The sequence below is a fragment of the Canis lupus genome, chromosome 1, assembly GCF_011100685.1.
Source record: "Canis lupus familiaris isolate Mischka breed German Shepherd chromosome 1, alternate assembly UU_Cfam_GSD_1.0, whole genome shotgun sequence".
Classification (NCBI taxonomy): Eukaryota; Metazoa; Chordata; class Mammalia; order Carnivora; family Canidae; genus Canis; species Canis lupus.
This window is the reverse complement of record NC_049222.1, coordinates 313602-434218: the sequence shown is the minus strand read 5'-3', so window position 1 is coordinate 434218 and position 120617 is coordinate 313602. Positions and strand designations below refer to the sequence as shown.

At 39.6% G+C, this 120617-nt stretch overlaps 2 pseudogenes; one reads left to right on the top strand and one right to left on the bottom strand.

The window, feature by feature from the left end:
* The first annotated feature begins 26237 nt into the window (after positions 1-26237).
* Positions 26238-75713, top strand: LOC100685782 (annotated as a pseudogene).
* A 29289-nt stretch (positions 75714-105002) lies between these two features.
* LOC100685702 lies at positions 105003-108743 on the bottom strand (annotated as a pseudogene).
* Between the last annotated feature and the right edge of the window lie 11874 nt (positions 108744-120617).

Here is a 120617-nt window from a genome sequence, read left to right as displayed (position 1 = left end):
AGTAGGCCATGGGCACATGGGTGGCTCAGTGGTTTAGCACTGCCTTTGGTCCAGGGAGTGATCCTGGAGACCCGGGATCGAGTCCCACATCAGGCTCCCTGCATGGAGCCTGCTTCTCTCTCTGCCTGTGTCTCTGCAACTCTCTCTCTGTCTTTCATGAATAAATAAAAAGATAAATAAATAAATACTTAAAAAAAAAAGAAATAAGTAGGCCTTGAACACAGCATTCAACTAGCATTGCTCCTGTAGGACAGAGCTCCATTCTCGATTAGAAGTTTCAATAGAAAGTGCTGTATTAAAGTTGCAGACAGAAGTCTTCCTGGTTTGCAGCTTGCCACTTACCTCTCACACAGTTTCTATCAGACTGATAGAAACTTTTTTTTTAGACTCACCAAGATTTCATATTTCCTTTTTTATTACCAATCAAAAATAAATTCCATATATTATTTAGCAAATATTATCATTGTCTTGTGACAAAAGACACAAGAGTCATAACAACAAAACTCCCCAAGAGTCAAACTCATAACAATGCCAAAATAAATCACAAAAATATACAAATTAAAATCTTATGCAAAATAAATATGAGTTATTTGCAATGGTGGCTGTGACTTGCCTACCCATTTGGAGGCCATTTGTGGTGGTCTCCCTTACATGGGAAGACCCTTACATGGGAGTGGGCCAGTTCCAGGGTATGGCTCAGCCCAGGAACCAGAGGTTGGAATAGGAAGTGAAAAATTGCACTGGGAGGAGGAAGTCGTCAGACCAGTAATATTTGGAAATAATTATGACCCTCTGCAAGAAGTGATTAGAAGTGGGAAAAAGGGACGGGTTGAGGGACCATCTCTTGGTAGTAACTGTGTGTGCAAAGAGGTAGCTGTGGAAGTGTGTGCACCTGCTCCTTTTACTTCACACACTCACTTGGTTCAGGCCAATGCGGTTTGCTCCACTTGGCACTCAGGCATCTCAGGAACATAGCTTTGCAAGCTCCCATGGACCCGCAGGGAGGCTTTTTTTTTTTTTTTTCAAAGTACATATTTTATTTATATAGAATAGTGCAAGTTAAATGAAAATAATGGTTGGTAATCTAATTTATATAGCATCAGGTGCTGGCTGGTTGTCCTGACTGTGGTGGGAGGTGTGGCTGGCCTTGGGAAGAAAAACGATGAACATTTCCATGATTTGGACGCAATGTGAATTAGCCCAGGGAGTAATTTTTCTCAACAGCGTGATCCCAGCGTGATCTGAAGGTTCTGTGAGACACTTAATTGGGCTGTTTTAATGTTCAGAGACTTCAAAGGTGGAAATATGAGTAAAAACCATAGCAATTCTTTTTTATAAGAAATCAACTCCGCTGTTTGCCTTCTTCCTCTCTCAATCTGTGGTAATTCTGAACCTCGTGTAAATCCCTATCCCATCTTCCTGTGTCTTTGCAAATACTCTTCTCCTTAGGATGCCCCTTTTTCTGAAAATGCCTTCAAGTCTCAGCTCAAATAATATACCTTTCTCTCCACATAGCTGCCCCTGATTTCCCCAAACATGCCTTCCACTACTTCTTATAAATATCCTCTATTATAGCTTGTCCATATTCTAGTGGAAGTGTATATTTCCCTACTCTCAGTTCTTGAGGATAAAGGACCATGTCTCACTGTCTCTAGCAAGCACATTTTGGAGATAGGGCATAGAAAGCACACCTGTTCCTTTTGTGTGTTTTAGTCACAAAACACACCCAGAGTAGTGCTGGGAGCACAGAAAGATGATGTGGTCTTTGTCAATTCCCCTCAATGTGCTAATAATAAGACATCTGGGATATTGGAGAGAATGGATATTTGGGAAAATTTAAAAATAAAGGGTAGTTTTCAACTAAATTTAAAAGAGTAATCATGGCTTGATTGGTGGAATATGCAACTCTTGATCTTGGGATCCTAAATTCAAGCCCCACAGGTGGTATGGAGTTTACTTAAAATTAAATAAATGACTGATTATGCTTGAAAAAAAATGTATGGGTGTTAAAAATTAAGTACAATGAGAGTGTGGAGCCACGTGGGACAGGGCATTTGCTCAAATCTCCGATGTAAGTATGCCTTGAAGCCTGCTTTCCACTAGCCACGTTTCTATGGGTGTTAGAATCTAGCTCCATTCTAGTGGAGTATTCCATGGAAAATGCTGTATTGAACATAATTCAAGGCTTGCTACTTGCCACTTGCCTCTCACACAGCTTCTCACAAGCATCTAAATATAAGGGAGTTAGAAGCTACTTTCACAGGCAGTGTGGCTCCGTGAGGGACTGTAAGTAAGCTCACCTCTCAGAAATAATTATGTCTTGAACCCAGCTTTCAACTAGCCTTGCTCCTATTGGAGTTAGAAACTAGTTCCTTTGTAATGTCACGGTTCCATGGAAAGCGCTCTATTGAATTCAGACACGCAAGCCTTCTGGATCTACAGACTGCCACTTGCCTCTCACACAACTTCTAAGAGACATCTAACATAAGGGAGATAGAAGCTAAGTTCACAGGCAGTGTGGAGGCATGGCAGAAAGCACCTTTGCTCAACTCTCAGAAATAAGTATGCCTTGATGAGAGCTTTCAATTAGCGTCTCTCCTATGGGAGCTAGGATCTAGCTCCATTCAAGGAGATGAGGTACCATGGAAAGTGATGTCTTGAGCTTGGAGACAGAATTCTTCTTGGTTGGCAGATTGCCACTTGCCACTCATGTGGCTTCTCTCAGGCACCTAACATAAGGGAGTTAGAAACTAATAGCCAGGGAGTTTGGAGCGGTGAAGGACACCCCCTGTGCTCAACTCTTACAAATAGGTATGCCTTGAACAGAGCTTTCAAGTAGCCTCGTGCCTAGGGGAGTTAGAACCTAACTGCACTCTACAAGTGAGGGTTCCATGGAAAGTGATGTATTGAACTGGGAGACAAAATCCTTCCTGGTTTGCAGCTTGCCACTTGCCACTCACACGGCTTCTCTCAGGCATCTAACATAAGCGAGTTAGAAACTAAGTCCATAGGCAGTGTGGAGCTACAAAGGACAGGCCATTTGCTCAACTCTCGGAAATAAGTATGTCTTGCAGCCAGCTTTCAACCAGCCTTGATCCTGTGGGAGTTAGAAGCTAGCTCCATTCTAGATGAGTAAGATCCATGGAAAACTCTGTTTTGAACTCAGAGACATAAGCCTTCCTAGTCTTCCTGGTCATAAGCAGCTTGCTACTTGCCTCTAACACAATTCTGACATGTAATTAACCTAAGGGACTTAGAAGCACAGGTAGTGTTGAGCCGTTGGGGACAGCAAGTGTGCTCAACTCTCAGAAATAATAATGCCTTGAACTCAGCTTTCAACCAGCCCTGTCTCCTATGGGAGTTAAAATGTAGCTCCATTCTAAGTGCGGTGGTTCCATGAAAAGGTCTGTATTGAGCATGGAGACACAAGCCTTCTGGATCTCCAGTTCACCACTTTTCTCTCAGGCAGCTTCTGACAAGCATCTAACATAAGGGTGTTAGAAGCTAAGACCACAGTCAGCGTGGAGGCATGAGGGACAGTCACTTTGCTCAACTCTCAGAGGTAAGTATGCCTTGAAGCCAGTTTTCAACTAGCCTTGTTTCTATGGGATTTAGAATCTAAGTCCATTCTAGGTGTGGAGGTGCCATGGAAAGCGCTGTATTAAATTCACACACACAGCCCTTTTGGGCGCACAACTTGCCACTTGTGTCTCCCACAGCTTCTGACAAGCATCTAACATAAGGGAGTTAGAAGCTAAGTTCCCAATCAGTGTGGAGGCCTGAGGGACAGCACCTTTGCATAATTCTCAGAAATAAGTCTGTCCAGATGCAAGCTTTCAACTGGCATCTCTCCTATGGGAGTTAGAACGTAGCTCCATTCTAGTTGAGAGGGTTCCATGAAGAGCGACGTATTGAATTCGAAGTCAGAATACTTCCTGTTCTGCAGCTTGTCACTTGCCTCTCACACAGCTTCTTTCAGACATCTAATATTTGGGAGTTAGAAGCTATGAGCACTGCAGTTTGGAGATATTAGGGACAGTGCCTGTGCTCAACACTTAGAAATATGTTATCCCTTGCAGTTGCACACTGCCTGTCGATTTAGTTTCTAACTACCTCATTTTAGATGCCTTTCAGAAGCTGTGTGAGAGGAAAGTGGCAAGCTGCAGAACATAAGGCTTGTGTCTCGGTACTGTACAGGGCATTTCATGGACCCCCTCAACTAGAATGGTACTAGTTTCTAACTTTCATTGGAGTCAAGCTAGTAGAAAGGTAGCTTGAAAGCATTACTTACTTCTGAGAGTTGAGCACAGGCACTTTCCCTCATGGCTCCACACTGCCAGTGGATTTAGATTCTAACACCCTTATATTAGATGCCTCTCAGAAGTTGTGTGAGAGGTAAGTGGCAAAATGCAGGACCAGAAGTCTTGTGTCTCTGAGTTCAATACGGCGCTTTCCATGGAACCACCTCACTTAGAATGATACTAGGTTCTGAGTCCCATAGTAGAGACGCTAGTTGAAAGCTGACTTCAAAGCAGAATTACTTCTGAGAATTGAGCAATGGTGCTATCCCTTGGGCACCAATGGCCTGTGGACTTAGCTTCTAGCTCCCTTATGTTGGATGTTTTTCAGAAGCTGTGTGAAAGGAAAGTGGCAAACTGCAGAACAGGAAGTCTTGTGTCTCTGAGTTCAATACATCACCTTCCATGGAACTTCCTCAACTAGACTGGAGCTAGGTTCTAACTCCCGTTGGAGAGAGGCCAGTTGCAAGCTGGCTTCATAGCATACTTCTGAGAGATGAGCACAGGTGTTTTCCCTCATGGCTACACACTGCTTCTGGACGTAGCTTCTAACTCCTTTAAGTTAGATGCCTGACAGAAGTTGATGAGAAGCAAGTTGCAAGATGCAGAGGGGAAGGCCTGTGTCTCCAGGTTTAATACAGTGCTTTCCATGGAAACTCCTCACCTAGAGTTGAGCTAGGATCTAACACTCATAGGAGATATGTTAGTTGAAAGCTGGCTTTAAGCATACTTACTTCTGAGAGTTGAGCACAGGTGCTTTCCCTCGCAGATCCACACTGCCTGTGGATGTAGTTTCTAACTACTTCATTTTAGATGCTGGTCAGAAGCTGCATAAGAAGCAAGTGGCAAGCTGCAGCCCTGGAAGGCTTGTGTCTCTGAGTACTGTACAGTGCTTTTCATGTAACCTTCTCACCCAAAATGGTGCTAGTTTCTAACTTCCATCAGAGCAAGCTAGTGGAAGGCTGATTTCAAGACATACTTACTTCTGAGAGCTGAGGAAAGGGTCTGTACCTTGCGATTCCACACTTCCTATAGAGTTAGCTTCTAACTCCATTATATTAGATGCTGGACAGAATTTGTGTGAGGCAAGTGGAAAGATACAGAAAAGGAAGGCATGTTTCTCCTAGTTCAATACAGTGCTTTCCATGGAAACTCCACCTAGAGATTAGCTACTTTGTCATTCTTATAGGAGGGAAGCTAGTTGAAAGCTGGCTTCAAAGCACTCTTGCTTCTAAGAGTTGAGCACAGGCGCTGTCTGTCATGGCTCCACACTGCCTGTGGACTTAGCTTCTAAATTTCTTCTGTTAGATGCTTATCACAAGCTGTGTGAGAGGCAAGTGGCAAGGTGCAGAATGGAAGGCTTGGGTCTCTGAGTTCAATATTGCGGTTTCCATGGAAACTCCTCCCCTAGAATGGAGCTTGATTCTAACTCCCGTAGGAGAGAGGTTACTTGAAAGCCGGCTTCAAAGCGTACTTCCTTCTGAGAATTGAGCAAATTTGTTGTCTCTCGCAGATCCACACGGCCTGTAGACATAGCTTCTAACTCCTTTAAGTTAGATGCCTCAGAGAAGTTGAGTAAGAAGCAAGTAGCCACCTGCAGAACAGGAAGGATTGTGTCTCCGAGTACAGTACAGAGCTTTGCATGGAACCTCTTTACCTAGAATCACGCTAGGTACTAACTCCAATAAGAAGGAAGCTAGCTGAAAGCTGGATTCAAGATGTACTTATTTCTGAGTGTTGAGCAAAGTGCCTATCCCTCGCGGTTCCACACTGCATGTGTACACACCTTCAAACTCTCTTATGTTACATGCCTGTCAGAAGCTGTCTGAGAGGTATGTGGCAAGTTGTAGAACACAGTCTTGTTTCTCCTACTTTAACACAGCACTATCCATGGAAAAACCTCACCTAGTGTAGAGCATTTTATAATTCTTATAGGAGAGAGGCTACTTGACAGCTGGATTCAAGGCATACTTACGTCTGAGAGTTAAGTGCAGGTTTGGTCCCTGCAGTCTGCACTGCCTGTGGATTTCCTTTCTATCATCCTCATTTTTAGATGCTTGTCAGATGCTGCATGAGAGGCAAGTGGCAAGATGCAGGCCTGGAAGACTTGTGTCTCCGAGTTCAATACACCTTTTGCAATGGAAATTCCTACCGTAGAATGGTGTTAGTCTGTAATCCCATAGAAGCAAGTATAAAAGGAAGTTGGCTTTAAACATACTTACTTCTGAGAGTTGAGCACAGGGCCAGTCCCTCCCAGTTCCACACTACCTGGGGATTTAGTTTCTAACATCCTCATTTTATTTTATTTTTTTTAAATCCTTTTTTTTTCTTTTTTTTTAATTTATTTATGATAGCCACAGAGAGAGAGAGAGAGGCAGAGACACAGGCAGAGGGAGAAGCAGGCTCCATGCACTGGGAGCCCAATGTGGGATTTGATCCCGGGTCTCCAGGATCGTGCCCTGGGCCAAAGGCAGGCGCCAAACCGCTGCACCACCCAGGGATCCCTAACATCCTCATTTTAAATGCTTGTCAGAAGATGCATTAGAGGCATGTGGCAAGCTGCAGGCTTGGATGGTTTGTGTCTCAGGGTTCAATACAGCAATTACCTTGGAACATCCTCAATTAGAATGGATCTAGGATCTAACTCCTAAAAATTGGAGGCTGGTTGAAAGCTGGCTTCAAGGCATACTTTCTTTTGACCGTTGAGCTGATGGCCTGTTTCTCCTGCATTCTGATTCCCTGTAGAATTAGCTTCTAACATCCTTATGTTAGATGCCTGACAGAAGTTGTGTGAGAGGAATGTGAAAGTTGCAGGCCCAGAAGTTTTGTGTCTTCATGTTCAATACAGCAATTTCCTTGGAACATCCTCACTTAGAATGGATCTTGATACTAATTCCCATAAATGAGAGGCTTTCAACTAGAAAGCTGGCTTCAAGGCATACTTTCTTTGAGCATTGAGCCAAGGTTCTGATCCTCGCTTTCCACACTGCCTGTGGATTTAGTTTTGAACATCTTCATTTTATTTAATTTTAATTTTTTTAATTTTTATTTTTTGTATATTTTTATTGGAGTTCTATTTGCTAACATATAGCATAACACCCAGTGCTCATCCCATTAAGTGCCCCCCTCAGTGTCCGTCACCCAATCACCCCAACCCCCCACCCACTTCCCTTTCTACCACCCCTTGTTCATTTCCCAGAGTAGGTGTTGCTCATGTTTTGTCACCCTCACTGATATTTCCCCACTCATTTTCTCTCCTTTCCCCTTTATTCCATTTCACTATTTTTTATATTCCCCAAATGAATGAGACCATATAATCTTTGTCCTCCGATTGACTTACTTCACTCAGCATATTATCCTCCAGTTCCATCCACGTTGAAGCAAATGATGGGTATTTGTCGTTTCTAATGGCTGAGTAATATTCCAACGTATACATAGAACACATCTTCTTTATCCATTCATCGTTTGATGGACACCGAGGCTCCTTCCACAGTTTGGTTATTGTGTTCATTGCTGCTATAAACATCGGGGTGCAGGTGTTCGGCATTTCACTGCATCTGTATCTCTGGGGTAAATCCCCAGCAGTGCAATTGCTGGGTTGTAGGGCAGGTCTATTTTTAACTCTTTGAGGAACCTCCACACAGTTTTCCAGAGTGGCTGCACCAGTTCACATTCCCACCAACAGTGCAAGAGGGTTCCCCTTTCTCCACATCCTCTCCAACATTTGTTGTTTCCTGTTTTGTTAATTTTCACCATTCTCTTCGCATCACTGTCATCAGGGAACTACAAATCAAAACCACAATGATATATCACATCCTCATTTTTAGATGCTTGTCAGAAGCTGTGTGAGAGGCAAGTGGCAAGCTACAGGCCTGGAAGGCTTGTGTCTCCGAATTCAGTACAGCTTTTGCAATTGAAATTCATACCATAGAGTGGTGTTACCATAGGAGCAAGGATAGTTGTAAGCTGGCTTCAAGGCATACTTACTTCTAAGAGTTGAGTACAGGGGCTGTCCCTGGATGTTCCACACTGCCTGTAGATTTAATTACTAATATCTTCTTTTAGCTGATTTTCAGAAGCTGCGTGAAAGGCAAATGGCAAGGCCTGGAGGGCTTGTGTGTCCGATTACAATACAGTGCATTGCTGGAGCCTCCTCGCCTTGAATGGTGTTAGATTCTAAGGCCAATAGAATAAAACTATTTGAAAGCTGGCTTCAAGTCCTACTTATTTCTGAGTATTGAGCAAAGTGCCTATCCCTCACAGTTACACACTGCGTGTGTACTTAGCTTCAAACTCCCTTACGTTACCTGCTTGTCAGAAGTTGTGTGAGAGGCAAGTTTGCCACTGTTCAAATGGAAGGCCTGTTTTTCCTACTTCAGTATAGCACTTTCCATTGAAAGTTCTCACCTAGAGTGGAGATACTTTTTTTTTAATTTTTTTAAATTTTTACTTATTTATGATAGTCATACAGAGAGAGAGAGAGAGAGAGAGAGAGGCAGAGACATAGGCAGAGGGAGAAGCAGGCTCCATGCACCGGGAGCCCGATGTGGGATTCGATCCCAGGTCTCCAGGATCGCGCCCTGGGCCAAAGGCAGGCGCTAAACCGCTGTGCCACCCAGGGTTCCCTACTTTTTAATTCTTATAGGAGAGAGGCTACTTGAAAGCTGGCTTCAAGACAATCTTACTTCTGAGAGTTGAGCTCATGGCAGGAACTTCGCGCCTCCTGACTGTAGACATAGATTCTAACATCCTTATGTTAGATGCTGGCAGAAATTGTGTGAGAGGCAAGTGGAAGTTGCAGGCCCAGAAGTTTTACGTCTCTGAGATCAATACAGCGATTTCCTAGTAACATCCTCAATTAGAATGGAGTTAGGTCTAACTCCCATAAATGAGCAGCTAGTTGAAATCTGGCTTCAAGGCATAATTACTTCTGGGAGTTGAGCACAGGTGTTGTCCCTCACAATTCCTCACTGAGTTCAATTTAGCTTTTGCCATGGAAACTTCTACAGTAGAATGGAGTTAGCCTCTAACTTAGGGTCGAGTCTAGTTGTAAGCTGGCTTCAAGCCTTATTTACTTCTGAGAGTTGAGCTCATGGCCTATCCCTCCCGCATCCTGTTTGCCTGTAGACTTAGCTTCTAACATCCTTATGTTAGATGCCTGACAGAAGTTGTGTGAGAGGCAAGTGAAAGTTTCAGGCCCAGAAGTCTTGTGTCTCCATGTTCAATACAAGGATTTCTTAGGAACATCCTCATGTAGAATGGAGCTAGATTCTCACTCCCATAAATGAGAGGCTAGTCGAAACCTGGCTTCAAGGCATACTATATTCTGAAAGTAAAGCTCATGGCCTGTCTCTCTCGTATCCTGACACCGTGTAGTCTTAGCTTCTAACATCCTTATGTTAGATGCCTGACAGAAGTTGTGTGAGAGGCTAGTGAATGTTTCAGGCCCATAAGTCTTTTGTCTCTGGTCAACACAGCGATTTCCTAGAAATAACCTTACTTAGAAAGGACTAGATACTAACTCCCATAAATGAGAGGCTAATTGAAAGCTGGCTTCAAAAAAAAAAAAAAAAAAAAAAGGCTGGCTTCAAGGCATACTTACTTCTGAGAGTTGAGCACTGGTGCTGTCCCTCGTAGTTCCCCATTGCCTATGGATTTAGTTTCTAACATCCTCATTTTAGATGCTTGTCAGAAACTGTGTGAGAGGCAAGTGGCAAGCTACAGCATGGAAGGCTTGAGTTTCTGAGTTTAGCACAGTTTTTGCAATGGAAATTCCTACCTTAGAATGGTGTTAGCCTGTAACTTCCATAGGAGCAAGTATACTTGTAAAGTGGCTTCAGGGCATACTTACTTCTGAGAGTTGAGCAGTTCGACACTGTCTGTGGATTTAGTTTCTAACATCCTCTTTTAGATGATTGTCAGAAGCGGTATTAGATGCAAGTGTCAAGCTGCAGGCCTGGAAGGCTTGTGTCTCCAACTGCAATACAGCTTTTCCAATGGAAATTCCTACTGTAGAATCATGTTAGCCTGTAAATCCCAGAGGAGCTGGTATAGTTATAAGGTGGCTTAAAGGCATACTTCTGAGAGTTGAGCACAGTTGCTGTCCTTGGCAGTTCCAAAATGCCTATTGATTTAGTTACTAACGTCTTCTATTAGATGATTGTCAGAAGCTGCCTGAGAGGCAAGTGCAAGCTGCTGGCCTGGAAGGTTTGTGTCTTCGAGTACAGTACATTACTTTGCATGAAACTTCCACACCTAGAATGGTCCTAGGTTCTAGTTACAAAAGAAAAGAAGCTCATTGAATGCTGGCTACAAGACATACTGATTTCTGAGTGTTGAGCAAAATGCCCATCCCAAGCAGTTCAACACTGCATGTGTACTTATCTTCAAACTCCCTTATGTTACATGCCTGTCAGAAATTGTGTGAGAGGCAAGTGGCAAGTTGTAGAAATGGAAGACTTGTTTTTCCTAGTTCAATACAGCACTTTTTTTTTTTTAATTTATCTGTGATAGTCACAGAGAGAGTGAGAGAGAGACAGAGACAGAGACACAGGCAGAGGGAGAAGCAGGCTCCATGCACCAGGAGCCCGACATGGGATTTGATCCCGGGTCTCCAGGATCGCGCCCTGGGCCAAAGGCAGGCGCTAAACCACTGCGCCACCCAGGGATCCCCAATACAGCACTTTCTATTGTAAGTTCTCACCTAGAGTAGAGCTACTTTGTAATTCTTATAGGAGAGAGGCTACTTGAAAGCTGGCTTCAAGTTATACTTACCTCTTAGATGAGCTCATGGCTGGTCCTTCCTGTATCCTGACTCCCTATAGATTTAGTTTCTAACATCCTTATGTTAAATGCTGGCAGAAGTTTTGTGAGAGGCAAGTGGAAGTTGCAGGCCCAGCAGTCTTGTGTCTCTGAGTTCAATACAGTGGTTTCTGAGGATCATCCTCAGAATGAAGCTAGAGTCTAACTCCCATTAATGACAGGCTAGTGGAAAGCTGGCTTCAAGGCATACTTACTTCTGATAGTTAAGCTCATGGCCTGTCCCTCCCATATCCTGATTCACTGTAGACTCAGCTTCTAACATCCTTATGTTAGATGCCTGACAGAAGTTGTGTGAGAGGCAAGTGAAATTTGCAGGCCCAGCTGTCTTGTGTCTCCGAGGTCAATAAAGCAATTTCCTAGAATTAGCTTCACTTCAAGACATACATATTTCTGAGTGCTGAGCAAAGTGCCTATCCCTCTTGTTTCCACACTGCAATGTGTACTTAGCTTCAAACTCCCTTAGTTACATGCCAGTCAGAAGATGTGTGAGAGGCAAGTGAAAGTTGCAGACTCAGAAGTCTTGTGTCTCCAAGGTCAATACAGTGATTTCCTAGAATTAGCTTCACTTATAATGGAGCTAGATACTAACTACCATAAATGAGCGGCTAGTTGAGAGCTGGCTTCAAGTCGTACTTACTTCTTAGAGTTGAGCACAGGTGCTGTCCCTCGCATCTCCACATGGCCTCCGCATTTCGTTTCTAACAGTATCATTTTATATTTTTTAAACATTTTATTTATTTATTTGGAGAGAGAGAGAGAGAGAGGCAAAGACCTAGGCAGAGGGAGAAGCAGGCTCCATGCAGGGAGCCCAACGTGGGACTCAATCCTCGGTCTCCAGGATCCGGCCCTGGGCCGAAGGTGGTGCTAAACCGCTGAGCCACCCGGGGCTGCCCTAACAGTATCATTTTAGATACTTGTTATAAGCTACATGAGAAGCAAGTGGCAAGCTTCAAGCTTGGAAGGCTTGAGTCTCCGAGTTCCATACAGCCCTGCAATTGAAATTCCTACTGTAGAATGCTTTTAGCCTGTAACTCCAATTGGAGCAAGTATACTTGTAAGGTGGCTTCAACAGATACTTACTTCTGAGTGTTGAGCACAGGTGCTGTCCCTCACAGTTCCACACTGCCTGGGGATTTAGTTTCCAACATCCTCATTTTAGATGCTTGACAGAAGATTTGTGAGAGGCAAGTGGCAAGCTGCAGGCCTGGAACATTGTGTCTCCGAGTTCAATACAGCTTTTCCATGGAAACTCCTAGTGCAGAATAGAAATAGCCTCTAACTCCCATAGGAGGGAGTCTAGTTGTAAGCTGGCTTCAAGTCATACTTATTTTGAGTGTTGAGCAAGATGCCTATCCCTAGTGGTTCCACACTGCATGTGTACTAAGCTTCAAACTCCCTTATGTTACATGCCTGTCAGAAGGTGTGTGAGAGGCAAGTGGCAAGTTGTAGAAAAAGAAGGCTTGTTTTTCCTACTTCAATATAGCACTTTCCATTGAAATTTGTCACCTAGAGTAGTGCTGCTTTGTAATTGGTATAGGAGAGAGACTACTTGAAAGTTGGCTTGGCTTCAAGGCATAGTTACTTCTGAAAGTTGAGCTCTTTGTAGGACCCTCCCGTATCCTGTTTGCCTGTAGACTTAATTCTAATATCCTTATGTTATGATGGCAGAAGTTGTGTGAGTGCAACTGGAAGTTGTAGGCCCAGAAGTCTTTTGTCTCCGAGTTCAATACAGCAATTTCCTAACAACATCCTCAATTAGAATGAAGTTAGGTTCTAACTCCCATAAATGAGAGGCTAGTTGAAACCTGGCTTTAAGGCATAATTACTTCTGAGAGTTGAGCTCATGGCCTGTCCTTCCCATATCCTTACTGCCTGTACACTTTGCTTTTAACTACCTTATGTTGGATGAATGATAGAAGCTGTGTTAGAGACAAGTACAAGATGCTGGCCTGAAGGTTTGTGTCTCCGAGTACAGTAGAGTGCCTTGCATGGAACTTCTTCACCTAGAATGGTGCCAGGTTCTAGCTACAAAAGGAACGAAGCTAGCTGAAAGCTGGCTTCGAGACCTACTTATTTCTGAGTGTTGAGCAAAAGCCTATCCCTCATAGCTCCACACTGCATGTGTACTAAGCTTCAAACTCCCTTATGTTACATGTCTGTCAGAAGGTGTGAGAGAGGCAAGTGGCAAGTTGTAGAAATGGAAAACTTGTTTTTCCAAAGTCAATACAATGCTTTCCATTGAAAGTTCTCACCTAGAGTAGGTGAATTACTTTGTAATCTTATAGGACAAAGGCTATTTGAAAGCTGGCTACAAGGCATACTTAATTCTGAGAATTGAGTTCTTGGCAGGACCCTTCCCCATTCTGTTTGCCTGTAGACTTAGCTTTCAACATCCTTATGTTAGATGCTGGTAGAAGTGGTGTGGGAGACAAGTGAATTTGCAGGCCCAGAAGTCTGATGTCTCCGAGTTCAAAAAAGCTATTTCCTAATAACATCATCAATTAGAATGGAGTTATGTTCTAACTCCCATAAATGAGAGGCTAGTTGAAAGCTGTCTTCAAGGCACACTTACTTCTGCGAGTTGAGCTCATGGTTTGTCCCTCCTTCATCCTCATTGCCTTTATACTTTGCTTCTAACAACTTTATGTTCGATGACTGATAGAAGTTATGTGAGAGGCAGGTGAAACTTTCAGGCCAAGAGGCCTTGTGTCTCCATGTTGACTACAGGGACTTTCTAGGAACATCCTCACTTAGAATAGAGTTGGAATTGAACTCCCATAAATGAAAGGCTAGTTGAATGCTGGCTTCAAGGCATACTTAGTTCTGAGTGTTAAGCTCATGGCCATTCCTTCCCATATCCTGACTTTCTGTAGACTTAGCTTTTAACATCCTTATCTTAGGAGCCTGAGAGAAGTGGTCGAGAGGCAAGTGAAAGTTGCAGGCACAGCAGTGTCTCCGAGGTCAAAACAGTGATTTCCTAGAAATAGTCTCACTTAGAATGGATCTAGATATTAACTCCCATAAATGAGAGGTTAGTTGAAAGCTGGCTTCAAGATGTACCCATTTCTGACTGTTGAGCAAAGTGCCTATCCCATGAGGTTGCTCACTGCATGTGTACTTAGCTCCAAACTCCCGTATGGTATATGCCTGTCAGAAGTTGTGTGAGAGGCAAGTGGCAAGTTGTAGAAAAGGAAGGCTTGTTTTTTCCTACTTCAATACAGACCTTTCCATTGAAAGTGCTCACCTAGATTAGAGCTACCTTGTAATTCTTATAAGAGAGAGGCTAATTGAAGGCTCGCTTCAAGTCATACTTACTTGTGAGCATTAAGCTTATGGCCTGTCCCTCCTGTATCCTGTCTCACTGTAGACTTCACTTCTAACATCCTTGTCAGATGCCTGGCAGAAGTTGTGTGAGAGGCAAATGAAAGTTGCAGGCCCAGAAGTGATTCATAGGTCAATAAAGCGATTTCCTAGAAATAGCTTTACTTAGAATGGAGCTAGATACTAACTCCCATAAATGAGATGCTAGTTGAAAGCTGGCTTCAAGGCATAATTACTTCTGATTGTTGAGCACAGGTGCTGTCCCTCACACTTACACACTGCCTGGGGGTTTAGTTTCCAACATTCTCATTTTTATGCTTGTCAGAATTTTCGTGAGAGTCAAGTGGCAAGCTACAGGCCTGGAAGGCTTGGGTCTCTGAGATCAATACAGCTATTGCCTGGAAACTCCTAGCATAGAATGGAGTTATACTAATTCCCAAAAGAACGAGTCTAGTTGTAATCTGGCTTCAAGACATACTTATTTCTGACAGTTGAGCTCATGGCTTGTACCTACTGCATCCTAATTGCCTGTACACTTAGATTCTATCATCTTTATGTTTGATACCTGACAGAAGTTGTGTCAGGCAAGTAAAAATTTCAGGCAGTGAAGTCTTGTGTCTCTGTGTTCAATAGAGCGGTTCCCTAGGATCATCCTCACTTAGAATGGAGCTAGATTCTAACTCCCCTAAATGAGAGGCTAGTTGAATGCTGGCTTCAAGGCATACTTAGTTCTGAGATTTATGCTCATGGCCAGTACTTCCCATATCCAGGCTCCCTGTAGACTCAGCTTTTAACTTCTTTATGTTAGATGCCTGAGAGAAGTTGTGTGAGAGGCAAGTGAAATTTGCATGCCAAGCAGTCTTGTGTCTCCGAAATCAATTCATCAATTTCTTAGATATAGCCACACTTGGAATGGAGTTAGATACTAACTCCCACAAATGAGAGGCTAGTTGAAAGCTGGCTTCAAGATATACTTATTTCTGAGTGTTGACAAAGGTGCCTATCTATCGCGGTTCTACACTGCATGTGTACTTAGCTTCAAATTCTATTACATGCCGTAGGAAGTAGTGTGAGGCAAGGAGCAAGTTGTAGAAATGGAAGGCTTGTTTTTCCTACTTCAATACAGCCCTTTCCATTGAAAGATCTCACCTAGAGTAGAGCTCTTTGCAATTCTTATAGGAGAGAGGCTACTTGAAAGCTGACTTCAAGGCATACTTCCTTCTGAGAGTTAAGCTCGTGGCCTGTTCCTCCTGTATCCTGACTCACTGTAGACTTAGCTTCTAACATCCTTATGTTTGATGCCTGAGAGAAGTTGTGTGAGAGGCAAGTGAAATTTGCAGGCCCAGAAGTCTTGTGTCTCCAAAGTCAATATGGCGATTTCCTAGAAATATCCTCCCTTAGAAGGGAGCTAGATACTCCCATGAATGAGACGATAGTTGAGAGCTGGCTTCAAGACGTACTTACTTCTAAGAGTTGAGCAGAGTTGCTGTCCCTCGCACTTCCACGTGGCCTCTGGATTTTGTTTCTAACACCCTCATTACAGATATTTGTCAGAAGGTGTGTGAGAGGCAAGTGGCAAGCTGCAGGCCTGGAAGACTTGTGTCTCTGAGTTCAATACAGATTTTGCAATGGAAATTCCTACTGTAGAATGCTATTACCCTGTAAAACCAATAGGAGAAAGTATACTTGTAACTGTGTCAGAGGCAAGTAAAAGTTTCAGGCAGTGAAGTCTTGTGTCTCTGTGTTCAATAGAGCGGTTCCCTAGGATCATCCTCACTTAGAATGGAGCTAGATTCTAACTCTCATAAATGAGAGGCTAGTTGAAAGCTGGCTTCAAGGCATACTTGCTTCTGATAGTTAATCTCATGGCCCATCCCTCCCGCATCCTGACTCATGGTAAACTTAGCTTCTAACATTCTTATATTAGATGCATGATAGAAATTGTGTGAGAGGCAAGGGAAAGTTGTAGGCCCAGCAGTCTTGTGTCTGCGAGGTCAATACAGTGATTCCCTAGAAGTGCCTCACTTAAAATGGAAATAAATACTAAAAAATAAAACCATAGCTGGGGGCATCACAATGCCATATTTCAGGTTGTACTACAAAGCTGTGGTCATCAAGACAGTGTGGTACTGGCACAAAAACAGACGCATAGATCAATGGAACAGAATAGAGAACCCAGAAGTGGACCCTCAACTTTATGGTCAACTAATATTCTATAAAGGAGGAAAGACTATCCACTGGAAGAAAGACAGTCTCTTCAGTAAATGGTGCTGGGAAAATTGGACACCCACATGCAGAAGAATGGAACTAGACCACCCTCTTTCACCATACACAAAGATAAACTCAAAATGGATGAAAGATCTAAATGAGGCAAGATTCCATCAAAATTCTAGATAACTTTCAAATCATCCTGAAAACCTACGAATTCAGTCTGAGATTTAAAGAGAGAACAGATGGAATGCTACAGTGAGAAGAGTTTGTGCTTCTATCAAGGTAGGAAGACGGAAAAATATAAGTAAAAAAGCATCCAAGGGGAAGGAGCCCCCATGAGGAGCCGGGCTAAGGCTACACGGCAAGAAGCAGGAGGTTTACCAATTTTCCCAGACCGAAAAGGCACTTGCAGGGAGCTCCGGCAGGATCCCAGGAGGGGCAGGGATGCCCTCAGGTTCCAAGGGGCACTAACAGAGGAACTGTGCCCCGGGGGAGAGCCCACCACACACCATGGGCAGAGCTCCCTAAAGGCCTGGAGCGTGTGCTTGGTGGGGCCTGGAGAGCAGCTCAGGAAGCTCAGGGAGCAGCTGGGGGGGGGGGGGGTGGAGGCGCTGCGCGGTCCTGTGAGCCCCTCGGGTGGCGGCTCTGGCGGCGGCTCCACGAGGTGGGGGGTGTGCGGCCCCGGAGCCCAGGGTGCTGGGGGACAAAGCCTAACATCCGGCGCTCCCCCCAGGACAGACAGAGGCTGGGAGGACACAGGACAGCAAGGAGGCTCCTGCCGCCTGGCAGCCCCAAGCTGTGCAGATGGGCGGCCCCATCCCCCCGAGCATCCAGGCCCCTGTGGACTGGGAGCTGCGGTAGTTACTGTGGAAGCTGACTCCAGAGTTGGAAAGCTGGCCACCATAATTGTTGTTCCTCCTGGTGTCACCTTGTACCTGGGACTCAGCAGGGGCCTCGCAGGATAAACAGCTCCCACTGAGCCATGCACCTGGCAGGGGGATGAGCAGCTCCCCCAGGTGCACACACCTGAGAATCAGCACAGCAGGCACCTCCCCCAGAAGACCAGCTAGAAGGACAAGGGAAAAAGAAGTTATTGACCAAGGAGCACTGGAAAATTACAGGGGAAGTCGAGGGATTTCCAGTACATAGAATCAGAAGATACTCCCCCCCACCCTTTTTTGTGTTTTCTGTTCCCCCCCCCTTTTCCCCTTTTTTCTCTCTTTTCTCCTTTTTCCATTACAACATCTTTTTGGCCACTCTGCACTGAGGAAAATGACTAGAAGGAAAAACTCATCACAAAAGAAAGAATCAGAAACAATCCTCTCTCCCACAGAGTTACAAAATTTGGATTACAATTCAATATCAGAAAGCCAATTCAGAAGCACAATTCAGAAGCACAATTATAAAGCTACTTGTGGCTCTAGAAAACAGCATAAAGGATTCAAGAGACTTCATGACTGCAGAATTTAGATCTAATCAGGCAGAAATTAAAAATCAATTAAATGACATGCAATCCAAACTGGAGGTCTTAATGATGAGGGTTAATGAGGTAGAAGAACGAGTGAGTGACATAGAAGACAAGTTGATGGCAAGGAAGGAATCTGAGGAAAAAAGAGGAAAACAATGAAAAGATCATGAGGATAGGTTAAGGGAAATAAATGACAGCTTCAGAATGAAAAATCTACATTTAATTGGAATTCCCAGGGGTGCCGAAAGGGACAGAGAAAGTGTAGTTGAACAAATCATAGCTGACAACTTCCCTAACTTGGGAAGGGAAACAGGCATTCAGATCCAGGAGATAGAGAGATCCCCCACATAAAATCAACAAAAATCACTCAAAACCTCTATATTTAATAGTGAAACTTGCAAATTCCAAATATAAAGAGAACATCCTTAAAGCAACAAGAGACAAGAGATACCTAACCTTTATGGGGACAAGTATTAGGTTAACAGCAGACCTCTCCACAGAGACCTGGCAGGCCAGAAAGGGCGGGCAAGATATATTCAGGGTCCTAAATGAGAAGAACCTGCAGCCAAGAATACTTTATCCAGCAAGGCTCTCATTCCGAATATAAGGAAAGATAAAGAGCTTCCAAGATAGGCAGAAACGGAAAGAATATGCACCACCAAACCAGCTCTGCAAGAAATAGTAAGGGGGACTCAGTAAAAGAAAGAGGAAATCCAAGGAAATAATCCACAAAAACAGGGACTGATAGGTAACATAATGACACTAAATTCACAACTTTCAATAGTAACTCTAAACGTGAATGGGCTTAATGATCCCATCAAAAGATGCAAGGTTTTAGACTGGATAAAAAAGCAAGACCCATCTATTTGCTGTTTGCAAGAGACTCATTTTAGACCTAAGCACACCTCCAGCCTGAAAATAAAAGGTTGGAGAACCATTTACCATTCAAATGGTCCTCAAAAGAAAGGGGTAGCCATCCTCATATCAGATAAATTGAAGTTTCTCCCAAAGACTGAAAGAAGAGATGAAGAGGGACACTATATCATACTTAAAGGATCTATCCAAAAAGAGGACCTAAGAATCATGAATATTTGTGCCCCGAATGTGGGAGCTGCCAAGTATATCAATCAATTAATAACCAAAGTTAAGACATGCTTAAATAATACACTTATACTGGGAGACATGAACATGGCACTTTCTGCAATCGACAGATCTTCTAAGCACAACATCTCCAAAGAAACAAGAGCTTTAAATGATACACTGGACCAGATGGATTTCACAGATATTTTCAGAACTTTACATCCAAGTGCAACTGTATATACATTCTTCTCAAGTGCACATGGAACTTTCTCCAGAATAGACCACATATTGGGTCACAAATCAGGTCTTAAGTGACACCAAAAGATTGGGATTGTCCCCTGCATATTTTCAGACAATAATGCTTTGAAACTAGAACGAAATGACAAGAAGTTTGGAAGGATGTTAAACAATCCTGCTAAAGGATGAAAAGGTAAACCAGGAAATTAGAGAAGAATTAAAAAGATTCATGGAAACTAATGAGAATGAAGATACAACCATTCAAAAACTTTGGGATAGGGATCCCTGGGTGGCGCAGCGGTTTAGCGCCTGCCTTTGGCCCAGGGCGCGATCCTGGAGACCCGGGATCGAATCCCACGTTGGGCTCCCGGTGCATGGAGCCTGCTTCTCCCTCTGCCTGTGTCTCTGCCTCTCTCTCTCTCTCTCTGTGTGACTATCATAAATAAATAAATAATTTAAAAAAAACTTTGGGATACCCCAAAAGCAGTCCTGAGGGGGAAATACATCGCAATACAAACGTCCATCCAAAAACTGGAAAGAACACAAATACAAAAGCTAACCTTGAACCTAAAGGAGCTGGAGAAAAAAAAAAAAACAGCAAATAGAAACTACACCCAGCAGAAGAGAATTAATAAAGACTCGAGCAGAACTCAATGAAATAGAGACCAGAAGAACTGTGGAACAGATCGACAAAACCAAGAGTTGGTTCTTTGAAAGAATTAATAACATAGATAAACCATTAGCAGCCTTATTAAAAAGAAGAGAGAAAAGACTCAAATTAATAAAATCATGAATGAGAAAGGAGAGATCTCCACCAATACCAAGGAAATACAAACGATTTTGAAAACATATTATGAGCTGTTCTACGCCAATAAATTAGGTAATCTAGAAGAAATGGACGCACTTCTGGAAAATCACAAACTACCAAATCTGGAACAGGAAGAAATAGACAACCTGAACAGGCCGATAACCAGGGAGGAAATTGAAGCAGTCATCAAAAACCTCCCAAGACACAAAAGTCCAGGGCCAGATGGCTTCCCAGGGGAATTCTATCAAACGTTTAAAGAAGAAACCATACCTATTCTACTAAAGCTGTTTGGAAAGATAGAACGAGATGGAGTACTTCCAAACTCCTTCGATGAGGCCAGCATCGCCTTAATTCCAAAACCAGACAAAGACCCCACCAAAAAGGAGAATTGTAGACCAATATCCCTGATGAACACAGATGCAAAAATTCTCAAGAAGATACTAGCCAATAGGATCCAACAATACATTAAAAAGATTATTCACCATGACAAAGTGGGATTTATCCCCAGGATCTGGCCCTGGACTTTTGTGTCTACAATTTGGATTACATCTCATTTAATTGATTTTTTAATTTCAGCCTGATTAGATGTAAATTCTGCAGTCATGAAGTCTCTAGAATCCTTTGTGCTTTTTTTCCAGAGCCACCAATAGCTTTATAATTGTGCTTCTGAATTGGCCATCTGACATTGAATTGTAATCCAAATTCTGTAAGTCTGTGGGAAAGAGGACTGTTTCTGATTATTTCTTTTGTGGTGACTTCTTCCTTCTAGTCATTTTCCTCAGTGAAGAGTGGCTAAAAACAAGTTGTACTTGATGGAAGCACGAACTCTTCTCATTGTAGCATCCCAGCTGTTCTCTCTTTAAATCTGAGGACGAATTCATAGGTTTTTCAGGATGATTTGAAAGTGATCTAGGTAAGTTAGTGGGGATAGGTGACTGGGGACCCCACTCTTCCACCATCTTGCCCCAACTCCCAAGGCATATTTACTACTGATAGATGAGCACAGGTGCTTTCCCTCACTATTTCACAATGCCTGGGGATTTAGTTTCCCACATCCTCTTTTTAGATGCTTGTCAGAAGATTTGTGAGAGGCATTGGCAAGATGCAGGCCTGGAAGGCTTGTGTCTACTAGTTCAATACAGCTTTTGCGATGGAAATTCTAAGCATATAATGGAGTTAGCCTGTAACTCCCAAAAGAGCAAGCCTAGTTTTAATCTGACTTCAAGGCATACTTCCTTCTGACAGTTGAGCTTATGGCCTGTCGCTCCCACCTCCTGATTGCCTGTACACTTAGCTTCTATCATCCTTATGATCGATGACAGACAGAAGTTGTGTGAGAGGCAGGTGAACGTTGCAGCCCAGACGACTGTGTCTCCATGATCAAGAGAGCACTATCCTAGAAATAGCCTGACTTAGAATGCATTTATATACTAATTCCCACTAATGAGAGGTCACTTGAAACCTGGCCTCAGTACTCCCTGACTTCTGAAACATGAGAACACATGCTGCCCCTCGCAGTCTTACATGGCCAGTGGATTGAGTTTCTAACACCCTCATTTTATATTATAGAATCTGCCTGAGAGGCTAGCAGCAAGCTGCACGTGTGGAAGGGTCGTGTCTCCGAGTAGATTTGAGCACTGCCATGGATCCTTCTGAAATGGAATGGGGCTAGGTTTTCACTTCAAGGGAAAAGAAGCTCTCTGGGAGGTGGCACCAAGAAATACTTCTTTCTGAGTGTTGAGCAAGGTGCTTATACCAGGCGGTTCCACACTGCATGTGTACTTAGCTTCAAACGCACTTATGTTACATGCGTCTCAGAAACTGTGTGAGAGTGAAGTGGCAAGGTTTAGAAAGGTATACGTTGGGATCCCTGGGTGGCGCAGCGGTTTGGCGCCTGCCTTTGGCCCAGGGTGCGATCCTGGAGACCCGGGATTGAATCCCACATCGGGCTCCCGGTGCATGGAGCCTGCTTCTCCTTGTGCCTGTGTCTCTGCCTCTCTCTCTTTCTCTCTCTGTGACTATCATAAAAAAATAAAAATTAAAAAAAAATTAAAAAAAGAAAGGTATACGTTGAATCCTGATGTCCATGCAAAGCTTTCCAGTGAAAATTCCAACCGAGAGTACCCCTACACTGTACATCTTAAAGGAGAGAAGATACTTGAAAGTTCTCCATGAGCCCTACTACTTCTGAGTTGGGATGACGGCATGACCCTTGCACATCCAAAATGCCTGTAAACATAGCTTCGGACATAAAATACTGGACTCTGACTGAAGTCGTTTCAGAGGCAAGGGGCAAGGTGTTGAAAAAGAAAGCTTGTTGTCCTATCTCAAACGCACTCAAGTTACGTGCCTGTCATAGAGGGTGTGAGAGTTAAGTGGCATGATGAACGAAAGGAAAGCTTGTTTTCCTACTTCGAATCAGTGCTCTACATGAAAATTCTCAGGGAGAGTTGAGCTGCACTGTAAATCTTAAAGGAGAGAGGCTACTTGACAGCTGGCGATTACATCTGTGAGTAGGGCTGACAGCGTGACCATCCCGTGCCCAAACTGCCTGAAAACATAGCTTCTGACATCCTAATGTGCTATGCCTGGCAGAAGTCGTTTCCCAGGCAAGGGGCAAGGAACAGAAAGCTTGTGGTCCTAACTTGCAAGAGCGCTTTCCATTGAAATGGCTCCCTTCGAGTAGAGCTACATCGTAACTGTGAAAGCAGAGAGGCTACTTGAAAGCTGGCTACAAGGTCTCTTTAGTTTTGAGAGTTGAGTTGACGGCATGACGCTCCCGCTTCCAACTTCCTGGACCTAGCTTCTGGTATCCTCATGTTCTCTCCAAGACAGAAGTTGAGTGAGAGGCAAGGGAATGTTGCAGACCCAGACGACAAGTGTCTCCATCATCAAGAGAGTGGTTTCCAGGAAATGGCCTCGCTCCGAATGCAGCTATATAGTCATCCCCACAAAAAACAGGCTTGTTGAAACATGGCTTTAGGACTCACTGACGTCTGTAACAGGAAAAAACATGGAGTCCCTGGCGTATCCACATTGCTTGGGAATGAGTTTTTGACACACTCGTTTTACATGATTGTCAGAATCTGCGGAAGAGGCAAGCAGCAAGCTGCCGGCTTGGAAGGTTTGTGTCTCCAGGTCCACCAGAGTCCAATGCATGGAACCTCCTCACCGAGGATCTTGCTACGCCCCATCTCCACGTAGAACTAACCGCGTAGAGGGCTGGTACAAGCACATACTTCTGCGTGAGTGTTGAGCAAAAGGACTAACCCTCTCGGTTCCACACTGCATGTGACTGAGCTTCAAATGCACTCATGTTACATGCCTGTCATAACCTGTGTGAGAGTTAAGTGTCACGGTGTGGGAAAGGGAAGTTTCTTTTCCTACTTCAATTCAGCCCTTTACATTGACCTTCTAAGGGAGAGTACAGCTGCACTGCAAACCTTAAAGGAGAGAGGCTACTTGAAAGCAGACCACGAAGCCTACTTACTTCTGAGAGAGGGGCTGACGCCGTGACCGTCCCGCACCCAAACTGCCTGTCAACATAGCTTCTGACATCCTAACGTGCGCTGCTTGGAGAGAGTCGTTTCCCAGGCAAGGGGCAAGGTGCCCAAACAGAAAGCTTGTTGTCCTAACTCGCTAGAGCGCTTTCCATCGAAATGGCTCCCTTTGAGTAGAGCTACATTGTAACTGTGAAAGGAGAGAGGCTACTTGAAAGCTGGCTACAAGGTGTATTTAGTTTTGAGAGTTGAGTTGACGGAATGATGCTCCCGCATCCACAAAGCCTGGAGCCCTAGCTTCTGGTATCCTAATGTTCTCTGCATGACAGAAATTTAGTGAGTGGCAAGTGAATGTTGCAAACCCAGACGACCAGTGTCTCCATCATCAAGAGAGTGGTTTCCAGGAAATGGCCTCGCTTAGAATTCAGCTAAATAGTCATTCCCAACAATGACAGGCTAGATGAGACCTGGTTTCAGGACACACTGACGTCTGAAACAGGAACGCACATGGTGTCCCTGGCAGATCCACATTGCCTTGGAATGAGTTTCTGACACCCTCGTTTTACATGATTGTCAGAATCTGCGGGAGAGCCAGGCGGCAAGCTGCCGGCTTGGAAGCTTTGTGACTCCAGGTCCAGCAGAGGGCATTGCATGGAACATCCACACCGAATATCTTGCTACGCCCCATCTCCACATACAACTATCTGTGTTGAGTGCTGGCACCAGCGTATACTTCTGCATGAGTGTTGAGCAAAGGGACTAACCCTCATGGTTCCAAACTGCATGTGTACTGAGCATCAAAGGCACTCATGTTACATGCCTGTCATAACCTGTGTGTGTTAAGTGGTATGTTTTAGGAAAGGGAAGCTTGTTTTCCTATTTAATTCAGTGCTTTACATCGAACCTTCTAACGGAGGATTTTTTTTTCATTTCAGAAATGTTTTTTTATTTTTATCTGAAAACAACTTAAATTTTTAGACGAATGATTTTAGTATATAAATTTGATTTGTTTTTATTTTTTATTTTTTTAATAAATTAATTTTTTATTGGTGTTCAATTTACAACATACAGAATAACACCCAGCGCTCATCCCATCAAGTGTCCCCCTCAGTGTCCGTCACCCACTCACCCCCACCCCCCGCCCTCCTCCCCTTCCACCGCCCCTAGTTCGTTTCCCAGATTTAGAAGTCTTTATGTTCTGTCTCCCTTTCTGATATTTCCCGCACATTTCTTCTCCCTTCCCTTATATTCCCTTTCACTATTATTTATATTCCCCAAATGAATGAGAACATACACTGTTTTTATACAGAATATAAAGATTCCCCTCATTGATCTTCCACGTGAAGGGTATTACAAGCCTGAAGGTAGATACTTTCTGCACACAAGTGTGTATCTTATACATAGGGTACTGGAAACCAATGGTGTAGTGCTTCTACACATAAATTAGGTCAAGTGACATCACATATTAAAAAGGAGCAAGAGAAATATTCTAGTTAATCAGATTCAAGAAACAAACAGGACACAAAAACTGCAGATAAGACCAAGTCAGTAACTTTAGTTAGGACACTGCAGATTATACTGGAGTAACAAGTCTGCGAGGCTATAGTGTGTACCACATTAAAACAGCAAGGGAAAGGGTGGATGAGGGATTTTCACTAAAGCAAATTAACTTCTTGTCAACTGCCAAAACAAAACAAAACGAAACTGAGCATATGAATGTTAGTATACTGAAGGCGTGTTATACCAGTTTCTGCGCAGCATGCTAAAAGTTAGTTAGAACTTCTTCATTGGTGCATATGAATCATTAATAGTCATGGAAAGTTTTTTTTTTTTTGGCGCCCTTCTCACCAAATTTCAGGCATGTCTTATTTTAGATGGTGTATAGCTTTTATCTATAATTTCGTCCTGTAAAAACATGTGAAGACAACGTTCATTCTGTGCCAGAGGATGACCAGCGACATTATTTATAAACAGCTCCAGCCCTTGCTTCCTTTCTTTAATAAAATTGTCATCAAATATTCCATCATCTCCTCTAAAAGGAAGCTGACGCAAAAATGCTTTTCCAGGGAGACTTGCACAGTAAACATTAAAGGAGAGAGGCTATTTGAAAGCTGGCCACGAAGCCTACTTACTTCTGAGAGTGGGTCTGACGCCATGACCGTCCCGCACCCAAACTGCCTGTCAACATAGCTTCTGACATCCTAATGTGCGCTGCCTGGTGGAAGTCGTTTCCCAGGCATGGGGCAGGTGCCCAAAAAGAAAGCTTGTTGTCCTAACTCGCTAGAGCACTTTCCATCGAAATGGCTCCCTTTGAGAAGTGCGACATTGTAACTGTGAAAGGAGAGAGGCTACTTGAAAGCTGGCTACAAAGTCTCTTTAGTTTTGAGAGTTGAGTTGACGGAATGACGCTCCGGCATCCACAAAGCCTGGAACCCTAGCTTCTGGTGTCCTAATGTTCTCTGCATGACAGAAGTTTAGTGAATGGCAAGTGAATGTTGCAGACCCAGACGACCAGTGTCTCCATCATCAAGAGAGTAGTTTCCAGGAAATGGCCTCGCTTCGAATGGAGCTACATAGTCATTCCCACAAACGAGAGTCTAGTTGAAACCTGGCTTCAGGACACACTGGCCTATGAAACAGGAACACACCTGGTGTCCCTGGCAGTTCCACATTGCCTCTCCATTGAGTTTCTGACACCCTCGTTTTACATGATTGTCCGAATCTGCGGGAGAGGCAAGCGGCACGCTGCCAGCTTGGAAGCTTTGTGTCTCCAGGTCCAGCAGAGGGCATTGCATGGAACCTCCTCGCCAATGATCTTGATACGCTCCAACTCCAGGTAGAACTAACCGCGTTGAGTGCTGGCACCAGCGCATACTTCTGCGTGAGTGTTGATCAAAGGGACTAACCTTCGAGGTTCCACACTGCATGTGTACTGAGCATCAAACGCACTCATGTTACATGCCTGTCATAACCTGTGTGAGAGTTAAGTGGCACGGTGTGGGAAAGGGAAGCTTGTTTTCCTACTTCAATTCAGTGCTTTACATCGAACCTTCTAACGGAGAGTACAGCTGCACTATAAACATTAAGGGAGAGAGGCTATTTGAAAGCTGGCCACGAAGCCTACTTACCTCTGAGAGGGAGGCTGACGGTGTGACCGTCCCGCACCCAAACTGCCTGTCAACATAGCTTCTGACATCCTAATGTGCGCTGCTGGCGGAAGTCGTTTCCCAGGCAAGGGGCAAGGTGCCCAAACAGAAAGCTTGTTGTCCTCTAACTCGCTAGAGCACTTTCCATCGAAATGGCTCCCTTGGAGTAGAGCTACATTGTAACTGTGAAAGGAGAGAGGCTACTTGAAAGCTGGCTACAAGGTGTATTTAGTTTTGAGAGTTGAGTTGATTTCATGACCCTCCTGTATCCACACAGCTTGTAAACTTAGGTTCTAATATCCTAAATTTGGCTGTCTGTCAGAACTTGAGTGAGAGGCAAGTGAATGTTGCAGGCCAATACACTAGTGTCTCCATGATCAATAGTGTGGTTTCCTAGAAATTGCATTGCTTAAAATGGAGCTACAAGGTCATTCCCACAAATGAGAGGCTAGGTGAACCCTGGCTTCAGGACACACTGATGTCTCAAAGATGAGCATACATGCTGTCCCTTGCAGTTCTACTTTGCTTGTGGATTGAGTTTCTAACACCCTCATTTTAGATGTTTTCAGAATCTGCATGAGCAGCAAGCAGCAAGTTGCCAGATTAGAAAGCTTGTGTCTCCGAGTAAGTGGGGTGGTTTCCATGGAACCTCTTCACCTAGAACAGGGCTAGGTTCTTACTCCAATAAGAATGAAGCTCCTTGATTGCTGGCATCATGATATACTTATTTCTGAGATTTTAGCAAAATTCCTTTTTCACGGTTCCACAGTCCATGCATACTTCGCTTCATACTCCCTTACGTTACATCCCTGTCAGAAGATGTGTGAGAGGCAGGTGGCATGGTGTGGAAAAGGAAAGCTTATTTTCCTACTTCAATACAGCGCTTTACATTGAAATTTCACTGAGGGTAGATCCTTATTGGTAATCTAAGGGAGAGAGGTTACTTGAAAGCTGGCTACAAGTCCTCCTTTTTTCTGAGTGTTCAGTTGATGGCATGACCGTCCCACATCCAGACTGCCTTAGAGTTTGCTTCTAACATCCTAATGTTCCATGCTTGACAGAATTTGTGTGAGAGGCAAGTGAAAGTTGCAGGTCCTGATGACTTGTATCTCCATGTTCAATAGAGCAGTTTCCTAGAAATAGCCTCACTTAGAATGGAGCTGTATACTAATTCCCACAAATCAGAGGCTAGGTGAAAACTGGCTTCAGGACATACTGACTTCTGAGACTTCAGCACACGTGCTGTCCCCCGCAGATCCACACTGTGTATGAATTTAGTTTCTAATACTCTTTATTTTATTTATTTTTTTTCTAATACTCTTTTAGGTACTTGTTAGATGTTGCCTGTGAGGCAAGTGTCAAGCTTCACACCTGGAAAGCCTGTGTCTCCAAGTTCGATACAGCTTTTGCAATGGAAATTCCTACTGTGAATGGTGTTAGGTTGTAACTCCCGTAGGAGCAAGTATTGTTGTAAGCTGTCTTCAAGGCATACTTAACCTCTGGGAGTTGAGCACAGGCACTGTCCCTGGCGCTTTCACACTGCCTGTGGTTTAGTTTCTAACCTCCAATTTTATTTTTTTTATTATTTTTTATATTTTTGTACACTGTAATTCCTTAACATTTATTTATTTAACTATTATGTACACCCAGTTTGGAGCTTCATCTCATGACCATGAGATCAAGAGTCATGCACCTGCCAACAGAGGGCCCCACGAGCCTCAGATTGTATACTTTATTTATTTATTTATTTATTTATTTATTTATTTATTTATTTTACCAGGTATAAGAAATTTATTTTTCTTCCTACTTCATTTTTTTAATTGGAGTTCAATTTGCCACCATATAGCATACCACCCAGTGCTCATCCCATCAAGTGCCCCCCTCAGTGCCCATCACCCAGTCACCCCCACCCCCTGCCCACCTCCCTTTCCACCATCCCTTGTTCATTTCCCAGAGTTAGGAATCTCTCATGTTCTGTCTCCCTCTCTGATATTTTCACTCATTTTCTCTCCTTTCCCCTTTATTCCCTTTCACTATTTTTTATATTCTCCAAATGAATGAGACTATATAATGTTTGTCCTTCTCTGATTGACTTATTTCACTAAGTCCAGTTCCATCCACGTCGAAGCAAATGGTGGGTATTTGTCATTTCTAATGACTAATACTCCATTATATACATACACCACATCTTCTTTATCCATTCATCTTCCGATGGACACCGAGGCTCCTTCCACAGTTTGGCTATTGTGGACATTGCTGCTATAAACATCTGGGTGTAGGTGTCCCGGCGTTTCATTGCATCTGTATCTTTGGGGTAAATCCCCAGCAGTGCAATTGCTGTGGAGTTTAATAAGTTCTTTATAGATCTTGGATATTACTCCTTTATCTGATATGTCAGATATATATGCAACTATCTTCTTCCGTTCTGTAGGGTTTTTTGTTTTGTTTTGTTTTGTTGACTGTTTCTTTTGCTGTGCAGAAGCTTTTTATCTTGATGAAGTCCCAATAGTTCATTTTTGCTCTTTTTCCCTTGCCTTCATAGATGTGTCTTGCAAGAAATTGCTATGGTCAATTTCAAAAAAGGTATTGCCTGTGTTCTCCTCTAGGATTTTGATGGATTCTTGTCTCACTTTTAGAACTTTCATCCATTTTTGTTTTTCTTTGTGTATGGTGTAAGAGAATGGTCTAGTTTCATACTTCTGTGTGTGGCTGTCCAATTTCCCCAGCACCATTTATTGAAGAGACTGTCTTTTTCCAGTGGATAGTCTTTCCTGCTTGGTCAAATATTAGTTGACCATAGAGTTGAGGGTCCACTTCTGGATTCTCCATTCTGTTCCATTGATCTATGTGTCTGTTTTTGTGCCAGTACCACACTGTCTTGATGATCACAGGTTTGTAGTGCAGCCTGAAATCCGGCATTGTGATGCCCCCAGCTCTGGTTTTCTTTTTCAATATTCCCCTGGCTATTCAGGATCTTTTTTGATTCAATACAAATCTTAAGATGATTTGTTCCAACTCTCTGAAGAAAGTCCATAGTATTTTGATAGGGATTGCATTAAATGTGTAAATTGCCCTGGGTAGCATTGCCATTTTCACAATATTCATTCTTCCAGTCCATGAGCATGGAGTATTTTTCCATCTCTTTGTGTCTTCCTCAATTTCTTTCAGAAGTGCTCTGTAGTTTTAGGGTATAGATCCTTTACCTCTTTGGTTAGGTTTATTCCTAGGTATCTTATGCCTTTAGGTGCAATTGTAAATGGGATTGACTCCTTAATTTCTCTTTCTTCAGTCTCATTGTTAGTGTATAGGAATGCCACTGATTTCTGGGCATTGGTTTTGTATCCTGCCACACTGCTGAATTGCTGTATGAGTTCTAGCAATCTTGGAGTGGAGTCTTTTTGGTTTTCTATGTACAGTATCATGACATCTGGAAAGAGGGAGAGTTTGACTTCTTCTTTGCCATTTTGAATACCTTTTATTTCTTTTTGTTGCCTGATTGTTGAGGCTAGGACTTCCAGTACTATGTTGAATAGCAGTGGTGAGAGTTGACATACCTGTCATGTTCCTGTTCTTAGGGGAAAGGCTCCCAGTGTTTCCTCATTGAGAATATTTGCTGTGGGCTTTTCATAGATGGCTTTTAAGATGTTGAGGAATGTTTCCTCTATTCCTACACTCTGAAGAGTTTTGATCAGGAATGGATGCTGTATTTTGTCAAATGCTTTCTCTGCATCAATTGAGAGGATAATATGGTTCTTGTTTTTTCTCTTGTTCATATGATCTATCACATTGATTGCTTTATGAATGTTGAACCAGCCTTGCATCCCAGGGATAAATCCAATTTTGTCATGGTGAATAATCTCCTTAATGTATTGTTGGATCCTATTGGCTAGTATCTTTTTGAGAATTTTTGCATCTGTGTTCATCAGGGATATTGGTCTATAATTCTCCTTTTTGGTGGAGTCTTTGTCTGGTTTTGGAATTAAGGTGATGCTGGCCTCATAGAACAAATTTGGAAGTATTCCATCTCTATCTTTCCAAACAGCTTTAGTAGAATAGGTATGGTTTATTCTTCTTTTTTTAAATAATAAATTTATTTTTTATTGGTGGTCAATTTGCCAACATACAGAATAACACCCAGAGCTCATCCCGACAAGTGCCCCCATCAGTGCCCATCACCCATTCACCCCCACCCCCTGCCTTCCTCCCCTTCCACCACCTCTAGTTCATTTCCCAGAGTTAGGAGTCTTTATGTTCTGTCTCCCTTTCTGATATTTCCTACCCATTTCTTCTCCCTTCCCTTCTAATCCCTTTCACTATTATTTCTATTCCCCAAATGAATGTGAACATATAACGTTTGTCCTTCTCCGATTGACTTATTTCACTCAGCATAATACCCTCCAGTTCCATCCATGTTGAAGCAAATGGTGGGTATTTGTCATTTCTAATGGCTGAGTAATTTTCCATTGTATACATAAACCACATCTTCTTTATCCATTCATCTTTCGATGGACACTGAGGCTCCTTCCACAGTTTGGCTATTGTGGACATTGCTGCTATAAACATTGGTGTTTCTTCTTTAAACGTTTGATAGAATTCCCCTGGGAAGCCATCTGGCCCTGGACTTGGTAGGTTTGTGATGACTGCTTCAATTTCCTCCCTGGTTATCAGCCTGTTCAGGTTTTCTATTTCTTCCTGTTCCAGTTTTGGTAGTTTGTGGTTTTCCAGAAATTGCATCCATTTCTTCTAGTTTGCCTAATTTATTGGTGTATAGCTGCTCATAATAAGTTTTAAAAATCGTTTGTATTTCCTTGATATTGGTGGTTGTCTCTCCTTTTTCAGTCGTGATTTTATTAATTTGAGACTTTTCTGTTTTGTTTTTAATAAGGCTGGCTAATGGTTTATCTATCTTATTAATTCTTTCAAAAAACCAACTCCTGGTTTTATTGATCTTTTCCAGATTCTTCTGGTCTCTTTCATTGAGTTCTGCTCAAATATTTATTAACTCTCTTCTGCTGGGTGTAGGTTTTATTTGCTGTTCTTTCTCCAGTTCCTTTAGGTGCAAGGTTAGCTTGTGTATATGAATTCTTTCCAGTTTTTTGAGGGATGCTTGTAATGCGATGTATTAGGGAAATACATCCCTCAGGACTGCTTCTGCTGCATCCTAAAGATATTGAACTGTTATATCTTCATTCTCATAGTTTCCGTGAATCTTTTTATTTGTATTTTTTCCATGAATCTTTTTAATTCTTCTCTAATTTCCTGGTTGACCCTTTCATCTTTTAGCAGGATGGTCCTTAACTTCCACGTGTTTGAGGTCCTTCCAAATTTCTTCTTGTGATTTAGTTCTAGTTTCAAAGCATTTTCATCTGATAATATGCAGGGGACAATCCCAATCCTTTGGTATCACTTGAGACCTGACTTGTGACCCAGTATGTGGTGTATTCTAGAGAAAATTACATGTGCACTTGAGAAGAATGTATATTCAGTTGCGTTTGGATGTAAAGTTCTGTATATATCTGTGAAATCCATCTGGTCCAGTGTATCATTTAAAGCTCTTGTTTCTTTGGACATGTTGTGCTTAGAAGTTCTGTCATTTACAGAAAGTGCCATATTAATGTCTCCCAGTATTAGTGTATTGTTATCTAAGTATGTCTTAACTTTGGCTATTAATTGATTGATATACTTGGCAGCTCCCATATTCAGGGGCATGAATATTCATGATTGTTAGGTCCTCTTGTTGGATAGATGCTTTAAGTATGATATAGTGTCCTTCTTCATCTCTTACTACAGTCTTTGGGATAAAGTTTAATTTATATGATATGAGGATGGCTACCACTGCTTTCTTCTGAGGACCATTTAAATGGTAAATGGTTCTCCAACCTTTTATTTTCAGGCTGTAGGTGTCCTTAAGTCTAAAATGAGTCTCTTGTAGACAGGAAATAGATGGGTCTTGCTTTTTTTATGCAGTCTGAAACTCTGCCTCTTGATAGGATCATTAAGCCCATTGACGTTCAGAGTTACTATTGAAAGATATATATTTAGTGTCATCATGATACCTCCCTGTTTTTGTGGATTGTTTCTTTGGGCTTCCTCTTTCTTTTCCAGAGTCCCCCTTAATATTTCTTGGAGAGTTGGTTTGGTGGTCACATATTTTTGCAGTTTCTGCCTATCTTGGAAGCTCTCTATCTCTCCTTCTATTCTGAATGAGAGGCTTGCTGGATAGAGTATTCTTGGCTGCATGTTCTTCTCATTTAGTACCCTTTCTGGCCTGCCAGGTCTCTGTGGAGAGGTCTGCTGTTAACCTAATACTTCTTCCAGAAAGGTTAGGGATTTCTTGTCTCTTGCTGCTTTAAGGATCTTCTCTTTATCTTCAGAATTTGCAAGTTTCACTGTTAAATGCTGAGTGTTGAACAGGTTTTATTGATTTTAGGGGGGAATCTCTATCTCCTGGATCTCAATGCCTATTTCCCTCCCCATGTTAGGGAAGTTCTCAGCTATGATATGTTCAAATACACTTTCTGGTTCTCTGTCCCTTTCGGCACCCTCTGGAACCCCAAATAAACATAAATTTTTCCTTCCAAGGCAGTCATTTATTTCCCTTAACCTTTCCTCATGATCTTTTAGTTGTTTTTCTCTTTTTTCCTCAGCTTCCTTCCTTGCCATCAACTTGTCTTCTACGCCACTCACTTGTTCTTCTACCTCATTAACACTCATTAACCTAGTTAGGACCTCCAGTTTGAATTGCATTTCATTTAATTGATTTTTAATTTCGGCCTGATTAGATCTAAATTCTGTAGTCATGAAGTCTCTTGAATCCTTTATGCTTTTTCCAGAGTCACCAGTAGCTTTATAATTTTGCTTCTGAATTGGTTTTCTGACATTGAATTGTAATACAAATTCTGTAACTCTGTTGGAGAGAGTTCTGTTTCTGATTCTTTCTTTTGTGGTGAGTTTTTCTTCTAGTCATATTCCTCAGTGCAGAGTGGCTAAAAACAAGTTGTACTGGAAAAAGGAATGAAAAAGAAAAAAAAAGGAGGAAAACAAAGAAGTAAAAACAAAAACAAACAAAAAAGAAAACAACAAAAATAATAAACAAACAAAAAAAAAAAAACAAGGAGGGGTATCCTCTGATTCTATATACTGTAAGTTCCTCGACTTCCCCTGGAAGTTTCCAGTGCTGCTCAGTCAAGAACTTGCTCTTCCCCTGTCCTTCCAGCTGGTCTTCTGGGGAAGGGGCCTGCTGTGCTGACTCTCAGGTGTGTGCACCTGGGGGAGTTGCCCTGCCCCTTCCTGGTGTATGGCTCCATGGGAACTGTTTTTCCTGTGAGGCCCCTGTTCCCTGTGGCCCCGACCCTCCCAGACACAGCGTGACACAAGGAGGAATAACAACAGTGGCGGCAGCCAGCTCTCCAGCCCTGGAGTCAGCTCCCGCAGTAACTACCACAGACACCAGTCTGCAGGGGCCTAGATGCTCCCGGGGATGGCAGTGCTGACTTGCACAGCTCGGGGGCTCCCGGTGGCAGGAGCGCCCTTCCTGTCCTGTGTCCTCCCGGCCTCTGCCTGTCCCGTAGGGAGCACCGGATCCTGAGCTATGTTCCCCAGTGCCCTGGGCTCCGGGGCCTATGCCGCTGGAATTGCGCTCTGGGGGCCACGCAGCCCCCTCCACCCGGAGGCCGTGCCTGAGCTGCCACCTGAGGTGCTCCTGAGGCCCCGCCAGGTGTGCGCTCCAGCCCTTTATGGAGCTCAGCCTGCGGTGTGTGGTGCCCTCTCCCCCAGGGTGCACTTCCTCTGTTAGTGACCCCGGGAACCTGGTGGCTCCACTACCCCTCCTGGGATCCTGCCCGAGCTCCCTGCGAGTGCCTTTCTGTCCGGGAAGATTGGTAAAGTTCCTGCTTCTCCGGGACTGGGCTTTCCTATTCTAGAGGCTCTCACCACCCATCCTTAGCCTGGCTCCTCGCAGGAGCCCCTCCCCAACTGGATTTTTTTTATTTATTTATTTTTCTGTCTTCCTACTTTGATAGAAATGCATACTCTTCTCACCGTAGCATTCCAGCTGTTCTCCCTTTAAATCTCAGGCCAAATTAGTAGGTTTTCAGGATGATTAGAAAATTATCTAGGTAAGTTGGTGGGGGCAGGTGACTTGGGGAATCCTACTCCTCCGCCATCTTGCCCTGCCCCCCTCCCAGGAAATATTTCATGTGGTAGCACAAGTAATGCTATACCATGGGCCTGTATTGAGCTTATATTGGACAAACATAACCAAACATGAACAGGCGACTCATTCTGGCTACATATTAGACAACAGCATCAACTATGTTTTTAGATAAAATGACTCCAAATTTTCCCAACTTTAGGGTCTTCAGCCTCAATTCTCAAATGCAGAGTATAACCCCATACTTCTACAGAGATTGGCAGCAGTTTCCTCTGGATTTACTCTGGCTACACACCAACTAGGAAAGTGTGCCTATCACATGATCTCTGGTCCTTAATGACACATTCTAGTCCCTTGTATCTTTGAGGAAGCCACATACCCAACAGCTGCCATCGTGTCCTTGTCTGGATATTACAAAAATACTGGCTTCAGAAGGAAATCATGATGAATTAAAAAGAAAAAGAAGAAGACTGGTAAAGATACCAAAATAAGCAAGAAAAATCCTGGCCAACATATCTGTGCAAGAAATCATTTCTTTTTCTCTTTTTATTCTATAACTCTCCTTGCTCTATTATCCATACTTCCTTTTAAGTTTTTTGTTCAATTTCATAGTGTCTTTTTTTCTTATACAAATTGAGCACAAAATAGTAGTGACAGCCTTAACATTTGAGATTATTGAGACTTAAAATAAGAATGAGGAAGTAGAAAAATTTTAATTTTCCCATATTCTTCCCTGTATCTTTTTCTCTCAAAAAGGTCATAAGGGGGAAAAAGTCACTTTGTACTTCTAGTTCTCATTTTCCGACTTTCTTTTTAGATGCCTGGGAGTTGCACTTTTACACAGTTTAAAAATACGTCATCAAGTTACGGCAGTAATTATTAAAGAAACATGTCACTCCAGTTTGTAAGAGATCCACGAATTTTTCACAAATAAGGAGCGTGTACTAGATCTCAAAAACTTTTGACTTGATTTGACAATTAAGCAAATGTAGGTTATTTCAAGGGTAAATTGAATCCATGGTAAAAGGATTTTGGTGCAATTAAACTAATGTTTTAAATTTTTCCTGATATTTACTAATTTGTTGTATACTTTCATATATAATTTAAATTCAAGAGTTGTAATTGCCACTCAAAATCTAGACATATAGGGGATTCCTGGGTGGCTCAGCAATTTGGTGCCTGCCTACAGTCCAAGGCATGATCCTGCAATCCCGGGATTGAGTCCCACATTGGGCTCCCTGCATGAGGCCTGCTTCTCCTTCTGCCTGTGTCTCTGCCGCTCTCTCTCTGTCTCTGTGTCTCATAAATAAATAAATAAAATCTTAAAAAAAAATCTAGACAGACCTACTGTCTGCCAAAAAAGGAGGGGGATTTATGGTGGCTAAAGATATATACAAATAAAAATTTAGAATGTTTATTTCTAATCATAATTTCATAATTTAAATCACATTTTTATTTTTTATTTTTATTTTTATTTTATTTTTTCTCCTGTTTTATTTATTTTTATTTTTTTAATAAGTTTTTTTTTTATTGGTGTTCAATTTACCAACATACAGAATAACACCCAGTGCTCATCCCGTCAAGTGCCCCCATCAGTGCCCATCACCCATTCACCCCCTTCTACCACCCCTAGTTTGTTTCCCAGAGTTAGGAGTCTTTATGTTCTGTCTCCCTTTCTGATATTTCCCACACATTTCTTCTCCCTTCCCTTATATCCCCTTTCACTATTATTTATATTCCCCAAATGAAAATAAAATATATTGTTGGTCCTTCTCCGACTGACTTACTTCACTCAGCATAATACCCTTCAGTTCCATCCACGTTGAAGCAAATGGTGGGTATTTGTCATTTCTAATGGCTGAGTAATATTCCATTGTATACATAAACCACATCTTCTTTATCCATTCATCTTTCGATGGACACCGAGGCTCCTTCCACAGTTTGGCTATTGTGGACATTGCTGCTAGAAACATCGGGGTGCAGGTGTCCCGGCGTTTCATTGCATCTGTATCTTTGGAGTAAATCCCCAACAGTGCAATTGCTGGGTCGTAGGGCAGGTATATTTTTAACTCTTTGAAGAACCTCCACACAGTTTTCCAGAGCGGCTGCACCAGTTGATATTCCGACCAACAGTGTAAGAGGGTTCCCTTTTCTCTGCATCCTCTCCAACATTTGTGGTTTCCTGCCTTGTTACTTTTTCCCATTCTCACTGGTGTGAGGTGGTATCTCATTGTGGTTTTGATTTGTATTTCCCTGATGGCAAGTGATGCAGAGCATTTTCTCATGCGCATGTTGGCCATGTCTATGTCTTCCTCTGTGAGATTTCTCTTCATGTCTTTTGCCCATTTCATGATTGGATTGTTTGTTTCTTTGCTGTTGAGTTGAATAAGTTCTTTATAGATCTTGGAAACTAGCCCTTTATCTGATACGTCATTTGCAAATATCTTCTCCCATTCTGTAGGTTGTCTGTTAGTTTTGTTGACTGTATCCTTTGCTGTGCAAAAGCTTCTTATCTTGATGAATTCCCAATAGTTCATTTTTCCTTTTGTTTCTTTGGCCTTCGTGAATGTATCTTGCAAGAAGTTACTGTGGCCGAGTTCAAAAAGGGTGTTGCCTGTGTTCTCCTCTAGGATTTTGATGGAATCTTGTCGCACATTTAGATCTTTCATCCATTTTGAGTTTATCTTTGTGTATGGTGAGAGAGTGGTCTAGTTTCATTCTTCTGCATGTGGCTGTCCAATTTTCCCAGCACCATTTATTGAAGAGACTGTCTTTCTTCCAATGGATAGTCTTTCCTCCTTTATTAATTGACCATAAAGTTCAGGGTCCACTTCTGGGTTCTCTATTCTGTTCCATTGATCTGTGTGTCTGTTTTTGTGCCAGTACCACACTGTCTTGATGACCACAGCTTTGTAGTACAACCTGAAATCTGGCATTGTGATGCCCCCAGATATGGTTTTCTTTTTAAAAATTCCCATGGCTATTCGGGGTCTTTTCTGATTCCACACAAATTTTAAAATAATTTGTTCTAACTCTCTGAAGAAAGTCCATGGTATTTTGATAGGGATTGCATTAAACGTGTAAATGGCCCTGGGTGACATTGACATTTTCACAATATTAATTCTGCCAATCCATGAGCATGGAATATTTTCCATCTCTTTGTCTTCCTCAATTTCTTTCAGAAGTGTTCTATAGTTTTGAGGGTATAGATCCTTTACCTCTTTGGTTAGGTTTATTCCTAGGTATCTTATGCTTTTGGGTGCAATTGTAAATGGGATTGACTCTTTAATTTCTCTTTCTTCAGTCTCATTGTTAGTGTATAGAAATGCCACTGATTTCTGGGCATTGATTTTGTATCCTGCCACACTACCAAATTGCTGTATGAGTTCTAGCAATCTTGGGGTGGAGACTTTTGGGTTTTCTATGTAGAGTATCATTTCATCAGTGAAGAGGGAGAGTTTGACTTCTTCTTTGCCAATTTGAATGCCTTTAATGTCTTTTTGTTGTCTGATTGCTGAGGCTAGGACTTCCAGTACTATGTTGAATAGCAGTGGTGAGAGTGGACATCCGTGTCTTGTTCCTGATCTTAGGGGAAAGGCTCCCAGTGCTTCCCCATTGAGGATTATATTTGCTGTGGGCTTTTCGTAGATGGCTTTTAAGATGTTGAGGAATATTCTGTCTATCCCTACACACTGAAGAGTTTTGATCAGGAATGGATGCTGTATTTTGTCAAATGCTTTCTCTGCATCTAATGAGAGGATCATATGGTTCTTGGTTTTTCTCTTGCTGATATGATGAATCACATTGATTGTTTTATGAGTGTTGAACCAGCCTTGTGTCCTGGGGATAAATCCTACTTGGTCATGGTGAATAATCTCCTTAATGTACTGTTGGATCCTATTGGCTGGTATCATGTTGAGAATTTCTGCATCCATGTTCATCAGGGATATTGGTCTGTAATTCTCCTTTTTGGCGGGGTCTTTGTCTGGTTTTGGAATTAAGGTGATGCTGGCCTCATAGAACGAATTTGGAAGTACTCCATCTCTTTCTATTTTTCCAAACAGCTTTAGGAGAATAGGTATGGTTTCTTCTTTAAATGTTTGATAGAATTCCCCTGGGAAGCCATCTGGCCCTGGACTTTTGTGTCTTGGGAGGTTTTTGATGACTGCTTCAATTTCCTCCCTGGTTATTGGCCTGTTCAGGTTTTCTATTTCTTCCTGTTCCAGTTTTGGTAGTTTATGGCTTTCCAGGAATGCGTCCATTTCTTCTAGATTGCCTAATTTATTGGTGTATAGCTGTTCATAATATGTTTTTAAAATAGTTTGTATTTCCTTGGTGTTGGTAGTGATCTCTCCTTTCTCATCCATGATTTTATTAATTTGAGTCTTCTCTCTCTTCTTTTTAATAAGACTGGCTAATGGTTTAGGTATCTTATTAAATCTTTCAAAGAACCAACTCCTGGTTCTGTTGATCTGTTCCACAGTTCTCTGGTCTCGATTTCGTTGAGTTCTGCTCAAATCTTTATTAACTCTCTTCTTCTGCTGGGTGTAGGATCTATTTTCTGTTTTTTCTCTAGCTCCTTTATGTGTAAGGTTAGCTTTTGTATTTGAGTTCTTTCCAATTTTTGAATGGATGCTTGTATTGCGATGTATTTCCCCCTTAGGACTGCTTTTTCTGCATCCCAAAGATTTTGAACGGTTGTATCTTCATTCTCATTAGTTTCCATGAATCTTTTTAATTCTTCCATAATTTCCTGGTTGACCCTTTCATCTTTTAGCAGGATGGTCCTTAACCTCCACGTGTTTGAGGTCCTTCCAAACTTCTTGTTGTGATTTAGTTCTAATTTCAAGGCATTATGGTCTGAGAATATGCAGGGGATGATCCCAATCTTTTGGTATTGGTTCAGACAGTATTTGTGACCCAGTATGTGGTCTATTCTGGAGAAAGTTCCATGTGCACTTGAGAAGAATGTGTATTCAGTTGAGTTTGGATGTAAAGTTCTGTAGATATCTGTGAAATCCGTCTGGTCCAGTGTATCATTTAAAGCTCTCGTTTCTTTGGAGATGTTGTGCTTAGAAGACCTATTGAGTATAGAAAGAGCTAGATTGAAGTCACCAAGTATAAGTGTATTATTATCTAAGTATTTCTTCACTTTGGTTAATAATTGATTTATATATTTGGCAGTTCCCGGATTCGGGGCATATATATTGAGGATTGTTTTTTGTTTTTTTGTTTTTTTTAATTTTTTTTTATTTATTTATGATAGAGAGAGAGAGAGAGAGAGGCAGAGACACAGGCAGAGGGAGAAGCAGGCTCCATGCACCGGGAGCCTGACGTGGGATTCGATCCTGGGTCTCCAGGATCACGCCCTGGGCCAAAGGCAGGCGCTAAACCGCTGCGCCACCCAGGGATCCCTATATTGAGGATTGTTAAGTCCTCTTGTTTGATAGATCCTTTAAGTATGATATAGTGTCCCTCTTCATCTCTTACTACAGTCTTCGGGGTAAATTTTAGTTTATCTGATATAAGGATGGTACCCCTGCTTTCTTTTGAGGACCATTTGAATGGTGAATGGTTCTCCAACCTTTTATTTTCAGGCTGTAGGTGTCCTTTTGTCTAAAATGACTCTCTTGTAGACAGAAAATAGATGGGTCCTGCTTTTTTATCAGTCTGAAACTCTGCGCCTTTTGATGGGGTCATTAAGCCTGTTCACGTTCACAGTTACTATTGAAAGGTATGAGTTTAGTGTCATCATGATATCTATTCAGTCCTTGTTTTTTTGGATTGTTCCACTGAACTTCTTAAAGGGGACTTTTAAGAGTCCCCCTTAAAATTTCTTGCAGAGCTGGTTTGGAGGTCATATATTCTTTCAGTTGCTGCCTGTCTTGGAGGCTCTTTATCTCTCCTTCCATTTTGAATGAGAGCCTTGCTGGATAAAGTATTCTTGGTTGCATGTTCTTCTCATTTAGGACCCTGGATATATCCTGCCAGCCCTTTCTGGCCTGCCAGGTCTCTGTGGAGAGGTCTGCTGTTACCCTAATACTCCTCCCCATCAAAGTCAGGGATTTCTTGTCTCTTGCTGCTTTAAGGATCTTTTCTTTATCTTTGGAATTTGCAAGCTTCACTATTAAATGTCGAGGTGTTGAACGGTTTTTATTGATTTTAGGGGGGGGATCTCTCTATTTCCTGGATCTGAATGCCTGTTTCCCTTCCCAGATTAGGAAAGTTTTCAGCTATGATTTGTTCAAATACATATTCTGGCCCTCTGGCCCTTTCGGCGCCCTCGGGAACCCCAATTAAACGTAGGTTCTTCTTCCTCAGGCTGTCGTTTATTTCCCTTAATCTGTCTTCATGGTCTTTTAATTGTGTCTTTTTACCTCAGTTTCCCTCTTTGCCATCAACTTGTCTTCTATGTCACTCACTCGTTCTTCCACCTCGTTAACCCTCGTCGTTAGGACTTCTAGTTTGGATTGCATCTCATTCAATTGATTTTTAATTTCTGCCTGATTAGCTCTAAATTCTGCAGTCATGAAGTCTCTTGAGTCCTTTATGCTTTTTTCTAGAGCCACCAGTAGCTGTATAATAGTGCTTCTGAATTGGCTTTCTGACATTGAATTGTAATCCAGATTTTGTAACTCTGTGGGAGAGAGGACTGTTTCTGATTCTTCCTTTTGAGGTGAGGTTTTCCTTCTAGTCATTTTGCTCAGTGCAGAGTGGCCAAAAACAAGTTGTATTGGGAAAAGGAGAAAAAGAGAGGAGAGAAAGAAGAAAAGAAAAGAGAAAAAGAAAAAAGGAAGAAAAAAAGGGAAAAAAAGAGAAGAAAAAGAGAAAGAAAAAGAAAGAAAGAAAAAAGGGGTGGGGGAAGCAAACAAATCAAAAAGCAAAAATAAAAAAACAAAAACAAAAAACCCAAAACCACGGGGGAGTATCTACTGTTTCTGTATACTTTAAGTCCCTTGGCTTCCCCTGGAAGTTGTCAGTCTAGCGGGTCTTCTGGGGGAGGGGCCTGTTGTGCTGATTTTCAGGTGTTAGCACTTGGGGGAGCTGCTCTGCCCCCTGCCTGGTGCAGGGCTCAGTGGGGGTTGTTTACCCCGTGAGGCCTCAGGAGGAACAACCAGTGGCGGCAGCCAGCTCTGGAGCCTTGGATTCAGCTCCCGCAGGAGCTCCGGTGCTCTCCGTCTGCAGGGCCTGGAGGCTCCGGGGCGGGGCCGCTGATCTGCTCAGCTCCGGGCAGGAGCGTCCTTGGGGTCCTGGGCCCTCCGGGCCTCTGCCTGCCCCGGGGGGAGGCCGGATCCTGGGCTGTGTCCCGGCATCCAGTGCTCCCGGGCCTGTCCTGTTGGATTCGCCCTCCTGGCCGTGCAGCCCCCTCCACGGAGCCCCCGCCCGAGCCCCCCCCCGAGCTGCTCCCGGCCCCGCCGTGCGGGCTGCAGCCCTTAGGGAGCTCGGCGCACTCTCCCGGGGCGCAGGTGTCTGTTAGTGTCCCCGGGATTCCGAGGGCATCCCCTCCCTCCTGGGTCCTGCTCCACCTCCCCGCGAGCCCCTTTCCGCCCGGGAAGGTCGGTGCAGCTCCTGCGTCTCCGGGACGGGGCTCTCCTGTCCTGGGGACACTCGCCCCGGCCTCAGCCCGGCTCCTCGCGGGCCCCTCCCCCTTGGAGGCCTTTGTTTCTTTATTTCTTTTTCCCCGTCTTCCTACCTTGATAGAAGCGCGAACTCTTCTCACTGCAGCATTCCAGCTGGTCTCTCTTTAAATCTCAGGCCGAATTCGTAGATTTTCAGGATAATTTGAAGGTTATTTAGGTAATTTGGTGGAGACAGGTGACTTGGGGACCCTACTCTTCCGCCATCTTGCTCCTCCTCTCCTAAATCACATTTTTAATTTCAATTTAAGTATTGTTACAACAATAAAAACAACATAATATCCTTTAATATTTTAATATTCTCATTTAATTTAATACTTAATATCCTTATTTTATTAGCCAAGCTTAAACCCTCTTACTTTTAAAAAGTACTTAATTGTCTTAGAAGATGAAATTGTTGAATTAGCTTGCATATTTTATAACATACACAAAGAAAGAATTTACTTATTTTTATTGCCAGAAACCTGATCAGCATTTCAAACCTTATTTGACTCCTGATTTGCCAAAACGACTACATTTTGCCAAAAATGTCAGAATTGATAAAGCTCATCTTTTGGTGGATCGGCAGTAGCTGGCTGTGAGATTTGTGCATATATTTACTTGTCTCTTGATAGTTTTAACAACTATTTTTCATTATAAATTACCTTAATTTTATCCTGCTATTATCCTGTAATTTTTCCTGATACTAATAATTCCTTGACTTTTTATATGCTACCTAGCACTTCTACATTAGAAACCCCTATTACTAGGGGGCCAATCTTAGATTCCTAAGCCTCACAATATAGAAGAATGGGAAGAAGAAGCTTGGCACTGTTTATAGACCACTCCAGAAGCTGTCAATAGCAGCATATTGCTAACCCCCATGGGGTCTTTTTCCAGGGGTAGACAGGATGTAAAGATAGTATCAGTTGTCTTCCAGGCTGGTAGTAAGTAATTGATTAGATGGCTCTTTGAGATCTTTGTCATCTTGATGGTTTTTATGAAAGAGCACCTTTATTGGTTCTAAGGCCAAGCTAACTAATTAGATATTAACATTTATTTCTTTTTTCTAGTTATAATTCATGTTGATTGTTGAGAATTTGCAAATGATAATTATGTGTAGAGAAAATAAAAACCATTCCAAATCGGCTCATTCCAAATAACCAATTAATTCACTGGTTTCACAAAATCATATTGGTGTTATGGTATGTGCTGGGCCTTGTTCTAGGCATTTGGGATACAGGCAGGATTCTTGTCAAATGAAGAAGACTGATGATAAGCCAGCAAACAAATACATACACATTTTCTAGTAGTTTAACTAATGTTTCCTATTTTTATATTTCGTTCCAGTGGGTTTTTTTTTTTCTTGTACATAAGTGGCTTTAAATGGAATCAGGATCCTACTGTTTTCTGGCCTTATTTGTATGCTATGTAAAGCTGGAAGATACAGAGGAAAATAGGAATTCAGAGTTTGAAAGATATGTTTCACAAAGAGGAAGCAAAAACAAATGAGGTAGTTGGGCTCTAATATAAGTGTGTGCAGGATGAGGAACTGTGATTTTGGTAGAGCCTATTGTATGAGACAACCCTGAAACCCAAGCAGTCAGTACCCGGCTGATCCGGAGAGTGTGCATGTTCACCCCTGGCCTCTAGATGGCACTGGCCTCTCTTCTTGGGTTTAGAGTTTCATAGCTCTTCTCTGGAAGGTCAGTGGCTTTACTGTGTGACTCAACATAGCATTCTCTAGAAGAATTAAAAAGACTAAGCTTTACTAATATTAAGTATGTAAGGTTTTTAGTAATTTAAGTGCATAATATGTGAACAAATATGTCCAAATGTAGGTGAATTACCCAAATATTTACTGTTGAGAGTATGAAATTAAAGAAGTTAGGAGGCCATTAATGCAAAATGAGAAAGTGCCCATCCATCTTATAACATGGCCTATGGGTTATAGAAGGAGAGTCCAGCCACCACAGTACATCTGGGTATCATAATTAATATCTAGTCTCAAATTATAAGCCTTGTATATTTAATAGCTAGTGGTGAGATGTAAAAAAAACAGCAGGCTGAGAGTTCAAGACCCACCTCCACACCCTAACTTATGAGAACTTAAATTCATGTCTCAGGTTTCATTTTCATCATCTGTAACACAAAATGAGCCTGGTTTTATTACTCCCTTGATATTAAAGTAAACTAATTTACATCAAGGGAAATGTTGATTACAGCTCTAACCAGAGCAATCAAGGGGTCTCATCTGATTAAGTCCTGGGTTCACTCTACTTCCAACTCTTTTAACACACAAGTGTCAGGCTACCTAGTTTCTACATTAAAGTATGCTGTCTTTAGTTATAATGTCCAACGTTTGATGACTAGATTTGATTTCCTTTCCAGAATCAGCAAATTCCATCACTTAGTGTAACCTATCACCACCATTATCATCCTTATTTTGCCTAAAATGTTTAGATTTTACTAATTCGGGGAAACCCAATTATTTGAACTACAGCTGAAATATTGTTAAAGTGCCTCCCTTAAAGAACATGAATAATAACTTTTTATTTTATGATTGGAAAGTTACAAATACTTCCCAGGTACTTTTCTAAGAAATGGGAATAGGCACAGTCCCCACCCTAATGATCTTTGTGCAGGCAGGGAGGAAGACAACAATTATAATCAGGTGTAACAAATGCTGAGCTAGGATCAAGTACAAGGTACAAGGAAACAAAAAGAGTGATTACACAGCCCAGGTGTGGATGTCAAAGAAGGTCAGATGATACTTCCTGGTAGGTGTGGTTCTTGCTCTGGGTTTTTTTTAAAAAAAATTTTTTTTTAAATATTTTATTTATTTATTCATTCATGAAAGAGAGAGAGAGACAGAGAGACAGAGAGACAGAGACACAGGCAGAGGAAGAAGCAGGCTCCATGCAGGAAGCCTGACTCGGAACTTGACCCAGGTCTCCAGGATCAGGCCCTGGGCTGAAGGCGGTGCTAAACCACTGAGCCACCTGGGCTGCCCTTGGTATGGGCTTTGAAGAGTCAGGATGGGTTAGGCTAAATGCTGTCACATACAGCAGGTCTGCCCCAAGCTTTGTGCAGTCTGTGCATTGTCCAGAGGCACTCAGCCAAGATGAGAGGCAATAGAAGCATAACCCTTGCTTAGCTCACTGAGCTCTGACTGGAGGCTCTATCTGCAGAAGGAAATGGGCCATTTTTCTTGACTGGAAAACATCCATCTGCTGACCAAGCCTTGAGCACTGTCAGGCTGTATAATCTCAGAAGTGCTTCTGTCTTGAAATACTCTACCCAGAGTAGTGGGACATCTTTTTTAAAGCCAGCAGTTGCTCTGGGACAAGGAAGTGTAGAAATAGATTACAGGACTAGGTTCCGATGAAGGAAGCTGCTTTCCTTCTGAAGGATCCAACTGTCATGACTAAATAGTGTGACTTTGACTGTAAAGAAAATTCACATTGGTGGATACAATGTGGCTGGAGGTGAATATGTGGATGTGTGGAGTTGCATTTCAGAGAGCTAACAATGTTCAATAATAGTAGGTGTGTGTATGTGTATGTGCGCGTGCGCACACGTGCTCTTTGTGGGAAGATTCTGAAGTTTGGAGTTAGGATAACCAATTAGGAACTTTGTTCGGGTCAGCTTAGAATGGTGGCAGAAGAGGAGAGCAGGGGAAAATGTGAAAGGTTCTACATAGGTGGCTAGGACTCTCCTGGGGTCAGGAAGTAAGTCTTACTCATCTCCCATCTGTGTCATCACTCACCTGTGGCAGAGGAACTGGCCTTGATTTCGACTTTATTAATTAGACATTGAGAAGATAAAAGAGAATTTGTTCCAGAAGATTTCATATGGTACTTGGAAGTTGAGCTAAATCATGACAGATAGAATCAACTCATTTTTTCCAAATGCTAGCTTCTATTTTTCCATATGTAATTTCCAGAGTCAAATTAATGATTGGAAAGCATAAACATGAGCAGTTAGAAGAGTAAATTTCTAAAATTTTCACTTGAGAAGAATAGAAAATAGTGTTTTTCAAACACTATTTCTCATCTTTAATCTCTGAATAAGTATTGACTTTAGTATTAACTAAAGCTTTCTAATTGAGTTGGGTTAGAAGTCGAAAACATTTTTTAAAAGTCTTTTTCTGAAAATATAGAAAGGATCCATTTTAGAAAATTTTACCAATGACTTAGTTCTAAAGACCCTTTTTTCTTTCATTAATGAATACTCTAGCCTCCCACACAGAATTTAAAACTTAATTATACCCAAATAGTTCCAATAATCTTGCAAATATCTATGTAATAAAGAAAAAAATACTTTTTATCTTTTAAAATATTTTAGGGATGCCTGGGTGCCTCAGTGGTTGAGTGTCTGCCTTTGGCTCAGGGCCTTGATCCTGGGGTCTGGGATTGAGTCCCACATCAGGCTCCCTCCATGGAGCCTGCTTCTCTCTCTCTGCCTGTGTCTCTGCCTCTCTCTCTCTCTCTCTGTGTCTCTCATGAATAAATAAAATCTTTAAAAATATGTATATATTTTAAACAAATCTTATGCCAAAAATTTTATTAGAATTAACCAAGGTAATGAACTGGCACCTTTGAGTAACTGAATTTAAAACCCTTATAAACAAGAATCCTCTCGCTTTCCCCATTCTAGATAGTCCTTAGCCTTTCCTTTCTTCCCTCTTTTAGGTAGCATTGAGTGTAGCCTGCTCAGTGTTGTGATTTATTTTCCATTTTGTGATTTATTTTTATTTAAGATGAGTGAGAGTCACTTATGAATGTTTTGAAAGTTGATTTTTTTTTAAGACACTAAATTAAAGTCCTGCCTACAATGCAAAAACAAAAACATTGTGTGCTTGTGTATTTACCTGAGGTGGGTAGTAGGAAAGTAAATGAGACAAATCTCTCTTTCTCTCTCTCTCTCTTTTTTTTTTTTTTATTACTAATCGTGTATTGAAAGCAGAAAGAGGTTACACGACACCAAATAAACCAGTTCTGAGGACTTCCCCAAGATAAAGTTGTACAGCTCCAGCTTCCTCAGTGTTTATCAAAACACAAAAGAAAACAGTAGAGGTCGTCGTTTCTATGGCAAATCTGACCCTTGCAGGCTGAGGGAGTGAAAGCACCTACTGTTGCCCGGGATCCGAGGGCTGAGGCGCTGGGATGACTGGCCCGCCCGCCGGCACTCCTGCTGGTGAGACCCCAGGCGGCCCGGAGCAAGACAGAGTGCCCACACCGCCTCCAGGGAGGCCGGGGTCCCTCCAAGGGGTGCGTGAGAGGTGATGCAGCCCCCAGCCCGTCTCTGTAAACAGCCCGGACAACTGTTAAAAAAGAGGAATCTTTTACCCATTAGAAACCTAATTGGAACCAGTATGACATTTTTACTTTAAAAAATAAATCTGGTCCCGGAGACGCAGGAGCTGCACCGACCTTGCCGGGGGAAAGGGGCTCGCGGGGAGTTGGAGCAGGACCCAGGAGGGCGGGGATGCCCTCGGGCTCCCGGGGACAGTAACAGCAACTGCGCGCCCAGGAGAGTGCGCCGAGCTCCCTAAGGGCTGCAGCGCGCACGGCGGGACCCGGCGGGACCCGGAGCAGCTGAAGGGGCTCGGGCGGCGGCTCCGCGGAGGGGGCTGCGCGGCCCCGGGAGCAGCTCGGAGGGGCTCGGGCAGAGGAAGAGGCTCCGTGCGGAGGGGGCTGCGCGGTTCCAGGAGCAGCTCGGAGGGGCTCGGGCGGCGGCTCCGCGGAGGGGGCTGCGCGGCCCGGGAGCGCGAATCCACCAGCGCAGGCTCCGGAGCACAGGGCGCCGGGACACAGCCCAGGATCCCGCCTCCCCCGGGACAGGCAGAGGCCGGGAGGGCCCAGGACAGCGAGGACGCTCCTGCCCCAGCTGAGCACATCAGCGGCCCCGCCCCGGAGCCTCCAGGCCCTGCAGACGGAGTTCCTGCCGGAGCTGAATCCAGGTTTCCAGAGCTGCCCCGCCACTGGGGCTGTTCCTCCTGCGGCCTCACGGGGTAAACAACCCCCACCGAGCCCTGCACCAGGCAGGGGCACAGCAGCTCCCCCAAGTGCTAACACCTGAAAATCAGCACAACAGGCCCCTCCCCCAGAACACCAGCTAGACGGACAACTTCCAGGAGAAGCCAAGGGACTTAAAGTACACAGAATCAGAAGATACTCCCCGGTGGTTCTTTTTTTGTTTGTTTGTTTTTGTTTTTGTTTTGTTTTGCTTTTTGATTTGTTTCCTTCCCCCACCCCCTTTTTTTTCTCCTTTCTTTTTCTTTCTCTTTTTCTTCTTTTTTTTTTTTTTTTTTTTCGTTTTTTTTTTCTTTTTCTTCCCTTTTTTTTTCTCTTTCTCTTTTCTTTCCTTCTTTCTCTCCTCTCTTTTTCTCTTTTTCCCAATACAACTTGCTTTTGGCCACTCTGCACTGAGCAAAATGACTAGAAGGAAAACCTCACCTCAAAAGAAAGAATCAGAAACAGTCCTCTCTCCCACAGAGTTACAAAATCTGGATTACAATTCAATGTCAGAAAGCCAATTCAGAAGCACTATTATACAGCTACTGGTGGCTCTAGAAAAAAGTATAAAGGACTCAAGAGACTTCATGACTGCAGAATTTAGAGCTAATCAGGCAGAAATTAAAAATCAATTGAATGAGATGCAATCCAAACTAGAAGTCCTAACGACGAGGGTTAACGAGGTGGAAGAACGAGTGAGTGAACTAGAAGACAAGTTGATAGCAAAGAGGGAAACTGAGGAAAAAAGAGACAAACAATTAAAAGACCATGAAGATAGATTAAGGGAAATAAACGACAGCCTGAGGAAGAAAAACCTACGTTTAATTGGGGTTCCCGAGGGCGCCGAAAGGGACAGAGGGCCAGAATATGTATTTGAACAAATTCTAGCTGAAAACTTTCCTAATCTGGGAAGGGAAACAGGCATTCAGATCCAGGAAATAGAGAGATCCCCCCCTAAAATCAATAAAAACCGTTCAACACCTCGACATTTAATTGTGAAGCTTGCAAATTCCAAAGATAAAGAGAAGATCCTTAAAGCAGCAAGAGACAAGAAATCCCTGACTTTTATGGGGAGGAGTATTAGGGTAACAGCAGACCTCTCCACAGAGACCTGGCAGGCCAGAAAGGGCTGGCAGGATATATTCAGGGTCCTAAATGAGAAGAACATGCAACCAAGAATCCTTTATCCAGCAAGGCTCTCATTCAAAATGGAAGGAGAGATAAAGAGCTTCCAAGACAGGCAGCAACTAAAAGAATATGTGACCTCCAAACCAGCTCTGCAAGAAATTTTAAGGGGGCCTCTTAAAATTCCCCTTTAAGAAGAAGTTCAGTGGAACAGTCCACAAAAACAAAGACTGAATAGATATCATGATGACACTAAACTCATATCTCTCAATAGTAACTCTGAATGTGAACGGGCTTAATGACCCCATCAAAAGGCACAGGGTTTCAGACTGGATAAAAAAGCAGGACCCATCTATTTGCTGTCTACAAGAGACTCATTTTAGACAGAAGGACACCTACAGCCTGAAAATAAAAGGTTGGAGAACCATTTACCATTCGAATGGTCCTCAAAAGAAAGCAGGGGTAGCCATCCTTATATCAGATAAACTAAAATTTACCCCAAAGACTGTAGTGAGAGATGAAGAGGGACACTATATCATACTTAAAGGATCTATTCAACAAGAAGACTTAACAATCCTCAATATATATGCTCCGAATGTGGGAGCTGCCAAATATATAAATCAATTATTAACCAAAGTGAAGAAATACTTAGATAATAATACACTTATACTTGGTGACTTCAATCTAGCTCTTTCTATACTCGATAGGTCTTCTAAGCACAACATCTCCAAAGAAACGAGAGCTTTAAATGATACACTGGACCAGATGGATTTCACAGATATCTACAGAACTTTACATCCAAACTCAACTGAATACACATTCTTCTCAAGCGCACATGGAACTTTCTCCAGAATAGACCACATACTGGGTCACAAATCGGGTCTGAACCGATACCAAAAGATTGGGATTGTCCCCTGCATATTCTCGGACCATAATGCCTTGAAATTAGAACTAAATCACAACAAGAAGTTTGGAAGGACCTCAAACACATGGAGGTTAAGGACCATCCTGCTAAAAGATAAAAGGGTCAACCAGGAAATTAAGGAAGAATTAAAAAGATTCATGGAAACTAATGAGAATGAAGATACAACCGTTCAAAATCTTTGGGATGCAGCAAAAGCAGTCCTAAGGGGGAAATACATTGCAATACAAGCATCCATTCAAAAACTGGAAAGAACTCAAATACAAAAGCTAACCTTACACATAAAGGAGCTAGAGAAAAAACAGCAAATAGATCCTACACCCAAGAGAAGAAGGGAGTTAATAAAGATTCGAGCAGAACTCAACGAAATCGAGACCAGAAGAACTGTGGAACAGATCAACAGAACCAGGAGTTGGTTCTTTGAAAGAATTAATAAGATAGATAAACCATTAGCCAGCCTTATTAAAAAGAAGAGAGAGAAGACTCAAATTAATAAAATCATGAATGAGAAAGGAGAGATCACTACCAACACCAAGGAAATACAAACGATTTTAAAAACATATTATGAACAGCTATACGCCAATAAATTAGGCAATCTAGAAGAAATGGACGCATTCCTGGAAAGCCACAAACTACCAAAACTGGAACAGGAAGAAATAGAAAACCTGAACAGGCCAATAACCAGGGAGGAAATTGAAGCAGTCATCAAAAACCTCCCAAGACACAAGAGTCCAGGGCCAGATGGCTTCCCAGGAGAATTTTATCAAACGTTTAAAGAAGAAATCATACCTATTCTCCTAAAGCTGTTTGGAAAGATAGAAAGAGATGGAGTACTTCCAAATTCGTTCTATGAAGCCAGCATCACCTTAATTCCAAAGCCAGACAAAGACCCCACCAAAAAGGAGAATTACAGACCAATATCCCTGATGAACATGGATGCAAAAATTCTCAACAAGATACTGGCCAATAGGATCCAACAGTACATTAAGAAAATTATTCACCATGACCAAGTAGGATTTATCCCTGGGACACAAGGCTGGTTCAACACCCGTAAAACAATCAATGTGATTCATCATATCAGCAAGAGAAAAACCAAGAACCATATGATCCTCTCATTGGATGCAGAGAAAGCATTTGACAAAATACAGCATCCATTCCTGATCAAAACTCTTCAGAGTGTAGGGATAGAGGGAACATTCCTCGACATCTTAAAAGCCATCTATGAAAAGCCTACAGCAAATATCATTCTCAATGGGGAAGCACTGGGAGCCTTTCCCCTAAGATCAGGAACAAGACAGGGATGTCCACTCTCACCACTGCTATTCAACATAGTACTGGAAGTCCTAGCCTCAGCAATCAGACAACAAAAAGACATTAAAGGCATTCAAATTGGCAAAGAAGAAGTCAAACTCTCCCTCTTCGCCGATGACATGATACTCTACATAGAAAACCCAAAAGTCTCCACCCCAAGATTGCTAGAACTCATACAGCAATTCGGTAGCGTGGCAGGATACAAAATCAATGCCCAGAAGTCAGTGGCATTTCTATACACTAACAATGAGACTGAAGAAAGAGAAATTAAGGAGTCAATCCCATTTACAATTGCACCCAAAAGCATAAGATACCTAGGAATAAACCTCACCAAAGATGTAAAGGATCTATACCCTCAAAACTATAGAACACTTCTGAAAGAAATTGAGGAAGACACAAAGAGATGGAAAAATATTCCATGCTCATGGATTGGCAGAATTAATATTGTGAAAATGTCAATGTTACCCAGGGCAATATACACGTTTAATGCAATCCCTATCAAAATACCATGGACTTTCTTCAGAGAGTTAGAACAAATTATTTTAAGATTTGTGTGGAAACAGAAAAGACCCCGAATAGCCAGGGGAATTTTAAAAAAGAAAACCATATCTGGGGGCATCACAATGCCAGATTTCAGGTTGTACTACAAAGCTGTGGTCATCAAGACAGTGTGGTACTGGCACAAAAACAGACACATAGATCAGTGGAACAGAATAGAGAATCCAGAAGTGGACCCTGAACTTTATGGGCAACTAATATTCGATAAAGGAGGAAAGACTATCCATTGGAAGAAAGACAGTCTCTTCAATAAATGGTGCTGGGAAAATTGGACATCCACATGCAGAAGAATGAAACTAGACCACTCTCTTTCACCATACACAAAGCTAAACTCAAAATGGATGAAAGATCTAAATGTGAGACAAGATTCCATCAAAATCCTAGAGAAGAACACAGGCAACACCCTTTTTGAACTCGGCCATAGTAACTTCTTGCAAGATACATCCACAAAGGCAAAAGAAACAAAAGCAAAAATGAACTATTGGGACTTCATCAAGATAAGAAGCTTTTGCACAGCAAAGGATACAGTCAACAAAACTCAAAGACAACCTACAGAATGGGAGAAGATATTTGCAAATGACATATCAGATAAAGGGCTAGTTTCCAAGATCTATAAAGAACTTATTAAACTCAACACCAAAGAAACAAACAATCCAATCATGAAATGGGCAAAAGACATGAAGAGAAATCTCACAGAGGAAGACATAGACATGGCCAACATGCATATGAGAAAATGCTCTGCATCACTTGCCATCAGGGAAATACAAATCAAAACTACAATGAGATACCACCTCACACCAGTGAGAATGGGGAAAATTAACAAGGCAGGAAACAACAAATGTTGGAGAGGATGCGGAGAAAAGGGAACCCTCTTACACTGTTGGTGGGAATGTGAACTGGTGCAGCCACTCTGGAAAACTGTGTGGAGGTTCCTCAAACAGTTAAAAATATACCTGCCCTACGACCCAGCAATTGCACTGTTGGGGTTTTACCCCAAAGATACAAATGCAATGAAACGCCGGGACACCTGCACCCCGATGTTTCTAGCAGCAATGGCCACTATAGCCAAACTGTGGAAGGAGCCTCGGTGTCCAACGAAAGATGAATGGATAAAGAAGATGTGGTTTATGTATACAATGGAATATTACTCAGCTATTAGAAATGACAAATACCCACCATTTGCTTCAACGTGGATGGAACTGGAGGGTATTATGCTGAGTGAAGTAAGTCAGTCGGAGAAGGACAAACATTATATGTTCTCATTCATTTGGGGAATATAAATAATAGTGAAAGGGAAAATAAGGGAAGGGAGAAGAAATGTGTGGGAAATATCAGAAAGGGAGACAGAACGTAAAGACTGCTAACTCTGGGAAACGAACTAGGGGTGGTAGAAGGGGAGGAGGGCGGGGGGTGGGAGTGAATGGGTGACGGGCACTGGGTGTTATTCTGTATGTTAGTAAATTGAACACCAATAAAAATAAAAAAAAATAAAATAAAATAAATCTAAGTTTATTTATTGATATTTTGTTTTCATGTATAAAAACAAACAGTATAAAATTGCTAATACTGCTGAATTAAAATGCTAAAATAGGAGATAGGCAAAAGACTAATTACATTTGAAGTCATTCAAGTAATACAGCAACCCCAAAATTAAAAATAAAGTCTGAATTTATGAGAATGTACTAGCCTTTTCTTACCAAGTATTATAATTAACTTTCCATCTTCTTTATATATATGTTTTAAAGATTTTATTTATTTATTCACGAGAGACACACAGAGAGAGAGAGAGAGAGATAAAGGCAGAGTCACAGGCAGAGGGAGAAGCAGGCCCCATGCAGGGAGCCTGATGTGGGACCCGATCCTGGGTCCCCAGGATCACACCCCGGGCTGAAGGCGGCGCTAAACCGCTGAGCCACCAGGGCTGCCCTCTTCTTTATATTTTATGCTATTTTCCTAGATATCTCCTGTGTAAAATAGAAATCAATATTTTTTCCCAGTTTCAAAGACTGGTTTCTAAAGTACTGAAATGCTTAAAGTAGTATATTAGTCAAACTATTCTTAATCACATGGGCATTAATTAATGTCTAAAAGATACAGGTAAGCTTGAAGACAATTTTTTTAACATTTTAAATTAATTTTTAATTGATGTGTACTAATGTACAATGTTATATTCAAATTCTTCTTCTTTTTTTTAATCTGTGCCTCTGTTATCATTGTGTTGTCAATGTCTAAGAGCCAAAGGCTTTTAAATTCTATTTATAGATTCTGGATTCTCCTTCTTTCTCTCCTACCATTCTGTTTGTTCCTCTAGTTATTAATTTGAGTCCAAAAATAACTATGTTTATGCTATCGTTGACAGAAAAATTATATAAAAGAGAAGCTACATAAAAATCCATTAAAGCTCAGTATACAGTAAGATCTCATATCAATGTATTGATTGCAATGTAATATTTCTTTAAAGGAGTAAAACATATTCTGTGGAGGAGGTAATCATTGTTATAACAATGAATTTAAGAGCATGGAGGTAACCTACTGCTTTTTTTTTAACAAGTATTTATTGAGCACCTACTTTTTTTTTGGAAGATTTTATTTATTCATTCATGAGAGACACAGAGAGAGGCAGAAACATATGCAGAGGGAGAAGCAGGCTTCCTGCAAGGAGCCTGATGTGGGACTCGATCCCAGGACTCTGGGATCACGCCCCAAGCTACAGCAGATGCTCAACTGCTGAGCTACCCAGGAGTCCTGAGCACCTACTTTGTGATAGGCAATTTTTAGGACCCTTGTGTACAGCACTGAATGAAACAGATAAGGATCTCTGCTCTCATGAAGCTTTCATTCTAACAGAGGAATATAGACAATTGGCATAATAAAGAAATACATTATTTGGTATGTTAGGGGATAAGTGCCATGAGAAATAAAAGTAAAGCATAGTAGGTAGAAACTGGGTGTGTTTCAGGGTACCAGAGGGGCAGTATGCAGTTTTACATAAGGTGGAGAAGGTAAGATTCATTGAGATGATGTTTGAACAGAGACTTGAAGAGGGTGAAAAAAATCAACCTTTCAAATATTCAGGGGACGAGTGTCCCAGGCTGGGGAAACAGCCAGTGCAAAGGCCCAAAGGTGGCAACCTGCCTGATATGCTGGGGATAAGAGAGCCTTCATAAGCTATGACTGTGGCTGATTCAAGAGGAAGGAGCAAGGGTTCAAGTGGGTATCTGAAGTTCAAAATATGTATTAGACATGAAAGTAGAGATGTTATATAGGCACCTAAAGAGAGTTTATCTACTCAGAGATTAAAACTTGGGTTTTAGGAATGTAACTTATTTTAAAAATATGCAACTAGATAAGATCCTCAGAAACTGAGTATGAGTAGAAAGAAAGACCAAGTACTGAGCTCTAAGCAATTCTACTTGAAAAAGTTGAAAGAAAGAGAATCACTGGCAAACACACCTACAAGTACAGGCAGTAAGGAAGGAAGAAAACCAGGAACATAGTATGTCATAGAAACCCAGGGAAGAGACTATTTGGAAGAGCTCATGAATAAAGTGTAGCTGATATTCCCCCATAGATAAGGCTTTATGGTTTTTGCAGCCTGGTTGTCTTATCTATTTCCGTACACACACACACACACACACACACACACACACACACACACACATATCCCTTCCCAAATAAAGAAAATGTGTTGGGCTCTTTATGAATATAGTGCCTTTTAACATTGTCATGATGAGCTATATATCCTTGTAAATGTTTGAAAAGTCTCTGGAGACAGAGTGCTTCTTTATTAAATAGAGTATTATTTGATAATTAAGTCAATCAGTATCAGGAAAACTTATGCCTCCAGTTCTTTGCTAATTATCTTGGAAAAAAATACATATATTATACAGCCTGGACAACTGTTGAATATATATACATATTTATAATATATAATAAGTGCTTTTATAAATATATAAATATATAATATATGAATATATTAAAATATATTTATAAAAATGTATGTATTTGGCCCCATTATTGCAAAATAATTGTTTATGTTTGACACTTTTCTTCTTGTTCTTCACAATATAAAAGTATCAAATGTGTTATGAGTAATATAATTAAGTTAAACATGAGTTAATTCAATATACATAAAAATATTTAGGTTTCTTCACCCTAAAAGTAAAGGGGAGATATATTTGAGATATCGGTGGGTTAGTATAAGCTGTGAAAAAACATAGTGTTTAGAAACATCAACAGCTTTTGGCCATGTGTTAACATATTTGAACAATGATTTGAAATGACTATGATAAGGGTATCTGATGTTATGTGATGAATTTATAATTTATATTGTCTACATATAGTAGAACTGTGCTTACATTGGTTGTCTACTGTTGCTTGTTTCCCCTCATCTGTAGGCATAAGAGGTGCTGTGGAAGCAAGTACATTTAGAAAAAGTAAACACAATACAGATGATAATTTATTGTATAGTTGAGATCCCAATCATAGGTGCAAATGATATAAAAATCACATGCAAATCTGAAAAGAAATCCTTACAGTGGCCTCAGTCATAACTGGGAGAGCTGTGACAGAAGGAAAATTGTGTCTCTTCCAACATCTGTTTTTGAATTGAGATGGCATCTAATAACAGTAGGACCATTACCACCTAGGCTATCTTCTTGGCATGTGGATCCAGTTTTAAAGAAAAAACTGAAATTGAACCATTTGAAAATATTGAAGTCTATAACCTTGTATGTAGTGAGGACATCTATATAAATTTAACATCAAAATATGGATATGTTTTTTAAATTATGTATTTTGAAATTGGTAATAAACTGAATCTCTGAGGTGGGTGCTCTGTACTAAGACAGAAACTGGAAAAGATGGGAATGAGTCATCATTCAGAATGATTGAACTGTAAGAGTGAATTCTTTGTTTCATGATAATGATAAACATTAGATCTCAGGAGACCAGCTTTTCTACCACTTACTCACTATTTGAAAATTTCATAAAACTTAGACAAATAAAATTACATTTCAAACTTTCCTTTTTTTAAAATTTTTATTTATTTATGATAGTCACAGAGAGAGAAAGAGAAGCAGAGACATAGGCAGAGGGAGAAACAGGCTCCATGCACCGGGAGCCTGATGTGGGATTCGATCCCAGGTCTCCAGGATCGCGCCCTGGGCCAAAGGCAGGCGCCAAACTGCTGCACCACCCAGGGATCCCCATTTCAAACTTTTCAAAGCAGGAAAAACCCCCTCAAGCTCAAGTGTTTTTTTTGTTTTTTGTTTTTTGTTTTTTTTTTTGTAATGACAGAGAAAAAAACTTCTGGCATAAAAGGATGCTAGAAAGCCCTATTATGGACAGATGCTTGGGATTATAACAGTGTTTAAAAACAAAAAGAAAAACAAAAACCACCTTAAGGAATTAGAATTTTCGGGGATCTCCCCTACCTTTCTGCCTACATGCTTACGTCAGACCATTGTACTGATAAATCATTTATCTAAGCAAGGCAAATGGATAAGTTGCAATTTCACCTTGAGCTGCAGGAGTTCTGACATAAATACACTCACAGTTGTCATTCCTAATCTTGCCAAAGGCATGTGGTGATTAAATATGGCTTAGAAACAATAAAGTATCCATTTGAAAATAATTTGTTATAGTCTTAACAGCTCAGACTCTTGATTATCAAGCTGAGTTTGTGGACTGGGATGTTGGCCCTTTGTGTAGAGGCTTAGAAGGAACAAGGTAGGATTTCAGTTCTAAGTGAGATTTGGTGGTATTCAGCAGGAGCCACTTAAAGAACTATGTTTGTAAACTATTTGTATATTGTGTTGTTGTAGAAAAAAATAGAAGCTATCCAAAAATCACACAAAATTCATGAGTTTAATATTTTAAAGGTATCTGCCCTTAGAGAAGTTTCATATAACCAAGCAAATATATTACAAATAAGATTGTTAATTATTTAACTTCTTCAAAATTGTTTTTGATAAAAGTATAGCTTTGTATGCTAGAAAACTGGGATATGCTTAAGGAACAAAGTGATCATTTAAGCGATGATACTTTTTTCTGGAGGAGCAGAAATAGTTCCTGGAAGTGCCTGTAGCTTCTATAACAAATATGGCCATTCTCTAGAAAGAGGAGGTGATAGACACCCTGGTGGAGAGGGCAGTGGTGCTTGGGTGGTGGTTAAGAGTTTGACTCTTGGTTTCAGCTCAGGTCATGGTCTTGGGGTAGTGGGATTGAACCCCACATCAGGCTTTCTGCTCAGTGGGGAGTCTGCTTGGAGGGATTTCTCTCTCCCTTTCCTTCTGCCCTGTCCCCACCTCACCCCTCTCTCTCCCTCTCTCTAAAAACACCCCTCCAAAAAAAAAAAAAAACCCAAAAACAAAACCTGAGGGGAAGAGTCACTAACTTGGATGGCAGATACAGTACAAGAGAATTTATTAAAGGAGGTTTTGTTTTCTCCCATCTCCTAGATAGATGTTGTGCCTTTTAATTTAAAACTACTTTGAGGGATCCATGGGTGGCTCGGCTGTTTAGTGCCTGCCTTTTGCCCAGGGCGTGATCCTGGAGTCCTGGGATCGAGTCTCACACCAGGCTCCCTGCATGGAGCCTGCTTCTCCCTCTGCCTGTGTCTCTGCCTCTGTGTGTGTGTGTGTGTGTCTCATGAATAAATAAATAAAATCTTAAAAAAAATAAAACTACTTTGAACTTATTTTTAAAAACAGATCTTCTACACATTCAACCAGCACCAAACAATGGCCTCCACGGTAGTTTAAACCATCTTCTGAAGGTACCTTTTTATGAGCCATCCCATACAGAGGAAGCGTCAAAGTTTTCTGTTTGTGGCCTTACTGTTGCATTGCCCACAGATGCTCTAGATTGTTCATGCCCTGAGCTACAAAGTGTAAGTAATAACTTCACATATTCATAAAAATGTAAAGGGGCAAGTAAATCTATAACCGGGGTTACAACCAGGGTAGCTGATGATCAGGTTTGTGTTCTAGTTTAGGTATTTACCTAAGTAAATGTATGTGATTTCTCTGAAACTTGTCTGGAGATGAGAGGAGATACATTGTAAGATTGAGTGTGTGAATATGCTTTGTAAACTAGAAACTACTATCTGAAAATTATTAATTCCCTTGTGAGCTAAATGTCCTTAACCCTTCAAAACAGTAGAATCTTGGAGCTCTTTGATTTCTTTCATCAACAGAACGCTCTTACAGCTGCAAGTTTTCTTACAGGTCTTTTTAGTGGATCAGGCACTTGGCTGAGTTCAGGAGCTTGACTTCAGATCCCAGGAGACTCAGTAAGGTGAGGTTCCAGTGCTAGGAGATCCCCCTACTCCCCAAAGATATGGGATCAGAACAGAAGTTCCAAATTTAAGGACCAACCCTACTGCAACACAAGGATGGGGGCTGGGATTTCAGAATGGAGTTGGAGCCCAGTTATCAAGAGTCCATCAAGTTAAAACCAATGTCAAGGTGCATCTGATGCCAAATTAAAAATATTTTTGTAGAACTCAATAAGTATCCACTGTCTCAGGTAAGAATTATTCCTTATAGCCAGGAGTCAGCAAAGACTTGATTTTCTCTAATCCTCAAAGTAACATTACACCACATAGATCAGTAAGTATTTATAAATAAATGCTGACCAAAAGAGTCTTGAACAGAAAAAAGTCCAGTCAATATGTCCAATAAAAGTCAAATCCACAGCCAAGATCAGGGTAGGGGTATGGATTCCTTATCTATAGCTTACCTCGATGAAACTGCCATTTAAAATCATCATCATCAAAAAAAAAATCATCATCATCATAATAAAACATTACAATGTGGATGTTTTTGTCTCTGTTTTAGGAGAAAAGAAGGATCAGAAAGGCTAGGAAAACTGTCCAAGGCCACAGAAATTTGGTCTACCTGACTACAAATGTCCAAATTCTTCTCTGTTAAGAATGCCCTTTGCTATTCAAAGTGTGGTCACAGGATCAGCATCTGCTTCACTTGCAAGCTGATCAGAGATCCAGAATCTCAGGCCTCACTGGGTTTACTAATCAAAATCTGCATTTTAACAAGACCCTCAGGTGAGTTGTACTCATATTAGCTTGAGAAGCCCAGGGACGTTGTCCTGCCAATTTAGTAGTCGATTCTAGCTGCTGTCAAAATGCTTTGCCCCATTTTCTTGTATCTGCAGACTCCCACACAAAGTATTTCTGAGCAAGTGGCAGAATGGGAATTTAAATTCAAGCTGGTTTGGCTCTTTGTTGAGTAGTATAACATTTGGGTGTGACTGGAGAAAGAATTCTGATGGCCTTTTACAACATGTGTTATCACTTTGAATTACTTTCTCTTGCCCACGTTGTCTTGTAGAATACTTCTCTAGAACATGTGAATCAAATGCTTAATCTCCCTGAAGACCAAAGTAAGTCAATAGAAAATAGGTCAAGTCTTTGGTGTATAGGCCTAACAAAACACAATATTGCCTTTTGGGGATCCTTTAAAATAAACTCACAGAAGCTTTTGAACATCAAGATTGTATTGCTGATATACAGGAAGAAAAAAATCCCACAAAACTGATCTAATAACAATAATCATAAGCCTGGAGTACTTGCAGTGGTTCCAGGAACATAACAAATTTCCTTCAAATGGTTGTGGCTGTTCTTTTTGTTACATGTGAATAGCCCAAACTGCCTACCCCTGCAGCTTATTGGCTGTGTGACTGGGCCAAATCACTTAACCTCTCTGTACCTCAGTCTCCTCATCTATAATAATGGAACCCACCTCGTGTCGTTGTAAAAACTGAAAGAGTTAATGCATGGAAAGAATTTAGAACAGTCCCTGGCCTGTAACAACATTCTTATTACCTATTATCTTTTAAATATTCTTTTTTTAATAATAAATTTATTTTTTATTGGTGTTCAATTTGCCAACATACAGAATAACACCAAGTGCTCTTGTGTTAAACTCACTAGGCTTGTTGCATCATTTGTAAAATGGGAATACCGTCTTTATTGAGTTTTTGTGAAAATTAAATGTGTTAATTTAATGTGTACTTAGAATGGTGCCTGGCACACAGTAAGAGTTCAGTAAATATCTTTGTTGGTTGACAATATTTTTATAATCTATTGACATGACATGAATATCTTGTAGGTTTTTAAACCATCAATAACTGATGGATTTTTAGAATATTACAACAGGCAAATAAAAATAAATAAGTACATTAGGACATACTTTTCTTTATAAAATTGCAATATCTTTCCTATGATAATTACTAAGGTAGATCATCTTTGTTACAAAGTATGTCCTTTTGGTTTTGAGGTTTCATCTCTTCAAATATGTCCTATGCACTGTTAGCTGCTTGGCCAAATTACTTTTCTAAGCCCTAGTTTTGTAATGGAACAGAATGGAACAGTAATAGCCTCGGAGTTATAAGGATTAAGAGGTTAAGAATGTAAAATATTTATCAGAGAAACAGGTGCATAATAAACCATCAGAGAATGATGATGCTTTTATGCATGGAAGCATTTGCTAATTTTACAACCATTTTTATTTTAGGTTATTTTTACTCTAGTAGCAGCAACAGAGGAACTAAATATGCCATTTGGGAGGTCCAGGATTATGCAGAACAAGGAATACTGTCTTCTATATCACAGGGAATATGTCAGTGGATTTGGAAAAGCTATCAAGATGCCCTTGTGGAGATCATATACAGTACCAAAACCAGTAAGTTCCTGTGTCCACTGATCCATGAAGGCTGGAAAAAATCTGTGGTTCCCTAATATTCTAAGAATTGAATTTTGATTTTCAGTAGAGATCCCAAAGGGAGTTCGCTGGCCTGTGTCTTGTAAGACAATGTCCCACATATTTCTCAAATGTATTTATGGGTGATATGTGGGTGCAAAAGGGGAACACATCATGTTTTGCCTGGAGAAATTAAAAGATGTGTACAGGCCAATTGGTAAGGCAGGTAGAAAAGAAGCTTTTGAAGAGTGGCAACAGGAAACACAGAGGCACACTATCTATTTTGTACATCCTAAGTACATGGTGGATGCACCTAGAAGGTGATGCTAACTAGATTATAAAGGGCTTTACATTTACCTGGTTATTTACCACATACTTTACTTTCTGCTGTGTATCATGGTAGGCACAAAGAACATAATGTGAATAAGCAGTAATCCTTCCCCAAAGTATCTAGTACTCCCCTAGGTCAGGCTAGACTTACATGTAGAGATGTGCTATATCATAGGTCTCTCCAGGCTGAGGTTGAGAATTCAATTATTGATATTCTCTTCTTTTTTCACTGTCCAACAATCTCTCTTTCGATAAGTGACCCTGGGTCATTTGGCTATCAAAAGGAAGAAAATGTCAGATCTCTAACTCACACCATATACAAAATTAAATTGTTGGTGAATTTATAGACCTAAATGTGAACAGCAAATCCATATTTTCCTTTGCATGTATTTTTATGACCTTGGGGTAGAGAAGGTTTCCTTAGGACACAAGAACAACAACAAATACAGAGGGAATTGGTTAATTTGGCTATATTAATGCTAACGTGTGACAAAAAGACAAAGTTACGGATGAGGGAATATGTTTACATTGTATGTAAGAAACAAGAGATGAGTATCCAGAATGGTAATTAAAATCCAGAATGGCTAATAAGTTTCCAATAAACAAGAGAATGACAAACATCTTAGCTAATAAATGGGCAATGAATATATGAGCCAAGCAATTGAACCTCATTAGCAACCAGGGAAATGTAAAGGAAAGCAAAAATTAAAGTCTGCCAAAAATCAGTCAAAACACTCCTTCAGGGAAGAGATGGTTCTATTTAATGTATCCTCGCCCAATAGTGCTGCCCAGTAAATGTTTCTGAATGAATGCATTGGCTACATTAATCCCAGCCATTATTTTTAAAGACTTGAGGACAAAGCAGTACTTTCAACTAGAAGGGTAAATAATCAGGAAGCTGTTTTTGTAAAGAAAATTGTGATCTCTTAGGTCCAAAGACTCTTTTGACAAACCTCAACCTATTAATGTTCTTGCTTAGCCAAGAGATACTTTTTATGGCAGGGAAGTGATTGGTTGTATCTGGTTTATTTACTCTTCTTGTTCCAATTCAAGATTTCTGGAGAAAAATAAGCATATTTGCCCACTATTAATTGAAACTTTGTGTGTTCTGAACACCAACTCTGTTGCTGACAATGGTTTAATTGTGGTCAGTGGTAGGAGAGCACTGATGTTGTTTTCCAATGTGGGCAAATATTTTACCAACAGTTACCTGAGTTCATGTGTATGGTTAATGGCAATATCACTTTCCTATTACGCAAAATGTTCAGGTTGTGATTTTTTTCAACATACTGTGGAACAACAATGTGAAGTTACTTATTCCTTAAAATAGTTTGTTTCTGTTTTTGAGAAAGGCGGTATGATTCAAGACCAATCATATGATTTAGTTCTCTATTTTGAAAAGTCCAGGTATCAGGGATTGTGTGGAGTTAAGGGGAATGTTTGTGTTTTTAATATTTTCTCCTACTGTCTTGCATTCCTGAATTTATATGAGCTTTAGCGGAAACCAGAGGCAAGGAGATTTTAAGTGGGCTCAGACCAAGAGTTTAGTACAATTCTTTTTTGTTATTGTTTTAAAACTAGCTTCTTTGTTACCAAAAGTTGCTGTCTGTTCACTGATCCCACAGAACTACTTAAGTATTTCTCCCTCCATGTGACAGGATGGAATTCTAGCAATTTTCTGCTTTCTAATTCAGAAATTACTCCGTTAGTATGTTGTGGTTCAAGAAAATTACATACAAGGATGTTCTGAGATTCACATAAAAATGTTGTAAATCAGCCCTGTGTTTGAAAAATCAGACTTTAAATAAGCACTTTTCGGAGCATGGGCCCAATTGGCTTGTGTCTTGAAGTTTTATGGAGCTTTTGTTTTTCTGTGGTTTTGGTGGGTTTTCTAATTTTTGTTGTTGTTATTGTTATCTCAGAAGAGTTCTGGAGAAGTAGCTGTGATTTGAAATCACGGTCCTGCAACAAGAGCTTCAAAACTATTAGACTATATATGGGCTTCACTTCTGGGGCCACTCAGTAGGATTATGTGAACTGCTTTTTCTGTTGCTGGGTGAAAAATTGAAATTAAGAGCAGAAATTATGATTACGTTTTAGAACATTTACCTTATAAATTTGATGTATATCAAAGAACTTTTAGAGAGAGGAAAATCTAGCACACTTAAACAATGTTTCCCTTTCTCTTGATATATATGTGTATATCATTGGATTTTTGAATAGCCTTTTCTTGTTTCCAAAGCTTGTTAGCACTAATATAAATTATGATCTAATTATGTCTTATGATTCTTTAAAAAACTAAGAACATTTTTATGTATCACATTTTTTGAACTATAAGAAATATTTTTCCCTGTAGGAAAAAACTATGACCAGAATAAGAATTTTAAAAGTATATAGTCATTATCCTTACTGTAAGACTAGATGGTAACAATCCAATATCTAAATAAATAACTTCAGCTTTTATGTTCAGCCTATAGGTAAAGAAAGGCTATAACTTCAATAAAAATAATGTTATCCACTGTTCAAGTATTATTTTAACCCCATACCAGACTATAAATGAAAGCATCTCACTTTCCTGTCTATGCTCATCATCTACTTCTCTTGAAGAATTTTGAGAGCTAGAGAGTTCAGATGTTATCTGAGTTCTAATTATTGTTTTCCTGACTCTCTATCCTTTAGCTTAAAAAACTCTTAAGGAACTCTGAAAAGCTAGCAGGGTTGAAGCTGTTTCTATATGTGGGGATGGGAGGATGGTTTGCTGTGCTTTCTCAGGAACCCAGGACTCAGAAATGACATGACCATACCCGCCCCCCCCCCCATCCTGGTAGAGCGCTGCCTGTTGCATAATCTCACCTTTATAAAGGAGGCCACATCCTGTCTTCCCTAGTGTCAATACACTTATATTTGGGGTTCAAGTTTGGTATGTAAGAAACAAGATTTTCAGTAAACAGAAAAAGTATAATTTTTTTTAGTACTTTCTGACTAAAGCCATCCTGATCCATTTTCCCCAACTCAAAGTCTGTGCTACTTTGAGAAAATAGTAAACATTTTTGCCCAACTGCAGCCTTTGCTAAAAATTATAATACACTTCTTTCTTTAACATTTTTATAATTTTAACTGTTGAAAATAGGGGTTTTATCTTCCTTACATTACAGAGAATACACCCATGGCTACATTTATGTATTGTACATTTCTTCAAGTAAAATGTACAAAACCTGTGAAGTTTTAGAGTAAAATGAATAAGACGTGTGGCAGGAAACATCAACTCACAATATTCTGGTTGTCTCTGAGGCTCACAATTGATGTTGTTGGTTCTCCCATTTTATAACATCTTCACATGCCCCTTTATGTCATTCAGAACTGTTTGTTGTGATGTATTTTTGAAAGAAGGAAAGATATATTTTTGAGACTTTATGCATCTTAAAAATTCTTATTCCATCTATATACTTAGTGGAATTATTAAGAATTATTAGAATTTTAGAGATAATTTTTCTTCAAATTAATAGGAGATAACATTTCCTGCACTGTCTAATATTTTTATATGTTCCCTAATTTTTCCATCTTTTGTCTTTAATTTTACTTTTTGAGAGATATTTGCAACTTCATCTTATAAATATTACTGAATATTTTATTTCTGTTGTCATATTTATATATTTTTTAATTCAAAGAGCTCTCTCTCCTTTTCTATAGCTTTCTCTTCTTTCTGTATGGATGCCTTGTATACTCTCATCTCTCTAAGGAGCAAGTTTTCTTCTCTCTCTGCATTGTCTCTTTTTTATCATGGTTCCTCTTCAACCCTGACAAAATGTTTGGTGATCCTTGGTTATAATTTTATATGTTAAGGGAGAGGTGCTAAGCTTCATGGCTGGGGCTGGCCAGCTGATAGGCTGATAGGTTGTTCAGGATAAGAACCAGCCATTTCTTGGGGAAAATTTCCAATTGTAAGCATCTAGTTTTCCTTTCAGGCTGGTTTGTTTCCCAAAGAAGGACACTTTTAATCTGACCTAGCATATAGAATCAGGCAGCCTTCATGTGAGCAATGATAATGGGAGGAGTCTTACCATGCAGTATATAAATTTTTATTTAATCCCATTGCTTTCAATATGGTGCACTTGCTCTCTGGCCTGTCTTGTGTCCTTAGACTGAACATCTCTCTGGTTCAACTTCTCCAGTGAGTAAACTTTTTATCTATCCTCTTTTACAGACTTTCAACCGGGTCTCTTCTTTCTGGCCCTATGTACATTGCCTGTCTTTAGGAGATTCCCAAATTCTACCCTTGAGGTTTGGCAGTAGGAATCCATTCCATTGTGCCTTCCCGAGTCACGGCTTTTCAATGTCAGTATTTAGTGGTCTACTAAGTCATGTTGTAATGTAATAGTAAACAACTATGTTGATCTGATTTCCAGCTTCTGAACATTTATTATCTATTATGTGTTTTCATCATTAATGTTCTTTTAGTGGAATTTTGGAAGGGAGCAGAAATAAATGTGTTCAATTAAGTTGAGGGGTCTACTCAACTTCCATATAGTCTTCTCCAACTGGAGTGTTGTAGTATGTTAGGGAGTACATTCTCTTGTTGGCTTTCCAGACTTCCCCCATCCTCATCTCCTACCTATTCTTTTTTTTTCCTTAATTAATTTATTTATTTATGATAGTCACAGAGAGAGAGAGAGAGAAAGAGAGGCAGAGACACAGGCAGAGGGAGAAGCAGGCTCCATGCACCGGGAGCCCGACGTGGGATTCGATCCCAGGTCTCCAGGATCACGCCCTGGGCCAAAGGCAGGCGCCAAACCGCTGCACCACCCAGGGATCCCCCCTCTCCTACCTATTCTATACCTCATCATGCCTATGGATATAGTACAGTGTTTTTTGCCTTTTTCTTTGTAAACTGATCTTTCACATTTTATGTTTCTCCGCTTTACTGAGATATAATTGGCATAAAACACTGTGTAAGCTCAAAATGCACCATGTGATAATTTCATACATGTATATATTATCAAATGATTACTCTATACATTTAGACACCAGGTAATTTTTGCTTTTATTACAATGCAGTAAATAAGGGAAGGATATCCTAATTTAATTAAACCTTCTTTGTTGTTAAGAAATATATACACTATGGGCAGTAATGTTCATATGAATCAAAATCTGAAAAAAATTAAATGAATAGTGAAATGTTTACTTATGATTATATGCTAATTGAAATATGATGATTTAAGACTATATTGCCTTAAACACTTGGGTTAGGCAGCATATTTATAGGATGTCTGCTAGTGGACTAATTATTGTTTTAGCCTTTAAATGAAGTTACAAAGAAAATTGCAAAAAACATATTCCTATATTACATGATGAATGAAGCACAGCTACAATTTTTTTAAGTCCCCAAATAAGTAAGTTCAGATAACTGAAGTTGCTTTAAATTAATCTCAGATTGCCCAACAGTTTGTATGTGTATTTTATTTTATTTTTTATTTTTTATATGTATATTTTAAAAGATTTTATTTACTTATTCATGAGAGACACAGAGACAGAAACACAGGCAGAGGGAGAAGTGGGGATGTAGAACTCAATCCCAGGACCCTAGGGTCATGTCTTGATTCAAAGGCAAACACTCAACCACTGAGCCACCCAGGTGTCCCTCGTATGGGTATTTTATTTATTTTATTTTATTTTATTTTATTTTATTTTATTTTATTTTATTTTATTTTATTTATGATAGTCACACAGAGAGAGAGAGAGAGAGAGAGAGAGGCAGAGATATAGGCAGAGGGAGAAGCAGGCTCCATGCACCGGGAGCCCGATGTGGGACTCGATCCCGGGTCTCCAGGATCGCGCCCCAGGCTGAAGGCAGGCGATAAACCGCTGCGCCACGCAGGGATCCCTCGTATGTGCATTTTAAAAATGAATTGCTTTTATTTTACTTTCAATATTTACTTGTAAGTACACCATATATCATCACCAACTAAAAGTTAGATCTTAAAAAGAATTTTTGTTTTTTAGCAGGAGCTCTCATTATTCATTTGCTCTCAATTCAGGATTTTATTCTGCAAATATTCCTTTCCAGGATGTATTTGATTTGCCTTCCCAGTGTTCCTAACCAGAAGGGAACCACAGAAGAAAACATTGCTGAAGACACCCATTTCCATTGCTTGCGTAGACCTGATTCACTAAGAAAATAAGAAAAGGTTAAATGAAAAACATTCTAGGGAAGTTACAAACCATATAAGGTAATGGGTTAGCCACCACTGTAGGCGTAACTTTTTTTTTTTTTTTTTTCTCTTTCAACAGGGAGACACATCGCCTCTTCCTCCCACTGTCCCAGACTGTCTGCGGGCTGATGTCAGAGTTGCTCCTTCTGAAAGCCAAAAGTGTTCCTTTTATTTAGCAGACGAGAATATCACCCACGGCTTCCTCTATCCTCCTGGTTAGTATAACTCTTTTTTAGGGCAGCAACTTAGAAAGCCCTCATCAGCTGGATGTGGGCATGTGCCTTAAACATACGCTCCCCCACCGAAACTACCTGCTTGGGCAAAACTGGCTGCCCAGGAGGCTTCCAGTGGTTGTGGGGTGACCTATAGCCATGTAACAGCTATAATAAAGACTAATAAATTTTGCAGTAGGAACTGCACATCAGCTGTAATCTGGCCCAGATGTTTAGAGAGGTCAGCAGATTTAGGGTTTAATTTTAAAACTGAAGATTCTTTGGAGAGGGACACAAGGCATCTAAAAAACACATTTTTTCTGGCTGCTACCCAAGCTAAGGCCTGTACGGTGCATGCAGCTGTGCCTGTAGCAAGAAATCAGACTGGGATTCACGCCTGTAACACACAGAGCATGCTTGTGTCCAACAATTTCACATTGTGGATTAAGCAGCTGAATGAACTTTACATTTTTTTGTGTTTTGTTTTGCTTTGTTTTTTTAGAAAGCATCTCTCTTCAGAACATGCAAAAGCCAGTGTCATTTTTCTGAACTGAAATCTCTTCCCTATTTAGCAGGAAATGTCATTTTTATTAACTCACTCATGAGATTTTCAACAATTTCAGCTTCTGAGAATGGATTTACTCCTGATATTTGGCTTAATTTTTCTGTAAGCCATGACCTAAGAGGTCAATTTGGAGATTTATAGCTTAGGGATTTTTAGAGTGGGGGAAAAAAAAGGCTTGGTGAAAAGAAGTAGTATATCAATTTAAATACCTAGCACAGGGATCCCTGGGTGGCGCAGCAGGTTTGGCGCCTGCCTTTGGCCCAGGGCGCGATCCTGGAGACCCGGGATCGAATCCCACGTTGGGCTCCCGGTGCATGGAGCCTGCTTCTCCCTCTGCCTGTGTCTCTGCCTCTCTCTTTCTCTCTGTGTGACTGTCATAAATAAATTTAAAAAAAAAATTTATAAAAAAAAATAATAAAATAAATAAATAAATAAATACCTAGCACAGAGTTAGGATAAATAAACTGATATATCTTATTAAAATATCTGCAGAGCTCCCAAGCTTATGCAAACCTTAAGTAGTTGCAACATTTTATTAATAATTTTTAAAATTGGCATATAAAATTATATCTGTTGAGCCGTAAGGCATTGGTTGATATATAAATATTTGCCTCAACCAGGAAATGAAATTAATAACTAAACAACTTGTCTTAAATATTAAGGATTAAATGAAACTCTTTGCTAACTCTCCACTATTTTGTTTGTTAGAAATTCCATCAGAAACTAATCTTACTTTTCTCTGAAAATGAGGTAATACTGTCCAGATTGCTATCCCAACTTTCAGAGCTTAATTTAAAAAATAGAGAAAGCTTCTAGGGTTCTGAGGACTGTGAATAGCATGTGAAATTTTAAGGAAAAAGACCCCAACAATTTGTTTTTCCTTGGTTTTTGGTACCCACCCACTGGCCTTTCACTTAAATATTAGTTCGCATATCCAAGTATAATTTAAATATAAAAAAACATTATGATAAACATTTATAGGCTTGCAGCTTTTTTCATCCTCATGATATTTCCACGATATAAATGTCATAAGACAAAGCACTTTGCTCCACTGGTTAAGCTGGTATGCAGCAGAGCTGGGCTTTCAACCCAGGCACTCTGATTCTGGACCACACATGTCCGGCACTAAGCCAGGGAGCACATCCCCCAGTCCTCCAAACCAATCATGTGTGGTGTCATGAGCATTGAGTTAAAACTTACTTTCTTAGGAACATTTGATTTTGGAAGAGTTGTTTATAACAGCACTATTACTTTGTGCACATTCAATATCAATGCTTTCATATTGTTACAGTACTTGTTTTCTAGGGCTGTTGTAAACCGATTACAACAAACTGATAGCTTAAAGCAATAGAATTGTATTCTCGCATAGATCTAGAGACCAGAAGTCCAAAATAAAGATGATGGCCCGGCCATGCTCTTTCTAAAGGAGAGAACCTAGAGAGAATCCTTCTTTACCTCTTTCACTTTCTGGGGGGCTTCAGGCATCACTTGGTTGATGGCTACATCACTCCAATCTTCGCATGTGTCTTCACAGTGCCTTCTCCCCTGAATCTCTCCTCTTCTGAACCTCCTGTCTTTATAAAAACACCAGCCTACTCTAAATCCAAGATAATCTCATCTTGAGACCCATAACTCAATTGTATCTGTAAAGACTCGATTTTCCTATGTATCACATTCACAGGTACAGGGGGTTAGGACTTGAACATATCTTTCTGAAGGTCACCATTCGACCTATAGGTATCAAATGCATAAAACTGCTGGCCTTATTGATAACCTTTACTGGGGAGTACTTAATATTCCTATGTTTTAGCTGCTAATAAATTTTCATTGGTATGTAATAGTATTTTACTGATTACGTATTTTGTTATATTTTCTCTACTAGCTAGAGTTAATCAAATTTGTTTTACAGCAAATAATAGGACTTCTGGTAGTCAATATGATGTTTTAATCACAAGTAATTTGGTCCCTATGTATAAAGCATTTAAAGGTAAGTATTCATTTAGATTATTAATTTTAAAACACCTAAGTGACTTTATGAACTTATAAATTAAACACATCTTTGGTTTTTTTTTTTTTTTCGCAATTTGTCCCTGATATTGAGTCATTATGTTCTAATGTTTTAATTTAGAAATAGGAAGATCTCTGGCATAGTTATGTTTTTTTCAGCTTACTTCAATTTTGGGTGCCTTCTGACTAGAACTTCAATAATTTGTTTTTAATCTAATTCAGCTGTAAATGGCTAATCACAAAACAAAATTTTACTGACACTCACCATAAGTAAGTGCAACATGTTTGTCTCTATAATCATAATCAATAAAGCAATGTGTATATTCTGACCATGATTTAATATAACTGTCCCCAAAGCACCTCAGTACTAGAAAGGAATTTGGAAACATATTTTACTTGGAACGCCTGGGTGGCTCAGTGGTTGAGTGTCCGCCTTCAGTTCAGGGTGTGATCCTGCAGCCCTGGGATCGAGTCCTGCATCAGGCTTCTGCTTCTCCCTCTGCCTGTGTCTTTTCCTCTCTCTCTCTGTGTCTCTCATGAATAAATAATTTTTTTTTAAAGGAAACATTTTACTTAATTTCAAGACTGCAACTACCTCAGTAACAGGAAGTATCATCAAAGTGACTATCTTTTTAAGATTTTATTTATTTATTTATTTATTTATTTATTTGAGAGAGAGAGAGAGAGAGAGAGAAAGAGTGCAAGGAGGGGAGGGTCAGAAGGAGGAACAAACTCCTCACTGAGCAGGGAGCCCAATGCAGGATTTGATCCCAGGACCCCTCAGATCATGGCCTGAGCTGAAGGCAGACACACAACTGACTGAGCCACCCAGGTACCCCTATCAATGTGACTATTCTTTTTGTTACATGGACTATTTTTCAGAATTACCTAAGCACCACTGACAATTATTGAAACAGAATTTGATGCTATTTAAATGTATCTCCCTATTATAGAAAATATTTCTGTGTTCAATAAAGGTAGATGTTTTTAACGTCTTATTCTATTATTTTTTAGAAATGTGGGATTACTTCCACAGTTTTCTTCTTGTAAAACACACCATGGAAAGAAATGGAGTAAATGTGGTTAGTGGGCCAGTATTTGATTATAATTATGATGGTCATTTTGATTCTCCAAATGAAATTACAGGGTAAATAATTTGAAAACAAATGGATTTTTTGATTTAGCAATAGGGTATCATGAGGGGAAACCTCAGTATGCTAAATAAAAGGTTAGAATTCTAATATTACACAATATATTTACATAGGGATGTTATCACTGACTATCTTCAACTGGTCTAAATATATTACAAAATTTTATATGGCAAATATTTAAACTAATGTGCAAAGAAAAAATTAGCAAAGTTTTTATTTAGGAAAAGCTTAGCAAAATTTTTACTTAGAAAATTTCTAAACAAATGGGCACAGGGAACATGTGTTTTTGTGAAGGTTAAAGAGATAAGAAAGACTCATTGTACTATCAATAAATATAGAGCCAGTCCGGCAATTAATTTAAAAGACCAAGTAGTGATGATTCATAATATTGTCCAATAGTGGATGATTCATAAAATATCTTCCAGGAGAGGGTAGAAGTTTCCCCTAGGAAACCAGTTGTATTAACTTGTACATCTTTGTACCAAACCTGGTCATAATACATTGCTAAGAATTACCTTTGGATACAGCACACAGGAATAGAGAGGTTTGGAAGTTTTATCTATTATTTCTTTTATTATCAAAGTTTATGAAGGACCGAACTAAACAATTATGCTGTCTGAGCCTAGATTGTGTAAAGCAATGGTTTCTACCTATACCTTTAAAAATTTTTTTTACTAATTTATTCATGACAGACACAGAGAGAGAGAGACAGAGACGTAGGCAGAGGGAGAAACAGACTTCATGCAGGGACCTTGATGTGGGACTCGATCCCGGAATTCTAGGATCACACCCTGAGCTAAAGCTAGACGCCCAATCACTGAGCCACCCAGGCATTCCTCTTACCTGTACCTTTTGATAGAGGAACATTTATGACAACTCAGTGTGTGGCCTTTCTGTATTTCATTTGTCTTGTCCTTATTTTAGTGCTTATTAATCCTACATTTCACCATTCAATAATTCTAGCAATCACTTTGATAGCACTTTACTACATGATAAATACCTTTCTAAACACATACACTTCATTTGGTCCACAAAACATTCCTATGTTAGATTCTGTTAGCCTCCCTATTTAGAGATGGAGAAACAGATATAGAGAGGTTAAGTATCTTGTTTATGTTCCACAGCTAATAAGTGGGAAAGTCAGAATACAAACCCTTTGAATTAATGTAGAAATCCTAAAATCACAGTAATATCACTATGTATAGCAGTCATACAGTCATATTTCTTTTCATGGGCTCCTAATAATAGTCTACCTTTATTTTTCACTTAAAACTTTAAAAAGCACTTTCATGTTTATTATCTAAAACTAAAGGACTGTCATATTAGTTGTAAGGATCTATCCCCATGTCTTCATTATGAAGTTGGTAGTACAGGATCACCTCTATGTTAAAATTAAGGAAACTTATCAAGTCATAGAATGTGAGAAGATTAGCATTCACCCAGACATCTAGCAGAAGTGCCGTGCTAGAGTTGGAATTGGGGCTTCTGTTTTCCAACTAGAAAACACAAGAGGCATAATATCATGGTCTGCTTTCCTTTGTATTCTCATATTTTCCCATAATATTATAATGACCAAGTTCAGGCTTCTATAAAGTTCTGTTCTGGCTTATGGAAATCTAAAAACATGTGATAAGATTTTGTACTTTCTATTCATTTACTTTCTTGACTATATTTTTACTATAACGTTTCTTTAAAAATGTATGACATTTATAAGTTCTTTTTCATTTATAAGTTTTAGAAGCAAAAGTGTAATAACAATATATTTTCAATTGTTTTTACTTTTATTTATTTATTTTTCTTTTCTTGTGTATTTTTTATTGGATTTCAATTTGCCAACACCCAGTGCTCATCCTGTCAAGTGCCTCCCTCAGTGCCCGTCACCCAGTCACCCCATACCCCGGCCCACCTCCCCTTCCACTACCCCTTGTTCATTTCCCAGAGTTAAGAGTATCTCATGTTATGTCACCCTCTCAGATATTTCCCACTCATTTTCTCTCCTTTCCTCTGTAATCCCTTTCACTGTTTTTTATATTCCCCATATGAATGAAACCATATAATGTTTGTCCTTCTCTGATTGACTTACTTCACTCAGCATAATATCCTCCAGTTCTATCCATGTTGAAACAAATGGTGAGTATTCGTCATTTCTAATGGCTGAGTAATATTCCATTGTATACATAAACCACATCTTCTTGATCCATTCATCTTTCGATGGACACCGAGGCTCCTTCCACAGTTTGGCTATTGTGGACATTGCTGCTATAAACATTGGGGTGCAAGTGTCTTGGGCTTTCACTGCATCTGTATCTTTGGGGTAAATCCCCAGCAGTGCAATTGCTGGGTTGTAGGGTAGTTCTGTTTTTAACTCTTTGAGGAACCTCCACACAGTTTTCCAGAGTGGCTGCACCAGTTCACATTCCCACCAACAGTGTAAGAGGGTTCCCCTTTCTCCACATCCTCTCCAGCATTTGTTGTTTCCTGTCTTGTTACTTTTCACCATTCTCACTGGTGTGAGGTGGTATCTCATTGTGGTTTTGATTTGTATTTTCCCTTCAATTGTGTTTTTAGATACATAATGAACACTAGTGTTCCTACCCTAGTGCACTACTTTGTGGTGCTGACCAGTGCAAAAGCTAGAGCCACACCCCTAATGCCTTCCCTGGTTGGTTGGATGTCCTACCTCCTTTTTTTTTTTTTTAGTTTATTTTTAATAAAAAAATTTTATTGGAGTTCAATTTGCCAGAAAGGGCTGGCAGGATATATTCAGGGTCCTAAATGAGAAGAACCTGCAGCCAAGAATACTTTATCCAGCAAGGCTGTCATTCAGAATAGAAGGAAAGATAAAGGGTTAGTGTCCTACCTCTTATTATGCCTCACTGACCTACCAACATGAAGAGCTGCCCAGTGAGTCTGCTCCTGTAGAGTCCTCAGGACCTGAGAAAATGATTAGTCCAAGTTCCTCCAGGCTTTCATCAAAGTGGCTTTGACTACAACATACTTTTTAGTTGTTTCATGGATAGAGCTGTACTAAAAATTACCTCATTCTTGAGCTTTTCCTTGGACTATTGATCTTCATGTAATTGATGTCAATTTAAATATGTATATGCCTACCTGACCAAGTGTGTGTGTGTGTATATATATATATATATATATGCATATATTTTGTATTAAATTTATATACACTTTATTCACATTCATAAGGGAAGGGATGATATCATATTAATATTTTTATTCTTAATACAGAAAATTTAGAGTTCTGTGCCAAAGCTGGCACTCAGTGTTTACTGAATGAATATGTAAATACAAAAACTCCATCAGCTGGGAACATGAGGTCTGAAATTAATTACAGACACATAGATAATGAGTAACACCTTTTTAAAACATCATGTGTTAAAAAAAAAAAATCATGTGTTAGTCTACTTTAGTATCTAATATGGATCAAGGAAAATGGTATGTAAATAGTTACTTAAACTTGCATATGTTTTTATAGAAAAATATATATTCTTGTAATTGTGTTTTACTAGTTATTCAACAAATATATTGAGTATCTATTAAGTGCATAGTACTGTGAAAGAAACTTTTTTAGAACACACCATGGAGGAATACATTGTCTCTGACCTTAAGGAGTTCATATATAATTTTGATATATAAATGAGATATAAATAAGGATAAATGAAATATAGACACATAATGGGTCAGTTGATAATAGAAAAGTTATTTTAAAAAATAAGAGATGTCACAAAGTTGCTTTAATTGCTAAATCCAAAGTTGGATTAACTGCTAAATAATGTTATAAGGATTTAGTGTTTCAAATTTGAAGCACATTTGGCTGGAATAATCAATAAAGGAAGGTTATATAAAATGGGAGAGTAGAGCTGGGCCCTAAAAATGGGCAGAATTTGAACAAATTGAGAGGATTGAGAAGAACCTTCAATGGAGAAAAGATTTGATAACTAACTGATTGGGTGCAACAGACAAAGAAAAAGGGATACTCGAAGATGAATCAGAGATTTTATTTATTTATTTTTTAAGATTTTATTTATTTATTCATGAGAAACACACACACACAGAGGCAAAGACATAGGCAGAGGGAGAAGCAGGCTCCATGCAGAGAGCCTGATGTGGGACTCGATCCCGGGACCACGGGATCACTCCCTGAGTCAAAGGCAGATGCTCAACTGCTGAGCCACCCAGGCATCCCTGAATCATAGATTTTAAATGTAGGTAATCAGGAGATAACAGAGGGAAATTAGGAATGAGAACTATTTTGGTTGGTCGATAAGACAGTTATGTTTATGCATGTTCTTTGTAGAAATAAGGGTTCACATGGAAAAATCCCATAGGCTAGTAGAGACTGGAAATTAAAACTTAGGTTCCAGGCCAGATTGGGATTCATCTCTCTTCTTTCAGGTGTTCAACACATAACTCCTTCACCATACTGTGTACTGTGGGAGATACACCAATAAATTAGTCATGAATTCTATCAAAAGGGACTCATAGTCTAGCCCTTGAATGCCTAGTACAATAGAAGAAGGAAGAGATAAGTGAGACAAAGAAGGACAGTGAAAATTACTATAGGATTTAAAAGAAGAAATATTACTTAATAGGGAAGGTGACATTCTAATTGGGTGTGGAAGATAGTATTTTAACTTGAATGTTACTGGCCTTTCAATGACTAAAGTTGGATAGCAAAGGTTAGAGGCTAAGCAGTAGGTCTCTCATAGTCCTAGAGTAGGCAAGGGTTTCCAAAAAATGGTAAGCAATCATTCTTCACTTACTTTTCCAGTGTCAGACAGTGGTGGCTAATACAGCGTGATGCTGGTTATCAGTCAGAATTTAGTAGTTCTTTATAGCAGAGTCTAGGTAGCTACTATGGATTGATTAAAATGGGTATGCAAAGAAGAAAATATTGGCTCTCCCTGGTCTAGGCCCTTATTGCCTTTTATCAGAACTTTTGAAAATGAATCTTAAATAGCTTCATTGTCTCTTGTCCTCCTCTTGTTCACCTCTGTACACCACTACTGACTTACCCTAAATGTTAGGTTTTCATTGTGATATCCTTTCTCATCCCAAAACTTTAGCTACTCTAAATAAAAAAACAAAAGCAAGCAAACAAAAACATCTAGGCCTGTACTTAAGGCTCTTCACAATGTACCTTCAGTTGACCTTACAAACCCAAGTTGTGGGCCCACTGAAGTCCTTGAAATGACTTGATACATCTTGAATTTCCCTACTTCAACATCGTTGCTCATGCTTTTCTTTCCTAGAATGCCTTTCTTTTCCATCTGCTAAAAACTCTACCTTCAAGATAGAAGGTAAAATACAAGACAGAAGGCTTCAAGGTAAAATACAAATGGTATGAAATCTCTGACATCCAAAGTAAAGATAATCTCAAAATTGGTAGGGCATCATCTCCATTGAAGAAGACATCAACAATAATGAGTTGGACATTATTTAAGATACTAAGGAATTTGCAGTATAATAATAAGGATATGACATTTATAAAGATTATGATGAGTGTAAAGCAAACTTAAGCCAAGCTATGATTTTTTTAAGGATTTGTATTTATTTACTCATGAGAGACAGAGAGAGAGAGAGAGAGAGAGAGAGAGGCAGAGACACAGGCAGAGGGAGAAGCAGGCTCCATGCAGGGAGCCCGATGTGGAACTCGACCCCAGAACCAGGATCACTCCCTGAGCCAAAGGCAGATGCTCAATGGCTGAGCAACCCCTACATCCCCCAAACTATGATTATAAGAGATTATGCATAGGATGTGGCAGGATGAGAAAGGGTCAAAAGTAACTGAAAATTTAGGCATGACTGACTAAGAAATATATGAGACAATCAGTTGTTTTGCAAAGAATCAATTTGCTTTTGGTGGTCTTCAATTTGAGAAACTAGTTGAACACCTAGGAGGATACATGAGAAACAGTGTAGAAAAGATCTTAAATGCATGGATTTTTGAGTTGGACATCCTGTACTGAGTTATTGACATTGCCTCTTTGGGTAAATAACTGAATGTCAATCTCCTCAACTATATACAAAAATTCACATAAAATTCCTGTAAGCATTAGTTATTTCTTATAAAATCCTAAGAAATCTCAATAAATAGTAAACAAATGGTGGCCATTTTAAAGAATCACATCTTATGTTAGAGTTACACATTCTGCAGTCCACATAAAGGGAGACTATATACAAGTAAAATCCTCTATAATCAAATCACCCAATAAGGCATCTACAAACTATACCTTAAGTCTAAATCAACCAATATTCCCCCTAACATTAGAAAAGGTAATTGTGCCTTGAGCACACAATGAAATAGTTGACTTGCTTTACAGGGCATGATGTATGGAAACTGCACTTTTAGATAATCCAATTCCTCAGCTCCCCTACTGTAGGAGATCTGAAGGAATTGTCATCAGTTGTAGAAATGATAGAAAGAAAGAGAAAGACAGAAAGACAGAAAGAAAGAAAAAGAAAGAAACAAAGAAACAAAGAAAGAAAATAATAAGGAAAAGACCATTGCAGTTCTGTACTGTACTTAATGAAACAAATCTGCATATATGTGGATCCCCATAGCTCAAACTTGTTCAAGGATCAATTGTATTTAAATACAGCTCATAAAAATTGTATGTATGCAAGGCTGCTCTTCTGTTGGGATGCACGAGTATAGTAAGAGTTGTCTCTTGCTGGCTTCTGTTCAGATTGGTTGGTGCAGGGGGACTAGCTGATATTAAAGGACTTGAGAAGCACCTCTGCCTAGATATAGTTATGTGTTGTGCTTTAGGTTTATTGAATCAGAATTTTAAGAGGATAGACCGAGTCTGGTGTTGAGTAAATATTTATTTGGCTAAATACCAAATAAACCATAAGAGAGCAGAGCAATATAAATCAAGTGGGAGAGAACTTTACAAAAAATGTGATAAAAACTATTAAACACTGCTGAAATGGGGCATAGTAAAGGCAGGAAAAAAGAATTAATTACATTCTCATTGGAAATATGAGGTCAAATTAGTACACTGTATATTTATTTTTAAAAATTAACACACAACATTAATCCCACACAGAGAAGTGCTTGAGAGGCTGTAGACAAGCAGTACTTTCCTCTTACACTTCCTTTAGGTCAAATAATAGATGCCTTTTTAAAGCCTGCATATTTAAAAAATAACTATGCTGAATTCAAATGACAGTTATTAAAACACTCATCTAATTAAACAAACCCTTAAATTTTCATACTTAAAAAAATCTAAATGAAAATTAACAATACCATGTGAGTATCAGAAAATTACTATAAAGAATAAGAAAATATGTAGAAATCCATGGCTTTAAATGATCGACTTAACTTTTATATAGTAAAAAGCCTATTAAAAGTCAGGTGGCAAAGAAATGTCTGAAAAGATACTCTTCTATAATGATACTTAGGGTAATAAAATGAAACAGAGATGAAACAGTATTTTGCACCATAATTTGGCAAGGATGTGAGGGAAATAGGTATTATCCTCCACTGCCAAGACAAGTGTAAATTGGTATGAATGCCTTGAGGAGTGGAAGGTTTAATATCTGGTAAAATTAAAGTTGCATGTACTCTATGATCTAGCAAGTCCATTTATAGATCTTAGAAACTCATATTCTTGAATATAGGAGACATGTGCCAAGTTATTCATTACCATATTATTTATAATGCCAAAAATACTATCAATATGGCAATGAAAAAAATGCTATCATAAGCCACAACTAATAACAAATAATTTAACTAGCTTTAGATATATCACTATGGATGGATCGCAAACATAATACTGACTGAGAAAGTAATTATACACTGTCACTTATAATAACATAAGCTTGAAAACTCTTAAGTCAATACTATGTATTATATATTGATGTGCAGTAAAAGTTAAAACACAGGCTGAATTCACATGGACTTGTGATCATGATTAGTGCTGAACTGGGGATTTAACTTCATCTGTAAGATCTTATTTCTTTTCTATCTGAAGTAAATATTAAAATAGTTAAATTTTATGACTTTGTGGTGGTCTGTATTTGCTATAGTATACTTTTGTCTTCTTTTTATTTTAGTAAACCACAAAATTTAGCTATATCAAGATTTAAGGCAATAAAAATCCCAGGAAAAAGGAAAGTTTCTAAATGATAAAAGATCTTTCTGCTAATGAAAAATAATACCCTATGAAAAACAGTCTTTTGTTTCTGTTTTATAGGAAGATAAACCAGAAAGCTGTTTGGATTGAAGAAAGATGGCAAGCCCACATCGCTCAGGTCTGTGATGTAGAACTTACTGAGCTGGACTTTTACCAGAAAAAAGCACAGCCTGTCTCTGAAATTTTGCAACTAAAGACATATTTACCCACATTTGAAACTATAACCTAATATATAAATGAATTCTGGGGGAATATAAATGATTTTTCCCTCTTAAATAATCGCAAAATAAAACTCTCTATTTTTCCTTAACTCCTTAAAAAAGCCATGTGGCATAATTTCATTATTCCTTTTCACTTCTTCATCTCTGTAAATGTGAACTGTATTTTGAGGTCACACTTTTTTTTTGTTTGTTTTGTTTTGCAGAGATTGTGCTGTGTTATATGAGATTTCTTATCTCACTTGTAATCTTTGGCTATATTTTCCTGCCCAGCATTATCTAAACAGAAGGGAGAGCAAGGAAAGTATCACTTTGGTGAGCATTGTACAAGAAGTGTTAGATTTGACGATCAGACAATATTTATTAAAAGAAGCACATTACCTCATTCAATAATTTCACTTGTAAAAATTGTATAAACAGATCTTTTACAGTAGAAAAGACCAGAAAACAACCTCAAAGACTGGTTGAACAAATTATGGAATTATGTTTAAACAATGGAATGGAAAAATGCTATTCCAATACTATGAAGAAAGAAGTAGACCTATATATTGAATGTATGTCTACTGTTAAATGAACTAGGTAAAATAGCATGCTATCATGTCTTAGGCGTCAGCACTTTTTCTTTAAAGGACCAGAAGAGGGAGCGCCTGAGTGGCTCAGTCAGTTAAGCATCTGCCTTTGGCCCTGGTCATGATCTCAGGGTCCTGGGTTGGAGCCCTGTGTAGGGGTTCCCCATTCAGTGAGTGTCTGCCTCTCCCTCTCCCTCTGCGTCCCCCTCCTTCATGCTCTCTCTCTCTCATAAATGAAAAGAATCGAAAAAAAAAAAAAGAAAAAAGAAAAAGAGCCAGATGATAAAATGTCTTAGGCCATACAGTCCCCTAAAGTCAACTCTGCCATTACATCAAGGAAGTACTCATTGATAATATGTAAAAGAAATTGGAGTGGCTGTGTTTAAATAAAACTTTATTTACAAAAAGAAACAGAGGGTTAGATTTGGCTCCAATAAACTTTATTTAAGAAACAGACAAACAGGGATGCATGGGTGGCTCAGCGGTTAAGCATCTGCCTTCTACTTAGGGCATGATCCTAGAGTCGGGGGATGGAGTCCCACATCATGCTCCCAGCAGGAGCCTGCTTCTCTTTCTGGCTGTGTCTCTGCCTCTCTCTCTCTCTCTCTCTGTGTCTCTCATGAATGAATGAATGAATGAATGAATGAATGAGTGAAGAAATAATTCTAAAAAAAAAAAGAAACAAGCAAAAAAACAAGCTATCCTTTGTCAATCCCTGATTTTATAATAAAGCTGGGGTGGGGAGAGGTAGGAATTAATAATTAATGGTAAAGAGAGAGGGAGATTTTTTTTTTTTAACTTGGTGACCTCTTGGTATCTAAAAATTTTAAAAGTCACTCTGTTTCTGTTTATCTTTAATTTTTCAAAACATATTAATCAAGGAGATCCCATACTTTTTGAGAGGAAATACCATTGATCAGATTTTTGGATTGCTAGACTAGCAATGTTCCAAATGATTGTTCATCCAGGGGACAGAGGCTTTAGTTAGTTTAAACGCCAATGGTTTTTTGTTTTGTTTTGTTTTGTTTTGAAAACCAGCTCTTTATTTTTTTTTAATAAATTTATTTTTTTATTGGTGTTCAATTTGTCAACATACAGAATAACACCCAGTGCTCATCCCATCAAGTGCCCACCTCAGTGCCCACCACCCAGTCACCCCCCCACCCCCCTTCCACCACCCGTAGTTCGTTTCCCAGAGTTAGGAGTCTTTCATGTTCTGTTTCCCTTTCTGATATTTCCCACTTATTTTTTCTCCTTTCCCCTTTATTCCCTTTCACTATTTTATATATTCTCCAAATGAATGAGACCATATAATGTTTGTCCTTCTCCAATTGACTTATTTCACTCAGCATAATACCCTCCAGTTCCATCCACGTGGAAGCAAATGGTGGGTATTTGTCATTTCTAATGGCTGAGTATACATTTCCATTGTATACATAAACCACATCTTCTTTATCCATTCATCTTTCGTTTTGTTTTAACATATTTTCTCCACTCATAGTTTAAAAAATTGTGCAGTGAAAACTGTAAGACACCAATTAAACTATTTCTAGTTACCTGGAACATTAAACCCGAAACCTTAAAACCCCGAGTATAAATAGAATTCCCACAATTCATGTTTCTCTGCCCCATCACAACCTGGAAATTAGATAAGATCACCTGAATTTAGACTGCACCATGGGGAGACAAATGGAGGATGGTTACAATCCTGAACTGAATTTAACTCTGAATGTTCTTAGTGTTTCTGAATTTCTCTGAAAGTGACTGAATTGTTTTCTATTATTAGATCAAATGAGTACTCAACACAAATTTCAGTCAGAGAAAAATTGAAGTTTATTGTTTTGCATAGAGATTGTGTGATATTATACCTTTCTTTTGCATAATCATTATCCTATTAAAAAGAAGTGCATATATCTGAAATCATTTTGAAGGAAGGATACCAATTATTTGACAGGTCATGGAATTACAAGGGCTTTGAAAGTGCTACAACTTTAAGTATGTAGTCAAGTTTTTACAATTAGTTTGTTTTATTTTTTTTTAAATCTGAAAATGTAGACAATAAAGTTAGTTGCATTTGAAAAACATTTATTTAGAATTTCCAGATACAGAAATGTACAGAAATATACATTTATTTAGAATTTCCAGATACAAAAGATGCATCGTTTGCAAGAATGATATAAAGAACTCTTGTATAACCTTCAGCCAGCTTTACCAATTGTTAATATCCTGACTATATATATAGTCTTTTCTCCCTGAACTTTCTGAGAGTACATGCTAGTCATTATACCCATTCACCCCCAAAACTTCAGTCTGTATTTCCTAAGATTAAGCTGTAGTTGGGAGGTTTAATGTTTGTACACTGACGTTATTATTTAATTTATAGGTCTAATTCAAATTTTCTTATATTTTCAGTAATGTCCTTTATATTATTTTCTGGGATCCAAGACAGAATTGTTCAATGCCTTGTTTTCTTTCCACTTTGTTCTCTTCTAATGTAAAATCAGGCTTTACAGGGGATCCCTGGGTGGCTCAGCAGTTTAGCGCCTGCCTTCCGCCCAGGGCATGGTCCTGGAGTCCTGGGATTGAGTCCCACATGGAGCCTGCTTCTCCCTCTGCCTGTGTCTCTGCCTCTCTCTCTGTCTCTCATGAACAAATAAATAAATAAATAATAAGGCTTTACCAAATAATGTTGACCTTTTTTTTATGAGTCTAGGTCATGTATTTTGTACATGTCTGTCCCTCAAATTGGGTTTTCTGACATTTCTTGATAATTGGATCAATGTTTTGCATCTTTGACAGAAACAGTACAACAGTGATGGTGTGTTCTCAGTGCTTTGTATCGAGAAGCACAAGATGTTCAATTATACCATTGTTACTGATGCCAAATTTGATCAGTTGTCTAAGTTGGTGTTCACCTGGCTTCCCTTCTGTAAAGATAATATTTCCCCCTTTATAATTTGTAAGTTATTTGTGGGGATACTTGAGACCCTATAAACTTCCTGGTTCATTAAATCATCCACTATCTTTAATAATTAATTATTTAATAATTAATTCTTTCTGATTAAATTTTTGCTATTATAGTTGCAAAAGGGTTCTTTCTTAAACTGCCATTACTCCTTCTACACTTATTAACATTCTACTGTAAGGAAAAGTTTTCCTATCTTATGTGTTTATTTGCTCATTATTTGTTTATTATTTGTATAGACTCATAGATTCTTTTTATTCCCATGAAGTAAAATACACTATAATTGTTACTTATTTTAGTACTCAAATTGCCCCAGATTTGGCCTGTGGGAGCTCCATTAAGTGAACTCTTGTGTTCTTTGACATATCCTCATCATTTTTAGAGCACCTCCTTACTTTTTGATACAAAAAATGTTTAGGCTCCTCTTACACTTCTCTGTGCTAACTCTGGAGTCAGCCATTTGTCCAAGGAGCTCTTATTCCATTTAGTGAGTGCTGGTGCCCTAATTACTTCTGGAGTATCACTGTATCTATGCCCCTTTAGTCAACAAAAATACAATCTGTGTCTACATATTTTTGTCTAGGATCTCTCTATTTATATCTCATATTTATAACTACATGTACAAAAAAACGTGAGTCCATTGTCTGGATATACTCATCTATTTATTCATTTACCTATTGAAAGACACCTGGGTTTCTTCTAAGCTTGGGCAATTATGAATAAAGCTCCTATGAACATTCATATATAGGTTTTTGTGTGGGCATGAGTTTTCAGTTCCTTTGGATAAATACCAAAGAGCATAATTGTTGGTAAGAGTATGTTTAGTTCTTTAAGGTTTTATTTTTTTATTGGAGAGAGAGCATGAAGGGAGGGAGCAGAGGGAGAGGGAGAAGCAGACTCCCCACTGAATGGGGAGCCTACTTGGGGACTTGACCCCAGGATGCTGAGATCATGACCTCAGCCAAAGGCAGATGCTTAACCAACTGAGTCACTCAGGCACCCCTGTTTAGTTTTGTAAGAAACTGCCAAACTGTCTTCCAAATTTGTTCTACCATTTTGCATTACTATGACAATAAAAGAAATTTCCTGTCATTCTACATCCTTGCTAACTTTTGATGTTGTCAGTGATCTGGATTTTGGCCATTCCAATAGCTGTGTAATGGTATCTCATTGTTTTAATTTGCATTTCTCCGATTATATAGAATGTGGAGAACCTTCATATGCTTATTTGCTATGTTCTTTGGTGAGGTGTCTGTTAAGGTCTTAAACCTATTTTTAAATAAGATTTTTTTTAATTGTTCAGTTTTAAGAGTTCTTCGTATATTTTGAATAAGTCCTTTATGAGATGTATCTTTTGCAAATATTTTCTCCTAGTCTGTGGCTCATTTTCTTTTTTTCTTTTTTTTAAGATTTTATTTATTTATTCATGAGACAGACAGAGAGAGAGAGAGAGAGAGAGAGAGGCAGAGACACAGGCAGAGGGAGAAGCAGGCTCCATGTAGGGAACCTGACATGGGACTTGATCTCAGGTCTCTGGGATCATGCCCTGGACAGAAGGCAGGCACTAAACCGCTGAGCCACCCAGGAATCCCCCTGTGGCTCATTTTCTAATTTTTTTGATATTGTCTTTTGCAGAGCAAAAATTTTTAATTTTACTGAAATCTAGCTTATTATTTTTTTATGGATTGTGACTTTGGTATTGTATCTAAAAAGTCATCACCAAATTCAGATTATCTAGATTTTCTTCTTCGTTATCTTTTAAAAGTATTATAGTTTTTCATTTTACATTTAGGTATATGATCCATTTTGAGTTAATTTTTCATATAGGGTGGAAGGTCTGTATCTAGATTCATTTTTCTGCATGTGAGTTTCCACTTGTTCCAGGACTGTTTATTAAAAAAAAAACTATATTTGTTCCATCATATTCCCTTTGTTCATTTGTCAAAGATCAGTTGACTATATTTATGTGAGTTATTTCTGGGCTCTCTATTCTGTTCCATTAATCTATTTGTCTGTTCTTGCTGCAGTACTACTCTGTCTTAATTACTCTAGGTTTTTAATAAGTCTTGAAGTCAGGTAGCAATTATCCTCCAACTCTGTTCTTCTCTTTCAGTATCATATTGGCTGTTCTAGATCTTTTGCCTCTCTATAAACTTAGAATGAGTTTGTTGATATTCATAAAAGATTTGCTGGGATTTTGATTAAGATTGCTTTGAATCTATAGATCAAGTAGAAGACTAACATCCTAACAATAGTGAAACCTCCTATTCATGAACATGGAATATCTCTCCATTATTTAGTTCTTTATTTTTTTCACCACTTTAGTTTTCCTCGTTTATATCTTGCAAATATTTTGTTAGATTTATATTTAAGTATGTCATTTTGAATTTGCTAATGTTAAGTGGTATTGTGTCTTTAATTTCAAATTCCACTTGTTCATTGCAGGCATAAAGAAAAGTGATTGACTTTTGAAAATCTTGTATCTTGCAACTTTACTAAAATCACTTATTGGTTCCAAGTTTTCTTTTGTTGTTGATTCTTTTGAATGTTCTACATAGCCAATCAAAGCATCTATGAACCAACACAGTTTTATTTCTTCCTTCCCTATCTGTATACATTTAATTGCCTTTTCCTTACATTTAGTTGTCTTATTATGTTAGCTAAAACTTGCAGTATGATGTTGGAAAGGAGAAGGGAGAGGGGACATCCTTGCCTTGAACTTTGCCTTAGTAGGAAAGTTTTGAGTTTCTCACTATTACATATGGTGTTAGTGGTAGCTTTTTTGGTAGATATTCTTTACCAAGTTGGGGAAATTCTTCTCTAATCCTAGTTTACTGAGAACTATTTATTATAAAATGGATTTGTCAAATGCTTTTTTTCTATTCTAATCTTTTTTCTATTAATATCTATCTATCAATATATTATTTTTTCTTTTTTAGCTTTTTGGTGTGATGGATTGCATTAATTGTTTTCCAAATGTCTGGCTAGCCTTGCATACCTGAGATAAATCCGAATTGGTCGTGAAGTACAAGTATTTCCATATATTGTTGGATTCAATTTGCTAATATTTTGTTGAGGATTTTCTTTTAAGATTTTATTTGTTTGTTTATTTTATTTATTTATTTATTTACTTACTTATTTATGAGAGAGAGAGAGCGCAGAAGAGAGAGAGCAGAAGCAGGAGTGAGGTGCAAGAGAGGGAGAAGCAGACTTCTCGATGAGCAGGGAACCTGACACAGGTCTCCATCCCAGGACACCAACATCACCACCCAAGCCAAAGGCAGACACTCAACCACTGAGCCACCCAGGCACCCGGTAGTTTTATTTTCTAAAACTAAAAGCACTGTATTGGCACAACTTTAATTTCTAAGTTGATATATTTAAAATCCAAATTTAATGAGATGTAGTTCTCCCCCACCAAAAATGGAAATAACTTATGCTTTCTGAATCATAAAACTAACATACTCATTGTAACACTATACAAACTGTATAACTATATATATACATATATAGTTATTTTTTACTTTTGGACAATAGAATTATGTCATCTCAGTAATATAATTATCTTTTCTTTTTATTCTGCTGACACAGAAATACATGATCAACTAACTTTGACAAGTACTTTCTATATAAATTATAATTTAATACAATAGAATTATTTGCCTTTAAATAGAGGGACCACATACTACTACTAGTTATATATATTTTGGTAGACAAATATATAAAAGGGAGATTTTTATAAGTTCCAATGTTACTGAATCAAAGTTTACAATTAATTTCCTTTGTAGAAATAGAACTTTCTGAGTGAGGTCAGTTAAGGTCTTAGGAGTAGACTAGGAAAGAAGGAAAATTCTAAATGTTGGCTTATTTTCCAGATTTAGTTAAAATTCTGGAAGTTTATTTTCTCAATACATTTGTTTATTTTTTCTTTTCTATGCTTTCTTTCTTTCTTTCTTTCTTTTTTTTTTAACCTTTCAGAGTTTTTAATGCCATACTTTTTATTAAGGGAGTTCAAGGTCTATTATTCTAAAAAGTGAGAAATAAATGAGTTTTCTGGGCAAGTAGAAGTGGATGGGTGGGATGAATGGAAGAAAGGAGTGCACCTATTGATGTGTCAATGATTCATCTTCAGCCACTAATTTAGCTGGAGTTTAGTATAAGAATGTTCATCAGTGTTTGATCACATTAGAATAAGTAAATGGAATTTTTAGGAGTCTGTATTTATGCCTATAGGTTGGGCTGATCTTAATGCTATAAATCCCATCTGGTTTTGGCACTTGAGTTTATATCCAAATTACATTTGGGTTCTTTGAGAAGTCCTCTTGCCCTAGGGACCTCTCTTTCCTTCCTCCACCTCCATTCCCGCCCCTGCATCACCACTATCCCACCACCACTACTTGTCATCTGTTTACTTTGGGAGGGCTAGGCATGGGAATGGAAACAGAACATAAACTGAAACAGTTTTTGAAAACACAAACAAGGCTGTTGGAAGAATCGACTTCCTTTTTACACAGAACCCTTGGCAGACCACAATCACTCCCTCAATCAGGACTCACGCTTGAACAAACTTCCAGACAGGAACAAACCTCAGTCTTCCAGTGACAGAATTTGTGCAACTCTGACTCCCAGATTCACAGTATAAAGGCAGTTGAATGATGACTAATAAAGTAGGACCCAGACTTAGAGCTACACTATTTCTATTCTCCTATGATACTGTTTGTTAATGTATAAGTCAAAGGCTCCTAGATCTAGAAGAAATCTGAAGAGGCCAGCTAGTCCTTCTGTTAAGGCTTACTTAATTAAAGAATAATGTTCTGTTTCTCTGAGGGATGAACAAGGACCTAAAAAAAGTTTTCACATTTCTTGAAATTGAGAAGATTTGCCTAACTATTATGACAGTGTCTTGTCTATTTCATGGGATCCTTAAAAGGTTTGTTAGTTTCCAAAGGAAATAAAAGCACTCATTTTGAACTAACCAGGCAATTGCTTCTGCTTCACTTGGGTTTAGGCACAACCTCAATGACTCAGATTTGTGGATTGTGTCAGGTTGTTCTTTGCCCTGTGATTTGCAGGTTTGACTCCTATATTTCCTGCCAGGACGAGTTAGCCACATTAATAGCATCCTCCATCATGGTTAGTGGTTGCCCTGATCTTTAAATTTGGCCTGCTTTTATTACAATCCATATCCATTGGTTAGGTCCAAGAATATTTTTCTAAGTTATGGCCACATAAGCACTTTAAGGCAGGAAGGTGGGGTGGGTAAGAACCATGGCATGGTTAATCTTTTTACTTCAGGATATTGGAAAGGAAAATAAAAATAACGGAAATGGATTGACCACAATGGTTCAATCAACTGGCATTGGCAGTATATTTATGAGTTTCTGCCTGATTTGCATGGATCTCGTCTCAGAAAATGAGGTTTTTCTACAGAGATTTCATCAAGAATCATATTCTAACCTCTGCCTCTTATAGCATTTAAGCAAAATTTTTCACAAATTAGGAAAAGAAATTTAGAATCAAATCTTTAATGGATTACTTTGATATTAAAAATGCTTTCCTCTCTTGCTGTTCCTTTGAATCTGGAACTGACTACCTTTTCCTAGTCATTTGGCAGCATGTCTTGCCTATTCAAGATCTTCTTATTAAATCCTTTTATTCAGCCAATGTTAATTGAATTTCTGTGTCCCAGGCACTGTTCCAGGGGCTTTGGATAATCAGTGAAAAAAAACTGGACCAAAAGCCTTGCCCTAGAGAAGCTTATATTCTAGCAAAGAAGACAAACAATAAATAATAGATACAACAGATAAGAAAATTAAATCATATGTGTGAGAAAATGGTAAGTGCTATAAAAAAAAAAGAATGAAGAAAAGTAATGCTGGTGAAAAGCAGCAGGAAAACAGGTTGTGAGGGCAGCTTGCTAAAAATGTAAAATAGGTTGGTCAGGTAGCCTTCCTTGAGAAGGTGAGGTATGAGGAGACTTGAACAAAATGAGGTGTTAAGCAGGCAGATTCATGGGGAAAGCTACAAAGGCGTGTGCTCAAAGGAGCTGTAGAAAGTCAGCATGGCTGTAAGAAAAAAATTTCTTGTCTTTTCAGACCTCTCTCTTCATCATTTCCTGGAATCCACTTACAAATAAAAAAAAATAGATAAAGGAGATTATTTTCAAAGTTGCAACCAAGTTAAAAAAGTGATCAGGTATTTTTTTCTTTTTTGTTTTAAGATTTTATTTATTTATTCATGAGACTCACAGAGAGAGGCAGAGACACAGGCAGAGGGAGAAGCAGATTCCATGCAGGGAGCCCGATGTGGAACTTGGTCCTGGAATTCCAGGATGATGCCCTGAGCCAAAGGCAGATGCTCAACTGCTGAGCCACCCAGGCATACCTTCTTTTTGTTATGTTTAACAGGTACTCTGAGTCACCTTATTCCAGAGTCAAGTCTCCCTGTAGGCAGATAATGAATAGGATATATTCTTAACATTCTCTCTCTTCTTCTCCTTCTGATATATTCATTGAATAGGGTATATCAAGTTCTTAGTTTGCAATAACCAATCTGTTAGCAATAGCCCCAAGCATAAGCCTGCATCTTATCCTCTATTCCTATTACAGCACCAAGATAAGCCATAAGAAATCTCCATGCATGTAACTAAAATTGCTAAGCATTGACAATTTCACGTGGTTAGGCTCTGTCGTTTAAAATAGAGTGTTTGATTTTCAGAGATGTGGTTTGACATTGCCATATTTTGACATAGTCTTTTGTCATGGAGTTATCATTGTCTGCTTTATGAAACATTTTCTAATTCATACAGTGCACCACACACCTTCGCCTCTCTCCTCATTTAATTTCACAATCTTTTGACACAGTTGTGATTGCTCCCAGTACACTATAACAAACCTGATAAGAATAGAGTCCAAATTATTTACTCAAGATCTCAAAGTTACTAGAATGCTAAACCACGATTGGACTCCATGTTTTTTTGACCCCAAGTTAAGTGCTCATTCTATTTCACTATAGTGATAGCCTATTGCTATCAATTAATCATGATATTGAAGGATACAAGAATCCAAAACTCAGGTCTTGCCTTCAAACTGATTATCCAGCTAAGGCAGTGTTTTCTAAGGCGACATCTGTGGAATCCTAATCCTCACGTACGCTGTCTCATTATATGCACTAACTTGCCTGGTGGATGTTTCCATTGAAGGTGTTTTTTAATAAAAATTTGCATTACACCTACATCCACATAGGTGGACTTTGAGAAAGCACATTGCCCTCTGAAATGTAGATGGGTCTCATCCATTGAGCTGAAGTCTTGACTAGAACAAAAACCTCTCCAAGCAAGAGGGAATTTTCCAGAAAACTCTCTTCAACACTTAATCTGCAACATTAGCTTTTGGGATTTGAACTGCAAATTGCTCCTCCCTAGGTCGGAAAATCATGCGGAATACCCTGCAGATTTTGAATTCTCTAGCTTTCATAATTCCATTCTAGCCAGTATCTTTTTATTTCATCTTCTTCTTTTACTTTAGAAACAGAGAGTGCCCACACAAGCTTCCCCTGCCCATCAGGAAGCCCAATGCGGGTCTCAGTCTCATGACCCTGAAATCATGACCTGAGCCGAAATCAAGAGTTGGATGCTTTAACTGACTCACCATCCAGGTGCCCGGCAAGAGCCAGTTGTCGTCTTCTTTCTTCTTCTTCTTCTTCTTCTTCTTCTTCTTCTTCTTCTTCTTCTTCTTCTTCTTCTTCTTCTTCTTCTTCTTCCTCCTCCTCCTCCTCTCTTCTTCTTCTTCTTCTTCTTCTTCTTCTTCTTCTTCTTCTTCTTCTTCTTCTTCTTCTTCTTCTTCTTCTTCTTCTTCTTCTCCTTCTTCTAAGATGTCATTTATTTATTTGAGAAGGAGCAAGAGAGAGTACATGAGGAGGGTAGGGAAAGGGCAGAAGGAAAGGGAGAAGCAGGCTCCCTGCTGTGCAGGGAGCTCAACTTGGGGCTAGAACTGAGGACTCTGGAATCATGACTTGAGCCGAGGGCAGACCTTAACTGACTGACCAACCCAGGTGGCCCCATGAACCAGTTTCTTAAAATAAAACTTATTATATGTGTGTGTGTGTGTGTGTGTGTGTGTGTGTGTGTGTGTGTGATATTAGTTCGGTTTCTCTGGAGAAACTTGACTAACAGACCTGGGATGCTCTATTTCCAATTGGTCTCTATGTTTGGGAAGCATTGAACATGATTATGTCCTTTGGAAGTATATTTGTGCACATTAAGATATCAAAGGCCCAAGGATTTCTTTCTTTTCAGTTAAAAAAATAAAAAGAGGGAATCCCTGGGTGGCTCAGCGGTTTCGCGCCTGCCTTTGGCCCAGGGCGCGATCCTGGAGTCCTGGGATCGAGTCCCACATCGGGCTCCTGGCGTGGAGCCCGCTTCTCCCTCTGCCTGTCTCTCTCTCTATCATAAATAAAAATAAATCTTTAAAAATTAATAAAGTTAAATAGTACTCTCAGTTACTTTTTAAAAAAAATAAAAAAATAAAAAGAACTTTGTAACTAAAAACAAAAGGTGCGCCAGCAACCTGTGCCTATAGTGCTAGTGTTCTGAAGAATAGACTTGTAAATATGGAGCAACGGAGACAATTTGTTAAACTAGTACTACATGGATGGGCCTGCCCAGTGCTTCAGAGAAAGCACAGGAAACTGAAGTAGGGCACAAGGTTAAAATGGTGCTCTGGTATCCTACTGCATAAACTCTGTGCAGTTCACTTTCGTTGCTAAAATTGGACAGTTTAATACCTGTTGTAAAGATTCAGTGAGCTAACACATGAAACCTGCTTAGGAAAGTGAAAACTGCTATTATTATCATCTGTTACTTGCTCTGAAAATTAACATGGGACTATAGATCCCAATGTGAAAGAACTTAGTCTGGTCCTAAAAATTAGATTGTAGGAAAATAACACATTTTTAAAAAATATAAAATAATCCACAGATTTAAAAACATAATTCTTTGAACCTATTGTACTATTACTAGATACATTATTGATTTGATAACATGGCTGGCTAGAGCCTTGGTGAAAGGCTGGCTGATAGATCTTCATTCTGTTCCATAACTTCAGAACTTCTGTCACACCATTGCTCTTAAAAGTAATTTTAGCTCATACGTTGTTATATCACAATTATTTATGATCAATCTGAGTAACTTGTTAGTAGAAACTTTACCTTTATACCAGTGACTACCAGAGTGTCTGATTGAGAAGGGGCTCAGTAAATGCTAAGTAAACTTATCTGGGCTTGTTTGTTTGTTTGTTTATTTATTTTTATATATATTTTTTATTGGAGTTCAATTTGCCAACATTAGTATAACACCCAGGGCTAACACCCGTCAAGTGCCCCCCTCAGTGCCTGTCACCCAGTCACCCCATCCCCCACCCACCTCCCCTTCCACTACCCCTTGTTCGTTTCTCTGGGCACATTTAAACTGGTGTTAGGAAAGCACTAACAGCTTTGGCTATATATTAAGCTATGCTTAGAGAAACTTTACATGTAAGGATACAATAACATGATTTGTCCTGCCATGTATTTAAATCTGGTTAGACTAAATTCTGCTCAATTTTAATCTTCCTTCTTTTCTTTAGCTTCCAGGTACCTGTAGAGTGCCTGTAGTTTACAAGACACATAGCAGACTGAAAAATCTAACTCATAATTCACTATGCTGTAATTCAGATGGGCAGAGAAGTCACCATCTGCTGGTTGACAGGAAAAAGTTGAACCCTAGTTCTGTTTAAAGCCTAGTGTGACCTTATAATGTAAAAGCAATCTTTTTGAGTGGTATTTGAACACTCTAGGATGAAAATATTTCATTCTCTTTTTCTGTCTTGGATAATGTCCACGTTTAAATGAAAAAAAAAAAAAGGTGGATTTCATGACCTTGTGATGCTTGGGAGGAGATCCCTGTCTTCCTGTTGTTCATGAATGTGCTCTGGCTGGCATCTTCTGCAGGGAGCGGTACATTCATCTCTGCCTTGCCATGGAATTGCCCATTGGTTCCCTGTGTTGAAATCTACTGGTGCTAAACTCAAGGTCCATCCATTCCACGTAGGCACTTCAGCCTCAGTCTCTCACCACATCTTCTCTATCCAGCTGGCCTTGAAATCCAATCCCACCTCCTAATGTGGGATTTCTTCTCCCACACAAGCTGCCTTTAAACCAGGATCTGTGCCTCAGGAAAATGGGTTCTTCTCCCTCTCTCTCCATGACCATGCCCTATTGCCTTATGTTGGCTCCCATCAGCTTCTTCCAAGCTTCCCAAGGCCACCTCCTCTGTACCCTCAAAAGTTATTTCCTCAGGAACCTACCACATTTGGTCTGTAGCCCAGCAATGTAAAAACTGATACACACATCCAACTGCAAGGACTGTTTTCTTCTTCTTTCCACAGTCAACAAGGCCAAAAAGGAGGAACATCTTCTCCTTCTGGATCCTCTGCACTGAAAACTCTGTGTCTTGGCAGTCAAGTCAGTTCCTGAGTATGTTGAAGAGGAGATCAAGAAATTTAGATACTGGGATCCCTGGGTGGCACAGCGGTTTGGCGCCTGCCTTTGGCCCAGGCCGCAATCCTGGAGACCTGGGATCGAATCCCACGTCGGGCTCCCAGTGCATGGAACCTGCTTCTCCCTCTGCCTGTGTCTCTGCCTCCCTCTCTCTCTCTCTCTCTGTGTGACTATCATAAATAAATAAAAATTAAAAAAAAAGAAATTTAGATACTCATTTCCCCAAATAATAATCCCTGGTGAAAGGCTAGTGTCTCTGGGCAAAGCCCTATTTTTGAATATCAGAACTCCAGTGTTTCATGTGATATTTTCTAAACAGTGAAAAACATATTAATTTCCCCCACTTCACTCTTACCCATCTTTGGGCAAGTCAGGATGAATAACTCTGCTCAAAACAGGCAAATGAGAAAAGTCATAGTAATGCTTTCAAAAAAATTTTTTTGAGAATTGGAGATGCTTCTTGTTTAGTGAGTTGTTTTGTGGGAGTAGTTATTAGTTACTTTAGAGACTTATTTATTTTAGAAGGAGACAGACAGAGAAGGCACAGGCATAAGTGCAGGGAGGGACAGAGGGAGAGAATCTTCAAGCAGACTCCCCACTGAGGTAGAGCTGGTTGTGGGACTCCATCTCACCACCCATTATATCATGTCCTAAGCTGAAACTGAGAGTCAGGCACACTCAACCCATGCAGCCACCCAGGCACCCCAGTTGTTAGTTACTTTGAAATAATGCACATTGCACTTCAAGATGTTGAAGGTAACTGAAAATGAGGCAAGTAAGATATTCACACTATTTCTTTAGTGCACTGTACCTTTCTAGGAAAACTTTAAATTCCTTTATCATTTTTTAAAGTATTTCTGAGGAGCACCTGAGTGGCTCAGTTGGTTAAATGTCTGCTTTTGGCTCAGGCCATGATTCCAGGGTCTGGGATGGAGCTCCATGTCGGGCTCTCTATTCAGCAAGGAGGCTACTTCTCTCTCTCCTTCTGCCTGCTGCTCTGCCTCCTTGTGCTCTCTCTCATTCCCTGTCAAATGCATAAATACAATCTGGTAAATAAATAAAGTATTTTTGAAATAATTATAGACTCAGAGGAAGCTGAAAAAATAGAGGAAAGAATCCAGTATACCCTTCCCCCAGCTTCCACCAGTGGTAACATCTCACAGGACTATAATAAAATACCAAAACCTGGAAATGTCGTTGTATCCAGGGCAAACACACTTCCTTCACAGATTTGCCAGAAAGCTATATTCATCAGGTAAGTGTGAGACAACTATGAAACGTGGTTATCTTAGACTGTTGGAGTGACTTTGGTTTTGAAAAGCAACATCAAATGAAGAAGTGAAATATTAAAACTTAAAGTTGCAATCATCTTTACCTTTAAATAAGAATTACTTAGATAATATGCAAGCATACATTTTTGAAGCCTCAAAACAGCAAGGAAGAAAGTGGAAAGGTCAGACTCTCTTCATGTTTCAAAAAGTAATTAGAGAAAAACAGCACATGGCACCACAAGGCTGGAAACCAGTTTTCTGAAAGTTTTAGTGGTGCCAACAAGTAGAAAAAGTTTCCATATAATTTCAATAACCAAGTAGAGTCGGAGTGACTCAAGGCATGTCTGATGTTTAGACTTATTTGACGGAAACTTTGTAGGCTGGATTTTCCTCTTTTCCCACTCTGACTTTACAAGCCAGAGCCCACATACTTGGAAACAGTAACTAGGCAATTAGTAAATGGTTGCTGAGTGATGGCATCAATAGTTGGAAAAAAGCTTGAATTTGGATTCATGACAGCTATCAAGTTAAAATTTCTTACTCATATTATAGATAGCTTTATATACGAATGGGACACAGGACTCTGGAAGGAAAGTGGAAGTTTTCTGGGTATATCAAATTAAAATTCATCTCGATCTGTCAAGCGTGTTATATAAAAGTATAGAGAAGACATTTTTTTTTTATTTTAAAAAAGTTCTCTTAAAAAATACTTACCCTGGGAGGCTCCATGTGTCCTCAGTAGCCATAGCTATGTGCTTTCTGAGAAGTCATACAGAAACCTCCCAACACAGAGGGAACTTAAATTCAAAGAGCCCTTGTCCCAGCACCAGGAACTCTAGGTTGGCCAGCTTATTCTCATCAGAAGCTGAAGCCAGGGCAAAGACAGGCCAGGAGCAGAACTGAGAGTCCTTGTCACTTTCATATTGTATGTTTATCCATATATGTTTATGGATATATAACAATATTGCATATTTATCTATCAGGTAAAAATAACATTCTCTTACCTGCAGCATTTCACGACTGCCACCACCACCACCACCACCACACACACACACACACACACACACACACACACCTGCTTTACTGGGTGAATATTTTGATAAACTACTCAGGATGGAACATGAAAAACCCATGAGCCAGACTTAATCAACACTCATTATTTATTGATCTGTTTTTTTACAGTGGTGGTGATGGCTATTACGTGTGAAGGGCATTCACTGGTCACCTTTTTGATAATTGAAGAATTCAAGCCAAAGGCTGGATTTGAATGTTAAGATAATAGAAATAATTTTTGATTAGCAGACAAGAGAAGGGAATGTAAAACAGTGAAGATTAACCTTCATTACATTTTTCTGGGCAATATGTTATGTAATTTCTTTTCCTCATTTCCCCTAGAAATCATCAGTAAAATTGGTATTACTAATGAATGCATGGTAGTGTTGGATATATTCTGTGGATGTGGCAAAACCTGAGTTTGGCTTCAGAATAGATACAGGGTGAGAATGGGAGCCAACATAGAATTTTAGGCACATCCTGTAACTTAGATTTTCAGGCAGTGATTCATCTCATCTTAATCGGAAATACTGTTATGATTATCAGGTTATCTGCTGTTAATACTTTTGCTCCAAATTTAGCCTGTAGAAGCAAAAAAAGATGACTGCTTTCATAGGCAAGAAAACATTTCCTTTCATATATGTGTTATAATTGTATCTGTATGTCACTAACAAAATTGTAAATACATGAAACTCTTTTGCAAATGGGTAGTTTGGACTAATTAATCAACAGGGAAATTTCTGATGTAAAAAGATGAAAAAACAAACACTTGTCACTGAATTTAAAGTATTATCTTAAAAACTAAAAATCAGTTATTAATCTTGTTATGAAACTCTAAATGCTCTCTATATACAGAGAAATACAGATAGGAAAATGGAATAACACTCAAAATATTATCAAACAGAGCAAATCACTGCTAATATCTGAATGCATATTCTTTTAAGTGCTGCTTATAGAAGGTCGTATTCTGTATATTCATTATTCTCTGTATCCTACAGATAATATAGTACTATGCTAAATACTCTACATACAGTATTTCATTAAACTTCTTTTTATACCAGGAGATAAATGCTATCTCATTTATGTGTATATACTTGGCTGTTTAAAGAAGTAGAAATTAACTCCTTTGGGGGTTCTACAAAGCCACTGTACTTATTTATGGTGTATGGTGCCTTAAATTGGTAAGCTCCACTGTTACTTCAGCCCAGACAGTGGCCTAAATTGGAATATTCCTTCAGGAGATTTCAGGAATATAAAGAAATCCAGATCAAAACCAAACTTCTAATGTACAGAAGAAAGAATTCAGGAATATCCAATGTATAGAGTTCTCTCTATGTTGATTGAAATATAATAGGAAGTATCCTCATATTTGGTTTATTTTCAAATATTGAAGTGCTAGGATCCTCAAAGACAGAGTTGAATTGTCCCAAATAAAATATTCAAGGTTGTTGTGTTTGAACAAAAATACAATTTTGGTCATGTATTTGCCAAAACAATTAGCATTACTCTGATTAATGCAATTATTGATTATAGTTATAGTTAAAAATATGAGTGTAGAAGACAACATAATGAAATGAAAATACCTTATGTTACAAAAATATATAACATTTTCAAGCTTTAAAAAGCTATGTATTATTTTATATGTATTTATTTTATGTTTAAATTTTTTAACAGACATACTGTATATTTGGGAAATGTGAATCCTTTTTTCCAAATGAAATTGTTTAAGACAAAATCTATGAAATATGAGTCACCTCCCAGACTTCCAAGAAACCAATACTCCTGAGTTTCCTTAACACATGGTGATTCATTCTTCCAGAATGCTCCAGAACGTGGGTGGCAAAGGAGAAATTAAGAGCAAATATAAGAATTAAACAATAGAATATGTCTTATTTTGCACATGGTGTTTCTTGCCTGAATGCATATTCCTGGTATTTTAACCCATTTTTGGGAACTACTTGATATTTTGTTTTTTCACTTTTACTCTATAATCTATGGTAATTCACTTGAAGATGGGAGTTACTAGAAACCACTGGGAGCAGTGGCCGGCTGAGTAATGAAACTTTTCGTGTGCCTTGGAGGTTTATATTTAAGACACAATATTTAGAACAATGCAATTGTACTTGAAAAGACCACTTTATAAAATGTATTACAGCCCTTTGCCCTTTTAAACGAAGTATTCTATACATAACCAAATGTTGTCCTACAGACTCTGTTTATTATCTTGAACAGCAATGCACTCTGCCCTTTGGCCAGAATTTTTTTTGTTTTTTTTTTTAGGATTTTATTTATTTATCCATGAGAGACACAGAGAGAGAGACACACACAGGCAGAGGGAGAAGCAGGCTCCATGCAGGGAGCCCGATGTGGGACTTCATCCTGGGACTCTGGGATCATGCCCTGGGCCAAAGGCAGATGCTCAACCACTGAGCCACCGAGGTGCCGCCAGACCTTTTTTTTTTTTTTTTTATGTATGTTGTGCTTGTTTTTCAATGTGTTCTTCGCTGCCACTCCTTACCCAGCCCGGGCCCACTATGCTCTGTCTGCCCTTTGGTTTCAGGAGATTGGTTGTCACTTCTTTCTCTGTAGTTATGTCACAGCTTAGACCAGCCCTGACAGCCATTTTTCTCATTTGCATTACAGAGATTATGTTATGGACTGAATTGTGTTCTCCCCAAAATTTATATGTTGAAGTTCTAACCCAATACTTCAGAATGTGACTCTACTTGGAAATAGAGTCTTCACAAGTGTATCAAGTTAAGATGAGGTCGTTAGGGTGGGCTTAATCCGAATGGCTAGAGTTCTTACAAGAAGAGAAACTTTGGACACAGAAACCTAAAGAAAGAGGATGTGAAGACACAGGGAGAAAACAGCCATCTATAAGCCAAGGAGAGAGTCTGAAACAGATCCCTCCCTCACAGCCCCCTGAAGTAGCCAACCCCGCTAAAACCTTATCTAAGATTTCTAGTCTCCAAAACAGTGAAAATACATTTCTGTTGTTTAAGCTATCCAGTGTGTGGTACTTTGTTATGGCCACCCTAGCAAACTGTTATAGGTTAGCTTGAAAATCCTGTATCTAAATTAATGAATACCATGAAAACTAACCATAAATAGACTTTGAAAAAGTCTAAGAATATATTTTCTACGAGTAGCTTTTATGAGCTTTATAAAACGAATATTGGCTATTCAAATCCTGATTATTTTATACTGCCTTCTTAGGTACCTTCTATTCATTCATCCAATTATCTATGCAGTTAATGAATATTTGTTGAACTGTATTAAACCTTAGGAATATAGTACCAGACATTATGGCAGACATGGCACAGTGAGGTGTTGGTACAGCTCCCAGGGAACTTAAAATCTCAGAGAGGGAGATAGTCCTATATAAAACAAACAAACAAACAAACAACTAGTTATAATAAACTACAACAAGTATATAGGGTGTTGGTGAGGTTCAAAGGAAGAAGTGATTTATTTTCCCTGGAGTCTCTGTATAGAGATAGTGATTCTTGAGCACACAGAACGGGAAGAGGGCACTACACTTGGAGCATGCTATGGATTGAATTGTGTCTCCCCCAAATTCAGATATTGTAGTCCTCACCCCTATGTGATGGTATTTGGAAATGGAGACTTTGGAAGATAGATATTAGATTTAGATGAGATCATGAAGGTGGAGACTTTATGATGGGATTTGTGTCTTTGTAAGAAGAGATACTAGAGAGCTTGCTCATTCTCTCCCTCTCTCTCTCTCTCTCTCTACTATATGAGGATTCAGTGAGAAGGCGATCACCTATAAGCCAGGAAGAGAGTCCTCATCAGACACTGACCATGCTCACACCTTGATCGTGATCCAGAACTGTGGGAATATTAATCTCTATTGTTTAAAGCACTCATCCTAGGATATTTTGTTATGGCAGCCCAAACTAAGATAGGGCATGCAGCATAGGGTAAGCAAGGACTCAAAAGGAACTGATGGCTAGAGGACTTAACTATTCATTCATTTGTTCATTTGCTTATTCATTCATTCACTCATTCACCTATTTGCTCATTTGTTTATTTGTTCTATAAATATTCATTGGGTGCCAACTCTGTGTTAGGAACTGTTTTAAGGCTTGGGAGTGCAGTGGTGAACAAGTTAAGTCTTTGATCTCATAGAATTTATGTTCTAATGAAAAGATAGATAATAAACTATTGAGCAAATAAACAAGATACTCTCAGATTATGAAACTGTCATCAAGGGATCCCTGGGTGGCGCAGCGGTTTGGCGCCTGCCTTTGGCCCAGGGCGCGATCCTGGAGACCCGGGATCGAATCCCACGTCAGGCTCCCGGTGCATGGAGCCTGCTTCTCTCTCTGCCTGTGTCTCTGCCTCTCTCTCTCTCTCTGAGTGTGACTATCGTAAATAAATAAATTTAAAAAAAAAATGTAAAAAAAAAAAAAAGAAACTGTCATCAAGAAAAGAAGCAAGAATGAGATGAAGAGTAACTAGTAGCTACTATAGATAGAATGCCCGGAGAAGATTTCACGAGGAAGTAACAGTTAGCTAAGTTCTGAAAAATGAGAGTCTGAGAGCTGTATAAATATCTGGGAGACAGTGATTCAGGTAGATGGGCCTGCAAGTTCTAAGATAGAAAATAGGACCAAGGCTAATGTGGCTGGAACACAGTAAATGAGGGGAGAGATCTGTGAGGAAAATTGGAAAGATATGAAGTGGCCAGGTCATGGCAGGCTTTGTGTGCCAGGTCAAGACCTTTCCAAAGACAGTCTTGTGGACAAAAAGGAAACTTTGACAACATTAAGCTGGAAAATACTATGGTACAATTTTTTTGCTCACTTTGACAGCAATATTAAAGATGTGTTTGTAGGATTGCCAGATAAATGATAGGTTCCTATTAATATTTGGGAAATATGTACACTAAGATAATATTGATTGTTTATATGAAATTCAAATTTAATTGGCCATTCCGTATTCTTATTTGCTAGATTTGGCAACCCTGGTTGGAAGGCACAAGTGCACAGTTAAGTGGCTGTGGTGATTGCTCAAAGAGATGACAAGGCCTAAAATGTGAAAAAAAAAAAGAGAGAAAAAAGTGGAAGACTGAGTGGAGGAGAAGAGAGATGGACCTGGGTGGATGTGATAGCTAATGATTCTGGCAGGATATAGGAGGCTGAGATTTGAGGGAAAAGAAGGAGTGTATAGTGACTAAGTTTTCTGACTTGGGTAGATGACATTGTCTGTTTCTTAGAGATACAAAACAGAAAGAAGATTTAGGGGAAGGAATGAGTTAAGTTTCAGAAGCAATGGATTTAAAGTCCCAGTGGCCCATTCAGGTGAAAATAAATAGGAGGTAGTTGGATATACAGATCTGAAAATCAGGAAGATTTAGGTCAGAGAATTCTGGGTTCCTGACTTGTGAGTCATCTGTATGTTATGGTCAATTATGTCTATGAAAACGATCACCCAGGAAGTATACATTAGAGTGAGAAGGATCAGGCAAACTTTATCATGATTTTTATATTTAAAGAACAAGAAGTGGGATGACGAGCAAAAAGGGAGAGATGCAATAGAATGTGGTGATACCAATGAAAAGGAAAGTTTAGAAAAGAAAGTAGTGGCTTTCCCACTTCAGGTAGTAAGAGGGACCTGCTAACCAGAAAACAACCTTGCTAAGTCACACCTAATATGTTGGATAAAATATAACAAACATGCTTTAAATGTGTAGCTAAATTTGCAAAATGTAAGAGATAACCCCAGGACCCCTACACAAAGGGATAACTCAACACAAGAGTGGTGAGTGCATAAACAGGTTCTTTAGCAGCCTTGGGGTAGTTTACCATTGTAGGGGCCAGGAGCTTCATTTCTTTCTTTTTTTTTTTAATTTAAGTTTTTATTTGTGTATTTTACTGTAGTGCTGTGACAACAAAATGACATCTGTGTACCAGAGCATACATATATCAAAAGTAAGATGTAACTTTTCATTACACCACTGCTAGAATATTTAGCTTTTCGTAGGACACATAAGCATGTGAGATGGCCACACCAAATAATTTTCTGGGTTTTACTTCCTTAGATAACCTTAATTTTTTATCAGTAATACTTTATCAACCTCGCTGTTAAGAGAATTGTAAATTATCTGGGTGATGGGGTGTGAGGGAAGAGGGGAGGATCATTCAACTATGTTATACTGTAAGAGTTTGCTACAGTAATCTCACACACAACAATAAGGAACTGTCATAATTAAGGGCTGGTTACTGTTGTTAGTTGCACAATGATAAAGTTTTTTGAAAATATTGGCTAGCCCACTTATATATGAAAAATGCCCTTTCCACTTATACAGAAGAAAAAATATTCAGAAAGTTATTTTTGGCCTTGCTATGTCAAAAAGTCAATTGTACAAAGATCTACGTGTCAAACCTAAAATTATAATTTTAAAAGTCTATTAAAAACAAAAATGAAAAAAATAAAAATAAAAACAAAAACGTCATGCATTTTTATTCAATTATGCAGAGGCTTTAAAACTGTTGCAAGACCATATTGTATATATTAGCTTTTATACTGCTAATGCACAACTAACAGCAAACTCGATTAACAGGGATCTGTCTTAATTACACCTTTATATATCACACTAGAGACAAATGCCACAAGATCTGCAGAAACATTCAATTCTGAGCACTTAAATGGCAGGATAACTTTTTGTGTTGTAATCCATCACATACAGAATAACAAAACAAAAGGAAAAAATTCTTCAGTTTCACATTACAAAAAAGGTACTGCTGTAAAATATTAAGAAGGGGTAAAGGATATCATCTATAACACAAAGTAACAACTAGAGGGCAGCCCTGGTGGCTCAGAGGTTTAGTGCTGCCTTCAGCCCAGGGCCTGATCCAGAGACCAGGGATCAAGTCCCACATTGTGCTCCCTGCATGGAGCCTGCTTCTCCTTCTGCCTCTGTCTCTGCCTCTCTCTCTCTGCGTCTCTCATAAATAAATAAATAAATAAAATCTTTAAAATAAAAACAACCCCCCCCAAAATAACAACTAGTGTCAAAGAGCAAACAAGACTCCTAAATAAAAATATCAAAATACACATAGCAACCGAAGCACAAATACTGCATTAAATACAGTAAAGATTTAATAAGACCAGCTAATAAAAGACACAAAAATAGGGGGAGAGAGGGCAACCAGTAAATAAAACCAAAATAATGGGGAAAACATGTGAAGTATTGTTTTTCCCCTAGTTGGACCACAATTTTTTTGGGTGTCATTCCATTCATATAATACCTAACACTGTACATTAAGATATTAATGTCACAGAAAAGCTTGGTTCTTCCATGAAATTCTTTAAATTCTTGATAAATTTTTCAAAGTAGACATTATTATGAATGAAAAACAACCAATAAATGGGCACCTGTTGTTTTTAACACTGCAGATTTACAGGAACTTTTTAAAAGTTATCATAATGGTCTTTTTTCCCTCAGCTTCAAATCCATCAATTCCATCGCTATCCTTTCTTGGTTCCCTGTGGATGTTAAAACGTTGGCTCATTTGGGTAATGGATCCATGCCTAGAACTTTATGTATCTGGTGGAATGCAAGGAGTCTCAATGCAAACTGTGCACTGGATGTGATGTCTTCACGCTGTTGATCAATCATTGTTGCCAAGATATCAAATGGATCCTTCTCACAAGGATCCAGAAGTCTAGGACTACCTTTAAGAATAATCCCTAAAGAAATGGACTCAAAAACTCTTCTCAGTGCATCTCCAGGGCTCTGAGGACTAGAAGCACTACTGATTGCTTTCTCTACTAGTAACTCCATAGCCCAGCTTGGAAAATCAGACCATGTTGGAACTGTCTGACAGAGGTCCTGGAGAATACGTAAATAATCACACAGGACTGCAGACCATTAGCTCTAGCCTGGAACCACTTAGCGTGGCGTAGAGCAGCCAGAGTGTCAAGGCATTTTTGCCTGTCCAAGACAGAAGATTAACACCGGTGGGTGTTTCACCATATCTGAGGTTACATCTCCTTCCCTCATGTTCTCTTCTTGAATAATTGGAGATGTCAGGGTGATAGTGACTTGCATTTTGGGTTCCACACATGAATTCAAGATTATTGCAGCTTCAGACACAGCACATTTTATGTCATACTTCTCAGGACTTATAACAGCAAGCTGTTTGGGTAGGTTTTCTGCAATACGGCTTAATAATGTCTTTGAAGGTTTCTCAGAGCACAGCAAAACAAGGTTGACATTTCTATCTGCTCGAAGAAGTAATCCTTTTGCCAATACTCCCACTCACAAAACTCCTTTTAAAGCTTTGTCTTTACCTCCCTCTTTATTATCATCTCCCTCTTTGCTCTTGCTCTTCTCAAGTTCAAACTGTCTGAAACAAGTTTCAAAGCACGTTCAGTAATAGAAACAATTTTCTGAACTGCCTGCAATTCCTCGTCAGTTGGATAAATGGTTGCATGTTTTGTCATTACATAATGGTCATCAGAGGAGTCAGGCATAAGTTAGGTGCAGGCCCCTGTGGCTGGGGAGGCATGCCTGGTCGGACTCCTAGAAGGCCTAATGGGCCTGGGGGACCATGAGAATATCCTCCATTAGGTATTCGGTGGCGATTATCCCAATGGTGTTGTTCTTCCTCCATTCTTCTCCAGTACATGTCCTCTTCATAACGCCTTATTTCCATTCTCCAGCATTCTTCTCGTCTTCGCCAATACTCTTCTTTCTGCATCTGCTTCCTCATTTTCTCTTCTTGAATCTTTCTGACTCGAATACTGGGCTTTACTTCTACTTGCAAATCTGGATTTACTTTTTTTTTTTTAATATTGAAGTCTGTGTCTTTGCCCTTTCAAGTGCATCTCCTTAGCATTGAGATCATTACAACTGTATTTGCATAATTACAATGGAATCGAATTACTTTTCCCTCATCATTTCGTACCTCCTCCACATAATCATGGCCCATTGGCTGCATGTCACTCTGCAAAGCAGCAAGAGATGCAGGTGTGACTGGTTCTGACACGGTGTCTGGCCTACTTCTGGAATCTGTACAGAGGTGACAGGAGTGCTTTTAACACATTCTGTTCCTTTTAAGTCTTCTGTTTTATTTCCTGTTGATTGCAGCTTATTCCCACCAACAAAGTTTATTTTGGGTGTAGATGTTTTCTTGGCAGCCATATTTGTAGGCTCTGGTGATACTTCAGTGTTGGATGTGCTATTAAGAGATGAGTTTCCTGTAGTTGTAAGACCTTTCACTGAAGAAGTTGCAATTGATGAAGTATTTACAGTACAGTTGCTTGCTGCAATGCTTGAGGGAGAGGCAGTAGGTTTTGAAGTAGACACAGCTGTTGAAGAAGTAGCTTGGCTAACAACATTTGGTTCTGTTGAAGGAATGGGTTTACCAAGTTTTGTGTGTAATTTATCCCAAAGATAACAGATGCAGTGAAACGCCAGGACACCTGCATCCCGATGTTTATAGCAGCAATGCCCACAATAGTCAAACTGTGGAAGGAGCCTCGGTGTCCACTGAAAGATGAATAGATAAAGAAGATGTGGTATATGTATGCAATGGAATATTCCTCAGCCATTAGAAATGACAAATACCCACCATTTGCTTCGACGTGGATGGAACTGGAGGGTATGCTGAGTGAAATAAGTGAAATAAGTCAATCGGAGAAGGACAAACATTATATGGTCTCATTCATTTGGGGAATATAAAAAAATTGTGAAAGGGAATAAAGGGGAAAGGAGAAAAAAATGGGTGGAAATATCAGAAAGGGAGACAGAACATGAGAGACTCCTAACTCTGGGAAACGAACAAGGGGTGGTAGAAAGGGAGGTGGGCGAGGAGTGGGGGTGACTGGGTGACGGGCACTGAGGGGGGCACTTGATGGGATAAGCACTGGGTGTTATTCTGTATGTTGGCAAATTGAACACCAATAATAATAATAATAAAAACACTTTCTGATGCTTAGCACCACGAATGTGGGCAGCATATACATCTGCTCCTGTACAAGACACATTGCAGAGCTCACAACATAGGTGATTTCGAGTCCCACGATAGAATTGTTGCTGCTGCTGGTATTTTGTGAAGCTTTCAATGTGGCTTCTTTTTTTTTTTTTTTTTTTTTTTTAATGTTTTTGTCCTTCTAAATGTTCTTTATAAGTCTGTGGTTCAGCACAGCTAATCTTACAAACATCACGATAATCTATCTGGGCCGGTTTGGGAGGCTGTTTTGGTTTCAGTTGTTTATTTTGGAATGGTGCTTTTTTAGTAAAGATGGTCCCTGTCCAGGCAGCTGCTGCAATAGCAGCTGCTGCTGCCGCTGCTGCTGCCGCCACCGCTGCTGCCTGCTTCTGTTGCTGCTGCTGCTGTTGGTAGTAGAAGGATGCAGCTGAATATACTGCTGCTTCATAACCTGAATAAGATGTACCAGAATAAGTAACTGCCATGGTACTATAAGTAGCACTCTGGGTATAGTGGATGGCACCACAGTAGCTGCAACTGCTACTGACTGAACGATGGAAGATACGGGATAAATGGAGAAAGTAGTGGTAGCTGGACTTGGTGTGGCTGGTTTTATGGCTGTCACTTGTCGAGTTTGCTGGGCTTGTGTATACTGAGTTGCACCTTGGCTATAACCTGCTTTGGGGGCAATCTGATAGTAGGTTTCAGCAACAGAAGGCTGAGGCTGGGCAGGCAGCTGCTTACTATCATATGCTACAGCAGGAGCAGTGGATCTTACATATGAGTATGAGTCCTGGTAGTTCTGTGTAGTAGCTGGGGGTGCTGGTGGTGGTGCTTCTTGTTGTCTCTGGATAGAGCCATAGTCACTTGCTGTATGTCCAGTGGGGTAGCCTCCATAAGCAGCAGCTATTGCAGCAGCTGCAACAGCTACTGGGGCAGGCCTGGCAACTGCAACTGTGGTGCCTGCTGGTGCATGGGCCGCAGTAACTGTGTGAGCAGCTACTGGAGCCTGATGGATAGCGTAGCTAGCAACTGTAGTTGGATGAGAGTAGGCTACACCAGAAGCTGGATGCTGGCTATACTGGGCCGCAGCCCTACCGCTGCTGCCGCCGCCCCACTGTGGGTGAATCCAAAGTAGTTCCGGCCGCCATCTTGGCATCTTCCCCCAGCGGCTGGGCACGGAGGTGAAAGAAACTACAGGGCATATGGGAGTCATGGGCTCGGGCTGCTGCTGCTGAACTCTGAACTCGGGATCTTCATCTCTCTCTCTCTTTTTTTTTAATAATAAATTTATTTTTTATTGGTGTTCAATTTGCCAACATACAGAATAACACCCAGTGCTCATCCCGTCCAGTGCCCCCCTCAGTGCCCGTCACCCACTCACCCCCACCCTCGCCCTCCTCCCCTTCTACCACCCCTAGTTCGTTTCCCAGAGTTAGCAGTCTTTACGTTCTGTCTCCCTTTCTGATATTTCCCACACATTTCTTCTCCCTTCCCTTATATTCCCTTTCACTATTATTTATATTCCCCAAATGAATGAGAACATATAATGTTTGTCCTTCTCCGACTGGCTTACTTCACTCAGCATAATACCCTCCAGTTCCATCCACATTGAAGCAAATGGTGGGTATTTGTCGTTTCTAATGGCTGAGTAATATTCCCTTGTATACATAAACCACATCTTCTTTATCCACTCATCTTACGATGGACACCGAGGCTCCTTCCACAGTTTGGCTATTGTGGACATTGCTGCTAGAAACATCGGGGTGCAGGTGTCCCGGCGTTTCATTGCATCTGTTTCTTTGGGGTAAATCCCCAGCATTGCAATTGCTGGGTCATAGGGCAGATCTATTTTTAACTCTTTGAGGAACCTCCACACAGTTTTCCAGAGTGGCTGCACCAGGTCACATTCCCACCAACAGTGTAAGAGGGTTCCCTTTTAGGAACTTCATTTCTATGAAGAAGCAAGAGATGAGATCTTATAATTAAAAAAATAAATAAATAACCTACATATTCATAAACAGGTAACAGTATAAATAAATTGTAACGTGTACATACAGTAGCCTACTACTTAAAATGAAATTACAATGGACTATGACTACATGGATCATTGCAAATAAGTTTCAAAAAGCAATGTTAGATGAATGAAGAAAATTTCAAGATGATACTCCAGTATTCCATTTAAAGGAAATTTTGAGAATACAAAAGATTACAATTATTTATTTAACTATACTTAAATTAATGTTAATTAATATATGCATTAATTATTAATTGATACATGTATAAATAATAAAATATGTAACCCCTATATGATATAGTCATGTTACTGGTTACCTTCAGTGAGGAAGAGAAAGAAAAGGGGTCAAGGAGAGGAGTATCAGAGTTCCTATGATACATATAGTATGGTATTCTTTAGTAAAATAAAAAAAGTTAAAATGTTAGGATTTGTCAAATCTAGGTTATTAGTATATGGGGCCTTGGGGTATGCTGGAAATAATGTAATATATAATGAATAAAAGGAGATTTTGACATCTTATCTATAAGCTATAGAAACCAGAGGAAATTCAAGACTACAGAATGTAGGTGTGTGCATGGGTACACACATGAGTGTGTGTGTATACATGCATGTCTGTGCATATGTGTTTGCAAGTGTATTTGTTTATGTTGAAAGAGACTGAGGGTGTTTTTATAAGTTGTGTAGAAGGTTCCAGCACGGTGTCATACATTTGAATGAGCATCTGAATAAATAAATGAAAGATGGCCTTAACTTTCTCTGTCAATTGTAGAGAGAAAAAAAGCTTGGGTGCTTGACATGTGAAATTTAAGAATCAGTTCTGTGGTCACCTCATACCTGCCAAAAGGACTAAAATAAAAAACATAAGAAACAACTGTTGGCAAGGATATGGAGAAAAAGGAACTCTCATGCACTGTCACTGGGAATGCAAGCTAGAGCAGCCACTGTGGGAAACAGGATGGGGTTCCTCAAAAAATTGAAAATAGAACTACCCTTTGATTCAGCAATCACACTACTGGGTATTTATCCAAAAAATATAACAACACTAATTCAGAGGGATGCATACACCCCTATGTTTACTGCAGCATTATTTACAACAACCAAACTATGGAAGCAGCTCAAGTGTCCATCAGTAGTTGAATGGATAAAGAAGATGTGATATATATATGTATGAATTCATATATTCATATATATATATGAATATTATTCAGCCATAAAAAATGAAATCTTTCCATTTGCAACAACATGGATAGAGCAAGAGAATATAATGCTAAGCAAAATAAGTCAATCAGAGAAAGACAAATACCATATGATCTCACTCATATGTGGAATTTAGGAAACAAAACAAATAAGCAAAGGGGAAAAAAAGAGACAAACCAAAAAACAGACTCGTAAGTATAGAGAGCAAACAGGGTTACAGGAGGAAAGGTGAGTGGGGGGATGGATGAAATAGGTAATGGAGATTAAAGAGTACACTTATCATAATAAAAAAAAAAGAATCAGTTTTGTGAGGTATGCAAGAGGAAGCTGACTAGAGGTGAACAAATACATGCATATTCTATACATCAATGCATGCATGCATGCATACATAAAATGATTAGGTGATCCTGAGTTCTAAAAGGTGAGCTCACCAGATGGTTGAATTCAAAATACATGAAATATTATAGTTGTGTGTGTGTGTCTAGATATTAATCTGTTTACCTAACTGCCTATGTCTGTTAACATATAAGCACACTTACATTTTTGCTTCGTTTCAATGCCCATTGTAAGATTATGGAGGCCAAGACATATGATAGAGTGGTGAAATAGTCAGAAGATGTGTTCATGTCTTCCTTTTGTTACCGCAAATAAATCACTTAGCCTTTTTAAGCCTCAATACTTTCCTAACTGATTGTTTGGGGGATTTGATAAGATGATATATGTCATAGGGCTTTGGAAAAATACAGCCTTAAATAGTCCGATTATGATTTATTGAAGAAAAAAATGAATCTGCCTGGAAAAGAAAAAGTTAATAAATGGCAGATGAAACCAGGGCTAAATCAGGTGCCGGGAGCACATTACCCTCTAAAAATTATTTTCGTTATTTTAGGTATTATGTGGCCTTTTGTGTGCAAATTTCCATTTTTGTTGTTTTTACTTTTCTAATACCAGTTAAATGGTGCTTTCTGCTTGATTGGAAAATTGAGCATTTATTATGCTAGACGTGTGGGAGTGGTTGGGGGTGTTCTTGGTATGATTAAGAGCATTCCCTGATGGACAATACTGTTATGTGGTTAGATACACAGACTCTAGAATTAATCCCAAGTTATTTTAACCTCCATGTAAAAATAGGGATAGAGATGCTATTTACCTTATTACAGGATTGTTATAAGAAGTAAACGATTTGAGATTTATAAAGCACCTAGAGCGGCTGGCACATACTAAGTGCTATATATATATATTAGGCTAATAAGTAAGTTCTGCATCTCTGAAGCATCAGCTTTTACCAACTGCTGCAGAGCTCTACACCAAATGCTGGGTTTTGCTCCATTGTCTTAACAAAGCTGCACATTGCAACAAATGCCTTCTCAGAAGGCCCCTGGATTCTCCATTGTTCTGAGATAATAATCTAACTCAGCTGCCGTCTCATTTTACAAACGGGGGCAACAGAATGACAATCATTTACATTATCTTAGCAAAGTATAAGACCCCAGTGGAGGGGCCTCGTGGCAAAGCAGCAAAACTGCTTCTTCTCTCTTCTGGCATTTTAATAAGGACCCATTGATTTGCTCTGCTAAGGATGTTATGGCACTTTCAAGGACTGTTAAGGAAAATGTTGGTTGGAGGATCCTCAAAAAAACCTCAAAAATAGAACAGCTATATGACCCAAGCAATTGCACTTCTGGGAATATAGGCAAAGGTTACAAAAACACTAACTTAAAAAGTTCATCTTCACTTCCATGTTCATAGAAGCGTTATTTTCAATAGCCCAAACAAGGAAACAACCTAGATTTCCTTCAATGAATGAGTGAATGAATGGATAAAGGAGTTTTTGTATATATATATATATATATATATATATACACACACACATATGCATATACATTTATATTTACTTTTTGCGTTTTTTATATATATACATGTATATATATGTGTGTATACACATTTAACCACAAAAATGAGAAATTCCTACCACTTTCAATGACATGGAAGGACCCTGAAGGCACTATGGTTAGTGAAATAAATTAGAGAAGACAAATACTGTATGATCTCATTCATATGTGGAACCTAAAACAAACAAAAACACAGGGCAAAAAATTACCCACCCCAAACTCATAGGAAAAAAGATTTGAGGGGATCCCTGGGTGGCTCAGCGGTTTGGCACTTGCCTTTGGCCCAGGGCGCGATCCTGGAGTCCCAGGATCGAGTCCCATGTCCGGCTCCCGGCATGGAGCCTGCTTCTCCCTCTGCCTGTGTCTCTGCTTCTCTCTCTCTCTCTCTATGTCTATCATAAATAAATAAATAAATAAATAAATAAATAAATAAATAAATAAATCTTAAAAAAAAAAAAAAAAGAAAATAGATTAGATTTGTAGTTGCCAGAGGCAAGTAGTAGGGGAAGGCAGACTTGAAGGAAGATTCTCAAAATTACAAACTTCCAGTTACAAGGTAAGTAAGTATTTGTGATGCCATGTACATGATGACTATAGCTAACATTGCTGTATGATATAGAGGAGAGTTAATAGGAGACTAAATGTGAATTCTTATTATAAGGGGAAAATTTTTTCTATCATTCTTCCTTTTCTTTTCATTTTATCTATATGAGAATGGTTGTTAGCTGAACTTATTGTGGTTATCATTCACAATATATGCAAATCAAACCATTATGCTGTATGCCTTAAATTTACTCAGTGATGTATGCCAGTAATTTCTCAATAAAACTGAAAAAGACAAAACAAATCCAAGAAAGAGCTTGGAAGAATCTGCAAAAAGTATTAATGGTTATTATCTCTGAATAGTAGTATTTTGAGTGGTTTTAATTTACCCATTTTCTTTTCTTTTTCTTCAAAGACTTTTACCCATTTATTTATTCATGAGAGACACACACACACAGAGAGGCAGAGACAGAGGCAGAGGGAGAAGCAGGCTCCAGGCAGGGAACCTGATGTGGGACCCAATCCTGGGACTCTGGGACCACGCCTTAAGCTGAAGGCAGACGTGCAACCACCAAGCCACCCAGGCATCCCCTCACTTTCTTTTCAATTGTATTTTTTACATTTTTTTTCAATGATTGTGAATAGAATGCATAAAAACAAAAAAGAGGAAAAAATATTTTAATGAGGCATTTCATCAGTTTGGCTGTTTTTTTGTCATCAAGTTACTTGGAACAAAACTTTCCATGCTTTCCAAGAGGTCTCTCGGGAAGGGGAAACTTCCTGCCACCATCCTAGGTAGGGTCTGTGGCTGGCTCTAAGAAGTAAGCTGACAGAAGACAGATTAGCAGGAGCAAAGCATACAAATTTTATTTAATATTTAATGTGTGCATGTGAGTCTTCAAATGAAACTGGTGACCAAAAGAAGCCATTAGGTCCCAAAGCTTATGTATTTTTTTTAAAGCAACTAATGATAAATTGTGGGTATGTGGGCAGCCCCGGTGGCGCAGCGGTTTGGCGCCGCCTGCAGCCTGGGGTGTGATCCTGGAGACCCCGGATCGAGTCCCACATCAGGTTCCCTGCGTGGAGCCTGCTTCTCCCTCTGCCTGTGTCTCTGCCTCTCTCTGTGTATCTATGAATAAGTAAATAAAATCTTAAAAAAAAATTGTGGGTATATGGTTTAAGACAGAGAAGTTTGGGCTACGGGCAGCAAATCGTGAGGCAGTGATGAGAAAATATATGGGAGAAACTAATGGAAGATAAGAGTTATTTTAGTAGGTTTGCTTGTGTGTTCATCTCTGGTGGTAAGAACGTTCTTTTCCCAGTGCAAGAAGGACATCTTTTCCAAGACAAATCTTATGACATACTTTTAGTAGAAAGCGGGACCCCTTCTGCATCTGTTATTTGCCAAGTGCTTTCAGCTCAAAATAATCAATATGCTAAGGCAGCCTATCTCAGGGTGGTATGTTCTGACCCCCTCAGGGCCATTGCTGGTCTGAGGAATGTTGTGTTTTTCTCCTGATTCTGCTGGCTAGGGCCACATGCCTGTGGGTTAAGTGACTGACAGTGTAAACATGGGTGCTGAGAAGTGGTACAATGGATGTTGATTTCTTTGCACCTTACCACATGATTCTGAAAGGGAAAGAGAATCTCTATTGCACAAGGTCGGAAGTACTTTACTATCTAAGGTCTTTGGAGGGAAAAAAGAGAGAACAATCCTTATCTTGACCTAGTAATTGATGGTGAGCTCTCTAAACCACACTGGGTTCCTTTTGTGAAACTAATTATCTTGGTTGAAAGAATATCTTTGAACTACTCCCAACAGACAAGTCTCAGTGATGAGAAGTGGTGTTTGAAGCTTTTGGCCAACAGCTCCTAAGGGTGCTGCCAACAGTTCTCCTAAGGCCATTGTCAAGCTTTTCTGGCAGATTTCCAAAGCCCACAAGTCTGAAAAAGAAAAAATAAAAAAAGAACAATAAAGCATTAGAGTCTCCCCTCTGTGCTTGTGGCAGGTCTTGATGTCTCTAGGCTAAGGCTGGCCAAGGCTGGGTGAAGCAGCCGGAATAACTGACTTCACACCTAATGTTCACTGTTATTTCTGTCAGGGGCTCCTTTCTGTTTCTAGTGGCCAGAGATTTCAGGTCCCACTAACTTATTTCCTACCTGTGATTATCCTTCTTATTAGAACACTTCAGATTAAATTTAGGGACTTACGGACCAATCCTAGGTGGAAGGAACTTGGCAAGGAGACATATTTTAGTGCAATAATGAAGAAGCAGGGCTCTGAGTCTGAGTCACTACTTAACGGCCAATTGTTAAGCAGAATTTACAAGCTTCAGCCTCTGCCTTTGTAAAGTGGGAACAAAAATAGTACCCACTTCAAGAGGTTACTATGAAAATTAAATTCAGTTGTGTTCCTTGTCAACCTAAAATTGTCAGGAGGCAATAATTAAGCAAAAATTTGAGAGCCCCGGTGGCCCAGTGGTCTGGTGCCGCCTTTGGCTCAGGGTGTGATCCTGGAGACCCAGAATCGAGTCCCACTTAGGCTCCCTGTGGAGCCTGCTTCTCTCCCTCTCCCTCTGCCTGTGTCTCTGCCTTCTGCCTCTCTCTCTCTCTGTCTGTCATGAATAAATAAATAAAAACTTTAAAAAAAGTATTCTTTTGGGATCAACACATTTATAATTCAAGGTAATAGTTTCCCATTAGGGAGCAAAGGCAGGTTTTTTTTTTTAATATAGGTTTTATTTATTTATTCATGAGAGACAGAAACAGAGACAGAGACAGAGAGAGGCACAGACACAGGCAGAGGGAGAAGCAGGCTCCATGTAGGGAGCCCAAGGCGGGACTTGATCCCGGGTGTCCAGGATCACGCCCTGGGCCGAAGGCAGGGCTAAACCGCTAGCCATCCAGGGATCCCAAGGCAGGGGTTTTTAAAGACCAAAAGGGAATACTTGAATATGATGTTTACAAAGAATTTTAATCAGTATAGGTAACAGAAAACTAATGTGGCTAGACATAATTGGTTGCTAAGGCTATCACTGAGCAAAAGTCCCCAACTGTAAGCAAGTTGCAGGTGTTCAGAGCAGAGTCCTTGGAGCATTTATTTGCTGTTTGGCCCAGTTCAAAAGTTCATGGTTCCATCTGGTGAAGACATGCATACAGCCCCCTATTTCATGGCCTCCCGGTTCCATTGTAAAATTCCTTGACCTAAGTGACTCTATTTTATTTCGCTTTTCACACTTTCACACTTTCAATGCATGTAATAAGTATTTAATAAAAGTAACATAAGCACAGAACAGTTTCGGGGAGCTAAACATTGACCTGATTCTGGTGTGAGAGGTGGTGAGGAAGGACAGAAAAGGAGTTTATGAATAGAATCTGCCACATTGGGGATGTGATCTCCACCCGCGTGGAGTCATCTAGGCAGCTATTTCTTCATTTAAAGCATCTTGGGATCCCTGGGTGGCGCAGCGGTTTGGTGCCTGCCTTTGGCCCAGGGCGTGATCCTGGAGACCCGGGATCTAGTCCCACGTCAGGCTCCCGGTGCATGGAGCCTGCTTCTCCCTCTGCCTGTGTCTCTGCCTCTCTCTCTCACTGTATGCCTATCATAAATAAATTAAAAAATTAAAAAAAAAAAGCATCTCTTTCAGTTCCTAAACCCCAAAACATAGTACTTAAAGTAGCACTACCCTTTAGTGAAGGTGACATTTTGAATGTTTGTTTTATTGAATACAGTTTATAGTTATGCTTATAGATGTATGCTCATTAACCATAGTCTTTTTTTTTTTAAGAAGTCAAGGTCTTAATTTTTTTTTAAGGATTTTACTTATTTATTAATGAGACACACACACACACACACACACACACACACACACACACACACAGAGGCAGAGGGAGAAGAAGGCTCCATGCAGGGAGCCAGAGGTGGGACTTGATCCCGGGTCTCCAGGATCACATCCTGGACTGAAGGCGGCGTTAAACCACTGAGCCACCAGGGCTGCCCTCGTTAACCATAGTCTTGTCAGCAATGCAGAAATCTGCTAGGGACATTACCAGGGAAAAAGAATGCTTCTTCTTATGCTATCAGTTTTCTTGTAAAGAGAGCATCAGAAGGCTCAGAATATTTAGGTTATTTGAGAATAGCAGGGAAAAGTGAACTCTAGAATACTAAAAATACAGAAAAACCATTGCATCTACATGACGTGATCACTGCAGCTGCAGTAGCTCATTGAAAGTCAATTTCAAAATATGATAGCTTTCAAAGACCCTTTTCATATATTTTCTGAAGTCTCCCTGAAAGGATTCCTTTCTTTGTGAACATAACTGGTAATGAGGGCCTCTCTGAGCCAAAATGTACTTGAAGGTAAGTATGGTTCTTGAAGGAATAGAAGCCTGATTCAGAGATGTTTGTTGAAGCGGAGAAGTCCAACAGACTCTCCCAACCCAGGCAAACCAATTTCTCTCGTTTTCAAAAGTGGATACCACGTTCTAGAAGCCCAATGTCCCATTTGGGAAACCAGCAATAGCTATGTCTGCACTGGTCTGAGCCCTTTGTCAACACGTTGATGTATGGGATTGGGCTGCTGTGGCATTTCAGGCCACGCTCTCTGGATCCCTTCCCGGGCTCCCTGTGTGCTTGTGAAGAGACATTAGGTGCTGTGTCCATCAGGAATCAGGCACTTTAAAGCTAAAATTGAGAGAAAGTTAGTAAACAGGGTAATGTAGTGGAAGGGTGCAGGCTTTATACACGGACTACCCAGGGTGACAGGTTTTCTAGGTGTGGTTATCAGAGATCTCATCACCATATTTTTATATGAGATAGTTAACAAAACATATAATGCCATATTTTTTCAAACAATGGTCTATAAGTCATGTAGATAGCTTGTTGAGTGCTCAAAAATATGTGCTCATTTTGGCAGCCTAGGCAGTAGTCAGAACACTAAAGCTCATCAACAGCATGAGTTCTTCAGGTTTCATTGCTACAGGATTTGTGCTCCTAAGTGCCCAGGTTCTTGGTCACTCCACTTCAAAGAATGAAGAGGTAGACCAGACCAAGAGTGGTGAGCAGCAAAGCAAGGTTTACTGAGCGAGAATATAGAACTTCCAGAGAGAAGGGGGAGCCTGAGAGGGTTGCTCCTGGAGTTTCTAAGTTTAGGGATTTTTAAGAGCTCTTTTGCAGAACTATCTTAAGCAATCAGGGTGTGCTGAGTCCTGCCAATCAGGGCTTTGGTCCAGTATCTGTCTACCTATTAGGTTAATGTGTCTGTGCTGTTGATGGCCTTTTTATGCTGATATCTGGGGGCTTAGGTCTTCACTGCCCCTTGCCCGTGACATTGACAAATGCTTTGTGGCTAATTGTCTCAATTTAGGATGTTTTGCAGAAGTCATTTCTGCAAGGGCTGCAAAGCAGAATGTGAGTGTGGTCCCGTGTAATCTGTAGAACAGGATGTCAGTAGTGTTTTTCTATCTGTCCTGACTCCATATTTTTGTGTTGGGGATCCTGGTCTTGACTCCCTAACCATCTAGCTAACTCCTAACAGTATTAGCAACTGAAAGATATAATGATCTAATACCAGATTTTTATAGTCATAAACACCTAAGGATAACAAAGTGGCCCCATTAATAGTATACAAAATTAAAAGACTAGAAAAGACAGGCTCATTTCTTATAACAAATAGTGTAATGTTGGCAAATGGCTGAAAGAAAGCAGGAATAAAAATGCATTCAATTTTGCTTTTTGATTTTCTTTTGTGTAGAAGAAACATCAGACGAAGAACAAACATTATTGAGAGGAGATAGAAGCATAAAATATTTGAGATATGTGAGGCCGTGAGAGAAAAGGACGCTACTCTGAACCAGTTTATCCTCACAAATTCAACTGGTGGGCTCTTAAGATTTCTGAGCCATTTCTAGTTACTTTTAAGAAGTGAACTGAAATATATTTGCTGTGCAATAAGAGATAAGTGAAACTGCTATAGTTACAATTTTCTAAAGTAAATTGCACAGGCCATGGCTTGCCTTTCAAACCTGTATTAAGCAATTAAGTAAGGGACAGGTTAAGGTATAGACAGGGAGAGATAGAAGCCCCTGACTCCCCTGACCAGGCTCATGCAGGGGTCCAGTGACCAGGCTCACAGAAATCCCAGCTGTGGAGAAATCCTGAGGCATTCAAAACCAGAGATAAGGGAACGTAACAAGATTAACAAGACTACCTCATTTGCCATTAATGTCAGAGACCAGATATCTCTGTTATAGTTACAGCTGGACCACTAAAAATTACTAAACATCAAAGAAAAAGTGAGCATGGCACTATCAGTGATAGAGACGTCAAGAAGATTTAAGTTCCCTGGTTGGTTCTCAATAAGACTTGTTGCCCACAGTGGCAACCCTTTAGTAACCCCTCTACTCCAGAGGGCTTTTTCTTTTCTTTCTGTTCTCACTTTCACTTAATAAACTTTCACTTCACCCTTTTGCATCTGCGAGGTGCATTCTTTGACTCCATGAGACCAGAATCCCACAACCCTGTACCACAAGAGAGTAACAGGAGCCAATCAACTCATAAACTACAGATTCATGCATTTATTTAAAAGTCACTGAGGGCCTATCATGTGCCAGGCATCCAGTATATGTCTTCTGAATGAAAAAACTCCCACCCTTATGGAGAATAACATCATGTATTTTTTGTTTGTTCCTTTGTTTATTTTTAGTAATCAGTAAATAAAGGCAATGCCAGAGTCAGAGCACACCTGGATCTCCAGAAAGCATCTGACAAAGCCTATCACGGGTACTCACAGCCATGGCAGGCCCCTGAGCAACGAATGGTGAAAAATGTAGGAGACTCAACTTGTTATAGGTCAATAGACCATTGAGGGAACCCCAAAGGTGACGTTGGTCTGATCTGAGAGAGAAATCCTGTTCAGAGAGGATAGAAAGGTCACTCCCTTCTGTGGAGGTCACATCACCTGAAGTATGAGTTCAGTTCCATGCACAATTGAAATAAAAGGAATCTTGTTAAAACAAGGACAATACAAGTATGAGGAGGAGGAGCACAGACTCTGTCATATAAGGAAAAGCTGAAAAGAAAAAACCCCACATGTGTTCATCCTGAGAGAAAAGAAGATTCAGGGGATATGTAATAGCGACCTCCATTCTAGAAAGGGTGTTACAAGGTGGGTGAAATCTAGGAAAAAGCTGAATATCTATAAACTATCTTTGAGGCAGACTCTCCTCTGGGGCTTTATCTCATTTTGTTAGGAGTTAGCTGAACAGTTAGGGAGTCAGGACCAGGATCCCCAACACAAAAATATGGAGTCAGGACAGATAGAAAAACACTACTGACATCCTGTTCTACAGATTACACGGGACCACACTCACATTCTGCTTTGCAGCCCTTGCAGAAATGACTTCTGCAAAACATCCTAAATTGAGACAATTAGCCACAAAG